General features: G+C 47.3%; 2 protein-coding genes across 5 annotated transcripts; both read right to left on the bottom strand.

Moving 5' to 3' along the window:
• Nucleotides 1-1090: 1090 nt before the first annotated feature.
• SLC13A4 (solute carrier family 13 member 4) lies at nt 1091-42036 on the bottom strand. 4 transcript variants are annotated; one of them, XM_080666637.1, is made up of 16 exons: nt 41201-42036; nt 36044-36172; nt 25746-25882; nt 23905-24077; nt 23473-23527; nt 21056-21095; nt 20209-20283; nt 18103-18287; nt 14041-14160; nt 12707-12808; nt 10869-10970; nt 10007-10104; nt 9668-9792; nt 5912-6073; nt 4615-4752; nt 1091-1487 (listed from the first exon to the last, which is right to left on the bottom strand). In XM_080666637.1, the coding sequence occupies exons 1-16, from the start codon at nt 41297-41299 to the stop codon at nt 1338-1340; spliced, it is 1890 nt and encodes a 629-aa protein (XP_080522763.1). In that variant the 5' UTR covers nt 41300-42036; the 3' UTR covers nt 1091-1337. The 4 variants fall into 4 exon arrangements, with proteins under 4 accessions (XP_080522763.1, XP_080522764.1, XP_080522766.1 ...); XM_080666638.1 differs by having other exon boundaries at nt 1091-2233; nt 41201-42001; XM_080666640.1 differs by lacking the exon at nt 25746-25882 and having other exon boundaries at nt 41201-41972.
• Nucleotides 42037-43347: 1311 nt separating this feature from the next.
• FAM180A (family with sequence similarity 180 member A) lies at nt 43348-59672 on the bottom strand. The gene is made up of 3 exons (XM_080663888.1): nt 59336-59672; nt 48519-48619; nt 43348-47042 (listed from the first exon to the last, which is right to left on the bottom strand). Exons 1-3 carry the CDS (start codon nt 59409-59411, stop codon nt 46698-46700), a joined length of 522 nt encoding a protein of 173 aa, XP_080520014.1. The 5' UTR covers nt 59412-59672; the 3' UTR covers nt 43348-46697.
• Between the last annotated feature and the right edge of the window lie 83691 nt (nt 59673-143363).

Consider the following 143363-nt stretch of genomic DNA (forward strand, 5'->3'; position numbering starts at 1 on the left):
CATACTCAGTGCCTTTGTTTCTCGGTTTTGCCATGTGTCAAGCTGGTAGAAGATGATCATTTACAACTTTACATCAATATGTTGTTGTGATAGAAGATAATCAAATTAAATACATCTGCAAGAGACACAAGTCTAAGGAGATCTACTAGTTAATGTCCAATGTGGAGTGGTTTTAGATGACAAGGAATTGTTAGATTCAACATTTCCTGTCACTGTAATGAGCTGTCTTGTTTGGCCTGAACCTTTGGTTTGGGGAGAGAACAGTGCTGTTCCGGAGAATAGTCAGTAGACCACACTGAAATAAACGCTCTGTCTAAACTGGCTAGTTGAGTGCCTGAGCTCCTCGGAGCAATTGGCAGCAACTGCAGTGGGGAGTTTCACAGCTTTCCCTGTAGGAGTGAGTCAGGTTCTTGAATAGTTGAACAGTGGCCAGTAAATCTAAGTCAACTTTTCTTTCTCTTTGTAGTTATTTATACTCCCAGAGTCTTCTCGATTGTCTGCACTTTGTCTTACTCAGTTCTGTAATGGGTCAGCCATTTGATGGTACTCCTGACAGTAGGAGTAACACCGACTCTTCCGAACATTTGAAACAAAATAACTATAGAAATGCTGGCTCTATCCAACCAGCTGTAGTTCTCTTATACTGGTATTTTATTTGGGCTCATTAGGTCAGTCACTTTTTTAAGTAGCCAAATAATTTGGTGTAACCTCATTGACAGGGCAGAGCAGTAATATTCCTGGTAAACCTGGTCATCATATGCTGTGGTCAGAGTGTGACAGTGTTGAATGGCATGAAAGAAATTTGACAATTCACAGATACTTGATAAACCAAGGTAGTGCCTTCATTGATAAATTATTGTGGGAAAATGGCACATGCTGATAATAGGAACTTAAAGTCAGTTAAAACAGTATCTATGGGGGAGCCTTTCCCATAAGATGTATTTAGCAAGTAACTGGTGGTAGAAATTAGAAATACATAATGCCAGGAAACGGAGAGTTTGGGAGCTATATCCAATCAGATAGCAAGGACATCTGTCCTGGAGAAAATGGCTTGGTTTTCAGGAGGAAGAAGGAGGCTTTGACTTCAAAGTGATTTTTCTCAAGGGAAACATTTATTAAGCAGTGTCAGTTTACTAGGTAGTATAAGTAGCTGGGATTTTCAGAGACATATGACATCTCTCCCCTCGAAGGGCTCATCTACTTGTAGAAAGTGACTAATGGGTTTGGGCCTTTCTGGACCTGTCTTCTCAGGAATGAACTACTCATTACATCCATAAGAAAGCCAGTCAGATATCATTAATAGTGCTGTAGATGTAATTATAGTTTTGTAATTATACTTAATAAGATAGGTATGAGAATTTTCCTCCTTCCCAACACTTAACCAGCACAGTGGTACTGATGGCTCGTGATGAGTGAAGAGAGATGCTAATCGCAGTGTGTCTTCTTTCTCTGCTTCCTTTTCCGTTGACAGAGAGAACAGCACCAGCCTTTATGGAAAGGGGAACACTGTTACTTTATAGGAATTTGGTGCCAAAGTAAAGAGAAGCCGTTGAAGAGAGATGCTTAAAATGGAATCAGAGCAGTGATAAGAGTTCTGACTGCCACAAAGAGGGCTTACTAAGAATTGCCTTTTTGTGGAGAACTTAGGACAGAAACTCTTAAGAGAAAGAAGCTGATGTGAGGTCTCAAATTCTAGGTGAGATTTTCCTACGAAAGAGATGCCACTGGTTTTGCTGTGCATAGGCAGGAGATTTGGATTTCTCCTTCAACTCCTAAAAAGGGATTAAGAACAACATCAAACTTGTGAGGCTCGTCAGTGTGTGGGGCTTAGCCTCTGAGGGGCAGCTGGGGCAGGCTTTCGCCTCTTCCTGTCTTCCACAAAGATCGATTGCAGAGACTAGATACAAACAAATGAGAAAGTGGTAGGTTTTCTCGGGCTCTGGTTGTGCAAGGCGACCTGAACCGCACTTGAGATGGAAGATGGCAGACTCTTCTGGTGGGGGTGCTGTGCTCCTGGCATTTTGCTTGGCCTGTTTGTTGGTCAGATTCTGCTAAGTGCTGCAGCGCCTCTGGTTGGGCTGTGTGCCCACTTGTGTTAGGTCCGATCAGTGATGTTACTGGCCATAGCCCAGGCTGGAAAAGTGTCCAGGTCGAAGAGGCTAATTCCCCATGTGTTGATAGCCACTGTCACTATCACCAGGCCAATGACATTGACCCCCAGGCCAGCTTTCACCTGTAGGACACAAACCAGCACACCCTGATCACTCTGAGTAGGCAGTGGCACAGAACCCTGAGTGTTCCCCATCTGTGCCCCCGCCTAAGCCTTGCCCTGCCACGATCACAGCCCATTCGCTTGACCCTGCTTTGTTCCAGCACCGCCTGGGTGCTCTGGTGTTGCCTTATAAGTGCCTGTAGGTGGCACAGGACTGTAAAAGCACAGGAAAGCGGGGGTGGGGGGTGAGGGGTGGGGGAGAGGGGGATAAGAGTGGGGGGCCACTAGGAGAATCTGAGGCCTGTTAGAATCTGCTCCACTTGTAGCACTCTCACTGTCAAAGAGGAGGCCTGAAAGTGTGTACTCGGCACCAGAGATTTGAACATTAAGAGTTACAGTAAAAAGAGGTCCTGCCGCCACATGATAGGGAAATATGTTAAACAGAAGTACCCAGGTCTTTGCAAGGCAGGAACTTCTCAGAGCTTTTCAAGTGCCAACTGGTATGGGGGACTTCTAGGAGGGGCTGTGTTCCATGGAGCCTTTGCCACTGTTCCCCTTTTTTATTTTTCTCAAGGGACAGCTCATGGAAGTTGTATACCTTGGGTTTACCCTGGGGAACGGGTCAGCTGCCTCTGCTCAGTCCTTCCATGGGAAGGTGACACAGACGTGCTAGCTTTGCTTCTTTCTTCTGAGGGAATGTCACTCCAATGACTGACCCCTTCATTTCTGCCACGGCCTTGACACTCCCAGGTGAGGGGGATGTGAGGCATGATGGATGGCACAGCCAGGGCCAGATGGAAAAGTGTACAGTAAGGCTAGCTGGCACTCAACCAGGGTGTAACCAAGCACACAGGGTGTAGCCGCAACAAGCCCACTGAGTTGGGAAAGTTGCAAGGGAAAAATGAATGCTAGGAAAGTGTTCCAAGCAAATGAGTGGATGTGCCCCCTCTCTGCTTTCTGGGGCAAGCCCTGGATGAATTAGTCATTCTGGCCCCCTAGGCCTTTTGGGGTGGAGAACTACCCATGCTTCCTAGCAGGTGAGTGGGGGCATGTCCTAAAGGAGCTAAATTAAGATCCTTTAGAGCTGAAGGGGGCCACATAGAGCATCTAGTCCAGGGGTGGGCAAACTTTTTGACTCGAGGGCCACAATGGGTTCTTAAACTGGACCGGAGGGCCAGAACAAAAGCATGGATGGAGTGTTTGTATGAACTAATATAAATTCAAAGTAAAGGAGCGGAGGGGAGAGCAAGAGAACCCTCCGCTCTTTCGGCTCCGCGGGCCGTAGTTTGCCCACGGCTGATTCTAGTCTGAACCTCCTCACTTAGCAAGTAAGGAAATTGAAGTTTCAAATCAGTGCCCCAGCTGGGAATAGAACCCAAGACTGGCTCACTTCTTGTCTTCTGGTATTTTTGAAAAGTACTGTCTCTAATCATTTGATTCCAGGGTAGCAGGCTGTGGTGTACGGTGAGGGCACACAGCAGACGGTGCAGGGGTACAGAGTTGGGGCAGAGCTCAGGATGAGAGTGAGGGTTGTACAGTAAGATGCGGAGAGGGGTGGCCATGGCCTCCCTTGCCTGAAGTATCACAGATGACCCAGGTGAGCAGTTTGAACATATATCTGTCACCAGCTTGAAGCTCACTCTTTCCTCCATGTGATACTTATAGGCTGCTAGAATGAGTTTGGACTCTAATTTTTGAGACTCTCAACAAGGGTGACTGGACCCAATTTCAGACAGGCCCCAGTCATCTATATTAGTTTTTTTCATCCTGTCCCAGCCCCCATCAGCCCTGAATATTGAGCAGCACAGCAGTGAATCCAGATTGAGGAGTGGAAGGTGGATATGCCCAACACTAAAATCAGCAGCAGGATGTCCCCTCACAGCTGTCTTTTGTAAGCCCAGCTAAAAACTAAGAAATGAGCTGTGGATGCTTCATTTGGTGATGTTGCTTCAGAAGTTTCCTGCCTGGGGGAGTGTTCAACAAAAGGAACCTGTTCTCAAAATACCTTTTACCTTCAGTTCATACAGTTATCCAAACTTCACTCCTAGGAATAAACCAGCTGTTTGAATGACTATCGCACTGGTCCAATGAAGAAACTGAAGCCAAGACTGCAAGCTCACGCCTTCTAGAACTGGGACATGTCCTGTGTCTGTCCCAGTTCTCTCTGTCCACATCCCCACTTTCTCCCAGATAAGGGTTAGGGAGAGCACATTAGAGCTCTTCTTGGTGCTTATGGACCAACTCCAAACCTTTTTACCACTACCATTCTTTCTATCACACTAGATTAAGTGTTAACAGTTCAAGGACAACTGCTGCAAAATAATAAACTAGGAGAAGGCTGTGGAGCCAGTCATTCCCATCCTGGCAGCTGGGCCTGGCAGGAAGAGGCACCCGTGACTCACCATGTCTTTGATCTGGCAGTGCCCGTAGCTGAAGACAATGGCGTTGGGGGGATTGCCCACAGGCAGCATCACTGCGAAGGAGATGCACATGGTGACTGGGATCAGGGTGTAGAGTGGATTAATGTGCAGCGTTTCAGACTAGAGGAAGAGAGAATTCACAGAAGCGTTAGCAGTGTCATTTGACTTGCATTTCCTATGCTTTAAACGATGGCTTGGTGCTGGCCAAATTTGGCTGGACACCTTGTACTAGGGTTGGTTAAATCACTGCTCTCAATGGCATGCAGTGCTGACCAAGCCAAACGTGCTCATGCTACACACTCACCATGGAAACATGGGCTCTGAATTACTCCTAGGAGGGATGTTTTCTGTCTTGGTGCTGGCCCAAGAAAGTGGTTTTTAAATTTTATTCTTTAGCTGAGAAATTATTTCTTCAAGCACACATCTCATGAATAAGCTGCTTTGATTGAAGTAGAGATTCCTCACCCTTAGGGTACAGAACCAAGGGGCCTTTTCTCTAGTTAAGTTTGCTCGGTATGGATTTGAACCTGTCGGCTAGCCCTCAGTGTTGCCAAGTTTTAACTAAACATATGTCCATGCTCACACTCATGGGATGCTGGAAGACAGGGTTGGAGGGAGGCATCTGAACAATGAGCAGAGTTTGGCGTTAGGAAGAGCAGGAGGACTTTGTTTTCTTGGGGGCAGGGAGGAGCCTTCATTTCAGATTGTGTCTGCTGCATTACCTTTGGGGTTGCTTAGCCAGGCTAAGACCTGGCAGCTGCTCCCCTCCCTGTTCTATTAATAACGAAGTGTTCTGAGGTCGTGGAATGAGGCTGGCCTGGCTCCTGATTCTCAGAACCTTCCGGACACTAAAATTGGGTGGAGGTGATGGTAGAGCTGTGGTCTTAGTCCTTGCGACTGAGTGTACTTCTGGGAGCATTTTGTCTCCATTTTCTGTAGTTACTCCTCTGCACCTGCAGTTAGGTCTTCTCTCAGGAGAGAAAGGTTGATGATTGTGGGAAATTGGAATCCTAGGGTTGTAAGGTTCTTTTGTTCATTCTCATTTCCATTCAGGGCTGCCCCTAAACAAGTCCTAGTCTTTTGGGAAAGGGTTTCTAGAACCTCCGCTACAGCTTATTAATTTATCTATTAACAGTTGCTATTTGAAACAATTTTTCAAACCGTGGTTTGAACACCAGTGATGAAGGCTGTGAAAAGGCCCAGAGGCAAGAGGACAGCGTGGAAGCTGCTCCCTGGTCCAGGCCTACCACTTCAGACAGTGGGAGCCCTGCTCACTCACCAGGCTGCACAGGATGGGCAGGAAGATGGTGATGGTGGCTGGGTTGCTCACAAACTCTGTGACAATGGACACCAGGATGCAAGCCAGCAGGGTGACAGCCCACGGTGGGAGGCTGCTCAGGGACAACATCTGGTGCCCAATCCATGTGGAGAGGCCAGAGCTCTGCAGGCCAAGGGATGCAGTTAGAAGGAGGAAAAGCACATTCCCAGTGGAACTCTGCGACTCCAGAAGGTCAGGGATGGTGGGGGCTGGAGGAACCACAGGAGTCACCTAACTTCCTATTTTCAGGCAGACTGGATCTGGCGGCATTCCTACTTTTTACGATTAGAACATTTTTGTAGCTCAGAAAATCTTTTTTTTTTATTTTTTATGATTGTACAACATTTAGTCTTAGGGTTTCCTGGTAGTTGCTGTCACAGGAATGGAGAGCCACCCACCCTAATTGCCATAATCCTTAGGACTTTGCCAGATGGCTTGGCAGGGGTTGAAGATCTTTGGGGCAATCAGCTCCTCAACTTCAAGCTCATTACTCTCTCACGCCTCTGACACTCTCACTCAAGTGTAATCCTTCTACTTTTGAAAGATTTTTCTTATCACCTGAGGAAGGGAAAAAACTAGGCATATCTTTAGATAGTAACCTTCCCTGTATTTTGAGGGGGAGTGAGTGGGCAGAGCTGAGCATTAGATGTTTTACATGAGTAATGAAGGAGAGGAGATTACAAGTCGCTCCATTTAGAGGGGAAGGCACCTCCTCACTGGCCTGAAAGCATAGGCATTCAGCACAACCTGTAGTGGGTTCAAATCCCATCAAGGCTGACATCGGGATCTACGATCTGCCAGTGCTTTTTGATGACACAGACATGAAAGCATATTGCCACTCCTGAACCTTTTCCACTAGCAACATTTATACATATCCACTCCAGGAAATGCATTTTCCCATTTGGAATAATTCTTTGGGATGGAAGCTGTTCGTTTGGCAATGGTGAGGCCTCTCCCCCTTCTCTCCCAAAATGAAGAGCACTGTCTAGTTTTTGTACTAAGAACCACAGGTTGCCATGTGCAATCTCCCACCCTCCCTCCCTCTTCTCCCTTCTGTGGTTGCTATGCTCTGATTTTTCCTATTTACCCTGGAGACTGCAAATGCAATAAAGGAGTAGGGCAGAAAGCAAGGTGAGACATTCTATGATTCCCCAAGCTGTGAGTCCTATTCACATTTTACAGTTAAAGACAGCCTCACTATATTGTCAGCAGGCAACTTTTCCTCCTCTTCTCCAAGTTCAACGAAAGCTCATTTGATCTCCACAGCACCCTGGCCACCTCATGGCAAGCTCATAGACACCTGATGACTAGAGCCTTCAGAATTCTCTCTGTTGTAGCCTTTTTTTTTTTTTTTTTACCTTGGAGCACTTTCCTTTATTTTTCCCCTCAACCAACTGAGTATTGCAAATCCAACATGTGGGGACTAATCATTTCATGTTGGTACAGAGCCTTGAGGCCCACAGGAGCTTTGTAATTGTTATCTCTTATAACACATTAAGCCCTGATTGCTGGGCAAAGATAGGAGGGAGAGCAGTTAGTTGAGTGGAAATCGTACATTTTTATAAAGAAATAGTTTTACTTTTCACGTTATCCAAATAGCACTTGTAAGTAAAGGGAAATAATTTAATGGCAGTTATTTTTCCCCAGAACTTTACACTATAATTTGAGATAAACACAATTCAGACTGCAAAGTTAGAAAAACACACAACAAAGGAAGTCTTGTTTAAATTCTTGGTATGAAAATATTTTATACTGTATTTTCCTCACTAATGTCAAGACTGAAATTATTTCATACTCAGTAGGAATCACATATATTGTGCCTGAATGATATTATTAAACTAGTAGAGTCAGGGTTTTACAGAAATATCTACTATCTGTCATACACACATAGTTTTGGTTAAAAAGAAAAAGATTTTGCCAGGCTAGGCTCAGCGGCCAAAACTAAAAACTGAAATTCTGTGAAGATAAGTATGACATCTGAACTTGGAATTAGAAATATCAACAGCATATATACAGTGTTGATTGGAGGACTTAAGGCTTAATAAGAGCTAATAATTAAAAGAATGAAGAGTTTTAGTTTACTGCAATCCCATCTAATAAAAGGGTAGTATGCAAATTAACTGTCACTCAGTCACAAAGATGGCGGAGCCCATAGCCACAAGATGGCGGCACCCAGTCCTCCCAGCCCGCTGGAGTCCCCCAGTCCTGGGTGGGGGTGGGGGGGCGGCTGCTGAGAGCAGGCAGTGTGAACGGCCTAGCGGAATGCTTGCTTCATCACCGTGGCAACGAGGCAAGTGTTCCACCCCGGCCATGGAGCCTCAGGGCAGCCGGGGCGGGGGGTGGGGGGAGGGAGGGCTTAGTCGTCACCCCAGCAACAAGGCAAGCATTCCATGCCCAGCCGCGGATGGGCCTCTGGGATGCAGAGAGCCTCTGGGCAGCGGGTGCGGAGCGGCCAGGCCCCGCAGAGAGCTACTGGCGCACGGATTCATGCACAGAACTACTAGTTCCAATATAAATGTTGACATGAGAACCAATGAAGCCTTGTAAAAGCTTCCATACAAATACAGGATAGTGCTTGGATCAGATGTGAGAGATAGGGCTTGGGTAATATAACTGAGTTATTCTCACCACCTCTGGAACATGTTTGAATAAGGCCAAGTGCAAACTAATGAGTCCCAAAAAGAGAACCAGCATGGTAAGGGGTCAGTACTTCTGTGGAAATAGTTAAAGGGACTAAGGAGTTTTAGTTGGAAAAAAAACGATCTAGGGGGATTAGCAGATAATATTAATTTAATAATTATTACCTAGGGAAGGTTTCAAGAGAGCAGAGGCAGAACCATCAGCAGAAGACATACAGAAAACCTGAGCTGAAAGTAGAGAATAACTCTTTGTTCCCTGCTCAAGGACTTGCCCTGTCACCAGAGGTGTTCAAGCCAGGGGTGTCATGGAAGGAAACCTCACATTGGGTGGGAGATGGGGCTCAGTGTCCTCCAAGGTTCCTTCTGTTTGTAGGACTGTGACATATTGACGATGCAATGCAGAAAGCAGTGGCCCACAGTGAATGGGCTGTCATAAATGAGCCAAGTTTAGGATGGGTTAACGTGTACAGAGAGGCTGGAAGGAGAAAAGATGTGACCCTTAGCCTGATTCATTCTTAGGGTTGTTTTCTATTTTAGGAAGGGCCAACACTTCAGGGAATTCATTTCTTTCTCACCAGCCCCCTTTAAAAGATCTCATCCCAAGTCCTCTTGATCAGGAAGTTGGGGTATTTACATCAGCTTTAGCATCAATTCTCCAAAGGGGCTCAGTATATGCATATGGACAGACTGAGGGACAATCTGAGGGGTGTCACTGGGGGCATCTCTGGGCCCTTACAGACATCTATCATCCCTGTCAAATCCGCAGAAGGTGATGGCTATAGAATCCAGTACACCTTTTGCTTGTGACAGCACGGGCCTATCAATGAGGTGTGAATGCCACGTGCCATGACTCCATGGCCCAGTTGATCCGTAACACTGGTTCCAGGAGCGCTAGCTTAGAAGCTCAGCGAGGACAGGATATTAGTTCCTGGCTATACTGCGTCCCTTCCCAGTGACTTGGGTGAACATTCACCTCTCCCTCAGCTCCTTAGAATCTTCCCACCCAGAACCATATTGATTCAGCTGGTAAAGTAGCTGGAAAAATACCAGCCCAAGAAGAACAGAATTGAAGAGCTACCTTGCTGCCAGAAGCCAGAGCATATCCTCCTCCCACCAGGATGACAATCTCCCAGGGCATGGTCTTCTGGAAGTCCTTCCATGTGATGATGGGCTCCATCCTCAGCGAGGGCTCCCGGTCCTCCCCTGGATCACAGGTAGACAGGGAGGTAGAGCCTGATGAACCGTGATGGGTGTGATTTGTGGAGAAAGGGGCTGAACTGAGGAATCGGATGGTTTGGGAGGCTGCTCTGCTATATTTGGGCAGAATCAGAGGGCTTGGGTCAGGCTCCTTCTGAAAATTCTGACTTGGATATTATTTGATTAGAGCCAGCCCCAATGTCTCCCCTGGAACTCTCACCATCCTTCTTTTTCCCAAAGCAAGGCTTCTTCGCTGGAATCAGAAAGAGCAGGAAGCCGAGGAAGATGGAGACCGTGGCATCAGTGCGGTAGCCTTTCCTGGCAAAGAGACAGACAAGCTGGAGGGGAAGGTCAGGAGCCCCCCGGGCAGCACCAAGTCTCAGGACAGCCTCTCTGAATCCAAAGCCTCTTTGTAGGACAGTCCTAGGGACAGTACCCTTCTTGCCAGTGTGCTGGCTATGCGGCAGTGGATTTAATGGCAATGGTTAGTGTCTGGAGGCTCAGGGCCTGGCGAGGGTAGATGACTTAGTGAGAATTTATGCGCCCACTGTTGAGGCGAGTCCCAAGAGAGATAAGCAGTTGCTTGGATAAAGGAGACTAGATGAGGATGGGTCCTCTTTCCTGCAAGGGTCACCTTTCCACGTGTGTCTTTTTATCAAGTAAGATCCTGTGTTGGGGGAGTTTGAGGCCTGTGGCCCTGGCCCTCAGGGCTGGGACAGGAGCCTATGTTTGCCTTTCCCTCCACAGGCCTCAGCCACTCCCTGGCCATTGTCTCTAAAATATTTTACTGTATGGACATTTTCCCTTTAACTCTCATAAAAACCTATGAGACAGCTGAGGTTCTAAGAGCTTGTGTAACAAGGCCAAGTTCACACAGCTGGATAAGTGACTCAGATCATATCCCTTCTTCCTTCTCACTGCTCACTGCAGCTGCCCTGAAAGGGACTTTCAATGGGACAAAGCACCTTCCTGGCTTCACGTCTGCTTCTGTCCCTGAGAGTTGGGGGAGGGGGCAGTGGAAACTGCCTGAAGAGCTTACGTGAGGGGTCATTCATTCTTAAGGAGGGGACCGTATCACGTACTTTTCAAAGAAAGAATCCCAGCCAGGAACAAAGCCAGGCTCCCGGGTGAACCACAGCACGGTCATCAGGATGAAGAAAAATCCAGTTACCATTTCAGGGTAGCTGTGAAATGAAACAGTGACTTGAGTGACGTTCCTGCAAACCCTGCCCCTTGCTTTGCGATGCTCCCGTGTTCAGAGCTCCACACAGGAAGCACGAAGCACAGTTACTGCTCAACCACTCTGCACGCTGGGGCGGAGCGGGAAGGGGTCTGAGATGAGCCCAGGAAATGTTAATGGTGTTTACCAGTGATATTTAGGTGGGGAAGCAAAGATAACACATCACACATTGCTAAGGTAACTAAGCCTGCAGACTCTGTTGGTCAGAGCAGGAATTGCCACAACTTTTTTGAGCCAAAATGACCGTATATCTCAAGAGCTTTAAATTCGGTCATTCCTTTTAGCTAAGAAAATAACCAGAAATGCACATTGAAGGATTACCTATTTGAAAACATTAAAAAAAGGAAACAACCAGTGATATTCCACGACCTTGAATACATTTAAACATAACTGTTAAAATGAGGTGCATATAATAAAGAAGTTTCCACAGCAGAATGAGTGACCGGGCGACATAATGACCATCTAATGCTAAATATAAAACTTCAGTACTGAATTTTACCAAAAACACATAGAATTTTGCACAAAGAAAGCAAGGAAGTAACAGTCTATCATGTTAACAGTTGTTAACAGTTAACATTGGGATGCTGGAAATACAAGTCTGTTAACTTTCTCTTTATATTTCCCTGTATTTTCTAAGTGTTCTACAATGAAACATGTATTCCTTTATTATTATTTTATTTTTTTAATGGAATATTTTTTAAAAAAATTTTTTTATCATTGATTTTTTAGAGAGAGGAAAGGAGAGGGAAAGAAGATAGAAACATCGAGGATAGAGAAACATGGATCAGCTGCCTCCTATACGCCCCCTACTGGGGATTGAGTCCGCAACTCAGGCATATGCCCTAACCAGGAATCAAACCAACAATTCTTGGTGCACGTGATGATGCTCAATCCATTGAGCCACACTGGCCAGGGGACATGTATTCCTTTTAGAAATAAAGTTTTTAAAAATACATCTTTGCCCTGGCTGGTGGCTCAGTGGTTAGAGTGTTGGCCCACAGACCAAAGGGTCACGGGTTCGATTTCCAGTCAGGGGCACATACTTGGGTTGCAGGTTTGATCCCAAGCCCCGGGGTGAGGATTAACAACAACAACAAAAATATAGCTTAAACCTGAATCCTTTTACCCAAAGTTGTAAATGCCAATTGCCATAAAAAGTCACTATAGGAAAGGTGACAGAAATGGCTCTAAAACAGCTAAAACGTAAAATAAAGGAAAGAAATGGCTGAGGGTTGGTGAGTGAATTCTCGGACTCTGTCTTAGAGTCTGTATTCGATGCTGCCCAATGCTCTGTAAGTATAGGACAAAGTCCCAGCTCCCCAGGAGTCCCACTGAATCTGTGGTCTGGGCAATGCAGGGAGTCCTGACTTTAGAGAATTCAAGAGGGTGGCTGTGCTCTCTTGCCTTGTTCTTTATCCTCCGGGTGCCCCACCTATGACACTCCACCCCCTCACCATGGCTATACATCAGACTCAGGGATATAGTGAAGGGGAAGGGCGGCCACCTGGAATCTGAGCCAGCTAGACTCTGGCAGTAAGTAGCATCTCTAAATGCCTGGTTTTATGGTTGAGGGAACCTCCCTCACTTCAAAGGAATGTAGGAAGCAAGGCTGCTTCTGTGCTGGCCTCCCCAGCCATGCTTTCTCTCCCGGAGGAGAGAAGGTGAATGGCTGATTCTTACCTAATGGCTCCCAGCTTTTCATATTCCTCTCGGATCCTCTTCTCTGACAGCTCTTCCCTTTTGGTCTTACTCTTCTTGCTCAGAGAGCAGGTCTCTTTAAAACTGAGAAGGGAGAATGAGCAAAAGAATAAAGGAAACACACTTCTGCCCACAGGAGATCAAGTATTCAGCAAATACTAAACGACTGGCTTGCTCTGCTCACTCTTCTCTCCACTCACACACTGTGCCCCTCCCTAGCCTTCTTCCCTAGCCTTTTGGTCACGCATCTAGTATTTAATCAACTTGAAGTTACGTCTTACAGACTTACGCAGTTGCTTCTACATACTTGTCTTTTGCATAATTAAGAATGTGATGGGGCATTTGTGTGTAGATGTTTATATACTTGTGTTACACACAGATATGTGTGTGTGTTTATCTGTCTAGGCAGGGGTGGGCAAACTTTTTGACTCGAGGGCCACAATGGGTTCTTAAACTGGACCGGAGGGCCGGAACAAAAGCATGGATGGAGTGTTTGTGTGAACTAATGGAGTGGAGGGGAGAGCAAGAGAACCAGATAGAACAGCCGGATCCGGCCCGCGGGCCGTAGTTTGCCCACGGCTGGTCTAGAGACAAGACTTGTCTGGGGTGAAAGTGAGTGTTGGTTTTTTATTTGCAATGTTGGAGGTATAGAAGTATACAGTCATCATTGGTTTGACAGCAGTCTCTGAGTTATAAGTAAGTCAGCTTAGAGAACATTCCCTGACCAATGGGAGCATTGGATTCTATGGGCTAATAGCAAAACTCCATATATCTTCCCTTTATGTGCGTGAAGCAGGTCACATTTGGAGTAGACTACTGGTTGTGAAGAAAAGGCTTGCTGAGCAGATTAATGTTAGCAATAACATTGCAAGCAGAATGCCCAACTTGATATTTTGAGGGAAACGAGCATATTCCACACAACTACTAAATATTTGTGTCTACAAAATTAAGCCTAAGGCAACTTCTACTTGTTATCCTGTTTCTTTAGAAGTTAGTTGAAATTACTCTATATGCTTTGAGAGCGAAGAAATGACATGAAACACTCTTCAATTCAGACCTTCTTTAAATGACAGTTCCCCATAACCAGTTAGTCATAATTAAGAGCATTTTGTTGTAGAACTCATAGTGAAGTGCAGGGCTCATGTATGTTGGAGCATCTAGGACAGATAGATGCTCCACACAGGAAGCACGTGTTCTCCTAGGGCGTTCTCTGTGGTTCCTCAGCAGCTCCCTCTTGATCGTGCCCTCCAGGGCTATGCTGTGACCTTGGGTGAACAGGAGGGCCTCTGCCTCACTGGTGGGGCCCTGGGACTCACTTGCAGCCCAGGAAGAGCCAGTGCATCCAGAACCAGCTGACGACCAGCATGATGAGGGAGATGGGGAAGCTGAAGAGGAACCAGGTGCCAAAGTTGACCACCTCTGCGGCTGGATACTGGCTGGAGGGGAAAGAACCAGGTCAGCGATTAGAAACCGTGGATTTCCTTGTGGCATTTTGGGGGGTAATGAGCTAAGTGCTCCTTAAGAAGAGAGACAGCAGAACTACTGTAGAGATGATGATAACAATATGGTAAAACATGACCTCACTTATTGGGCACTTGCAGATGTTTAGAGCCCAGCCAGGAATTATGAAGTAAGCTGAAATTATGAAGTAAGCAGCTAAAATGATATCACTGAAGTGTATATACTTTGCACTCAGGAGAATCACTCAGGAGTTGTTTGCTCTTAGTTTACATAAAGATTCTGATAAATTTCCTCATCTGGTTTTCAAGATAGCAGAGAATGGAGAGGGCAGTCTGGTATGCTTTTGGAGTTTTGATTGGGGGATACAGAGCATCAGTTCTGGAGAACTTTGGACTCCCGAGCCTCATGGAGGTTCCAGGTGTTAACTGTGCCCAATGGAGAACCAAGACTTGGACTCTCCAAATCCTTCATCAGTCCTTTATCTGCTTCTGTGTTAGGATGCTAGGGAGGTGGCTTAGGACTCCTCATTCATCATGTGGCAGAGCTGTGGCCCCCAGCCCAGATGGTGTTTCCTGGGAAGCCAGATGGACCACGTGTGAGCCATGACTTTAGCCTAGCAATGCCTGTGTTTCTTTACCCTTGGGCCTTCTTGCTAGGGCTGGCATAGAGCTCCTCTAAGAAGGGGGCAGACTGTGCCCCTGTTTTCATGCTGGGCACTGCATGGAAAAAGAGAAGGTCCAAGAGCAGGCTTCCCACAGAGAATGCAATAGAAGCACAGGATGTAAGCATGTTTAATCTCTTCTGTCATCACAGGGACATCTACTCTTTTGCACTGTGGCTTGGTCCTACCTTTACTAATATCTGTGTGCCTCTCGATGAAGTTATGACAGCTTGTGCCCTCCCTAAAGGCCAGAGTGGGTCACTGATAGTGGGCATTGGGAAGAGGGCATTTAAATCTAGAAGGATACCTAAGGACATAAATCATTCAGTGACTCACTGCCCTGGGCTAATGGCACAAGTCTGTTGCATCATCTCTGCTCTCTATACAGAAGCTGAGGCTCTGCCCCTGGGCCCAGAAAAAGGAATGGGCTTTTTTTTTTTTTTTTTTTTTTTTTCCTCACCAAGGATATGTTTGATTTTAGAGAGAGAGGAAGGGAGAGAGAGAGAAAAACATAGATTGGTTGCCTCCCATATACACCCTGACTGGGGATTGAACCTGAATCCTAGGTATGTTCCCTGACAAGGAATCGAACCCGCAATCTTTTTGGTCTACAGGACGACACTCCAACCAACAGAACTACCCGGCTAGGGCAGGAAAGGACTTTTACAGCAGATTAAATAGACTTCTGTGGATAAATAAAAGAGCCTATACTATTTATAGCATTTTAAAAGTGAGAATACATATACTGAGTGTAACAACTAATTTGTAGGTTTTTGAAACAGCCAAAATGAACTCTAGTGGTGGTCTGTTCACCAATGCAAAGAGAACGCAGTGGCACTTTCAGACCAGTGGGACCCAGGGAATCCACTTTCCTTTCACAGAATCCCTATTGCCCAGGTAAGCCACAGTTATGACTAAATGTACCATTTACCACCCAAGAAGTAGACTAAGGGAATATGAATTGGCCCAACCACAAAGTGAACCAGAAATTAAAGAGCAAAAACTCAGAGCCTGGACAGAGTAATATGATGTGAGGGGTTCATGAAGCTCAGATCTGGGGGATTAGGTCTTAAACTTTCATTGGTCCTTTCTCCTCCCTACTCCCTCCATCCCTCCCTTTTTCTTTCCTAATTTTCTTCCCGTTTCTGCTAAAATGAAAGATGTGTTTCGCCCTAGCTGGTTTGGCTCAGTGGATAGAGCGTCGGCCTGAGAACCGAAGGGTCCCAGGCTCGATTCCGGTCAAGGGCACATGCCTGGGTTGCACGCTCGGTCCAACGTGCAGGAGGCAGGCAATCAATGATTCCCTCTCATCACTGATGTTTCTATCTCTCTCTTCCTCTCCCTTCCTCTCTGAAATCATTTAAAAAAAAAAAAATATGTGTTGCCCTAACCGGTTTGGCTCAGTGGATAGAGTGTCGGCCTGCGGACACAAGGGTCCCAGGTTCGATTCCTGTCAAGGGCATGTACCTTGGTTGCGGGCACATCCCAAGTAGGGGGTGTGCAGGAGGCAGCTGATTGATGTTTCTCATCGATGTTTCTAACTCTCCCTCTCCCTTCCTCTCTGTAAAAAATCAATAAAATACATATAATATATTTTTAAAAATATGTGTTTCTCCTCTTGTCTGCTCTGGATCCCATCCCTTCTAGTTTTGCCAGAGACATCACTCTGTTTACCCCATCTCTCCCAAACCTGTAGTTTTCCTCTCATCTGGATCTTCCTGTCAGCACTTAGAAGTCTCCCATCTTAAAAACCCCTTCTTGGCCCTATTTCACTCTTCCTTTATTATGCCATTGCTCTTCTCTCTTCACAGCTGACTCCCATCTCATCACCTCCTCTTACTCTTCAACTCACTGAAACTGGGCTTCTTTTCCAGTCTCTTGACCAAATTGCTCCTGCCCCGGGTCACCAGTAACCTTCATGCCCCCAAATCAGATGGGTACAGTTCTGTCCTTATTTTGCTTGATCATTCCTTCCTCCTTGAAACACCTTCCTTCCGGTAGAATGACACCAGATTTTCCTCTTTCCTGTGTGATACTGTTTTATTCTGTCTTTTGTAGTCTCCTTTGAATGCTTGAGCTTAATACTTGTGCCCCCGCTCCACTTACTCTATGTGTTCTCCTGAGAAATCCCCTTCACTCATGGCTTCAATTTCCACGTGCACACCACCAGGACCGACTACTATCTAATTTGTGGGGCTCGGTACAAAATGCAAATGTGGGGCCCCTCATTCAGTTACTATTAAGGATTTCCAGATGGTGCCAACAGAGCATGAAGCCCAGCATGGGGCCCTTCTGAGAAGGGCGGCCCTGGGACGGCACAGATTGCACACCATGGAGACAGTTGCACAGGCCACAGCAAGTCTGTGCCAAAATTGAACCAAATCTATGCCGTTAGCCTCAAAATTTCTCCCGAGATTCAGAGCTGTGTCTCCTAGCCGGACATCTCCATTTCTATATCAACATTTCCTCATCTCTCCCCTCATTTAGGTCGAGGGCAACTCTGTTCCCCCAGCTGCTGAAGCCACGAGCCTGACAATTAGACCTGGCCTTTCCCTCTCAGGCTCTTTCTAATCCTACCAAGGCCTGTCAGGTCTACCTCTTGAGTACCTCCCAAACCTTGTCCTCCCCACTGCACTGTCAACCAGGCCACCATCAGCTCTCTCCTGGGCATCTGTAGCCGCGTTCCGCATTGTCTTCCTGCTGCCTTTCTCATTTCCAATCCACTTTCCTTTTTAAAACAAAAAATCCAAAATGAGCTTTCAAACTATAAACCTCATCACCTCACTTCAAGCCTAAAATTCTTCAAGGTTCTCATGGGCTTCGAATGAAGTCCAAGCTCCTTAGAGGGCCTTGCGAGGGCCTTTGTGGTCCGCCTGTCCACCTTCCTGGCCTCCTTTGCCCTCTTTCATTTTCTTTTACGTGCTCTGCCCTCTTGCACTGAGCCCTCCTACACACTGTTTGCTTTGGCTGGAAAATCTCCCTTCATCTAGTTCACGCCAACTCATGCTTCAGGTCTTTGCTTTTTGTCGTCGCCTCTTCGGGGAGGCACTGGGACTGGGTGACCTCCCCCAGCGGGGCTCTCCCAGCAGAACCCTGCCCTTCTCCAGTCACATTCAGTGGTAATGACTTGGTCATCTCTTTCCCTCTTGCTACAGAAACTGTTCTAGTTCCATTTTCTGCTATATCCTTAGCACCTTGTCACATTCCTGACACATGGGCGGTTAGTAGAAATTCGTTGACTAAGTCAATTACTTACTTGTTGAAGTGTTCCAAGAAAATGAGGCTGGTGGAGGTGCCAATGATAGTGGTCAGGCCGCCGATGGTAGCGGCGTAAGATATGCTCAGAGACAGGCACTTGCAGATCATTTGGTCATGGTGGGACTTGTACTTTCTGTTCAGTTCCTGGTTTCTGGGGCCGGACGTCGGGACTAGTGGCTTTTCCTACCAAAGGAAAATCAGTGACTCTCCAACCCAGCTCGGGCTGTCTGGCACATAAAGCATGAAAAACAGGGCACCGTGGTACAGCGGATAGGGTTTGAACTTGGGAGTCAGAGCGACAAATCCCAATGTCAGTTCTACCATTTTCCAACCCAGCGGCCCCTCCGAATTGCACTTTCTTCTATAAAATAGGAATAATCCTATTTTCTCTGCTAGATAGTTGTGAAGAATAGATGAAGTAATATATACAAAGCACTTAGAACACTCCCTGGCACTTAATGGGTGATAAGCTATTATTATTTTTGTTGTTGTTAATGTTATTAATATGTCCTATCTGTTACTTGAACTCCAATAAAACTGGTTGCTCTCCACTTAGTGTCTGAATAGCAAATAGAAGAAGGTTGATCTGTGTGGAGTTAGAATGACATCCCTGGTTGGGAGATGACAAAAACATAAGCCTTGGATTACAGAAGGAATCCAGCTTTCATTGGGCAGAGGGTCAACGTGTGTGACTCTCTCCTCCTTTCCTTCCTCACTCATTTCTCCTTCATGCCTACTGGTGTTTACTCCCCACTGTCCCCCTCCTCCTTGTATATAAGCCTCAGTCTTGCCATGGTCCTCTCGGGCCCTGCTTGGTCCAGATGATGGCTGTTCAGGGTCACAGGTTGCTGACCTCTGGCTTCAAGTGTGAACTATAGAAGCAAGTGACCCCATCCCCCTCCAGGCCTGGCCGTCCCTCATGAGTCTTCATGAGATTAGGAACAGCCTGGTGCAAATGTCAGGCCAGCTCAAAGGACAAGGCCACGTTGCCACATTTCTCAAAGCCCTTAACTACTTCCCTATCTTCCTAAGAGGGCCCAGGCACTTCTGGATTTTTCCAGACCTTCCTGAAACATTCATTGATTGTCAGAGCTGGAAGAAACCTCAGAGATTCTCCAGCCCAGTGGTTTGCCATGATCCTTTCTTCTAATGAAATTTTAGATGGACCTCCAATATATAAAATGTAAATGTGAAATTTAATTGGCATATATCTATTTTATGACCCAGTGTATACACATGTGGTCAGGGAGACTTGGACTTGGGTACATGATTTCATCTCTCTGCTTCATTTGAAACGGGAGGTTCAAAATTCCTACCTCAATGAACCAAGACAACAGAGAAAATGCTTAGCATAAGAAGTGTTTAATAAATGGTGGCAGTTTTTATGATGATGGATGGATGATAATTGAAATCATGTTGATAAACACACACATTTGAATCAAAGGTTAGAAGTGGCAGTTGTGATTTTATACAGCTTCAACATCTATTTTACTTCTGTATTTTGTTTAGTGGTATAATATCAGAAAAAATCCCATTCTCACAGAAAGACAGTTGCCTTAAAATCTCCAGATGTTAAAATATTTGCAGTGTCCCTGAAGCACCTTTGATCTTGGACACTTTCTGATCTGGATCAGGCCTCAGCTTTTATACTTAAAGAAGCTGGGGCTGCCTGGCCGGTTTGGCTCAGTGGATAGAGCATCGGCCTGCGGACTGAAGGGTCCCAGGTTCGATTCTGGTCAAGGGCATGTACCTTGGTTGCAGGCACATCCCCAGTAGGGGGTGTGCGGGAGGCAGCTGATCGATGTTTCTCTCTCATCCATGTTTCTAGCTCTATCCCTCTCCCTTCCTCTCTGTAAAAAATCAATAAAATATATTTTAAAAAAAATAAAGAAGCTGGGGCTCAGACAGTACAGTGCCTTGCCCAGTCAGCAGTGAGTTAGATGTTTTATCTCCATGGCACACGCAGGCCAGACAGGGATGTGGAGAAAGATGGTTTGGGGACAGCTCACTAGCTTGACGCCCTCGCAACTTCAAGACCAGTGCCCCTTGGGGAGCTCAAGGCATTTCATAAGGCAAATGGGGTCAGGAGGTGCAATTTAATTACCTGGGATGGGTGCTGCTTGTCTTGGTGGTTTGCTGTTTTCACGGGGGTGGTGATTATGGGTGCACCATTCAGGTTCTGTCGGGACAGAGACCATGACACTGTCAGGAGGAGCATGTGGTGGGCCTCGAGAAGTACCATTTAGCATCCCAGGGCCACCCCCCCTTTGGCACTATGGAGACCGGAGCCCAGAGGCCAGAGAGAGCATGCAGTGAAAGCCACCCAACTGTGCCTGCCTCCCTCCCAGGTTCCGTCCAGCCTGGTGTCAAGCACCCCATTTGAAGAGGCTTTTGAAATTTGGCAGAATATGGCTCTGTCCTTATAGGAGGGCTTGGCTTTCTGGGACTTCATAAGCTAATGAAGAATCCTTCATGTTTCTTTAACACAAAATGAAAAACTGTACCACAACAAAGCCCACAGTTTGCATGGATCAAGGTCCATCGATTGGAACTGATGTGAGAAGAGATGTAAAACCAGCTTTGGGGGAGGGAAGGAGGCCGAGCAGCAGTGTGCAGGTAGCTTTGCTTTCCTCTATAAATGTCCCATTTTTGTAATAAGATTTTTATAAATGGAATCCCCCCTGAAAGAAATCCAAAAGATGAATCTTTGGCTCTTGAAAACCTGGGGAGCTGACTATTGGGTTTCCATGAAAGAAGGCTAACCTGTGCTGTATGTGGCCACGCCCAGTACTCAGGGCTGGGGCTTGGAGCCAGACTCGGGGAGCACCCCTTTGTTCTCACATTCTGGGAGGCCATGGGACTCTAGGAGAAGCTGTCCAGCATCTCTGACCCTGAGTTATCTCAGGGGACTTTCAAGTATTGCAAAGCACAGAAAAAAGCCAAGGCCATACCTTGTTCTGCATCAGAGAAGTGAAGTCTGTAGTCGGGGTGCTGGAACAAAGCAAAGGCAGTGGGGAGATCAGCATGGACCAGCCTTCATGCGATGGGAACTCTTCCCACACACAGATCTCCCTTCATCTAGTTTACTCCCACTCATGCTCAGGTCTCTGACCCTTATCGTCACCTCTTCGGGGAGGTCTAATCTCACCTTAGTCTTCCTCACCTTCCAGAGATGCTGTCCCCATTCTTAGACTTGAGACTGACACTCCTAATAATAGCTAACATGGTGCCGGTTGGTGCTGAGTACTCAAGTATAGACTTTTTTAGCTCTCGTATTGCTACCTGCATTTACAGAGTAGGAAACTAGGCAGAGAGGTCTCTAACTTCCTGAGGGCAGCAGGTGGTAAGAGGCTTGCAGAGCAGGAGCTTGTCTCTGCCTGACTGGAGGTCACTATCAAGAAAGAGAAACCTGTGAGTGCTTATCTGAGGTGTGGGGAACAGGGAGGGCCCGCACCGCACATGGTGAAAGGCATGTGAGAGCAAGGAGATGGGGGCGTTTCTGATGGCACCTGCTCCTCAGCGGTGGTTGGTCAACTGCACATGCTGAGTCTCACACACCTGTTGGTCCCCAACTTTTGCCTTGAGTTGAAAGAAAGGTGAGAATCAAACTATCAGCATTACTGACATACATGAGCACTAAATGGATGTTTCTGGTTTGTCTTAGTTCTGAGAACAGTGGGTGCTGTGACCTCCCCCACTGTGAAGACAATGAGAGGTGCTGAACCCACGTGCAGGGCTTGGGGTCCTGTGGTCATCACTCATCCCCAGACTATTTGGGGGAAGGATAAGGAGCTGATAGGGTCCAGAGGGAAGTGTTCTTTGGAGAGAGTCGTTAGCCTGCCAGGAGTGTGGTGAGGTTTCCTCTCCTTCCTTCCCAAATTGGGTGAGGGCAGGCAAGGGACCCTCAGACTAGAGTTCTCAGAGAAGCATCCTCACACCAGAGTTCTAGGGACAACTCGAGCTTCTGCTTTGGAGTTTGGGGACATATTTTTGTCTAGAAAAGAACAAAGGTAAGAGGTCAGTGGGCGCTGCCTGAGAGCCAGAGTGAGGAGAAGGACCCCAGCCTGTGCTTTCAGTGCTCACCAGTCTTGTCAGGGGTGGGCACACATGGAAGGTAGCTGGGCTGGAACCAACCCGAAAAGGCAGAGGCCACCCCAGAACAAAGGGCTGTGGGGAGTGAGCTACCAGAACTCAGAACCAAGGGAGCATGAGTGGTTGTCTGGTAGCACCTCACCGCTGTCAGGCCCAGGGCTATGCAGAGGTAGCCCCAGGGGACACTCCTACTACACCTCCAGCCCAGACCGGCTTGCCCCTTTTCTTTCCTGCTCCCTGGAGAAGTCAGAGAGCAGAGTGAATTGGGGGAGAAGAGAGAGTTAACTCCCTTCCCCTCTTGTTTTTACCCCTGATTCTGCAGATCTGGCTGAAGGGGGTGGTGTGAGCATGAGAGGAGATGGGGAGAGGCGCTGGATGACAGAGTGGTGGGTGGGGGAGTTTTCAGATGAGTCTGGACTAGACTGCTGAACATCTGAAATCCAGGTCGTTCTCGTATCTGATGGGAACCAGAGGAGCTCTGGGCTTTGCCTGAGATATCGTCAAGGCTCGGGGTGGGGAGAACCCAATGTGCGATGTTGGGGAGTCTACCCCATTCCATACGCTGGTTTCACTCAATGTGAGTTCTCCATTTTTTATGAAAAGAGCAAATCGCAAGCCTGAGCTCTAGTATAAATCCAGCTTTTAAAGTGTGATATTCATCACGGAATACCTTGAAAGCCACAGTTTGACATTGAATCTCCAGAAGAAAGCTATTGATAGATTGAACTCACATGAGTGTTTGAGACTATTTCTGCTTTTTCTAGTTCCTTCTTTTCATCATCCCTTGGCTCTCACCACTGTCCTCTAGTCCCCTACCTTCCACCTAGTTTTTATCTGCCATATCTATAAGACCCAATCCAGTGAGACCATATCTATAAATTTTTGTGATTCTCTAAGAATGTCCGGTGACATCTATTGTGTGAATATTTTCCCATTGATAGATTAAACATATTATTCTCCTAAGAGGGACGTTAATGTAGAGAAATTCAACTTGGTAGATATATAGACCATCAATATACCCCCTCAGATTTAGTGTTGTCTTTTTATCTCTCCCCGATCACTGCAATACCCTGTGTTAAGGAAGTTGCCTTCCAGATCTTGGCAAGGTGCTCCCAGGTGTGGAGAGGAAATCAGGGCAAGGGGAGGTGATGGCCTGGCAAGATGTGAGTGTGGCCTGTACGTCTGAAAGAGCTGTGTATGGGCTCGGGTCCCAGCTTTCCTGACCTCAGAATGGACCTGGAGAGGTTCTGCCTGGGAGGCGGGCAGTCATACTCACTCTTCATTGACAAAGATGAGTTCCAGAGAAGGCTGGCTATTGTTTACACCAAGACCTATAGTAGGAAAGGAAAGCAGGGAATGAGATGAGGAGGCTGGACCTGCCTCCATAGCAAGGGCTCAGGGGCTCAGGGCTGAGTGGGGAAATTGGGCATAAAGGCTTCTGCTGGAGCCTGGTGCATTAAGCTCCCCAACCCCCTGAAGGTGTGGTGGGACTTGTGGCTTGTCCTGACCCTTGAGTGTTGGGAGAAAGGAACAGTGGTGGCTGCTGTCAGTGGGGGAAGAATAAAGATTTGGCAGTTGGGGGAGGGTCTCAGGGAAGCTTCAAGCTGTGAGGACTGGTATGGGATGGAGGGAGGGAGGAGGAAGCAGCAGATGAGGGCACCGGGCTGGTATCACAGGAGGAGGGCAGAGGGACTCCAGCAAACTGTACTGGTGGGCTCGGCCTCCTCGGTGTTGGAGTTGCTGGCCATGAGCTGGTCCTCCTCGGCATTGACCAGCTCCTGCAGGACGGCCTCCACGATGGGCATCACCATGGCGGTGGTGGACGTGTTGGAGAGCCACATGGAGAGCAGTGTGGTACAGCTCATGAAGCAGAGCAGCAGCCTGGAAGGCAGGGAGGGCAGGCAGAGCGTCAGCAGCAGGGCAACCCCCAACTGCCCGTCTCCCAGGGCTCCTGGGGGGCCTCCAACAGACCTGATGGTGTTGGCCTAGAACACCGTGGCCAGAATTTATCCAAAATAATTGAGTTTTTATGTCTTCCCTTGGCTTTGTACTCTCAGGGCTTGGCACAGAGTAAACAGTAAATAAACACTTGTTGAATGATGAATGAATCACACTTCATGGGCTGGCAGCTTGAGCCGGAAAAAAGCCCTTACTTAAGCAAAGAATAGCTTTGGTTGTGGGGTCAGAGGGCATGGCCTTACCAATTGCTCCTCTCTCTGTGGATATTAGCTTGGGGATGAAGTATGTTCTTTGTGTGGAAAGGAATTCTATTTTCCCTTGCAGCCAGCAGTTCTATGAGCACCATGACATGCCTTGCTTTGCAGCCAAGTCACCACAGTTAGTGACCAAAACATAAAGCTTACAGTCCCGCCATCTTGTCCCACTGTCAATCTGCTGGAGTCACAGACGAGTCCATATCACTGGAAGCACCTTCCAGCTTGTGCTTACAGGGTCAGCACTTGGAGGAAAACACAAAGATAGCTCTCCAGTTATTTCTCGTTGGCTTTGAAAACATGCAGTTGTGTTTGTGCAGACATGGTTCTCATTTCCATAAGACAAGCCAACATAAAGATGACCATGTTTATTACTCTAAATGGAACCATTGACTGAACACCTGGGACCGCACCTGTATCACGGGAGTCGTGTCTTGGTGGGCCAAGGTCCTGATGGTGTTTTGTTCGCTTGCCCTGGATATGCAAGCGCAGAGCACCACAGGGGGTGGCAACTTGCTGGGATTGAGGTAAATGGAGACAAGTGGGAACTCAACGGGATACAAATTCATGAAGACAGTACACAGAGCTCTTAAAGGGCCTCAGAGTCCCTAGATGACGGGAGGAGGCGAGTTATGCTGAATGAAGCTGCAGTTAAGTGGGAGACAGGAACATCCTTTTAGGCAAAATCTAATGATTAATATTGAAAACAAATCCCAAATTATTTGTTTAGACCCTAAAGGGGTTGTTTGACTCCCAAAGGAGTCAGGGCAGTTTACATAAAATGTAGCAAGAAAGCTGTGCAGCGGAGCAGGGGTGAGGTTATCCTGACAGCCAGCCTGACTTTCCTGCACATTTCCCAAGGCTGCGACTCTCTCCCACCTCTTGAAGCACAGAGAAAAGACCAGGCTGCGAGGGCAGGCCTTGCATGGCAGACGTGGTCAAATGCACCAGGACAACATGTCTGGCCTGGTCAGTGAAACTGTCACATCTCCTTAATGACAGAGGAGAAGCCACCACTTCCTGTCCAGCCTGTTTCCTGATGAACCCGAAAAAGGTTGGGAACCAGTTTAGGTTAGTCCGTCCTGTTTCACCCAATGAGCCCTTCCCATTATGTAACCCATCCCCTTCACAGAATGGGTTGCTCAGATACATTGTTTAGACTGTGACAGTAAGTGACCCCAGAGTCACACTCTCAAATCCCCATTCCATGGTTACAGGCCCTGCCGTTGGAGGGGGAGGTGGGAGCCACTGGCCTTGCTGGTCACCCCATCCCCACCGGTAGAAGTGGACATGCCCCAGTGGCCCACTACGGCTGGACACCCCCAGTGCCACTTACATGCCCGGTTTGGCTCCGGCCATCATGACCATGCGCAGAGCAATGCGCTTGTGCAGGTTCCACTTCTCAACGGCAGCCGCCACGCAGATGACTCCCACCAGCAGCAGCGTGGTGTTCTTGAAGTACTCGGCCGCCACCTGCAGGGGCCAGCAGGTCACCCCCACCCTGCCCAGGGCCCACTCCCCCTCCATGCCCCTCCCCCATGGCCTGCCCTTCCCCACCCCTCCCCAGCATGGCCATGCCAGACGAGTCTTATCCTCAACCAGGCAAACAAGAATCAGGGAGTTGATGGTTATTACAGTAGCTAACTGTAACATATATTTAAAAACTTTTTGTTTTTAATTTATATATACATATACACATACTACCTTGGGCAGGCTCTATCTTAAGAACTTCACAAAGATTATTTAATTAAACCTGCCAATAACCCCATAAGGTCAATATTCTTCTTCACCTTTTTAAAGATATAAAAACATTATAAATATGATTTCAAAGAATAACCATACTTATAATTTTATCTTAATCCTTAAAATTATTTAAATAATTGTTTGTTCCCAAGTGTCATTTTTTCTTTAGCTTTTTTGTTGTTGTTGTTAGAAAATCAATACATGACCATTATGGAAAACTTCAAAATATAGAAATTTAGCCCTGGCTGGTTTGGTTCAGTGGTTAGAGTGTGGGCCTGTGGACCGAAGGGTCCCAGGTTCAATTCCTTGGTTGCAAGTTCCCCAGTCCCGTTAGGGGTGTATATGGGAGGCAACCAATTGATGTGTCTTTCACATGTCTATGTTTCTCTCTCTCTCTCTCCCCGACTCCCATTCTCTAGAAATCAATGGAAAAACTATCCTCAGGTGAGAATTAAAAAGCAAACAAACAAATAAAAATATAGAAATTTAAAGATAAAATTACCCTGAAGCCTATTGATACATTATTGGATTTATACAATATGTACAGTTTTATATCCTGCTCTTTTTTTCTATTACATCATACCCTGCTCATTTTCTTATGAGATTTAAATTTATTGGAAAAAATTTATGTTAATGGCAGCATAATGTACCATAACATTTATTTGGCCATTTTCTTTATGTTGAATATTTAATTTAGTTTTTTTTTGTTGTTGTTTTTCCCTACTACAAATGCTTAAATTGTTAACCTTATATAAATGTGATTATTTCCTTAGGATAGAGTTCTTAAGGTGCCTTTATAACTAACCTTAAACCTTAAAATTTTATTCAATTTAAATAACTCTAAATAATCCAAAATTCCAAAGAGTTTCAAAAATGATAATAGTAAAAGGAATACCCACATACTATCTTTCTCTCTACATAGTTTTTTTGTTGTTGTTGTTCTGAACAATTTGAGGGTAAGTTACATAGATTTTGGCCCTTTAACCCCAAATACTTCTGTGTATTATTTCCTAAGAATAGGGTTTTTGTCTTACACAACCACAGTACCAGTTACCAACTCCTTCCCACTTTTTAGTGATGAGGAAATTGAGACTGAGGCCTGCTGAAAAGATGTTTCACATGTTTGGGGTCCATGGACCAACTATTCATTGATTCCCTTCCTCACTTGGCACATTCTCTTCTCATCTCTGCTTGTACGCACTGCTCAGACTTCAACTCCCAGGTCAGGCCCATGCCCTCCGAAAACCTTCCTCAGGACCCGGGACTCTAGCTTCTGACTCCAGGCTGTTCCCTCCGGGCACCATTAATTCCACGTGTCACAGAACACTGAGGGCAATGCTCGAATTGTTGCTTGGTGCCGTACTGTTTATTTATTTTCTTTATTGATTAAGGTATTACATATGTGTCCTTATCCCCCCGTTGCCCCCCATGCCCACCCCCACTCATGCCCTCACCCCCCTGGTGTCTGTGTCCATTGGTTAGGCTTATATGCATGCATACAAGTCCTTTGGTTGATCTCTCCGCTTTACCCCCACCCTCCCCTACCTTCCCTCTGAGGTTTGACGGTCTGATCAATGCTTCTTTGTCTCTGTTCATCAGTTTATGTTGGTCATTATATTCCACAAATGAGTGAGATCATGTGACATTTCTCTTTGACTGGCTTATTTCGCTTAGCATAATGCTCTCCAGTGGATTAAAAAACTGTGGTACATCTACACAATGGAATACTACACTGCAGTAAAAAAGACGGAATTCTTACCATTTGCAACAGCATGGATGGAACTTTATTTTTTTTATGTGAACCTCTCTTGTCTCCTGATCAAATTTTAGTCTTTCCAATTTTAGTCTTTCTGTATCTATCAACGCCTGGTAGAATAACATGAGAATTGCTCCCAGCAATGCAACCAAGACAGAGCCTCAGTGGAAAGATACGCAGAAAAGTTTAACTTCTAACTTAGGAACCCTCTTACAGTGAGGAAACAAGAACATTTTTTAACTGTAGGAAGAGGAAACATTGAATAGAAAAGGAAACGTGACATTATATAGTGTTTGAAGTAAACAGTATTTACATAATCACACTGTTAACCATTGATTAGGGAAGTAACAAAAATTGTGATATACTCATGTCAGGAGAATGAAGGGAGGGGGATCCAGGGATGTAGGAGACTTACTCATATCATAGGGTTAACATGCCCTAGCTGGTTTGGCTCAGTGGATAGAGCGTCGGCCTGTGGACTGAAGGGTCCCAGGTTCGATTCTGGTCAAGGGCACATGCCCGGGTTGCAAGCTCAGTTCTCAGTAGGGGGCATGCAGGAGGCAGCCAATCAATGATACTCTCTTATCATTGATGTTTCAATCTCTCTCTCACTCTCCCTTTCTCTCTGAAATCAATAAAAATATATTTTAAAAAATACCATAGGGCTAAACTCAAGAATTAAAATCAGAATACATAGAGGAATGAGGAGCTTTGTACCAGGAGAAGCAGTTAGCAAATTTAAAAGTTACTAACCCAAGGGGACACCTATAATACTTGAAACAATAAAGATACATTAAAAAAATAAAAGTTAAAAAAAAAATAAAAAAATAAAAGTTATTGACCCAGGGTAAGGGGAGGTGGGGTTTGGGGAGGGTGCAGTGGGGAAGGGTGGAGGAAGGAAACTGCTGGTTTTCCATTGTGTTTCAGTATTGTTTGAGCTTTAAACTCAGCATGGGACACTTTGATAACATAAAAGTCAAAATAAAGGCAGTCGGCTCCCTTTCCCCCTTCTCCCTCTTGTCCCCGTGATTTCCTTGTGTCTGGTTGATGAGTTTTGTGTAGGAGACTGGGCATCTGCCCTCTCTGTGACCATTTCCTGGAGGAAGAGTCCTCTGCTTCTGGGTAAACTAGTTCTTGTCCTCAACCCCAGGCTTCACTAACGCTGTCACTGTGCTCCCAGAGGGCGGAGAAGGCTCCCTGCTCCGCTGGGCTGGTGTCTGGCTGCAAAGGGTGGGGAAGCCACTGGGCTGGGCCCAGGGATGGAGATGCTGCCCCCTAGTGGGAGGTGGAAGCAGGCAGGGATACCTGCGGGCAACTGCACCCTTCCCTTCCCTTCCCAGGATACCTAGGAGGTAACTTTGTGGTGGAACCAGTGTTTTAATTTCCTCTGTGTACCAAGGAGGGAAGTCCTAGCACTGGCCCTAAATACCTGGGCCCATATCAGCTTAAGTAAGATGCTGGCTCTATGCTGCTGTCTGATTTTGTTTGGTGGGCTCAGGTCTACTCAGTGCCCTCCCCGCCCCCTAGTAAGTGATGCGAAGCGCTTGGGCGGTGAGCCTGGGTGTAGTTTGTGATTAGGGAGTAATGCAGTCAAGTCATAAAGAGTGGGGTCTCTGCAGTCAGCCAGAACTGGGCTGTGAGGCCCTGGGTAAGTTAGTCAACCTCTCTGGGCTTCATTTTTCTTTTCTTTTTTTTTCATCTAGAAATAAAAGAGGATTATGTGAGCTCCTACCTTTTGTAAAGCTGTTGTGAAGATTAAATGGCACATGGCCACCGCATTGACAACTGGGATTCCTGGCGGTGCTTCCCATTACTAAGTGGGCCACACAAAGGCTGACCGGGTCCGAGGCCATTGCACACTGAGTGGGCCCAGGCACAGGACTGCCTTTTCGCTTTTATAAATTAAAATCCTGTCCAATGGTGGTGTTTGTTAGCTGTCTGGCCCACTGAATTTCTTTTACAATAAACTCTGGAGTTCTAGGATTCTTAATGATTATGTTAATCATTTCCTAAAACGTGTTGTGTGCTTACATTTGCACTAAGTATTCTTTCCCCCACTATCTAATTTCCAAGATTAATATTCTGTGAGTTGGGAAACTCTGTGATGAAGCTTGTTAGAATTATGTGCACAGAGAAGAAAGATTTTAAAGTGAGTGCTCCTCCCACGAGTAGAATGCATGGTTTGGTGACATTCTCAGTGGTGGTTTATTGCCCTTTTCTGCTCTGTGGTTTTTCTCAGTGTGCCAAGTCACTGGATTTGGAGAGCAGAGGTGTTTCTGGACTGAGTTTTAGAAGGGATTGGCTCAAGGAAGCTGCTTTGAAAAGGCCGAGCAGAGTACAACAATTTAGAGCTTGGGTTCTGGACTTCAGGCTGCTTGGTTTCAGGGGTTGCTTGATTGTCTAGACGAGTTATATGCTCTTAGATAAACAGCTGAACCCTTGTAGCTTGTCACTCTAAACTTCTCAGTGTGATTAATAATACGTGGCTCATTTACTCCATCATGACATAGGCCTCCAGTAAAATCACGCAGGCAAGGCTCTTAGGACAGTGCCTGGCATGTAGGAAGTGCTCAATAAATGTTCATTATGATCATTAAAGAAGTAAGAAAAAGCTCCAAGATGAGATTGAGGGTTAGGAAGCAGGGGTGCCAGCATGATCAACTGAAGGAATGAGAGAAATAAGTGAAATAAAGAGCAAGGTGGACCTAAAAGACAAAAATTCCTCCAGATTTTCTTAATTGAAGGGCAAGCAAGTGCATCGCCAGAGCTTTCTGACCTAGCCGGGATCCACAAGGACAGAAATGCTGCTGAATGTAGTTCGTTAACTAACCAGTTCATCGTTAGTGAACTGCAGGTGACATCTGTTAGTGACAAGCTTTTAAAAACATCACTTAGGACACAATTATCTATTGCTCTCTAGATAGGTTTTCAAAAAATGTTTTGAAGTTTTTTAAAAAGGTGAGGGGGGGAAGTATAGAGTTTCCTCAAAAAAATTAAATATGAAACTCCCATTTGTCCTAGTGATCCCACTTCTAGGAATATATCCTAAGAAACCCCAAACACCAATCAGAATGAATGTATGCACCCCTACACTCATAGCAGTGCAATTTGCAATAGCTAAGATCCAGAAACAGCCCAAGTGCCCATCAGTAGATGAGTGGATAAAAAAGCTGTGGTACATTTACACCATGGAATACTATGCAACTGTAAAAAAAGAAGGAACTCTTATCATTTGCAACAGCATGGAGGAACCTGGAGAATATTATATTAAGTGAAATAAGCCAGTCAGAGAATGACAAGTATCACATGATCTCACTCATATGTGGAATCTAATGAACAAAATAAACTGATGAACAAAATAGATCCAGAGACCTAGAAGCACGGAACAGACTAATAAATCTCAGAGGGAAGGCGGGGAGGGTGAGTGGGGAGAGATTAACCAGGGAACTTATAAGCATGTATGCATAACCCATGGACACAGAAGGCCTGGGAGGAGGGCTACGGGGCTTCGGGGTGGAGGGGGTCAATGAGGGAAAAAGGCACATCTGTAATACTTTCAACAATAAAGATAAATTTAAAAAATAAAAAGGGGAGGGGAGCTATAGATCTATTGCTAGAAGTTTGAGGAGAGTGGAAATCTGGCTGTTAACCTCAGACTCACACTCAGAATAGTGTGCCATCCTCATGACTCCCCAGGAGGTAGGCCTGTCTATCATTGGCAGCTTTCAGACAAGTACATGGCAGTTTAGAGAGGTTACTCAGCTTGCTCAAGCCTAGTCAGTGCCCAAACTGATTCCCACTCCATTCTGCCTCACTTCCAGTGTGGATCCAGGCCATTTCCACATGGCCATTCTCCTTGCTCATGGCCAAGGCAGACAGGGACCAGCAGGGTGTGTGGACCTGACATGGGCATTCGGTGGCTTTGGGTGGGTCCCCTGGGAATCTCAGCCAGTCAGCACCCTGCTGCTGGCCTCAGACCCTGGCACCCTGGCTCTCTTGTCAAGTCAGCTGTCAGTGGGCTTCTGCAAATGGCAGGTATGTCACAACCCCTCAGGAGGCCAGCAGTGGCCTCTGGCAGTGGACCTATTTTGAGGTTTTTTTGGTTCATCTGAACAATTTTGCAGCCAAATCCTGTAAACCCCAGGAGTGGATGCCTGGACGGTTCCCCATGAGAGAGGGAGCCCCCACCACGCCATTGCAGCTGGTTCCTGAGCTGAGCAGCCAAGTCCTTTGTATCTGGCTCTCAGCCCTTCCCAGGGCAGGATGCTGCATCTACTGGATACCTGTATGTGAATGCCACCTAAGCCACCTGATTTGAGGGCAGAGGCTTTCAAATCACACTCACTGCCTGTGGGAAGGGCCCTAGCAGCCTGGGCTCTGGGCCCCCATCCCTAATTTGAGTAGGACTTCCTCTTTCATCCCTGTATGTATTGGGTCTCCTGAGATTGGATGAAAGAAAATATTTTGTTGCTTATAAAAACATTTTTTGCAAACTGTACCCTAGAGAAGCTCAAGCAGAGAGCCCAGATGGGTGCTGACCTGGCCCTGAAGTTGGCCCAGCTCCTGCATAGCTGGACATGCTGACATAAAGAGCCCCCAGTTCCTCCAGGACGGTCTGAGCTGCCCCAGTGGAGGAAACTGGGCTGGGCTCTGCGCCCAGAGGCGAAGGGCTGGCTCCTTCTTTCCCACAGAAACATCGGCTTGGCCTCAAAGGCTATGAGATCTAGATGTTCCTGGTTCCAGTCCCTGCTAAGGCCTGGGTGTGGAGCTCCTCTCTGGGCTGTGTCCGGATGGCTGTGGATGACTGGCAGCCTGGAGTTAGGCAGGTGACCAGGCCCAAGTGCTCGGCCTACATCTGCCCAGGCCTGTATGCAGAAGGGTCAGCCTCCATGGTGAGCGGAGGCCAGAAGGCAGAGTGGAGATTGGTGTATTGAATGCTCCAGGTTTAAACAAACAGAGAAAGCTGGAGTCTAGGCATTGGTCAGGAATCCAGCAGGTCAGAATGTTCAGGAACAAACAGGGAAGCAGATTCATGACACCAGACCCAGGCATCACTTGGCTGTTATGGCTGTTTTGTTATCCCAGCCGGACCTGCTTCTCTTGACCTGACAGGAACTGGAATCTGAACAAGACTTGCGGGGGGCCTGCAATGAAGGGCCACTGAGGCGGTGGAGGGTGTGTGTGTCTGTGCGCACTCGGGAGGGGTAGAGAGAGAGCAGAGTAATCACTCCTGACCCTGGGCGTCCTGGCAACTATCCCAAGCCCCAACATTCAAACCAGGCTGTTTATTGCCCCAGAGACCCCTTTGCCCCCACCTCTATGCCTTTCTCCTATAAACAGTAAATCTTAGCTAGCTTGATTGACACAGGTACTGTCCCATTAGAAGGCCTTAGAGAACTTTAGAAGCAGATACAATGACAGCAGTGGCACATGCTGGAGGCAAAACCAAAACCTAAAAGCAAATCTAAAATATAGGTCCGAGCTCTGTATACCAGTAGAGAGAAGTATTGGCCAGATGCCCACAAGATCACAGAATCCTAAAGTCAAGGGGTCCTTAGAGTCCAACCCTCTCCCTAGGCACAAAGTCTACCTCTCGCATCCTTAACATGGTCATGTGGCTACACTTCCAGGGACAGGAACACCAGGACTACACATGCAGCCCCTCAGGCTTCGCTCCCACACAGCAGGATCTCCCTTACGGTGCTTTGATTCTTAGGTTCTGGTTTGACCTGTGAGCTGGTGTGTTGAGCTGTAGAAGCCAGAAATCCTGCTCCTCTTGAGTTTTCTCTATTCCTCATGTGACTCACATTTAGATTTTTGGTATCTTGGCTAGCTACCTCTGAATGAGCTCCTATCCAGAACCTGATGCTTTGGACACATATGTTTGTCAATTCAGCAGATTTCAGTACATTTTGGCCAATGGTTAAGAGCACAAGTTCTGGGATCATTCAAATCCTGGGTTCAAGCTTTACTATTTATTAGCTGTGTAGCCTCCAGTAAGTTACTTAACCTCTCTGAACTTCAGTTTCCTTCTCTGTAAAGTGAAGATAAAAATAATAGCCACTTTATAGAGGATTAAATGATAGAATGCATGTAAAAGACCTCCCATAGTGCCTGGCATAAGGTAAATGCTAGAAATTCTGGCAGCCACATTGTACTGGTAGATGATGCATGCTGAGTTTGTACTCAACACAGAGCCAAGGGTCTTTTTCACACGCACTGTTAACATTTATCCTCATTAAATTTCATTTTGTCAGTTTTAGTTCATTGTCTTAGTCTGTCAACATTGATTCTGTCATCATACAGTAGCTAGCCCATCCATCTCTGAGTCATCTGCAAATTCAATAACATGCCTTTTATATTTTCACTTGGGCTCTCCCTCCAGTCCGCTGCCAATACATTACTCAAGAGTCTCTAGGCTCTGCTAGTTAACCAGCATTCAAGTTACTCGACTGTGCTATTGTCCAGCCCATATTGGCTCCTTTGATTGGGAAATTTTTTCCTATGGAAATTGTGTAGGCTCCAAAGAAAAAGTTAATTTATGTTCAACAACTTTTGTTTAAAAGACCAGGGAAATTATAAAGCTGTTTAGAAAGACTTCAATCAAAAAATGGTCAACATAAGCTTTGGGCACTTGACTGGGTAAATTTTATTTATCTACAACATTCCTTCATGGGGAAGTATGTAAACCCTCTGCAATGTTGGAAAATTATGCATTATTGCATAGGGTCTTGCGTGTTTTTCCACATGGTTTATACTTCCTCTCTGCTAGAATAGAAACCTCTTAAGGTCTGGAGTCACTTCTATAATTTCATATCTTTTTTTTCAGCCCCTGAGTTCCATAGACAGAAGGCAGTCTAAGCGTTGCATATAACAAACTCTTAATTCCTGCCAACCAACAAGTCACCATAAAAATGAGCCACTTTCAGGCACACATTGAGCTGACAGTGGGAAGCTCAGAAGCTCATCTGGGAGATTGAAGAAAGCAGAAATTATGTGTTTCACCTTTGTCACCCTTAGGGTGCCCTCAATATCCTATATCGCACATGGTAGATACAAAACTCAGAAAATACTTTTCTGAATGCTAAGTGAGTAACATGAGGGCCAAAGCCACAGTCCCAGAGTCCCACTGATCCTATTACCCACATGCCTGCCTTCATATGGAGAGCACACTATAGAAACACCATCAGGAAACATTGCAATCAAGAAACATTAACTGAGGGCCCACATGCAATAGATATCATACATCCGAGAGGGCGGGAATCTTGGTGGAGAGAGGAGAAGTCTGCAGAAAGTTGGTGTATCTCATGCACCATTTAAAGGCTAAAGACATCAGATAGGCTCCAAGGGAAGAGAGCACTTTTAGCCAAAGTCTTTGGAGAGGCTTCACCAAAGAGGGTACTTGGGTCGGATTTTAAACGTTAAAGGAATTGGAGAGAACTTTTCAGGGAGAAAGAGTGGTCTGAGTCATGGCAGGGGGCTGGGCAAGCACAGTAGGTTTGGGGAGTGACAAGTAGATGATTTTTCTGGAACAGGGAGCTCCCGTTGATGCCCAGGTTAGCTTTTCCCAGTGAGTGTGGCACAGGCTGGTGAAGGGATGTGCCAAAGGCTGTGGCTCAGAGTTAACTGACTCACAAAGAGCTCTAACCCATGTCTTCTCTCTTATTGTCATTTGTCTTCTAATCTGAGTTTGATGTCCAATTAAACAGACTATATTTGGCCTACACTGCTCTCTGTAGCCCAGTTGCTAAATATCGCCACAGCCACTTGGTCATACAGATAGCACAGGCTTTTTCACCTCAAATAATAAAACTTGCCCCCTGGCTCCGCCAATGTTGTCTGTCTCCAGCCCCAGCATAACAACACCTAACCCTTCACTGCCAGTCTTCCTTTCCTTCTCGCAAAGTCATGTTCCCTCCCAAACTACTGAAATGGGCAGTTTGATGAAGGTCACTGGTGGAGGGAGAGGAACTCAGGGTCCAGAACAGCATGTGCAAAGGCTTAGTGCTATGGGGTTGTTCTGTAGGATGAAAAACCTTTTCCTTAAGTGCTTTATGCATCTTCCTTCACCTTGAACCCTCTTTCACTGGCCTGGCATTGACCCAAGCTGGGGGCTGGGGCGCAAGAGGACTAACCTCGCTGGATCGGAGGACTCCAAAGAATGGGTAGAGGAACGCAGGCACCAGGGCTGCAGCTCCTAGAGGCACAGCCTCAGACACCCAGTACACAGCGGTCACGATCAGCACGTACGCACATGAAGCCTCCTGGAAGGGGAAGAAAGTGGGTGGTCAGTCACAGGAACAGTCACTGGCACTGAGAATCCAGAGGAGACCCAGGGCAGAGGTAGCAGGCATCCAGACTCAGACATGGGTACTGGGACACAGCCCTGGCAGGGGCGTGTGGTTGAAATGCGTGGGACCCATACACAGGTGTGTGAAGTAGTGGCTGCTCCTCAGGTGAACAGATGCCTGCCAGGCAGTTTGCATTGGCCTCCGACAGGGTGGCTATTGGGCTGTTAGGACATTGTAGCTCTGCTGGTTCCTGAAGCTGTGCGGGGTTGGGACCAAAACCAACTGCAGTGTTCAGGGCTGAGGTCATATATATAAAGGTTGAGCTCCCAGAAGGATATTTTGATGTCAAGTTGATCGGATACTAGAGGTTCTTGGGGTAGCTGAAAGTAGGGATCAATCTGTGTGATGGGTTCACATGAGAGCTCTGACATTGTCCCATTTGGGGCCAGATAATTTCTTGCCATGGGGGGCTGTCCTGTGCATGGTAAGATGTTTAGCAGGATCCTTGGCCTCCACCCACTAGATGTAAAAGTCTCTAGACATTGCCAAGTGTCCCTTGCGGGCAGAGGGGGAATCAGTGCCCTAAGTGTCTGGTTCTCATTGCTCTGGGACTCCATTCCACCTGCTGGACACAGGAGGAAGCATTCTTTTGATAAAGGAAATAAGGAGTGCTAGGACCTGGCAGGGAAGGCCTGGAAATGTACCAGTTTCCCCAGCCCGCTCACTTTGCTGGTTGCAAAGAATAAATTAATGCAACATTCTTATAAAAAAAAAAAATAGCCCTCCTTCATTTTGGCCTCCAGTAATGCTGGCTTCCTGAAATGGTTAATGATCATTGGCTTACTATTGGAAGAGGTCACTGTCCAAGGGTCTTAACAATGGACTCGGGGGGCCACTGTGTAAAAGATCCAAGCTGACTGTGGGTTCCTCAAATTATACATAGTTCTAAACCATCTGGGCTCAGGGCTGACCGGCCCTGAAGTTGGCTGGTGATCAAGGAACCTGACAAATCTTGTTCTGTTTATTTCTCCTTTGGGTTCAGAACAAGTGTCTTCACACTCTTGCACAAAAGTTACAAAAGGTCGCCGTGATCAGTGAAGGTCACCAGGAGTGATTAACCCAGCTTGGCTGGATGGGCCCTTGCTCCCTCCTAACATGCAAGTATTATGGGGTTGGGGCTTGGGGAATGGGAACTAATCCCAACAATTGTTGACTGTAGCTCCCACTGAGAATTCCTCTGGGGCCAAAAGATCACAGAGAAGTTAACATTTTTTGGAAGTGCTGATAAGACAACAGAATCACTAGTGGAAAAATAAAAAGGCTCCATTTGGAAAAGAATGCAATTTAGAGAAATACCTCCTTTGTTGTAGATATAAAACTACCCAGAGGAGTTCAAAGCCCTTTAGCCCACTGAAGGCCACTTACTCCCAACCTTTTCCTGGGAAGGAGACAGCATGGCCGCTCTTAACTCCAGTTGAAGATAAAGGGACAGACCATCCCTCACTGAGAAATGCTTATTCCTTCCTGAGAACCTTAGTCTTTCTTGTCCTGGTCATTTCAGGGCCACAAGTTCAGCGAGGGGAGAAGGGGAGACAGACAGACTGAAAATGAGAGACAGAAACTTTCCTTGTGCCAGGCACCATTTTGCTTTGAATTAGAAGAATCTGAGTAAGCCAACGTAAACTTTTTGATTGTAACTGTTGTTAAGAATTAGAATAGGTTACTGGAGCCACCTTCACCCAGCAGTATTAAGAACAGGAAAAGCCTGGCTGGTGTGGTTCAGTGGTTGAGCATCGACCTATGAACCAGGATGTCATGGTTCCATTCCAGGTCAGGGCACATGCCCAGGTTGCAGGCTTGGTCCCCAGCAGGGGGCATGAAGGAGGCAGCCGATCGATGATTCTCATTGATATTTCACCCCTCTCCTTTCCTCTCTCTAAAATCAATCAATAAAAAGAACAGGATAAAGTACCATCACTGTCACCTGGACTTTCCTTAGAGCAGACGAAAAACCAAGGGACCCCCTTCAGAGGGCCTACCCATACATTCCTCACTCAGTTCACCCGTGGAATTTACATAGACTTCCTTTTGCCCCTTCTCAACCTCCTCAGAATTCAATAGTAAGCTTATATTCAGTCACCACAAAATACCCTGTGAAGTTTGATTACAGAGGTCCTGTGTCCCCACATCTGGCCCGTAAATGGTAGGTAGCTCAATGTTGGTTGAACTGAATTGGGCCCCCCTGTTGGCCAACAGCTCTCTGTTATCTACCAGAGAAAACGTTCTGAGAATTCCAGGCCCCTTATCACTGCCACTGGCCAGCAGGTGTGTAGGGCATGTCAAGTATTCAGGCTGTGTCTTTAAGGGAAAGTGTTGTCATTTGTGGGGTTTTTTTGTTCCTGCTTACAAATAAGGGGGAGAGTTCAAAGTGGCATTCCCCCATATCAGATGTTTCCTCTGATGGGCTGGCTTCTTTCCTGGGACCTGCCTCATGGTTGTCTTTGCTCCTTTTTCATGCAGTGATATCTACTACCCCAGGGACATCCCATCCAAACCTCACTGGAAGGGGCTTGTGGTCTATGTATTTGCTGTCATAGTGATTGGGAGGCCTTTTTGAAATCTATCTTGGGAGTTGGGTGTAACTTTTATCCGTACCCAGCCCCCAAAGCAGGGCTTAGTTATGGAACCCCTGTCTTGTACCCTCCTCTTCTGTAACATGGTCAGCTGAGTCTGGGCTCTGGTTTTAGAGAGCTGGACAGGAAAAAGGGAGAAGGTCATTCTAACCCTTCCTAAAGTGTAGCTTGTCACTTTGAAGAACCATCAGAACCACAGGCGAGGAGCTGCTATCCAGGCCACTTCCCTTGGCTCCAGCCCCGAGCAAACAAGTCCATTTAGGAATCTTAAGGACTAAATATCAGAATCTAAAAATTGGGTGCAAGGTAGGAAGGATGGTGACCTCATGGTGCTTTTCCGTCATCGTAGAGGAAGAAGAGCAGGGCCCTTGTTGACACTGTGACACACAGAGAAGTCATCTTTGCAGGCCACACTGGGGTGGTGGCCAGCAGGCTGCATCCAGCTCTCAGGGCATCAGCTACATCTAGCTGTCCCAGGGGCTATGGGGCCAACACATCTGCCCTCCTCTAACCAGGTGAAGTGGCTGGGAAGCTCAGGGGTAGCGCATTTCTATTTCCTTAAGGCACTGGTCCTTAACTGGGGGTGATGTTGCCCCCCCAGGGGATATTTGGTAGTATCTGGAAGCACTATTGGATGTCATAGTGGCGGGCGGGCATTATGTGTGACTGGCACCTAATTGGATGCTGCTAATCACACTACAATGCACAGGACAGCTACCCTCCCCCTCCCCCCTCCCCCCCCCCCCCCCCCCCCCGCAAATGTCACTAGTGTGGCTATTGAGAACCCTGTCCCAACCAAAGGAGAAACTCAGTCTGAAAAAAGGGCCAAGTCAAGAAAGGGCATGTCTATTAATTAGTCTAAGTCCAGCTTTAAAAACGTCTCTGCAAAAATTATTCCTAGACCCACACAGAGCAGAGCTCATCTGTCCTTCCCTTTCTCCCCACACTACCCCATTCCCCCTCAAATGTATAGCTTATTTTGCCTACTTCAATAATTTATTATTTTTCTTTTTGTGGATACTTCTTACTAGTCATTGGTAACTAAGAAGCTCAAAGACGGGGTCTCAGGATGAAATGTGGGGGGCACTGCATCCTACAGTGAGTTCCCCAAGGATGGGGCTGTCTTCAGGGGACACAGGGGGCGCCTGCTGCTGCTGTGGAGAAGAAGAGGGCAATGAGTCTCTGGTTAACATCCCCTTAAACCCATTTGATGTTGAATAAACAAACAAACGTGAAAAGAAAGGGAAAATCGGCCAGGAGAGCTGTCAGCAGTCATCGCCATCTGCTGATCCCAGCCCCTTTTCAATCAGCATCTCCCTGGCACTCTGGGGTCCTTATTCTACTAAAGATTTAAGCCAGTTTGTTATTAAGAAGAAACATCTTAATCCCGCTATTGAACTTCATAGCTTAATCTTGGTTACCAAGTGACTCAGGAAGCTGCATGGAGGGTGCGCTTCCCTCCCACAAACACCATTAACCTCTCTCAGCTTATTTTCCCTAAAGTCTCAGGGGTATTGGTATATGGGCGGGGGGGGGGGGGGGTGAAGCCACCAAGGGGAGAGGGAGGAAGAGGAAGAGGGGAAGAGGAAGAGGGAGAGGAGGGGGCAGGAGGAGAGGGCAGGGAAGGGCAGGGAGTCAAGCGATGGTCTGAGAAGCAAGCCAAGTGCAGAGCCAAAGCTGTGGTTCCTGCTCCCACAAACGGTCAAAAACTAGGTCATGGTCTAGGGCGGGGGCGCTTGTTTCTTCTTTATCATGTCATTTGGTATTTCTCCTTCAAGAACACAGGGAAGAAAACACAGAGGTTACAAACAATGAAAAGGGGGTGGCAGGGGACCAGGGCAAGATGCTGAGCTCTGCTTTCAATTCAATGTTCAAAGGGAACTTTGGAGATGAAATGACAAATCCTGGTTATCAGAGCCGGAGACCTGCCACCAAAAGCCGCCCCCCTTCCCCCCCAGCCAGCTCTGCTGTCCCTCCCCACCCCCTCCTCAGTGTCATCCAGGGGGGCCTTCCTGCATCCCAGCTGCTTTCCCCTACGGATGGTCACATGCGAGTCCTGACAGCCACTGGGCGCGAGGTGTCCCTATCAGCACATGGGCCCGCCCTGTGTCAGGAAGGCCACTGATTTGTGGCATATCAGCCCGCTCAGCGGTCCCTCCTCTGGGGCGCGGGGAAGGGGGACTGGGAATGAGATAGGGGGCCGGGCATGGCAGTTTTTAGGAAGAAAGTATTTCAGCCTCCTCCAGGAAAACACTTCCATTTCTTCAAACCAACAACAAAACACCTCGAGGAGCTGCCTAAGCGCCCCCTCCCCTCCACCAACTCCCCTGCTTGACCCCCACCTGACCCAGTGGACCGCGGTACTCACGCTGCTGGGGTGGAGCATGGGCAGGGGCAGCAGCAGCAGCGGCACCAGGATGGACAGCAGCAGTTTCCTCGCCCCCAGAAGGCCCTTCAGCAGACCCATCCTGGACCTGCGCGCTCGCTCCCTCGGAGCCCGCTGGGCCGGCCAGATAAATGCCTTCGCGCGTTCAGAAGACTTCTCACACCTCTCTCGGCTTCTCAGAGTCCTGCGTCGTCGTGGGGCAGAACAGGAGGGCAGTTACAGCCCCTGCTGGCACAGAAGGCTGGGCGCCTTGCTCCTGTTTTAGGTGGGATTGGTGAGCATGGTTTCATGCTCAGCCAAAAGGAACCGGGAAGGGATGGTAACCCGAGGCATAGTGGGTTCCCTCTTTGCTGGGTCAGTAATAGAGTAACTTCATTCTAGGGCCAGCAAAGGACCCCTTAATCAATCAAAATCCCACCTCTTCGGTAGCTGATTGGCCTTGAAGAAGTCATTGAAAGGCTTTAAAAATTTAAAGATACCAAGGGTACGTCGTGCCCTCCATCATTGTCTTCCTCTGTGGCCTCTTTTGGGCAGTGCCAGTTTCACTTCCTACCTGTGCTCCTTCGCTGGACCCCTTCTTGCCTTAAAAAAACCTAGTACCCCCCTTTCCTTAAACCAAGGCCCCCCAAGTTTGTCAGCAGAGGATGCAGACTTCAGATAGGGCTGGGCTTCTTTCCTGGCACCTTAACTGGGTTCAAATTTCTTTCCTTCAAATTGACTTCCCACTTATCATTTGCCTTGAGCCCGGGGCCTCTGGAGCAGGAAAAAAAAAAAAAAGTCCCCAGACATTCCTAGTTGTCACGGGACAAAATCTTGCTGGAGGCCCACCTTAACTTCCATTCACCTATAGGGAGCCGGACAGGGCCAGTAGCCCCGCCCATTCCCACAGCCAATCAGCGCGACTTGATTGGACCCAGCAGGGGCCTGCTGATTCTGCAGAACTTAGGCAACTTGCAAAGCTTATTTTTGTTTCTCAAACATCCTAGGGGCTGGAGTGATGACCATCATTGGAAACCTAACCCCGCTTCCCCAAGCACTGCTTTGTCGCAGGGGACTCAGACCTTGCTCTGGGAGGGCCACTGCTGCCTAGTCCTTCCGAGGAGGATGTGTCTGGTGGCAGGGAGAAAAAAAAAGATTAATTCCGGAGACATTTGCCCCAGAGTGCACAGGATTAACCCTTCCAGACTTCCCTGTTGGCAAAGAGCGTTTGATAAAGTGTCCGAGTCAGCAGAGGGTGTCACTGTAAGAAAGCCCAGACCTTTTTAGGGAGAATTGGAAGGATAGCTGCCTATCTAGAAAAGTCTAGATGCCAGTCTCACCTCAGAGGCCCTTGGTGCCCAGATGTCAGTGGTCTTTCTGGCCTGAGTAGGTGCTCAAATGCCCTTCTCTGAGGCTTTTTACCGAAGAAGAAGCAGAAGGCTTCCTTTGACCGGGCTGCACGGAGAGGGGAGGACAGGAGAGAAGTTGTCAAGTTCAGGGACAGGGCCTTTGCAGCAGGTGGACTCTGGACTTTCGCTGCTTACAGATCGGGAGAAGCTGTTAGCCTTTCTCAGAAACGACATATGGATTTGGGGTAAGGAAGGAAAGAAAGAAAACTCAAACGTTCTGTAACTGGTGGTTCTCAGCAGCATTGCCTTGATCTGAGAGATGCTGAGCAGAGTGAAGGGCTGTGAAACCCACATTCTCATGAATTCATGGAATGTAAGGAATGGCGTCCCAAGATCTATAGCTCGACCAGTTGGAAATGATCCCCAGGCTAAAATTAAAGTGACTGGAAAACTGACTCCAGAAAACCAGTTCTTCTTGACTTCTAAGGCAGGTGCGACTGTGGATGGCTTAGGTACCCTGAGAAATTATCTTTCTGTTACAGGATGGGCTGTGATGGCTTATCTCTTTAAATGCCTGTTAAAGACTATGGTATTTACTACATTTGAACTTTCCTTTTTTGTGATGGTTTTGAAACTCAGAATGGACAGTGCCACACGTGTGATGTTTGGTGGCAAATATTAATGAGACTGGATAATAATAAATAGCTGTGGAAATCAACGTTGCTATTAAACCCACGAACCACTTCACATTTCTGGGTGAGATAATCTGAGATAACAAAGATTCCACTGAGCCTAATAACTCCATCATGACTTATTTATTACACCATTAGTGAATATTTGTTAAATAAAATTAGGTAAGGTGAGTGACACAGTAAAACCAGTAGTTCTTCAGAAGTCTAGCCACTTTTCAATTGCAGAAAGCATTTTCCAGAATACAACACTTAAGAAATGTAAGACAAATACCACTTATATGAGGCATTGAAAGTAGTCAAACTCTTAGAAATGGAATGTGGAATGGTAGTCGCCAGGGGCTGGGAGGACAGGAAAAGGGGAGTTATTGTTCCATAGATACCATTTTTTCAGGATGAAAAAGTTCGAGAGATCTGTCACAGAACAATGTGCATATAGTTAATTTTTAACATCTCCGTACAGTTAAAAATGGTTCGGATGGTAAATTTGTGTTGTGGTTTTTTGTTGTTTTTTACTATAATAAAAAAAAGTAAGACATCAAAATGGGTTAGGAAAGTAAGGGATGTCATGTAAAATCATTTAACAAGCATTTGATCTTAGACCAGTTTACCTGTGGAAATACCTTCGGACTGACCGCTTATGTGATTCTCTTTCAGCTAGAGTCAGGGGAGGTGAGAGAGCAATGACAGCCCATAGACATTTCCCAAAGTTTTTTGAGTGACACCAGAGGTAGCCATGAGGATGCCAACTATGGAGGAAACTTCCAGAATTTCTAGATCCTCAAATTTCCACTACAAACACCACACCCCAAACTGTTTTGTTTATGAATAAATGTGACACATTGTGACTCGGTTGTGTCTGTGGTGTGTACAGTGTGGCATTAATGAGGCAAAATGGAAGATTCTGTTTCTGTCCAGTCTTCTACTTCCTTGTGCATCGGGCAGAGAGGTCAGTTTTGGGGTGGCGATCATGAGCGTAACATTTTATTTTGTGTGTAAATGAAGTCATGGTTATAAAATTTTCTGTGGGTAAACAATTAATTTGTATTCAGACTAAAATAGTGTTGAAGTATCTGGTTACTGAAAATGAAATGTTCACTTGTCTTTAAAAAAGGTCATGGCTTTCCTTGTTTCTATTTTTTTCGGTCATGTATTGCCACACAAATATGGACCCGGATTAATGAATACAGAAGTGCCTTTACTGTTTTGTTCCAGGGTGAATGAACCACCGCTGATTGCTCTCCCTGATCTGGAAATCATCCTCCCCCTCACGGACCCCCTGACTTGGAGCAGCCATGCATAGCATGACAGGGTAACCAGGGGACCACCGGTGGGTCTTTCCAGCTGGTGACTGAAAGCTCTCAGACCCCCTTCTGATGGGGTGGCGTCCCAGCATGGGATGCAAGACTGACGTCAGGGTCAGGGTAGTTATTGTACAGTGCCTAGGGGCTGAGGCCTCTGCTAACCGCTTTGGAATCTCACATCAAGGAATGGCGTTCAAGTACAGTGAAGGTATATTGTGAGGCTAATCTGCCCTGTGGGCAGTCCCACCCCTGTCTCTACTTTGATCTTTGTTTTCATCAGGCAGTGATACCCAAAGGAGGTCGAAAGCCAGGGTGCTCAGGGTACTATGCGGGCCGAGATAGCATGCAAATGTCAACCCCAGGGCACCTGGAGCAGCCTCAAGAAATGGGGGCAAAGAGAATCAGAATCAAGCCCAAAGAGAGAGCTGCAGAGACACAAACTAAAATTAAAAAGAGACCAGCAGAGCGACCATGTCAAAGAGAACCGGTAATATTAGGAAGAGGGAAAATGAGCAAAAAAGCATTTATCATCAGTGTGCATTTGAGGGACGTAAATGAGCAGTGCCATCAGAGAATAAGAAGGAGGAGGCGTGAGTTATTATCTTCTGCATCTGAGACCATCAGGATGCAAAGCTGTGTTTTTCTCTGGTACCTTCTTCCTGCATTCTAATATTTCTCCAAAAAGATCACGCAGCTTGGGCTGCTAGGCAAAGTGCACATGTTCAAAGCTTTTAAAGAAGTCCAGACCAGCTTTTGTGATCATCAAATGACAATTGTTAAACACCCATTTCAAAATCAAATTCAGCCCAACGAATCCTCACTCATTCAAGGATCTGACTACTTGGACGTTAGCCTCCAGGACCAGACTGCAAACCTAGGGGAGGCCAGAGCGAGCTCTGAGCGAGTGGGGACTCTTTACTGGAACCCAGATGCTTCTCTCAGCAGAGGCCTTCATCTAGTAACTTATTAAACGCAGAGTTATAACAAGCCTAGCCATCCTGATTTTTAGGTGATGGAATCTAAGAAAGAACAAAATGCAAGAAGCAAGTGATGTTAGTCACAGAGAAAAGAGCACACTTCTCGCCTGTCAGCGAGGAAGGCAGCAGAACTCACCCCGAGGCTGAGCTAGCCGCGCCTGGGACCTTGCCGGGCTGGCACAATAGTCCAGCAGACCTCGCAGGCCCGGTGCACTGTCCCACAGTTAGATAAATGACTGTGGAAATGTCAGGAGTCGAAGAACCTTAGAGATTATGTTATCCAACTCCTTCCTTTGCATGGTTCAGAGCTACTAAATAAAAGCTTAAGGTATTCCATCTGCGTCGTTTCAGAAGATATCAAGTCAATATCACTAACATGAAAAACTGGCCTTGAAAGGGTAAAATTCTGTCATCTGAAAATCAGTTGTATTTGAGCGGCGAGTCTCTGATGATGCTAAGTAATCTGAGGGAGGACAGAAAGGCGAGGCCGCGGGCCCCCTCTTTGCCAGCATGACCTCTCTGCATTAGCTTGGCTTCTCTGTTCAGAAGACAAGGCGTGCCTGTTTGTAGTAGACCAGCCCTCAGCTAAGAAGAGTCAAGACATACAGGTCAGACAATTACCAGTTTTCTAACTCATTCTTGTCGGTGACTTTTAGAAAAATTGAAGAGTATATTCTTGGCTAACAAAGTACTTATTTGGCTGTCGCTCTAGCTTTGCTGTTTCTTACTACAGAACCTTCAGAAAAATGTGCATTTAACCCAGCACCCTGATCTCTTAGGACCAAAGAACTCTGTCCCCCATCTTCCCACCATGCTCAAACCTCTATGATGTCTCCTCCAGCTCTGTCCTCCCTCGTGGGGGTTTGTGGCAGTCACGCAGTGTGGAAGCGGATCTTAGACTCTGCATGTCACCAGGCAAACCGTTCGGCCTCTGGAGGCATCTTGAATGACCACTCCAGCCCTTTCTTCCGGCCCAGGTCACCTTATGACATGAATCAGATGCGCCTGTCAGGAAGCTGCCACGGGTAAAGAGCATGGGGCTGAATTATTTTATCTCTGCTACTCTGAGCTGGTGGCATGTGTTTTGTTGCTGGCCTCTATAAATGGAGTAGAGAATGAAGAATTTCTGGATTACTGTGTGTGCTGGGCCCTGCTCCGAGGTCCTGGTGTGGGCCAGCCTCTCAGGCAGACACTCTGGAGCCTGAGGACCGCATCAGGTCATGCCTCAGGGCCTGGAAAAGGCTGAGGAGGGACTGGGCCCAGATGTCCTTCTGATGCCCTTGGGACAGGGCTGTGCGGTAGGCCGCATAGGCCAGGGTCAGCGCTGTCCTTTCAAAATCCTCTTTCTTAAGGATGCCGGGGAGGCTGGAGAGGCTGGCGCTGAGCCGTCGGATGTCCGGGATGCGCTTGGGGATCACATCATTGCAGACGGTGCGGAAGTCAGAGGCCTTCCTTAGAGAGGCGAGCTCCTCGTCCTTGATGGAGATCTCCAGGTCAGGGCTGATCTCCAGTTCAGCTAGCAGGAACTGGTGAGACATGAGGTATGGAAACACATGAAGCATCTGGGCATTGTTGAGGACACCACTGTTTTCATTCTCACCCACCTTCATGTGGGGAGGCCGCTGTGGAAAGAGCTTTGGAATTTAAGAGACCTGGGTTCCAGTTCTGACATTCCCACCCACTTGGGTGACTTACTGAACTTCTCTGAGCCTCATTTTCCTCCTCTGTGAAATGGTTAGTAGCAAAAATACTTTACAGGGCTATTGTGGGAAGTAAATAAGACAAATATGGACACCCTGGTACAAACATTATCTCTGATACAAAGCCACAATTTAATGACTACTTATTATTTCTGGTGTCCCAGATTAACCCATTCTTCCCTTTCTCCCTCCCACCCACCAAAGATCTTCTAAATCATGAACTATTTCAGATAACTTTAAATCAGAAGCTGGGGATTGAAGGACGCAGAGAATGGTGCTAGGAATTAAGTGGGATACAGAGATTTGTCATCACTTCTCACCTGTTCTTTACGAGTGGGGGTGGGGCCTGCCACATGCATCCCTTGCTCAGTGCTGGGCTCGCATCAGGACCTAAGTAAACACCTCTTGGACTCGGGGTTCTAACTTGTGTCTGCTTCCAGCTCCCCCCCACTCCATCCATCTCTATGCTACTGTCTTTCTCAAAGGGACTTGTGCTGTGACTCCCATGTTCAAGACTCGGTGAAGGCTATGCATTTCCCAGTGAGTTCCCGTGGTAGGACCTGGCTGCATCAAGCTGTCTCTTTCTTAGCCGGAGAGTTCTGGAACATGGAGGATGCCAGAGGATGCCAAGGCAGGAGGGGAGTTTTGGAGATCACTGTATCCCTCACTTAACATTTGAGGAGATCCAGGCCCAGAGATGCGGTGGCTGATGCAAGGTCACATGGCTGATGAGTGGCAGGACCAGAACTAAAGCTCAGACCTTGAGCCTGGAATTTTACTGCTGAATTGGATCAAGGGGCCTTGGGAAATTTACCCGTGGTTTGGAGAAGCGGGTCTGAGTGGTGGAGATGAGGGGCAGAGGAAGAGAGCCTTTGGGGTGCCCAGATGGTCAGAAACTGGGCTGTCACAGTAGGCAGTTACCTGAGACAGGGCTCCACCAGACAAGCGGCTTGGCATTGCCTAAACCCTGTGATGAGTCCTGCCTCCTGGCATTTGCTCGAGACTGTTGACTCTGCTGCTAGGGTGCTGGGAGTGACACCCTGGGGCCCAACCTAAATCTCTAATTTCGTCTCCCGTGACCTCCTAATGCCATCACTCCCTGTTTGGCATGTGGGAAGGGAGAGGAGATATGAGGAATACCTTACTCTGGGGTGGCCACGATTTGATGGCCCCACAAGGGAGTCTAGGCCAGTCCCCAAGGCAGCGGGGGCCACTCATTTTCAGGGGCTCAGGTCATTCCTCCAATAAACAGAAAAGTTGCAACGCCTTTGGGGTGATGTGGCCACTTGCGCCTCTGCCTACCTCGTAGAGCAGTTCTACTTCCTCCAGGGAGCTCTGCAGGACAGGGTTCAAGGGCATTGAGGACGATCTCTTTGGCCGATGGGCAGCAGGGAACAGCACAGCTGCAAGAAACAAGAGAAGAGGCTCCAGCAGCTGTGCACTTGGCCTTCCCTCCATAACCTTGAGGTCAGCCAGCTGGTCTTGAACGTGATGGACTGGAAGCTGTGGTGTCAATGAGCGGGAGAGATGACGGGCAGCTCTGATGTGTCCCGGAAGCTCCCGGGTGTGTCAGATGTTCCTGTTTCAGACCAGTGATTTCAAACATGGCTGCTCATCAGAACCAGCCCAGAAAGCTTGGGAAAATATAGGCTGTCCCCAAAAAGGTATAGACACACTCTGAATAATTACAAAGGCAGTGTTTATTAAAATACATTTCGTTTTCAAAGTTGAGCCATCAGCTCTTAAAGTATGTATACATTTTTTGGACTCCCTGTATGTAGTGTACAGGGGTCAGCAAAAGTAGGTTTATGGTTGTTTGTGTGGAGAAAGACATGCAGGTCATGATTATTGCAATAGCTTTTTTAACTCTGTGTTTCAAGTACTCACAACTGTAAACCTACTTTTGCCCACCCCTATATGTCACGGGAACTTCTGTTAAAATCAAACAGAAATGAGCAAACAACAAACCCCTTCACATTGAACAATACTGTTCTCTGAGAGTGATGCACATTTTAGCGCCTGCTCAGTATGAAGTGCTGGTTTAGATTTATTGGGAACTCTTCTCATCAGAGGATCAGGCTTCTGGCTATTCCCCAGCCGCCTGGAATTCAGCTGCCAAGAATCTGCACACAGGTGACAAAGGAAGGGAGGAGAGCTGCCCAGGACCCTGACACGTGGCTCTAGGGGAGTGTGGAGCCAGGCTCAGGGTTCCCCCCAAGGACCACCTGACTTAGAAACGCATTTGGGACTAAGTCAATGACTCGCTAATGCTGTTTCTTTGTGGTTGCATTTAGAAACAGTAGCTGGAGGAAGATGGATGGGCTGCTACGGGTAGAGAGGGTAGGGAGAACTAGGACCTTATGAGGCCAAGTGAAGAAGGAGACAGAAGGTTACAGAGTGTAGGAATAATCATTATACATTGCAGTTCTCTGGGTCGTATCAGGCCGGGAGCAGACAGCGTGCCTACCCCTGCAGCCCCATGATTGCCAAGCCTGCTGCCAGCTGATAGAAAAAGGCACAGCTTCTTGCGCCTAAGGTAACTGGGACCAGGGTGATAAATCAAAGATTAAATCGTTAGTCAGATCCCCCTTAATCTTAGATGACTCTTCTTTCTGCTGCCGTGTGCTGCCTTCCAAAATAACTATTCAAGCCCTGACAGGGCTTGAACCACCAACACAGCAATTAAAAACAAAACATAAATAATTGCATAGAGAGATTTTGGTTAAATCTTGTATTATGGAAGATGCTCCCAAATGCATAAATGAGGAAGTAAGATTCTCTATATGGCTTAGTACCTTGAGTCCAAGAGCAGTAAATGGACACATTGTACCACTTGAGGAGTTTATATCTAGGAAGCACTTAAAATAAATCATGTCATTTAAAAAAAGGAAGAAAAAGGTACAGCTTCTCCAAGACACTGGATTGGGATCTCCCAGAAACCTGAGGCTCTGAGGTAAGTAGCGCCCCCTGAAGTTGGGCAAAGCACAATTTGCATCACCATGCATGCCAGCTCTGCTTCTTGATACTGGTGTCCTGGGGCCATCAAGAACGGGCCCATTGACGTCCAGGGTACTGTGTTAAAGAAGGCAGGGGGCTGCATAAGCATCTTAGAAAAAAATTGATCCGAAGTAATAAAAATGAAACATCTTTGATATAAAGACATTTCCTGAAAAGCTCACTGGTAGGAATCTCCACTCCCTGGAAAGAGCGGGTTGGTGGAGTATTGCTGTAATATAGCTTTCTCTGTGTTCATTTATTATCTGTACCGCACGTTCCTCTTGGGTTATGGTAAAGATGGTTGTAGGGTTCTGCCCCCAGCAGATCCTGGCAGGCTTCCAGGCCGAGCGCTAGGCCCGCTTTTGGCTGAGGAAATCCATGCACTGGGGGAGCCTTGACTGGCAGTGACCTCTGCTCCCTCAGACCACTGTGGGAAGGAGCCCATGACCAGAGCAGTATTTCCTAGCCTCGCATTTTAGCAGAATTTGTTCTCGTTGCCAGAAAACTGGCCATTTCCTCACAGAATCAGAGATTTAGGGCTTCGCCTCTGTTCGCTCACTGCCTCTGCCTGTAGTTTTAGGTGGAGCTCAGGAGAGTGAGGCGGCTCCTAGGCATTGGGTCCAAAACCTTGACCGCACGTTAGCATCATGCAAGGGCTTTAAAATCTACTGGTGCCGCCCCTCACTGGTTTGACTCAGAGCGTCGACCTGCGGTCTGAAAGGTACCGGGTTCGATTCCAATCAAGGGCATGCACCTCGGTTGCAGGCTCCTTCCCAGCCCGGCTAATCGATGTGTTTCTCTCACATCTCTATTTCTATCTTTCCCTCTCTCTTCCTCTCTCTCTAAAAATCAGTGGAAAAATATCCTGGGGTGAGGATTAAAAAGAACAAAATACTGGTGCCGTGTCCCTGCTCCATAGGTCCTGATTTAATCAAATGAGGGTGCAACTGGGACAGTGAGATTTTGGGAAGCTTCCTAGGGGCTTCTAATGGCAGCCAAGGTGAGAACCAGCAGGTGCTTGCCCGAGGCTGCGTGGAAGGTGGTGCCACTCTCAGGTGAGCCCAGTGGCTCTCAACCTTGACTGTACATTAGACTCACCTGGGAGTTTTTAAAAACCCAAATGCCACGGCCATCTCTCAGGCCCTTTCACGGGCGTCTCTGGGGTGGATGTAGGCATCAGGACTTTTTATGGCTCCCAGGTGATTATAACGGGCAGGCAGGGTTGATAACCATTGGGCTATTCAGATACACAGCCAGGAACACGGCGCCCAAATGCAAAGTTCACTCCATCGGAGGCCTTGCAGGCTCAGCTGAAGAGATCAAGGCAAAGTAGAGACACAAGAGAGTGTGTGCTCCGACTCTGCTTTCTCGTTGGCGGGAGATGAGACCAGGACCAGAGCTGGTCCAAGACCAAGATGTGACCTGTTTCTGGGTGCTTCTCCCACGAAAGTGTGATGAACCCTCTTCTCGGGATAGAATCTGAGAGCAACTTTACTTCTTTAATTCTTCTTCCAGCATTCTCTTATTGTGACATTAAAGGTATTGGTTGCCTTAAAAACATTCCCACCAGGCAGGTGAAGGGGACAGGGGGGATGCGTGTCCCAGCATGGAGCCTTTCTGCTGCTTGTCAGTCAGACTCGGGGCTGCCTCTGGGAAGGTTATTCACCGGCTAGAGCTGCCTTTCTTCACTCATTCATTTCCCTGGGGACAGCGACTCCAACATGTTCACCCAGGGGCCCCCTTGTCCTCAAAGAGGTGGGAAGAAGGAAATACCTCCTGATTCAAAGCGAAGGTTCATCATGGAAGCGTTGTTTCCATAGCCCTTGTTCTCATCGTTTCAAAATAATGACAGTTTGGGGAAGATTGTGAGAGATAGTTCCGTCCTCTAGACCGGCCAGGGGACGGACAATTGCTTCAGAAAGTATGTGGGGAGCACAGGAATCTGAAAAGGGGGTCCCGCCCTCCTCCCACCCCCAGCCAGTGCTCCTGCCTCCTGCAGGCACCCCTGGCATTGCTGCAGCGGCTCTGACTGCATGTGGCAGGCAGGGGCTTCTGCGCCCCCGCGGCCGCGCGGCAGAGGTGCAGCGAGCTCTGGGCGGGCATCCCAGCGCTGCCCGGGCCTCCCTCCTCAGCAATGGGACAGGGTAACTTCATCTCCACTGGGCACGCTGCAGGCTGTCTGCTCCATGTCCAAACATTCACGTACAACGTTAACCTACAGTCACTCCAGGTGTTTTTGCCCATAAAGGTGAAGCCTGGACCCTGCCAGAATGTAAGCGGCCGAAACAAAGGCTGGCCAGCTCCCAGAGGTGTGCGTGCAAAGCTTTAAACTACACTCGCTCCCGCTTGGAGAGAAAAACAGCCCTGTCCCCAGGAAGCCTTTCCGTGAGCCTGCCGCACACCGCGGTTCCTCCTCTGTCCTTGTGGTTTCTGCGTCCATCCTACACATTGCACACCTGCCGGCAGCCGCCGGCCTTACACTTGACCTCAGTGACTGCATGACTCGGTAGTTGGGCTCTGAGTGCAGGCTCAATGCCTCTGTTTTGAAATGCTTTATAAAAAAACCAGCTATTAAAAATAAAAAAGGCAACAACAAAACACAACATCCCTGGAGACGCTTCCATGCATGCTTTGCTGGGTTTGCTTCCTTTCCCTTCTGTCCCATCTCCCAAATTTATGGAGGTCATTTTAGGTTCAGCTCCTCCTCACTGTCAGCTTTGGGCAGCACAGTCTTTGCAGGGCTGAGAGGAGGAGCCCTGAGTGCTTCCCCCAGCTGCCATCAGCAGGGACTCCTCCTCTGAGGGAGGAGAGAGAGGGGGCAGGCTGGGAGACCAGGGCCTGGCAGGAGGACCCCGCGCCCACCTACGCACCACCTGAGCATTGAGCTGCGGGCAAGAAGACTGCTGGCACCGTTTTGTCAAAACCACTGACTTTGTGTACTTTTTTGGTGTAAAACTGGGCCAGTTTGTTTCTTTCTTCTCCACTCCGTGCTCCACGCCCAGCCCCAGTCTCCAGCGATTTCTTCAGGATGTGATTGTGCCAGGAGGGCCACGCAGTGTGACCAGGGGACGCGAGGACTCACAGTCTCCCCGCATGAGGTCTCACCCACGGCTGGCCTTGGGGCAGGGCCTGTGAGCTCTCCCCGCCTCCTGCATTCCCTGCACAGCTGAGCCTCAGGGAGAAATTGAGTGGTTACGATACTGTTACAGACCAGCACAGAACAAATGATTCATTCGCTGAAGGTCATGCCACATGCACTGAGTTAGTGCAGAAATTGGACCCAGACAGGCAGGAACCATGTGTCATAGCATGTTCTGTCCATGTCTTCTGTGGAAAGACACATTTGGACCTCAGACCGAAGTTGTTAAAATGTGGAGCTTGGACGTAACAACAGCTCTCAAGCCTACTGGGTGCCCATCAGCGTGCTTTGTGCTTTCCATGTGCACCTTGTGAGGTAAGTATTCCTGTCCCGTGCAGCGATGAAGAAACTTGGAGGTTAACAAACTTGTCCGAGGCCATCCCATTTGCTTGCTCTAGGGCTGAAATGAAAACCCAGATCTCACAGGCTCTAAAACCCACTCGCCAATAGGTGAACAATGCTATCCTTTTGTAGGCACATCTGCCCAAAGACTGGGTGTTCCTCAGTTCTGAATAAGTATGGGAAGGATAATGTTCATGGTGAATGAATGAATGGATATAGGATGTAACATATTCTTAAACGAATCACACATATTAAAAAAACCTCTAACTTTGATTTATAATGTGCTCTGCAAGGTTAAACACCTACAGCCCTGTGATCACACTCTGACACATATCCTCCCCCCCTCTGCCCCGCTTTGCTCCTTCGCAATCACTTGGCATAAAGCGCAACCCGCCTCCTCACCTTTCCCACCCCTGCACCGGTGCGCCTGAAGGTGGCTGGAGGAAACACACACATGGTCTCACTTGAAATTCATTGTTATTCTCGCACGGGCCCTGACATGCTTCCCAACCATTTCTCCCATTTCTCATCCATTTCACTGTGGCATAGATGATGATTTCACCCCATCTGCTTCCTCCTCAAATCAGTTACCTGCCTCTTGCCCAGATACTGACTTCTCTCCTGTGACTGTGGGCACACTCCTGTCTAGAGCCAACTTTTCCACAAGTGTGAAGTCTCCAAGAAAACTGTTGCTCACCTCTCCACCCTTCTCTCCTACATGGTTCCTTTTCCCTCTCCACTAGATCTCTCACGTCAACATGAAAATGTGTTACTTCTTCGATTAAAAGAAATCCTGCCTCGCTGTCTGCTCTTCCTCACCCTCCTCTCAGAATGCAGAGTTCTGGCCTCACCTGGGGGCGTCTCCTCTTCTAGCCTCACTTCCCTACTGACTTTCAGCTTATTCTTTCCAGGCCAGACTTTTATATATGCAACTGCCTACAGGAATCTCCTTTTGCACATGTTACAGTTATCTCTCCTGATTGCCAGGCCAATCCTAGCCCCCAACACACACACACACACACACACACACACACACACACACACACGGATCTCCTAATTCTCTGCCGTCCTCCCATCTCTCTCAGTTGCTCGGGCCCCAAACCTGGGAGCTGTCCTTGACTTTTTCTTTCACATTTCGAATCTAACTAATCAGCGAGCCTTGTTGGCTCTACCTTCAAAATAGATCTGGAATCTGGCTACTTCTTGCCACATCCCTGCTAGCTCCCCGGTCCAAGCCTTGAGCACCTCTCCTACTGGTGCCTCTGCTTCTGTCCTTGGCTCCCGCCCTCATTCTGTTCTTAACACAGCAACTAAAGTGATTCTGTGCAAACATAGGCAGATGTCACTCCTCTGCCCAGAACCCTCGATGGCTTCCCACAGTTCTTCAAATGCCACCCGGTGCTACATGATGTGACTTCTCACTGCGTCTGAACTCATCTGCTACTCTCCCGGCTCATAGCCCCAGCCACAGGCCTTCTCACTGCTCCTTGAGTCCCGCGGGCATGCTTCTGCCACAGGCCTTTGTACTTCTGTTCCTTCTGCCTGGAACACCCACGTTTCCTTCAGGTCTTCAGTCACCGCCTCAGGGAGCCCTCCCTGACTACCTTATTTAAAATTATAGTCCTGGATACCCTCTAACCTGTCCCTACTTTATTGTCATCTGACAAACCAGATGTTTTATTTCTATATGTGTCTGTTTCCCGCCACTAGAATGTCAGCTCTACCAAGGCATGGGGTGTTGTCCCTTTTGGTCACTGTATGCCCAGTGCCCAGCATCCTGCCCATGACTGTTTGTTGAATGAATAAATGATTCCATAGAAACACATGAACAATCTTTGCCCCTAAACTCCATTCTTTTCAAACCGCGTGCTTCACTAAGTCTTTCTCTTCCTAACAGGGTGGTTTTAGAACTTAGGCGCAGTTCCAGGTCCTGGCTACTTATCAGAGAGTAGATGTGGTCTCCTGAATCCCATGCCCTGCCTGTATCTGCCAGGAGCCCCTGCTCTGGCCGGGAGGAGCTGCTTTCCATGGTCTCAGGCAAGGCGGGCGCCATCCCCACGCCTTAGCCCTCCAAGCCCTCTTGCTCAGACGCATGGGCCGAAGCTTCCCTAAAGGAAGGAGCCTGTTTTGACTTGGAGCCCGGCCTTCCCTTCGGTTTTTTATAATCTGGGATAAAAACCGCCTCTTCCTCCCACCCCAAGAGGTTCAGGGTACCGGAGCCCTGTCAAGGCTCCCCGCAGGTCCCACGGAGCTGACCCAGCGCTTGTGCCGGGCTTGCTGGAAGGGATTCCAGCTGCAGACCGCTTCGCGCCAAACACAGCCATATTGTTAATGCATCAGTGGAAGCCGCGCTATGGAAAAGGCAGTGGGTGTGGAGAGGAAAGGCTCTGGTTTTTAAAAGATCGTCTGCCAGATCCTACTGATGTCATTTACTTGCTGCTCCTGGGCCAGCCCTTTAGAAACAGCGATCTTCTGAGCGAGCCGGGCTCCTGGCCCCGGGCGCCGGGTCCAGTGGGAGTGCTTCTGGAAGGGCGTCCGTGAGCCGGCTCCTCGTGGCCAGACGGTCCCACCGCCCAGGGGGCCTCGGGGCTGCTGAGAGGGATGGGAGGGTGAGTGACAGCCAGACGCTGAAGCCAGAGCGGGTGGGGCGTCAGAATCCAGCTCGGTCCTTGCTGCGGAGTGATCTGGGCACATTCCCGTCTTGCCTCACTCCGTTTCCTTACCTGTCCGTGGTCAGAACAGCACCTGCTCCTGGAGTGACTGTGGGGTAAGCGAGGCTACGCTAATGCTCCCCCTACCGTCAGCACTTACTGGACACTGACCTCAGGCCCTTGGCTTCACTCCTGATGCAAACTCACACAGCACGACAATGGACACCTGGAAATGACAAATCCCGCCACACACCCGAGGGCTGCCCTTCCCTGTTACACTGCTTTAAAAAGGAATAATTTGCCTGAAGGTGTGGCTCAGTGGTTGAGCGTTGACCGATAAACCGGGAGGTCACGGGTGGATTCCAGGTCAGGGCACATGCCTGGATTTTGGGCTTGATCCCCAGTGGGGGGCGTGCAGGAGGCAGCCAATCAACGATTCTCTCATCTTTGGTGTTTCTATCTCTCCCTCTCCCTTCCTCTCTGAAATCAATAAAAAATATTTTAAAAAAAGAAATAATTTATATGTATTTAATAAAAACAGATATTTACATGGTAATTAATGCATAGATTGCTTTTTCTCAAAGACTGGCTAGTGGTCTCCAGCCCCCTGAGCGTTGCTCCGCAGGCGCTGGGGCTGCTGGGACCTGGGCCAGGTGTGTCCAGTTCCCGGTTGGCCACGCTCACCACAGGGGAGTCATTTGGTCTGAATCACGTTGGTGGGGCTGGAACAGCGACCTGGTGCGTGGAAAGCTACCTCCCAGGGCCGAATCCTAGAGAGCGCTTCTGAGGGGAATGACCGGTAAGAAAAGGGATGTCCTGACAACAGGGTGTGTTCCCTTTGGGTTTATCTCTACATTTCTACCCGTGGGCGGGGTGGGGGGGGAGGTAGGAGTGGGAGAGGGCACGGGCCGAGTGGTGGTGAGGAGGTGGGGGAGGGGTCGGGCTGGGGCGGGGTTGTTGGAGGAGGAGGATCTTATAGGGGGTGGTCACCCTGAGACTGTTTCCAAAGGGAATTAGGCCTGGATTTGGGGTGGGATGAGGTAAGGATGAAGGTGAAAGGAACAGTAAGTACATCTGGAAAAATTGTTTACATTTGGGTGTGACTCCCATTCCGTCTTTTTAAAACTGATGGCAATTGTGTATTCCTTTTATAAGTAGGAAAAAAATGTTAAAAGTGAAGAAAGATCCACTATGTGGAAGACTTTTGATGAGAGCCAGAGGGCTCCATATCGTTTGTTGACTGCGCACTGACGTGTACCACTAATCCAGTGCTTAGCATCAGCTCCCCCACCCTGCCCCTCGCCTCTCGGCCTCTGGCCTCTAGGTCGCTGCTCTGCTTCCTGCTTGTTTTGTTATTGGGGCAGCCCTTCCCCAGTGAGGACTGGGTGGGCCAGAGCAGTTGCTCCCAGGATGTTGCTATAAAACTGTCTGTTGAGAATATCAAGCTTTTTTTTAAAAAAATGAAATTATTTCACTTTTAAGTGGCTAACATTTATATAGTGCTTCATCGTTTACAAACATTTTATTTACATTTTTAATCTGAGTCTCACAACAACACAGTGAAGGTAAGTTTTGGTATTGTTACTATGGTATCTGTTAGTGAACAAAAGCTCAGAGAGGTTAAGAGACTTGCCAGAGATCACACAGCCCCATTAGAGGCAGAGCCCAAATCTGTGAGTTCCTTGTGGGGTAGCTCATGATGTGGTTATCGTGTTTACAAGCCTGTTACAAACCAAATCATCTCATTGGGCTTTCTAACAGCCTAGAGTGGGTTTTATCATCTTTTTTAGAGGCTAATTAAGAAAGGCCCCCAGAGTCACATAGGGTGAGTGGTAGGACATAACTCCAATGTCTCTTTGCTCTCTATTTCCAAGTGTTGCCCCAAAGTTTGTGCACATGATGAGCAGGGCGGTGTGTGTGTGTATGTACGTGTGTGTATGTGTGTCTGTGTGTAGTGGTCTTACCAGAAATAAAGGAAAATGTTACATTAATTATTGGCCCCAAGGCAACACTCATTTCACAGCTCAGTTCAGAGAACTGGCAAGTCCCTAATCTCAGGCGTAAAATGAGGGGATAAAGCCCCAAATAAGTGCAGTGCCCACCCCCCTCCATTCCAGGTCCATCTGCTCTGTGCCCTCTGTCCCCACACAGCCGGGCTTTGCTCCCTGACACTCTCCTTGGGACCAGAATGGCTCATCTTTACCCCCGATGCCAGTCTTGAGCCTCCTTTGGATCTCTCGAAACACCTGTGAGCCTGACTCTTCCAGTTCTTTCCGGGAGAGAGACCTTAGTTGACTTTAGGGGTGGGCGGGCAGATTTCAGTTCAGATCGTCATGAGTGGTCAATGCTCTTGGTCCCTCACTTCCTAACAGTGATAAACTCCCACTGGCTGGGGGTGCTGTCACCGTCTGCCACCTGGAGCTGGTCCTGGGCCTAGGGAAGAGATGGCATGCGGCTCTGAGGGACTATGTCTGAGAAGGGCTGGGGCTGGTGGGGGCAGCAGGCAGGTAGACACAAGGATGCTGAAGACTTTCCCTTCCTCTCCTGCTGCTGGGCCTGTCCTGCCTGGCTGCAGAGAGTGTCCACTTCCAGCCAGGCTCCCCAGGTAGCATCTATCACCCACACTCCCAGGTGTTAGCATATCACACCTGGACACCTGCTCTCCGCACGCCTGCCCAGGGCAGCAGCCTGGCGGAGGGGAGCTCGAGAGGGTCTGTGCACATTCCATGAAGCAAAGATGACTTGGCTCTGGCATGCTGAGAGGGATGCCCTCTGCGTTCCCACCTTGACCAAGTCCCCTCAGCGCTTTGATTTCCTTCAGTGTCATGTCCCCCCGCCCCAACACCTCTAACTTGTCAAGAAGCACAAAGCCATCCCCAGAGATGAGATTAAAGGAGGAAATGGGGTTTCTAACCACCCCCCTGCCACAATTCCTAGTTGTATTTAAAAAAGAACGATGAGCATCAGACAGATAATAAAAAGCAACTCACCCCTGCTCCACCTGTGGGACACAGTGGCCTGAGCATCGTAACACAGCAGCAGCAGCAGCAGCGTCTTCCAACACATCTTCTCCACACAGGTGAGGAGTCGCCTCAAACCCAGTGGGACCCCAGGAGCTACAGGTGTGCTGTCCCTGTCCTCCTGGGAGCCGGTACAGTTCTTCCCACCTTTCCCTTTTCCAAAGAGCCGATGCCCTCTCCTGCCTCAGAAGGTGGAGGCAGAGGCTGCCTCCTGGGGGCGCGGGCGGGAACCTGTCTATCCGACTCTCTCTGGGATTGGGGGACTGGGCGGCCACAGAGAGACTCTGTTTTTGAGCACATCTGGAGTGACTCACAGGGCATGTGATCTCCTTGGCAGTGGGTTGGATAAATATAAATCTGTACTTGAGTTCCATGTGTTGGATGCACCCACTGGAATTTTTCTTTAACAAACAGACTCGTGGAACTTGTTAGAGAGCCCGGCGAAGAGCTGGCTGCTGTCCCTGTCCACACACATACCAGAGCCAGGGCGAGGGCTGCAGTGGGAGCCGGGAGGCTTCTCCCAGACGCTGGGCTGAGCTGGGCTGCGGAGCCCAGAGTTGCCTTGAGGACAGCAAAGTCATTGTAGTGTCTGAGCTGAGTTTCGCGTCCTTCCCTGGAGCTAGACCTGGAGATGTTGGCACCTTCAGCCAGAGCTAGAGCCTTCCCCCAGGGTCTGCGGGGATGGGAGTTAGCAGGTTGTGGGGAGCAGAATGGAGAGGTGCCGGTCATGCATAGGTGTTGTATGTGCAGGTAATGGTCCAGGGGCCCATGAGTGACCCCTTTCTCCCTTCGCATTCATGACATCCTGCTTTCTGGGCTGTGTCTAGACCTAGGACCAAACCAGTTTGATTCTCCCAAGCAAAATGGTAGTGTTTTTCCATGATAATTTCTTTTGGTATTTCATTAATCAACAAATTAATTATTTTGTATTGAGATATAATGGACATAGAACATGGTGCAAGTTTAAGGTGTGCAATATGTTTTTTGATATGTGTATATATTTGCAATGTGCTCGTCAGTGTAGTGTTAGTGAACACCTGTCACATCACAGGATTGTCATTTCTTTTTTGTGGTAGCAACATTTAAGATTGATGTTCATTTTCAAAGCACCGCCATAGACACCTTGGTTTTGTCCACTCCCTCACCCTGTCTGAAATCACAGATGTGGGATGCTACAGCTTGAAGATGGTGAACCTTGTGGGTTTCCAGCCTGTGGAGGTGCTGCCCAGCGTGACTAGGCCACTCCTCTTTTATCTGGTACAAGAAGTTGCTTGAAAAAAAAAGTGACTAGCCCGGCCAGCATGCCTCAGTGATTAAGTGTCAACCTATGAACCAGGAGGTTACAGTTTGATTCCTGGTCAGGGCACATGCCTGGGTTGTGGGCTTGATCCCCGTTGTGGGGTGTGCAGGAGGCAGCCGATCATGATTCTCTCTCATCACTGATGTTTCTGTCTCTCTCTCCCTCTCCTTTCCTCTCTGAAATCAATAAAAAAATATTTTAAAAAGTGACTATAAAATTTGAAAACCATTGATCTCAGTAATATTAATAACTAGAGGCTCGGTGCACAGATTCATGCACCAGTGGGGTCCCTCGGCCTGGCCTAAGCCCTCTCACAATCTGGGATCCCTTGGGGGATGTCGGAGAGCCAGTTTTGGCCCAATCCCTGCAGGCCAGGCCAAGGGACCCCACTGATGCACGAATCTGTGCACTGGGCCTCTAGTATGCATATAAGATCTTTGGTTAATATCTTCCTACCTTCCCCCCTCACCCCTTCCCTCTGAGATTCATCAGTCTGTTCAATGTTTCCATGCCTGTGTGTTGAGCGTCTGCCCCCTGGTGGTCAGTGCACATCATAGCTACTGGTTGAACGATTGAACGGTCGGACACTTAGCATATTAGCCTTTTATATATATAGATAGCTAATGGGTGTTAATTTTTCCAGGCTCTGTGCTCAGGGCTCTCCTTTGTTAATTGATTTAATACACCAAGCTCTGAGATCAACTCCAGTTGAAGTATAACATGAGGAAATGTAATTTAAAATCCTCTAGTAGCCATGTTAAAAAGAGTAAAAAGCAACAAGTAAATTAATTGTAATAATATATCTTATTCAAACCAACATATCCAAAATATTATCATTTTTCCCAGTGATCGGTATACGTATTAAAGAGATATTTTCTATTCTTTTTTTTAATGCTAAGTCTTTGAAATCCACTGTGCATTTCACCTTAGAGCACAGCTCAGTTCAGACCAGCCACTTTCCAAGTACTTACTCAATAGCCACATGTGGCCAGTGGCTACCGTGTGCGTGCGGCAGTGCGGGGCTGGAAGGTGACAGGGAAGGTTCTAAAGCCAGACTGCTTGCCTGTCTTGTATCCTGGCCCTACCTCTTACCAGCTGTGGGATCTTGGTTGAATTCCTTCATCTCTTTTTGCCTTGATTTCCCTTAACTAGAGAATGGGGATAATAATAGTTTCTTCTTCGTAGGGTTGTTGCGAGGAATCAATGAATTCACATGTATAAAGTGCTGAGAACTACCAGTATAGCTGGCACATACATGTGTGCTACATACACAGGAAGAGAAAGGCTCAGAGGGGCTAAATAATCTGCCCAAGGTCACCCAGCTAGTAAGTGATGGAGCTGGGCTTTTAACCCAGGTCTATGTGAGTCCATAGTCTGCATGCAGACCTGCCTCGAAGCTTTACGTTTGGGAACTGCTTAGTGGAGTGCTGGCAAGCCAGTTCTGGAGGGGCAGGGAGAGCCCTGATTTGTAGCATTTGCCAATGTTCCTGGTGAAAATACTCCCACCATGGCTGATTTCACGCTACTGATGGTTTAACAAACGGCTTGCAAACTTTGTGAGTAATTTAACAATTGGCTCTCTGGAAGCCACTCCTCTTACTCACAAGGTCAGTCCTACTGGCTCTGATGACTCCTCTGCCTCTGTTGTGTTCTCTTTTTGTAGTTCCTTTTATAAAAATGATCTTTAAATATTTTTATTCTTATTATTTATTCCAGTTTCATTGAGATATAATTGAAATATAACATATTGATTTGATACATGGTATATATTGTGCAATGATTACCACAATAAGTTTAGCTAACATTCATCACCTCACATAGTTACACATTTTTTTCTTGTAATGAAAATTTAAGTTCTACTCTCTTAGCAACTTTCAAATATACAATACAGTATTATTACCTATAGTCACCATGCTGTGCATTACACCCACAGAAGTTATTAATCTTATAACTCCAAGTTTGTATCCTTTGACCACCTTTACCCATTTCCCCCATCTCCTGCCCCTGCAACCACCTATCTGTTCCCTGTTTTTATGAGTTTGCTGTTTTATGAGTTCTACATATAAGTGAGGTCACACAGTATTTGTCTTTCTTTTCTCACTTATTTCACTTAGCATAATATCCTCCAGGTTCATTCAGGTTGTTATTAATGCAAAATTTCCTTCTTTTTTTTTTAATGACTGAATAATATTCCAGTGTATGTATATATGTGTGTATATATTTATCACATTTTCCTTATCCATTCATCCATTGCTAGACACTTAGGTTTCTTCCATATATTGGCTATTATAAACAACTAGAGGCCTGGTGCATGAAAATTCATGCACAGGAGGGGGCATCCCTCAGCCTGGCCTGTCCCCTCTCACAATCCAGGAGCCTTCAGGGGTGGGAGGTGACCCGACGATCAGGGGAAGGCAACACCCGACACCTCTGCTGCTGCCACTGCCGGCAGCGCAAGCCTCGGCTGGCCGTGGGTGGCTGAGCAGCCGCCATCCAAGGCTTGCCTGCACCTCAGGCCGGCCCTGGGCAGCTGGGGGGCTGAGGGGACTGGGAGACTCCAGAGGCAGCCGCATGGCCATTTTGTGGCTGTGGGCGCCACCATCTTTGAGGGCGTGACAGTCAATTAGCATATTACCTCCTTATTGGCTGTGGGCGCTTCCATCTTTGCAATGGTGTGAGGGTCAATTAGCATATTCTCTCTTTATTAGATAGGATGCTGCAATAAACATGAGGGTGTAGGTGTCTCTTCAGGACAGTGATTTTGATTCCTTTGAATATATACCCAGAGGTGGAATTGCTGGATCATATGATAGTTCTATTTTTAATTTTTTGAAGGACCTCCATACGTATTCCATAGTGGGTGCACCAATCTGCATCCCCACCAGCAGTGCCCAAGGGTTCCCTTTCTCCTCATTCTCGCCAGCACTTATCTCTTGTCATTTTGATGATAGTCATTCCAACAGATGTGAGGTGATACCTCATTGTGGCTTTGATTTGCATTTCCCTGATGATGACTGATGTTGGACATCTTTTCATGTACCTGTTGGCCATTTGTACATCTTCCTCGGAAAAATGTCTATTCAGCTTCTCTGCCCATTCTTTAAACCAGATTGTATTTTTGCTATTGGATCATATGAGTTCTTCATATGTTTTGGATATTAATTCCTTTCAGATATGATTTGCAAACATTTTCTCCCATTCTGTAGGTGGTCTTCTCATTTTACTGCCTTTGCTGTGCAGTGTACTTCTTGTTTAAACCTGCAAGGATTGCCCAGAGGACCTAGCATGTGCCTGGGTGCCCTGTAGGTGCCCACGGAACATGTGTCGATTGGTGCTGAAGCTGAGAAAGCTCCCAGTTCCCCGCACTTTTGCCAGAACCCCAGTGAGTGAAGAAGGAGCTGAGAGGGGAAGATGGACCCGACTTGCCCGTCCCTGGGGAAACCCGGACCAGAAATCACAGTTTTGGCCCCAGACTTGGACTCTTTCATCTGCAGGCTCAAGTCATCAAACTGTCACCCACTACATACTAAGCTGGGATGCAGACTAGCTTCCTATTTGAACTGGGAACCAATGTGTTTGTAACTAATTTCATTTAATGAGATGATAAGCCAGGCTGTCTCTCCCCCACTGCAGCTTGGCAGCCAGAGGCAAATGTCCGCAGTTTGCAAGGAGTCTGGGTACCTGGTCTGGTGCACTGATTTTTTTTCTTTCTCTCCGTGTTTCTCTTGTTCTTGCTGAGGTTCTATTCCCTCAAATGGAAGGCGCTGTCTTTTGTAACAGATCACAGTAAAATTATGACGGTGGAGCTTTCCAGACCTATTGATTATTTAAAAAATACTTTAGGGGGGAGTGCTACTTAAGGCAACTGTTTTCAAGCTCATTTTCACCTCTGAACTCCCACTGAGCCTACGTGCATATCTCTCATCAGCAAAAATCATTTTCCAGCCCTAACTGGTTTGGCTCAGTGGATAGAGGGTCGGCCTGCGGACTGAAAGGTCCCAGGTTTGATTCCGGTCAAGGGCATGTACCTTGGTTGCGGGCACATCCCCACTAGGAGGTGTGCAAGAGGCAGCTGATCAATGTTTCTCTCTCATTAATGTTTCTGGCTCTCTATCCCTCTCCCTCCCTCTCTCTAAAAAAAACAATAAAATATATTAAAAAAAAATCATTTTCCAGCTTAGTTACGTCTACCACTTACTGAGTTCTGACCTTACTTTATTTCATTCCATTTTCATGGCAATTTTGTTCAGAAGGTACTATAGCAGAGTCCATGTTGCATCTGGCCAGGTGAAGCTTAGAAAGGATAACTAACTACTAAATGATAAACACACCCGTATACTGCCTGCAGGGGCTGAGATGAAAACAGAGCACCAATAAAGCTTCTTCTACACACTGGAAGCCTGATGCAGTGGATGGGGTGCTGGGCTGGCCCCACGTAATAGTCAGAGGTGTGTGTAGGGGGAAGATTCTTAACAGCAATAGGTGTGGGGGAGCATTCTGTTCATTCTGAGGGCTCCAGCACTGAAGTGGAATAGTCAACACCCATTTGTTTGGTCTCTGCTCATCCATTCATCTAGTTTGTGAACATCTTGTCTGTGCCAGGCAATAGGTATATTACGCCAAATAAGACATAGTTCCTGCCATCTAGAATCATCATTCTAATGGCGAAAAAGACACTGCCACACATATTTAAATGCATGATGTTAGATTTAATGATGGGAGATCTTATGTAGGAAATGAGTGGGAAGGGGTATGGGAGAAGCCTTCTTGGAGGGGTTGACATATGTTTTAATTTTTTAGGGATGAGTTGGATTTAATTAGATTGTGGGAGAGGGATGGGGCAACCTGAAAAATGGCACAGAGTGGAGAGACAACTTGATGTATGTGAAGAAGTAAAAGTGGTTGGGCCCTGTGGGAAGGTCAAGGATGAGCCAAGCAGCAGTGGAAGGCAGGCTGGGGGAGGCAGGGCCAGTTGTGGAGAGCCTGTGTAGCACACTTGGACCAAAGCCTACCGGGAGGAGGGCGTCATGGGGGGCTGCCACCAGGGGACATCAGGGTCGGCCTTCTGGTGGCTGGGTCATTGAGGGTGGATTTGACAGGGTAGAGATTGCTCCAGGAGGGAGCAGATGCCAAGTTCCAGGAAAGATGGTTAGGGCCTGAATCAGGGCAGGAGCTAGTGGTGAAGGACAGGAGGGCATGGACTTGAGAAAGATCGAAGAGGTAAAGTCAGAAACACACAAGAAGAGCTGAGAGTGGGAGAGCAGGAGCAGACAAGAAGTTCCAGGGTGTCCCCAGCTGAGATTGCGCACAGAAGGAGGAGGCTCTGGTTTCATGGACGTTGTGATTTCAGGGCTAGAGGTGTTGAGTCTGAGGTGTGTGCCCCATGTCGCTGTTCCCTGGTTTCTATGGCACTTGCTCCCTGCTATGCCCTCTGTGACCTGCTGCCTCTCTTTACCTGATGGCCTGGGATGGCTTCTTGCTCTCTAATTTGATTGCTTTGCTTCTGGGTTCTCTGCTGTGATTTGCACCTGTGGGGATGGGAGACAGTAAATTATTTTTTTGAGAGAAGCGTCACTCATGGATGGATTGGGATATGAATGACAATAGATCCCCCATTGGAGGACACTGTGACTTAACTCTTCTGGGTCTTCTCCCTTAGCCCAGAGCGGGTCTTCAGATCCCTTCTTTATCTGGCTGACTTCATTCATCCTTCATATTCTGTCAGATGTCCCTTTTCCTGGTCTTCCTGATCAGAGAGACTCCACCAATTAAGCATTTGCACAGCACTGCGAACTTATGCTTTGTATTTCATCTTCGCTGCAATTTAACTTTGTGATATTGTCATTAAGCCTATTAAACTATAGATTGTAAGCCCCATGAAGGCAGGGATTGTGCTAGTTTTGCTCACCATTGTATCCCTAGTACCTTTTGGCACTTTGGTAAGTGCTCTACCAGCAAGGTAGTCAGGCAATAGGGCTCTTGATCAAGGTCCCAGCAGGAAACTGGTGGCACATTCTAAAAAGAAATTGCAAAGATTCTAATGAAGGGACTATCTATCAAGGAATGAAAGGGTTAAAGGACCGATCCAGGGACTAGCATTGGTCTAGCCATGGTAGGAGGTTACTACTTGTTATAGATTACAATTTGTCCCTCCAAGAAGATATTTTGAAGTCCTAACCTCCAGTTCCCATGAATGTGATTTTTTTTTGAAATAGGGTCTTTGCAGATGCAATCAAGTTGAGATGAGGTCATTAGGGTGGGCCCCCATCTGATATGACTGATGTCCTTATAAGAAGAGAAGAGGAGAAACAGACGGAGAAGACAGCCACGGGATGCTGGAGATGAGATTGGAGAGATGCATCTATAGGCCAAGGACACCAAATTTGTTGGCAACTACCAGAAGCTAGGAGAGGCAAGGAAGGATTCTCCCCCATGTGTTTCAGAGGGAGCATGGTAATGCCAACACCTTCATTTCACTCTCTGGCCTCCAGATCTGTGAGGCAATAGAATTTTGTTCTAAGCTACCCGATATGTAGCACTTTGTCCCAGCAGCCTGAGAAGACTAATATACCACTCCTGGGCCTGAAGGATGTGGGGGGGAGGGGTGGGAAGAAGAGGGGGGAGTGACCTATCCTCAGTGGTTTGTAGCAGAGAGGCCACCTGCCAGGAGCTGTGGCCCAGGTGTGAGAATGCAACTATGGCCCAGCAGGAAGCAAACGGGAATAAATGCCTTGATCTCTCCCATCTCCCAGTTTCTTCTAATTTCCATTTGCTGCCTTCCATTAGCCCAAATCTTGTGATAGCCACAGGGCAAGGGAATTTGGTGATATGGCCCATAGAAGTCAGCCTCTTAAAAAAAGGAGAGGGGGCGGGGGAAGAAGTCAGCCTCTTAGGTACAGAGTAGAGTGGCCAAGGGGGAGAGATCTGGAGGGCAAGCAGTGGATCCCATCCGGTAGGTAAGTATAATACTGAATGAATGGATGGATGAATGGGAGCATGACAGAGACAGAACTCCAAGTTAATTCTCATTGCTAGTTTGTCACCAGACAATTTTCTGGCACTGCTCTGTTTCCATCCTGAGACGAGAAGAGAGGAGTCATGGGTTTTTGTTTCTTAATAGGACTTTTGTGTCTAGCTTCAAGCCCTGCCTTCTGGCTCAGCACCCAGGTTCTGAGTCCTGTGAAGCATCCCTCTTTATGCAGCCAGCACCTTTGGGCCGGATTCTATTTTAAGGCTGTAAGTGAGGTAATTGGTCCGACCACAAACACAGCTGTAATTATAATGTGCCAGCCTCCAAAGCAGAAAAGTCATCGGCCCTCAAGGGTTGCCAACATAAATGACTCAGTAATGCATACACATGTGTGCCAGGCCAGGCCAGGACATACTCCTGTAATGTGGAGGTCCACTGTGTAAGGGGTTGGGGGGGGGGTGCTGGAGGGGAGGAACATTCGGATAATTCAGCTCTTGTGGCGATCGATGTGCGGCCTCAACATCCAGCCATTGCCAGCTCTGCTAGCCAGAGCAGTAATTCAGGGGACTAAGGGTTAGGCCCACCAACTGATGGGCCAAGTGAACAGAATGGACCAGATCATTCCTCTAGTGGAAACGCTGTCTGGAGCAGGCTGCCCTGGCAAAGTCTGTGAAGCCGGTTTGCATGTCACTAAAACATCTGCAGTGCAATCAGTTCAGCTGCTTGGCTTTGTAGAGGCGAAGTGGCTGCTTACTCCCATTCCAAAGCAGGTTCCTTGTCTAGGGGAGGCCAGAGAAAAAGAGCCTGCAGTTTTGCTTGACTGGTCTAGCCTGAAATTTTTGTATTTCTCAGATGAAAAATAACCATCGAGGCTAGGTTTTAAATTTTAATTTATATTTGGTTGTAGAAACAGGACATAGCACATGTAGAGACTTAGATGGGATAAATTTTAGTTATTCCCATCTATCCCTCAGACTTTTGAACTTTAGTGATGATGCTACTCGTTTGTCTCAGAATTAACTCTGCTGAATTCAGAAAACAAACATTCACAGGAGTCTTCCATGTGCAAGCCACTGTGGCGAAACATAAGTGGTGGCACCCCCCTCTGAGGTGTATCTATTTTTCCTTTCTTTAGCAAACAGAACGCCCATCTGTTTCTGCAGAAACAGAACTAAATGGGCACCTCAGCGCAGATGTGGAGACTCCTCACTTACTAAGCAGATATAAGGCAGGCGGGAGACCTGGAGAAAAGACGCAAAATGATTTCTTTGAGAATCTTCTTTTGGTATGAAAAACTCTAGGGAGGAAATGTCTGATTTGCACAAGGAGTCCCAGGGTGTTCTGGGAGGAAAGGGCTGGATATTCATTTTATTAGTCAAGATTTGCAAGGTTATGCTGCTTTAACAAAGAACCCCCAAGTTTCAATGGCTTACAGCAACATTAGCAGCAGCAACAACAAAGGTTTGTTTGTCACTGAGGCAGTGTAGCCAGCATGAGTCGGCCATGGCTTTACTCCATGTTGTCTTCATTCTGGGACCCTGGCTAGTGGAGCAGCTTCTATAGGAAGACCTGTTTGGTCATCATAGCAGAGGGGAAAAGTCATATAAATCATACTTTGGTTCTTACAACTTCTGCTCCAAAGTGATATGCATCCCACATTTCAATTCCTCCCACATTTAAATAGCTAAAACAAGTCCTGGGCAATCCCTGAGTTTAGCAGGGCAGGGTTGTATAATCCTCCCCTAGGATGGAAAAATGGAGTTTTTGGTGAACATTAATACAGTCTACACATGTACTTACACTTTCCTCCTGAGGTTCAGAATTAGAGAGATCTGTTGGGATTGGCAGCAGGCTGGCTTTAACCAGTTGCAGGGGTGGGCAGCTGAACCCTCAAAATGAAGTTACCAGGAAGTTTGAGGTAGGTAGGTAGGTAGGTAGGTAGGTAGATAGATAGATAGATAGATAGATAGATAGATAGATGATAGATGAGTTATCTGATGGATCCACCTGACTGACACAGAAGAGAAGGATGCAATGGTTCTGGTCCATGAGGTGCTTGCTGGAGCCCATCTTGATCCAGTTCTTCTGGGGTTGGCTCACCTTGGGAAGTAGCTGAAGGAATCCTGGGGGGAGAAGCTCAGACCTTGGGTGTAGCTTTCTTGACTGAGCATAACCTTGAGGGATCACTGCTGTGGCTTCCAGGCGACACGTTGCCTATCTTGACTACACAAGAGAGGGAAACTTCCCTCCAGCTACCAGCCTGCCACTGCGGCTGGCCAGCCGGAGAGGACTAAACAAGACCTGGGCCCTCCCCAAAACGTCTAATTCTTTGAATTTTCTCCTTATTCCCTACCTACATCCTAATACCTACATATCATATATCTCTGGATATATAAAGTCAAAGGAGTTGGGGCCTTGGAAATAGGAAAGAATTATTTTCAGCTACTATCAATTCCAGGACTCAGTTGGAGTATGCTGTTTGTACTAGAAACTGTAAAGGGGGTCATCTCGGTCACATAAAAATGTGTAAGTCACAGTTCCTGAAAGAATTATGACCTAGAAGGCCAAGACATATAATTTAGAAAAACTCACAATCAAGGCAATATTTAATAAGTGCAATAGGTATTAAATATGAGAGACAAAAACTCTTCAGTTTGTCCACTGAATGTTGAGGATGCTTTTTACAGCGGTGAGGCTGACCCTGGCTGATGTCTGGGGTGTGTGTGTGTGTGTGTGTGTGTATGTGTGTGGTGCGGAAGGTGGGAGTGGGCATCAGAGGGATGGAGGTGGAGGTGGTGGTGGGGCGACTCTGGAAGGCATTTCTCAGGATGGAAAGTTCTCCGGTGTGGCATCTTCACTGGTCTTTGGCTCGATTCCACAGAAGGAGAAGACATTGCTGGGACTTCATGGAGGAAGTGGTTGGTGTCTCTGCCAGTTAAATCTCATTATCTCCCCTGAACTCTTGCCTAGAAGAGGTTGGTGAATAGATGTGAGCATTCAGGATGAAGCTGTAACTTACAGTAAGTGGCGAGTCCGCTCTGCTCAGAGCCAGTGGGTGGCTGGGCTGGGAACCCAGGAGACATGGCCAGGGCGGAGTTGGAGGTGCCTGCTCCCAGCAGGCGTCAGGAGCAGAGGCTAGTTATGCAGAGAATTTCCTGCCTCTGCAATCCCAATGCCAATAACCACAGCTTAGCAAATTCACCTCCTGACCACTTTTGGTGAATTTTCAAAAAATACCTCAGAAGCTCTTTCAGGCTTGTCCTTAAAATCCAAACTCAGTCCAGGGCTGGTTTCACTTCTGAATCAGATTTTGGTAAAATAACTGACAACTAGTTTCATTTCAACAGCTTTCAAAATGGAAGAACTTTTTCTTTTCTTCCTAATTTAGAAATGCTGGGGGAAAGAATTTGTTCTTAAAAGAATGAGAGGTGGGTGGAGAATTAGGGAGAGGTTAGAAAAATACCTTGGTGTTTGGATGGTGCGGTTGGAGCCAGTGCTGAGCAGGGGCTGGGATGGGGCTGATGGGTGGGATGGGGCTGTCAGGAGCTGATTATACAGGGTGTTGTCATTTACAAAAAAGGGTGAGACCAGCTTAAGGAAAGGAACAAGAAGGAGTCAATTAACAGACAGGCACCAGCCCTGCCTGTTGTGAGGATGAAAGAGGTGAGCTCAGAGACCTCCACCCCCTCACTAGGGTCCCAGGGAACAGTTCACCCCCTATCTGGGTAGGAGGTGGGAGGCGTGTGTTTTGATTTAAAGGAGCTGGAAAAAAAGGGGTGCATTAGGCCAGCTGGTGTAGATAAAGTATTCCTGGGGTACACTTGGGGTAATTTGAGGGACAAACAATGCCTAAGTGGGGAGGGATATAGGCATTTGAATGGCTTGAGTAAAGTCTATTTAGTTGCAACATCTACATTTGGTCTTCCTCTTCTCTTTTCTTGTGAACTTATAATAAAAAGTGGCAATCAGTGGACAGAATTAATTAGGACAGAGAGGAGGATAGGAGGAGTGTGGAGGAAAGGAGAGGTCAAGGGCTGAGCTAGGAGGGATGAAGACTGAGAGGGAATGGGATGAAACTTGTGTTGTCTCCCTCACTTCCCAGGTATATCCCATATCCCTACACCAGGGTCTTGTGTGAAGGTGGAGGACTTCATTGGTTGGTACCCATGCTGGATGTGAGGTAACACAATAGTAATAATTCAGTCCATTAGGGGTTCAAGTCTTAATTTCTTTATTAAAGAAATGTTAAGGCAAAGTTTTCTTAAAATGTGTATCATTCAAATGACTCTCCCAGTCTTTTCTTTGCATGCCCAGGAGGAGTAGAAAAGACCCGTTCTCTGGTTAAATGAATGCCTGACTTTATGATGGAGTTTGTGCATTGCAACTAGACTCCCAAGGCACATGGCTCCATTAGAGCAAAGGTTTGACCAAATAAAAGAAGGAGTAAGAATGAGTGGTAGGAATTCACTTAAGGATTTGTAAACTCCATCTGATGGGAGTGTGTCAGAGACCTGGTTGATAGTCCCACTGTGAGCTTTACTCTTTCCCACATATTTCAAGGGAGAAACTGCTTTTGCTTTCTGTGGAGGACGGAAGAATTGGCTGAAGTAGATACATTTATTAATGTCCCATTCCTGCTGACCTCTTTCAAGTTGCTTCCAGCGTGTAGAACAGAAAAGCATCTTTCCTTCAAGCATAGATGTCATCTGCCCAGCCAGTGTGGCTCAGTGATTGAGCATTGACCCATGAACCAGGAGGTTACGGCTTGACTCCAGGTCAGGGCACATGCTCAGGTTGCGGGCTCGATCCCCAACGTGGGGCCTGCAGGAGGCAGCCGATCAATGATTCTCTCTCATTGATATTTCTATCCCTTTCTCCCTCTCCCTTCTTCTCTCTGAAATAAATAAAAACATATAAAAGAAAAGAACAGACATCTGCTAAAGAGAAATGGGTGGGTTTCTTGTACGTGAGCAAGATCTCTAGTCTTTGTTGGTGAACTCACAGGTGCAGGAGTCACATCTCTTTTTATAGGATTCTCTGCTCTGCAGTTTAGAGAAAACATTGTCATAACTCCGTGTGCAAGTAGGTGCTTGATAGCAGCTCTTAGAGAGAAGAGTTGATTTAGAGGATCCTGTGGCTGAAAGGACGTTTGAGATCATCTGGCACCTCTTTCTCATCATGCTGTGATCTTCTGAGGGTGACTTTCATTAAAGTTTGTTTGAATGTTAAAGGACAAAATTGAACTGAGTAAATCTGAAGATCTAATTGACATTTTTAAGTGATTAATGAATTGGACAGCATCCCATCTAGCAATTAGAAGGCTGCTCTGAGGGGTTGTACAAAATGGAAGGTTTTATAGGCAGAGCGTGGGACTAGGAAGTGGAAAGAGTGGAAGGCACCTTCTCTTAGGGGAAGGCAGGGTCTATCAGGCAGATTGCCTCACAAGTGTTGATCAGGAAATTCAGGGCTAGTTGGTTTAAAATTCCATTCCTTGGAGAGGCTAAAACTGCAGTTAGGTTAGTTATTTTATTTTATTTTTTAAATACATTTTTATTAATTTTTCACAGAGAGGAAGGGAGAGGGATAGAGAGTTAGAAACATCAATGAGAGAGAAACATCGATCAGCTGCCTCCTGCACACTCCCTACTGGGGATGTGCCCACAACCAAGGTACATGCCCTTGACCGGAATCGAACCTGGGACCCTTCAGTCTGCAGGCCGACGCTCTATCCACTGAGCCAAACCAGCTAGAGCAAGAGTGGTTAATTCTTTTAAAAATTTTTTATTTAGTTATTGTTAGTATTACAGATGTCTCTTATTCCCCCTCCGTCAATTTGCCCCCCTTTACTTAGCTTCCACCCCACCCCAGGCCTTCAAAAAGTGGTTAATTCTTGGGGAGGTGGCTATTACCTGGAACAGAGCATGCGAGAACTTTCTAGAAGGATGGAAATGTCTTTTGTGGTGCATTGTATGTGTGTGTGTGTGTGTGTGTGTGTGTGTGTGTGTGTGTGTGTGACTGAGCTGTATATTTAAGGTTTGTACATTTTGCTGAAAGTAAATTAGACCAGAAAAAGAAAGCCCAAACCAAAACCCAACAACAAGCACACAGAATGGGAAATATGTGGTTAATGAAGCAAATTTAATAGTAAGCAACACAAATAGAAGTCCCCTTGTCTAGCAGTTTAAGTAACTTGGCCCTGGGCATGTTACTCAGTGTCTCTGAATTTCAGTTTTTCTTCTATTAAAAATAAAGAGTGGGCCCATTTGTTCATTGCACACAGACGCTGCCACGTCAGATGGCACTGGCCTCACAGTGGAAAGGACACAGAGACTCCAATTACAGACCTTGATGCTATTCTGCCGGCACAGTGAGCCCAGGAACACAGAAATAAATGTCGCTGCCAATGCCAGCCCTGCCCGACTCCCTTTCCCTGCCTTTCTGGTTCCAGCCAGCACCAGGGAGCGTTGAAAAGACCTTATGTTCAGGCCCAGACGGCACCTCCCCCCTCCTGCAGGGCCTTGCTTTTCCTGCGCTCCAAAGCTGCTCTTGTCCTCAACCCATTGACCCTAAAGGCTCCCTCTGTTTGGTGAATGAGTTTGAAGCCAGAGAGAAGGAGAGAGAGAGAAGGAGAGGAAGAGAGAGAAATATTTGAGGGTACTTGACTCACCAGTTTCAGTGCCTAAGATATGTGGTCAAGATTCCAAGTCTAACTTCCGCTCAGGGAGACAAATGGCAGAGGACCTCCTTGAGACAGTTCCAAGGACTTATAAAGAGTTACTAACCCCTTTCCAGCCCAGCCCGCCACCCCAGGCCACAGAGCTGGTCCTGAGCAGAGTCTCTCCCACCCCTTCATTACCTCAGAACCCCCAAAGGGAGAAAAGTGGGGTGTCCGGTTTGGACCTAGTCCCTGGAGCAGCATCTGGGTAATTTCCCTGTCTTGTTTCATTTACTCGATTTTTCCTTCAGACACAGGGAGGCAGACGCAGTAAGTGGATCTTGTTTGCTGATGGGAAAACGTAGGCTCTGAGGCAGAGGCGACCTAACTGGAGGTGCTTGACCAGAGGCCACCCTTGCCCTCCCTGATTTATACTCAGGATCGATGCAGGGGAAACCAGCTCATCTGGAGTAAACAGTCCTTGCCCAAGGCTTTCTGCTCTCAGGAGCAGGGTTCAGTGAAAGCACAAATATTGGCCCAATAAGACCATAGTTTCTTAAACAGAAAGGTGTTTGGAGTTCAGAGACTCCACTTTTATTTTATAGATGAAAAAACTTAAACCTAGAGGGTGAAGTAACTGACAAAAGCCAATCAATGACATTAAGAACACCAACCAGTAGCTGCATGGACTCAAATTCCTCAGCCGATCAGATAGAACTGACCACATCATATTTGTCCCCCAGGCCAGGGTTCTCCAGCCTTGGCACTATTCACATTTTGGATAATTTGCTGTGGGGCACTGTCCTCTGCATTGCAGGATGTTCAGTGGTATCCCTGGCCTCTACCCACTAGATGCTAGTAGCACCCCTCACCCCAATTGTGACAACCAAAAATGACCCCAGACATTGCCAAATGTCCCCTGGGGGACAAAATCGCCCCTGGTTCGAGAAACTAAGATGGTGGCATAGGTAAACACGTAAACTGCTGCCTTGCACAACAGTTTCAAAACTACAACTAAAAGACAAAATGGACATCATCCAGAACCACAGAGAGGCTGGCTGAGTGGAAATTCTACAACTAGAAGGAAAGAGAAAAGCACACTGAGACTCACAGGAGCTGCGGAAGGCAGAGGTATGAAGGCACGCGCGCGGAGAGGGCTGGCAACTGAGTACTCGACTGGCTTTCTCAATCGGGAGGGAGACAAAAGCTCCCGACTGCTCTGACCTCCAGTTCCGGGCGAGACTCTGGGGACCCAGACTCATACGGGGAAAAACTGGACTGTCTGGCAGCGGGCGAAACTCGAGGACGGCTTTCTCTCAGAGGTGCTTGCAGCGATTACCGCGGGACACTGAGAACCAGGGGCCTCTTAGGGCAGGGCTGACGAGAAGCCATTGCTGTGTGCTCCGCCCTGAGATCCCACCCCACGAAGCCATTGTTGTTTGCTCTGCCCTGAGACTCCGCCCCATCCAAGCTGTGCACAGAGGCTTTTGCACATGAATGACCTGGTCCTTTGAATTCTAAACTTACCTAACAAACTGCAGCTGAGTCAGTGAGACCCAGAATATCCAAAATAAGGCCCAAGGCCCCACAGCAGCTTGCATTGCTTCACAGCTGGGCCTCATCTGGGCACCTCCAAACCCCAAACAAAGAAGAGGAATCTGCAGATCTCTCTGTAGCTCCTGCTGGGTGGCCTCAGGCAGAGGCTAAATTAGCACCTCCTTGGAGATCCAGGAGCCAGTGTACACAGGGGTCAGAGTGGGACCATCCAGATTACAACTCCTCAGATCCATAAGGGACACACTCAGGGGGCAGACTCAGTGAGCACCAAAGCCCCACTGAAGCAAGTCTTGTCTCATAAGGGTGTCTCCAGCACAGAAGTGTTCCCAGCATAGACACAGCTGATCCTCACAGCCAATTGGCCTGGAGGTCAATTCCTCCCAGTGATACCAACAACAATCAAGGCTTAACTACAAGACTGTGCACACAGCCCACAAAGTGGTGCACCAAGAGTGTCCACCTCAGGTAACTGGGGAGGCTGAGCCACTGGGCCCTACAGGACATCTGGCACACAAAGCCACTCTATCAACTCAGGAAAGCAGCCAAAATGCAGAGACAAAGAAACAGGTCACAAATGACAGAAATGGAGGAAAGCAAATGACTGGATATAGAGTTCAAAACCACGGTTATAAGGTTTTTCAAGAATCTTCTAGAAAAGGCTGAAAAATTTAGCGAGACCCTTGAGGATATGAAAAAGGACCAACTAGAAATTAAGCATACACTGACTGAAATAAAAAATAATATACAGAGATCCACCAACAGACTAGAGCAGGGGTGGGCAAACTTTTTGACTCGAGGGCCACAATGGGTTCTTAAACTAGACCGGAGGGCCAGAACAAAAGCATGGATGGAGTGTTTGTGTGAACTAATATAAATTCAAAGTAAAGGAGCAGAGGGGAGAGCAAGAGAACCCTCCGCTCTTTCGGCTCCGCGGGCCGGATAGAACAGCCGAACGGGCCGGATCCGGCCCGCGGGCCGTAGTTTGCCCACGGCTGGACTAGAGGATCGCAAGAATCAAGTCAAAGATTTGAAATACAAAGAAGCAAAAAACACGCAACTGGAAAAACAAAAAGAAAAAAGAATCCAAAAATATGAAGATAGTGTAACGAGCCTCTGGGACAACCTTAAGCGTACCAACATCCGAATTGTGGGTGCCAGAAGAAGAGAGAGAGCAAGATACTGAAAACCTATTTGAAGAAATAATGACAGAAAACTTGCCCCACCTGGTGAAAGAAATAGACTTACAAGTCCAGGAAGCACACAGAACCCCAAACAAAAGGAATCCAAAGAGGACCACACCAAGACACATCATAATTAAAATGTCAAGTGCAAAGGACAATGAGAGAATATTAAAAGCAGCAAGAGAAAAACAGTTAGTTACCTACAAGGGAGCACCCATATGACTGTCAGCTGATTTCTCAATAGAAACTATGCAGGCCAGACGGGAGTGGCAAGAAATATTCAAAGTGATGAATAGCAAGAACCTACAACCAAGATTACTCTACCCAGCAAAGCTACCATTCAGAATTGAAGGTCAGATAAAGAGCTTCACATATAAGAAAAAGCTAAAGGAGTTCATCACCACCAAACCAGTATTATATGAAATGCTGAAAGGTACTCTTTAAGAAGAGGAAGAAGAAGAAAAAGGTAAAGATAAAAATTATGAACAACAAATACATATCTATCAACAAGTGAATCTAAAAATGAAGTGAATAAAAAATCTGATGAACAGGATAAACTGATGAATATAATAGAATCAGGGGCATAGAAAGGGAGTGGACTGACAATTCTCGAGGGGAAAGGGGTGTGGGGGGTGCGGGAAGAGACTGGACAAAAATCGTACACCTATGGATGAGGACAGTCGGGGGGGAGTAAGGGCAGAGGGTGAGGTGGGAACCGGGTGGAGGGGAGCTATGGGGGAAAAAAAGAGGAACAATTGTAATAATCTGAACAATAAAGATTTACTAAAAAAAAAATCACCCGTTGTTGAGAACTGCTGCAATAGAGAATCAGTTCTTTCAGTTCAACACATAAAGATGCATGTGATGCACTTGTTATTAGTATCAGTCTCATGCATCAGTCTGTAAGTTCTTTGAAGTCACAGATAGGCACTTATTCACCTTTATGTTTCCCATGTCTTGCTTAGTACCTGGCATATGAGCAATATGCAATAAGTGGCTGAATGAATGAGTGAATGAATGAACAAACTCCCTGGGAGACCCTGAAATATAAGCTTTCATCGCTGGATATCTAGTGTTATACTTAACATCAACCTGGTATAGGCTGGAGGAGAGGCAGGAATTACCTGTATGACCTTCTATCTGAGGGAAGTGGAGGCCTCCTTCATCCAGTTGATGTCAGAATGTCCAAACCTATAGAGAATTTTTATGAAAATTTATTTGAGTCAAATAAGGATATGTCTGGAAGCACGATCTCAACAGACTAGAAAAATGCTTTGGAGAATAAGTTTGTGGATTCTTTTATGCATTTGGAATTAAGGAGGGAAGGTAAGGAAGATTACATGAAGGTGGGAGAAAGCAAGATGAAGATTGGGTTATAGGAGAGTTAAGATTATGGGCTCTCTTGAGGGTGGTTACTCTTTATTTTCATTTTTTAAAAATATGTTTGTTTTTATTTCAGAGAGGAAGGGAGAGGGAGAGAGAGATAGAAACATCAATGATGAGAATCACTGATTGGCTGTCTCCTGCATGTCTGCCACTGGAAATTGAGCCTGCAACCTGGACATGTGCCCTGACCTGGAATCAAACCATGACCTCCTGGTTCATAGGTCGATGCTCAACCACTGAGCCACACCAGCCAGGATTTTTTTATTTTTTATATTTAAAAATATATTTTTATTATTGTTTTCAGAGAGGAAGGGAGAGGGATAGAGAGATAGAAACATCAATTGATGAGATAGAATCATTGATCAGCTGCTTCCTGGATTCCTCCCACTGGGGATTGAGCGTGCAACCCAGGCATGTGCCCTCGCCAGGAATTGAACCATGACCTCCTGGTTCATAGATCAATGTTCAACCACTGAACCACGCCAGCTGGGCGATGGTCACTCTTTAGAAGAAAGGTCTGAAAGGGGCATTTCAAAAATTTGCTAACCTGGATGTCCAGAAACAATGAGCAGGGCTTGCTTTAGGCAAAGTTGGACCATTTACTAAAAAAGTTATATGCCTGGAGCATGACTGCCCACCATGATCTGCCCAGTTAGAAGTCTATGATCAGGGCATCCTGTGAGGTTACTTTGCACACAACCCCCTTTTCGTCCACAATCTGTCATCCACTGTCATGGTCCATAGAGGTTTCTTCTCCTTGAGCTCCTTTCTCAGGCTTGTCATTCTTACAGAACAATAGAAATAGATTCTACACTGAAGAGACTTTTCTCACTGGGGATAAAGGCAGAATTCTAGAACATTAAGCCTTGAGAGTCTTACAGTGAAAAGGAAAAAGCCCCCAAATAGTGTCATTAGCAGCCATGTGAGCCGTGGGAGGACACTGGCTATCGAGTCACGACATTTTGGCATTGGGAAAGACACAGTAAAATACAGAGGGGAAATCGCGACCACAAAACCCTATCTTACTGTTTTTTCTTCATCCCAGAAATTTTCACCAGTGCTGTCTTTGGGCAAATGACAAAGCTCCTTCGTGTCTGTTTTCCAAACAATAAAATGCTTGAGAGGGTAGAGTTCTCTTTTGTAAAAAAAGAAAAAGAAGACCATCTATACAAAGTCACAAAATATAAGTCCAGTGGATCTTGAAAATATAAGCTATTGGTTAAATAGGTCTTACTGGGGAATTAATTTTAAAAATAAAGATGCTCTGACTTTTCCAAGGACTTTACTGGTCAATTAATTCAAACAGACAAATTGATTTGGATGTAAATGGTGACAGAGAATACAGTTGAAACAGAAGTAAGGACAAAAAAGGAAATAAAGACAAGGCAGTGAGAAAAATGATTGGGTGGAACTGGGTTAATATTAAAAGTGAATTTTAGCCCTGTCTGGGCACATACCCAAGGTGCAGATTTGATCCCTGGTCCGGGTGTGTACTGGAGGCCACCAATCGATGTTTCTCTTCCTCTCTCTTTCTCACTCCCTCTTTCCCTCTCCCCATCTTTCCCCCTCTCCTTTCCTCTCTCAAGTCAATAAAAACTATCCTCAGGTGAGAATTAAAAAAAGGAAACAGTGCATTTTGCCGAGCTGCTGAGGTGCATCGAGGACTCAGTCACAGAGCCCTCATGTGTTAGAGCCCATGGGACTGCCTTGCAGCCTGAGTTTGGACAGCTGATGATTTATTTACCAGGGGTAATGACTTGCTTATGATTGACTGATTGTTCTTGGGGAAGTAGGAGAAAAACAAGACCAGTGGGAGAGCAGAAGGCTTCAGGTCTGAACTCCAGTGAGGACCTCCAAACAGGACCCATTGTCAGGATGGGAGGGAGAGGTTAGGCAGGTGAAGTGTCGGGTGTTTCAGGAAGAGCTGGGGAACAGTTTCCTCCTGGGACCGCCACGGAGAGCAGGAGCGGGGGCAGGAGGTGGGCCTGTGGGTGTCCTGGGACTTGGCAGGTCTGGGCAGCACCACAGGCAGGGAGACCCTGGCCTGTCCCATGAGCCAGGGGTGCGCAGACTCACAGAATATAGAGCAGAAAAGGCTTTAGGGATCTAGGCTAACCTCCCAGCGTTCAGGGGCCCGGGAGATGGATGTACGCAAGCAGAGGCTGCCCATACACATTTGACTGTCTCCTCGGGAGAAAAAGTCTGCTTTCTCTGAGGGCACAGGACGTGTTTGCTGGTTTTTAGGTGTTCGGCATGGCCTTAGGCAAGGCGTCTGGAGCAGCCGGATGGCAGCGTCTCCCAGTGAAGTCAGTCCGTGCTGTATCATTCTACATGCGCCTGCTGCAGGCCCCATACACCCTCATCTGCAGCCCCGGAACCCACTGCACCTCTGGCCACTAGTCCAGGCCCGTGTGGTGGCCAGAGCTGGCTGTGGGGGAAGGTCCAGGAGATGGGGAGAGGGGAGATGATGTAATGGGATTGCCAGGTTTAGCACTTAAAAATACAGGATGCTCAGTTCAATTTAAATTTTAAATGTAGAATGAATGATTTTTAAAAGTATGGCTCAAATATTGCACGGAATATACTAAAAATGTATTCACTGTTCATCTGAAATTCAAATCGAACTCAGCTTCCTGTGTTTTATCTGGCAGCCCTTTCTTGAGATTCTCATCAGCAAAGCAGCCCGGATCTTTGATGAGGGCAGCAATGTTGAGGGCATTGCACCATCCCTATTTCAAACAGAAGACACGACGGCTGCCCACGTCCTCTCCTCTCCTACCTTCCTCATCCGCCTGGGGTTGCTAGAAGAGGCAGGGAATCTGATGCCTTCGAGGAGTCCAGGCAGCTGAGGAAGGAGAGAGGACTTTCGGAGGTCATTGCTACCACAGATTTCTCTCTCCAGTTCCCTTTTGCCTGGCTTTGGCCAGAGGGACGGCACCCCCTTTAAGGATCCGAGGACAGAGGACACGTGGCTAGATAAAGCCAACACACACTGCAGCTTGTGTCCCGGGGAGATAATGGCTCTGAACCTGCGGAACTAAATGGTCTGCTTTGCTCCTGAATAATAATCAGCTGGCAGCTTCATTCTCTCTTCCCGGCTGCTGGAGAGGGGCGTTCTGATTTCAGAGGACAAGCAGGGACCTGGGCTAACCATATTGACAAAGAGAGGAGAACTTTCCCGCGCAGGCCACCGCCCACTTGGTGGTGCGGCCCTTACTGCAAAGCACCTCCCCACCGCCTGCCACATGCCCGGCCTGCCAGCAAGTCTTCGCTCGCGGAAATGACCTTCTCTTTAAAAAACACACATCTCTGAGAAGCACAGCATCTTGAGCCATTATCCCTTTAGAAGGAGTTGTCTTTTGACCTTCCTAACTCCATGTTTGGCTGAGAGTAGGGACTTGGGGTTATTGGGTCCTAGGACAGGAAATCCCTGTGGGGACTGAGTGATAGAGAGGCTGACCTACAGGGAGTGGATATGAAGAAAGCCCAGAAATGAAGGGTCCGGGAAGTTCAGGAGAATGGGGAGAAGTGGGGAGAGGGAGGCATGAGAGGAGAGGTGGGTGGGCGAAGCCGCCTGCCACTCACCACCACTGCATGGGGCTCCCATGAGCGAAAGGGTCCCCAACTTGCCAGGCAAGTTTGGGTTGGGCACTGCTGGAGGGAGGGCATCTGAACTCCTATCCTCTCTCCTGCGTGATTCGTGATTCGTGATTCGGAGCCCATCAGTTCTGCTCCGTTCTCTTGCCCCCTCCTCTCAAACCCTGGGAGCCAATGAGAACACAGCGAGGGGAGGCTCTGCGGGGCTGGGGCTGGGAATGCAAACCCACATGCAGTGGCTCACACTCAAGGGGTTTCTTTTTCTCCTGTGACAGCAAGTCCAGAGTCAGCGGTGCAGACTGACCTGGCCTCGAGCATGTCACCGGGATGTAGATAACACACACATGTCCTACAGTTGAGGAGGGCAAGGGGCTTGGCCTCACTGCTAATTCACTGCAGCGCCCCAGAAGCAAACCAAGAGGGCTCATTCAATAGCCCTGCGTGGCGGGCCTGTCCCTTTGCCGCCTGAAGAAGGCCCACCATTCGGATGTTGTTTCCAGTGCCCTCCATCGTGATGCGCGGTTGGGTGTTTCATTCCCCCCACAGATATTTGGCCCCATCGAGGTGTCACCTGTGGCTTCCCCTCCGTTTGAGAGGGTGCCCTGAACACTGAGGGGTCCAGCTGGGTGCACGGGTCTCAGTACATTCTCTGGGCACAGGATGGCCCTTTCCCGGAGCCCTCCACTCCAAACCCACCTTCCCGAGAGCAGTGGCTACCGCTCCTCCTCGCCCCACACAGAGCGTCTTACACGGGGTGCTCAGTTTCACTTTCCTCCTGAGACCAAGGCCCGAGAGAAGATGCAGCAAGTGGCCTGGAGGTCGGAAAGCTTGGACCACCTTGAGCGATACGTGCAGTCTCCCATGGAGAAGGAAGGGGTCGGGCCCTTAGAAGGCCTGCAAGTCCCAGAGGTTTCCTCCTCTCAGTCTTGGCCAGCTGACTGAATATTTTTAATTCCGATATCCGAAGAATTTGGAATGTTATAAAGCCAGTTGCAAAACACTCTCTTTGAATGGATAGCTTGATCATGTCATAAATAAAGGTTGGGAGCTCCAGGGCCTGGAATCATACCCCAACTCGAGCCAGCTGTCCTAGAAGCGTGTTCTCTAGGTTTCAAAGGAGAAAGAATGTGCAATGTGTCCTCTCCAGGTGACAGAATTGCCTGATTTAGTGACAAGAAGGGCTTTGGAACTGGGAGGCCAGGAGGCCAGCTCTGGTTTCCTGCCTCGTCTACTTGGGTGGCACCGTACCTTCTGCTCCCAGACCTCTTCCTCCTCTAAAGCAGGGATGGGAGTCCGGGGTCGCCGCCTCACGGGGAGGTCGTTGGTGTGGATGCACATTTCAAATGCTGAGCTCTAAGTAAACGTGTGTGCCGATTGGGATTGCAACTATGGATGGAGAGAGTTGATTTCATCATCAAGGGGCAGCCCATTCGCCAACCCTGCCCCTGTTGTCCCTGGCAAAGACAGTGATGTCTAAAGCAGTGCCTTGAACATGATAGCTGCTAATCAGAGTGAAAGCGACATGAATTAGTCCAGATGAGCACACGGTGAAGTCCTGTCGGGCCTGCTTCAGCTCATCCCAGGACCCGGGTGCTGTCTCCAGCCAGCCTGTTCGAAGCAATTGTGCCTTCTGAGACGTGACACATCACTAAAGGCGCCCTGAGCAGGGGCTGGGCACCCATCAGGCCAAGTCTCAAATAAGCTGCTTCCCGGTGGGTACCCATGTGTTCTAGCTCTGACCTTCCCTAGGAACTCTTCTTTGCTACTAAAGAGTATCTTCATTTTCTGGTTAAAAATATATTAGTATAAAAAGTCATTGGCTATCTCAAAAATGACCAAATAAAGACAACCATCCAGATGATTCAGGGAGGAACCTTGGTGGATTTAGGCATCCTGAGTGTTTTGGCTATTGTGTGCCAGATGCTGCACCAAGTATTTACACATATTACTGCCTTTAAGTCTCACAGCAACACACGTGGGTAATACTATTATTGCACCCATTTTATAGATGGGAAAACTGAGATACAGAGAGGTCAGGAAATGTGTCCTACATCTAGGAAGTAGCAAGGCTGGGACTTAAACCAGGAACTGTCTGATTCCAAAGTCCATGCTCTTAACCACCATGCAATTGTTTACCTCTTCGCCTCATTTTTCTTCCCAACTTGTGATTTCCAGTTAATCTAAGAGAAAACATATTCCTTTTGCCCTTGAACCACCCATGTCTCCTTTCTTCTATTGGGCAGCCCCACATTCGGGTCCACAGTGAGGCTCATGGTGAATGAAGGGGATGTGGTGTGGAGTTCTGGCCCCAGCAGGCTCGGACGCTATAAGCAGGCTGTCACTCTCTCTGGCCACGACCGTGCCCCTGCACTAAGGTGCTGCAGGGACCCCTGGCAGTTCTTGGTGGGGGCAGAGCTGAAAGGGTCAGGGAAGGGTGTTCTGCCACCTGAGGCTGGCAGGGTCCTGCCTCACCGTGCCAGCACTGTCCCCCAGCCCCGACCCCACAGGCAATCCAGGGGCAGAGCAGAGATGAAGTCTCTCTTCTCACTTTCTCCTTCTTTGAAATGGGCATAATGGTGGGGGTCCCAAACGACAAAAGGATGAGAACATGTATTTTGCCAATTGTTTTAAAAGACTCAGAACTGACCCCCAGCCTCCTCACTCCACACACCCTGCAGAGCTGCTCCTGGCTGCGTCGTCTCATCTGAAATGATGGGTAGGGTGCCCTCCCCCAGTGCATTCTGCTATTAGGTGCATTTAGTGCATGGGTGCTATTGGTGCATTTATTGCCAGTTTACTGGCCAGTTCCCCCTCGAGCGAACATTCCTCTGGCAGGTGCTGCGTTTCCTGGTGCATAGCAGATACACGTGCTAGTTTATCTGAACCATTAAACTGAGTGGAAAAAAAGATCAATATTCACTCGAAAGGAATTTTTTTGGTGTTTGTTTTTAATTTCCGACTCTTCCACCTCTTAGGCAGAGCTAGTCCTTGGACGTTTTGGGCATCTTTGGAAGTTTCCTTGCCTCATTCAGATCTCTGGGTCATGACTTAGTGTTCCAGGGAATTCCAGGGGAAAAATCATTTGCTTCCCCAAACCCTAATGTCCACGGTTCTGATAAAGGGTCCCTGTGGTGACAAGGAGATTATTTACTTGAAACTAATGAGCAAAGCTAATTACTGCAGTAGATTTGGGCAGGGACAGAGTGTACAGAGCCGGCTGCTGGCAATGTTTCCAAACCTCCAACTTGGCTACTGAGCAGTGAGCCCACTGGACATGCCAGCGCCTTTGGTCTCCGAGCCGCCTGTTCAATCGCAAACAGACTCGAGACCATGGTTTAGGGCCCAGCTGTCTGATAGGAGCCAAGAACAGATTTCTGTGGCTTGTTCTTTTGCTTCCTGGTTCCAATTTTTGTCAAATATATACTAAAACAATTAAAGTCTGACTGTTTTGAGGGTGTGGGTTTTGGGACCCACCCATCACTTCCACAACTTCATTCCCCACAACTCCTACACTGTTCCTCTTTTCTAGGACAATGAACCTACTTTTTTTTTGGTTTGTTTGTTAATCCTCACCCCGAGGATATTTTTTCCATTCATTTTTAAAGAGAGCGGAAGGGAGGGAGGGAGCGGGGAGGAAGGAAGAAAAAGAGAGAGAGAGAGAGAGAGAGAGAGAGAGAGAGAGAGAGAGAGAGAGAGAGAAACATCGATGTGAGAGAGACACATTGATTGGTTGCCGAGGCCAGGAATCCAACTGCAACCCCGGTACATGCCCTTGACCAGGAATCGAACTAGTGACCCTTCAGTGCATGGGCCGACGCTCTAACCACTGTACACACTGGCCAGGGCAGTAAATCTACTTCTTGCCCGTTGCTCAGACATAGCTGGTTTCCATGGCTAAGGATGGTCTGTTCCAGTCTCCGCCTGGAGTCAGGGCCATGTCCCTTCTAGTGCAACTCAAGCTCACCTGCCAGGCACTCACCACTGCTGACCCCACGCCTTTATTTGGCATTCTGAGCTGTGCTTGTACCAGACACCAAATTCCATTATAATGAACCATGTGGAGCATCCACATTCTTTCTTTTGCGTCAAATTTTGTTAAAATTGAACTGAGAGGAGGTAGTAGTGACACAGGCTGAGAATTAAATAACATACTGCGCTTAGTGCAGTGCCTGGCACAATTTATATACATATTGTAGACATTTAATTTCCATATGCACCTTTAGAGCATATGTTGTGAAACCCAGTCCTGTTGTCCACATTGTATGAGAAAAACACACACACACAAATGCATGCACAAAGCCATGGTCTCTGGTCTCAAAGGGTTGCATTTTAGTGGGGGAATGACAAGACAGCAGCACAAACCACAGAGGCTGTAGCAAGAAGTCCTGGGGCCCAAATGAGTGGGCATCCACGTTTTTGTTTCTTTGTGTTTTCACTGAATCAGCAAACACATGCTGTGCTTTGAAACCTTAGGAACAAGTAAGGAATTATCATGGCTCTAAGTTCTTGAATTAAAAAAAAAATTTATGATAGAGAGATTCTTATCCCATACAGTGGGTCCAAAAAAAGAGAAAAAAAATGTTGAGGAATCAATATAAAAATAGGACATGTATACCTTAAGCATTTCATTTTAATTTAAAACATAGAATGTACATGCATCCCTTAATATTTTAATGTTGAGTCTAGGCTTTTCTTTGACCATGCGTATACTAATTGAAGTTCTCCATTTTCTTTCTCGTTTGAACCACATTGATAATGAGTCAATAATGACTACAAATCCTCTGATGCTCCTCCCATCGGGAGGTGGAGTCCAATTTCCTCTACTTCAACCTGGGCCTGCCTTAGGGAGTTTCTTGACCAATAGGAGGCAGCAGAAGTGATGTTCTGGGATTTCCATGGTTTGAAACTCCTGCTGGGCTCTTTGGAACACCCTCTGGGAGCCCTGAGCTCCGTGAGGCCCATGGGAGCTGCTGTGTAAGGATTCTCTACCTCAAGTTCCCAAGGCTTGAAAGGCCACGTGTAGTTGTCCCCGAGGGCCATTCCAGCTGAGCCCAGCCTTCCAGTCATCCCCATGAAGGAGCGAGACCTGTGCGTGAAGCCGTCTTGGTTCTGCCTTCATTGATACCATGTGGAACTGAAAAATTGAATGGCCGAGCCCTGTTTGAATTCCTAACCCCCAAAATTGTGAGCTACAATAACAAGGTGGTCGTTTTAAGCCTTCAAGTTTTAGGATAGTTTGTGATGTAATAGATACAGGGAACTTTGTTGTAAAGAAGGGTGGACTCAAGTTCATAGAGCTGGGAGGGACCTAGAGATCAGGTAGTTCACGCCTTGATATGCACATAAAACTTCTCAGTATTGCCGGAGGCCTCCAGAAATTGACCGCAAAGTGCAGTGACCCGAGCCTCTTTATTAGTTCACCTTTCCTGCCCTTGAATGTGAAGGGTCTCCTGTGCCTACCTTTCCTGCTAACCTTGCTGGAAAGTGCCAGCAAGCAGAATTAGATGTGTGGGTGGTCGGCCACATCATCTCGCCCTTGTCATGTTGTTCTGAGAATCTGTTCTTCAGTGGTTGGCGACTGTCTGCCTCCCCAGGGCCTTGGAGAGTCTCTGAGGTCAGGGACTGCATTTCCTGTTTGTCTGACTTCCCTCCCCTTCTTTTCCTTCCACCTGGTCTACAATGGAGAGGCTCCCCAGCCCAGCTTAGGGAGAGCTTGGAGCTTCCCACGTGAATGCTCAGGCTCCCACAGGTGATCCCAGGACCAGGTCCCACCCCACGGGCCTGGGACCAGAGTGGTTGCTCAGGGCCCCATACATAGAGGAGCCCCATGCTTGCTCCAGTGCTCTGCTTTGCCATCTTGAAATTCTTAATACTACTGTAACAAGGGGCTCTATGTTTTCATTTTACACTGGGCCTTGGAAATGAGGTATCTGGTCCCCTGTGGTTGAGACCAGGAGTCATGGCTGTTTCGTCAGTACAGCCTGTACTACCTTACTGAGAACCAAGGAGGTGGGTCAGTGAGGAAGGAAACTCCATATGGAAAAATGAATGCTGTATTTCTGTTCCCCTTGTTAAAAGAGAAACAGAAGCATATTAAAATTGTTGAGTTTACTTGCACAAACATCAATTTGAATGGGGCAGCACAAACTGGAAGTGGTTAGGGGCACTCCGCCCACAGGCCCCAGGGGAAAACTTATACAGCAAAGGCGCAGAAGCAAAGGAAGGAAACGATTTGATTGGCTGTAGCTTAAAGCCCAGTTGGCTGTTTGTGATTGGTTGTCCTTAGTGTTTTGATTTTGCAACCTTAGAGCATTTACAGGCTTAGATTTGGGTTTGCTTAGGGTGGCAGCCCATGTCAGCAGGAGTCATAGGGTGTGAGGGATGCTTGGCTGGGAGGGGCTGGAGGCAGGCAGCTCCCTGCAGCTCCTGCCTTAGACAACAAAGCCCAGAAAGTGTGACTCTCAGTCCTCCTTCAGGTCCCTTATAGAGGCCTAGGAAGCTGTGCGTCCCCCTCTCTCTGGCCATGGGGCCTCCTCATAACACTGCTTCTCACTTGGAAATAATTTGCAAACTCCCCTCCGTCTGCTCTCAGCCTGCCCTTTCACCCACCTGCTCAGATCCAAACACAGCTGTCCCTTTGTCCACCAGCTGTGTCTCAAAAAATCCAGCAGGCTTGGCGGAGGTGACCTGGCTGAGCACTCACTGCCTCTTTCCTTTTCTTTCTTGTTCTAGAACAGTGTTCTCAAAGTGTGGTCTCTGAGCTGGCAGCATCGGGATTCCCTGGTAGAAATGCTAATTTTTGGACTTCACCTCAGACCCACTGAATCAGATATTCTGGCGGCGAGGTTGGTCACTTGCATTTTAGCAAGCCCTCCAAGGGGACTCTCCCCATCACTAACATGTGAGAACCACTATCCTTGAGACACGTGGCTGAAGTCAGGCCCAGACTAGCACCCAGAACTTCAGCATTGACACCTATGTGATGGGTGGGGTATCATTTTTGCAAAGAAAAGCAACAGTGATTCTTTATGGACAACACCCCTCCTCCCCCCACACACATACACACACACACAAATCCACATGAAGGGGAAAAAGGCTGTGCTCATTCCTCCTCTATGTAGCAGCTGTTACCCACGCTTGAAGTTGTTTGAACAAGAGAACCAGTGTGAGAGTAAACTTGCTTGCAGGGTGTCTGGAAGGCAGGTGCCACCTGCCACTTTTAATGCACGCTGAGAACAAACACAGCGTACGGAGCCCCATCAGCCTCTGCCAGAGACAGAGGTGGAATGTGTTTTGCTGGGATGAGACACCCTGAAGTGCTGCCTTACCTTGGGGCCTTAATTAGAAGCAGCAGTGGGCCTAGGCCTGCTGAGTTTCTATTTGATGTGATTGCAAAAAGAGCTGAGATGGAAACTCGACCTTTTGTTTTTGCACACATTCTGAGAAGCTTTCTCATGAGAGCCCAATTCCAGTCTCTTATTTGCTGTCACCTGCACCAGCGTCATTTTAGAATGATTTATGCAGGCAAACTGTTGGCAATAGCTGGTTTTCCCATGTTCCCCATAGATGATCAGATTCAATTCAATTCATCTCATCTTGGCCCCTCCTGTCTTTCTCACAGGGGCCTATCCTTCCCTAGCCACCTCCCCATTCATTCCTCACTGCCCTTCCTCCCTCTCCTTCCTGTGGGTCTCTCTCCTTTTTCCTTGGTTCTTTCTAGAGATGTCCTAGTGTCTAGTACTGGTGTGCAAGCTTGAACATTCAATATTCAATATAAAAGTGAAAATACCCATTTGAACTGTCAGTATTTGAATTCCATAATTGTATCCCTCAAATTTACCTGATAAATTAATCTAAAGAGCTGCATAGTTTTTCTTTATATCAATACTAGAGGCCTGATGCATGAAAATTCACGCACTGGAGGGGGTTCCCTCAGCCCGGCCTGCTCCCTCTCACAGTCTGGAGCCCTCAGGGGCAGGAGGCGACCCAGCAATCAGGGGAAGGTGATGCCCCATCATACCTCTGCTGCTGCCACTGCCGGCAGTGCAAGCCTCAGCCGGCCCTGGTTACCTGAGCCTCGGGCGGCCCTAGGTGGCTGGGCAGCCGCCATCCGAGGCTTGCCTGTGCATCGGGCAGGCCCTGGGCGGCTGGGGGGCTGAGGGGACTGGGGGACTCCAGAGGCAGCCATGCGCCTGCTGCCTCAGCGGGGCTGAGGGGACTAGGCGCCACCATCTTGTGGCTGTGGGTGCTGCCATCTTTGAGGGCGTGACAGTCAGTTAGCATATTTCCTCCTTATTGGCTGTGGGCACTTCCATCTTTGAGGGCAGGGCAGTCAATTATCTGTGGGCGCCGCCATCTTTGTGAGGGCGTGAGGGTCAGTTAGCATATTCCCTCTTTATTAGATAGGGTAGACAACCGAGGGCATTCCACAGGCTGTGAGACATCAGCTGCGAGCTAACTGGATGCATGATACAAAGCTGGAGGAGGAGAGAGGTGATGCCCTTCCTGGATCTGCCACATGTGATTGGAAATAAGTTTATGGGCTTAGCCCAGTGCAACGTTTGACTCAAAGTCCTAACTGTTTTCTGTGTGGCACTTGACTGCATAGCTGAGTACCCTTACCCCAAGTTAACAAGAAACACATGAGAACTGATCTTCTGACATATCTAAGGGGCTTGTACTTAGAGCCTTGGAGCTACACTGATTGGTTGATTGATTGAACAAAGCCTCTCATTACTCTCTGTCTTGATTCTCTGGATTTTCAAATCATGTATTACTTCTTTTCTTTAAACTTATTTAATTCCCTCTAAGCACAAAAGAGACTTTATTGGAAGAAAACGAGTGCCTCCAGTATTAAAACCCAATTGGGGTCACAGGGACTGCTTCTTTCGCCATGTTTGATCCATGCTTCTTTTTCTCTGTAGACCATCTTCTTCTTCTTTAGTATGAACACGGACAAACACAGGTGCCATAAAATAGCAGAATTTGCTCCCTAGCGCAAGTGGGAGTCTTGAGGATGTCCAATTTCTAATAGCTGGTAGAGAAGCTGAGTAGGCTAGCTTGGAGCAATTGTGACCTTGGCTGTGGCCATGTCATTGTGACACCAACACTACTGCTGTGTTTCATTTCATTAGTTGGGGATTTGTTTTGTTAAGAAAAATTATCTCAAATCTGGAAATAAGACAAAAAGAGAAGAGCATGCTCTTTCAATGCCATACCCATGCCTTACCGGAGCCGTTGTTTAACCACTGAAGGTTCTTACATAATCTTTATTATTCATGTCACTTAAATTCTATTTCATCATCTTCCCTGCCCCGCCCCCCCCCCCCCCCCCCCCCGCTCCATGTAATATTCTGGGTAATTTCTCCAAATTGATCTTCCAGTTTACTAATTCTTTCTTAGCAGTGGTTAATATTCCCTTCTATCCAATAAACAAATGAAAATGTGTTCAATATCATATAACTAGGAAAATGCAAATAGAGATTATTACACTTCAGGATGGCTAAAATGGAAAAGAAAGACAATTCTAGGTATTGATAAGACTATGGAGCAGTAGTTATACTGCTAGGGGAATGTAATTTGAAATAACTCTTTTAGAAAACAATTGTTATTATTTATTAATGTTGAATATTTTCATACCCTTTAAGCTAATGAATTATACACTAATAGGTACATAATGAACAGAAATAGAGGCACACATAGTCTAAGAGACTTACAACATTGTTCATAACAACATTATTCTCAATGACCACGGACTGGCAACAACTCCAATGTACACTAAGAGTAGGATGATAAATAAATAAATATATATCCATGCAATAGAGAACGATAAGCAATTAAAGTGAACAAAGTAGCTATACTAGTAAACAATAATGTGGATTCATTTCACAAGCATAATGTTTAGTGAAAGAAAACAGATTAAAAATGTATTCTGCATAAATTCATTTATAAATAGAAAACCAAACCAAAACATTTATAAAAATAAACAGCAATTTTAAGAGAAAAATACTTAGGAGTTAAAAGTGTAAGAAAGAGAAAAGATAACCATAAAAATCAGGATAGCAGCTTTAGAGAAGGCGGCACAGTGTAGTCAGGGAAGGACACTGAGGGGGCTGGTGGGTGCAAGTAATATTCTAACATCTGACCTAGTTGGTGGTACTTGAGTGTTCATTTTGTTATAAATCACGGAGCTGTATGCTGCCTTGAAGAAAACAAAATGTTTAATGTTTAAAATAAAAATACTACATATTTAAATTTGTGATGTGCAGCTAAGGTTGTATTTGGAGGGAATTTTATAGACTTTAATTGTTTGTATTATAAAATAAGAATGGCTAAAATCAGGGAATTGAGCTTCTAATTTAAGAAGTTAGTAAAAGAACATTAAAATTGCCTGAGGATAGTAGAATGAAGAAAATGATAAAGATTTGAGAAGAAATTAATGAAGTAGTAAGCTAATATAGAATAAAATATAGACTAAAAATGATGATCAATACAAAAAGTTTGTTCATTGATGTGACTAATTAAATTAACAAACTTCCAGCAAGATTGATAAAGATATAAAGAGAGAAGACAGAAATAATCAATAAGAAGAATAAAAAAGGGAACATGTAGCAGAAACAGTGGAAATTACAAAGATAAGAGACTATTATGAACAAATTTACACCAATAATATAGAAATGGACAAATTAGCCCTAGCTGGTTTGGCTCAGTGGATAGAGTGTCGGCCTGTGGACTGAAGGATCCTGGGTTTGATTCCAGTCAAGGGCACATGCCTGGGTTGCGGGCTCGATCCCCAGAGTGGGGTGTGCAGGAGGCAGCTGATCAGTGATTCTCTCTCATCATTGATGTTTCTATCTCTCTCTCCCTCTCCCTTTCTCTCTGAAATCAATAAAAATATATTTAAAAGAAAAAGAAATGGACAAATTAATGGAAAACAGAATTTAGCAAAACTGACTTAAAAGTAAAAGAAAAATGGAATAGTTTTATAATCATTGAAACATTGAATCAAGTAAATTAAATTAGTAATAAAAATATTTCCATTAGAAATATGGCAGTCCTAGGTAGTTTTATAAGTAGACTTCAAGAAACATTAAAATACCTGCAATCTTGATAAAATGGCTTGATAAAATCCAATATCAACTTATGGTAAAGACTCTAATAAACCAGGAATAGAAGGGAACTTTCTGACATTTATAAAGGAAATATATGTATCAAAAGTAACTTACAGCAAATGCTACTCTTAATGATGAAATAGAAAAGCAGGTCCTTTAGCAAATAAGAACAAGAGGAAGATTCTTCTTTTTGCCAGTTCCTAGCCAGTACAAGGAGGCAGAAAAAAAGAGAATTAGAAGGTATAAGGTCTAGGGAAGAAGAAACAAAACTGTCATTGTTCATAGATGATTGATTGTTTGCATAGGATCTCAGACAAGTTGTTGGAATTCATAAGAGAGCTTAGCAAGGTTGCCAGTTATAAACCCAAGTCCATTGCATTTTTATATACCAATAACATTTGGAAAATTTAATTAAATAAAGCTATCATTTACAATAGCAATAAAATATAAGGAAATTATGTCTATTTTTCCAAATTGAAGCTGGAGATTGAAAGCATTTCCAGTAAAAATACCAACATGGTTTTTTACGGAAGTTGGCAAGCTGATTCTAATAGTTATGTGGAGGGTAAAAGGCCAGGAGTAGCTGAGAGCCTAGAAGAAAAAGGACAGAGGGAGGGATTTGCCCTCGTAGCTGTCACGCCTCGTTATAAAGCAGTAATAATTAAGACACTGAGGTGTTAGCATAGGGATAGACAAAAAGACCACTGGAAAAAAACGGAGGGCCCAGATGTGGCCCTGAGCACATTTGGAAACTTGATAAAATGACAGAAATGGCAATTACAGAAAAGTGAGGGAGTGCTCGAGTATTCAATAATTATCCAGATGGCAACTGAATGAAATTGGAGTCCTATGTCATTCCATGTACAAAAACCAAGTCTGGATTGTCAAAGGGAAAGGTAAAACTTTAAGCCTTAAAAAAGCCCACAACAGACCATCTTTAAGACCTCAGGATAGGGAAGGATTTCTTAAATATTACACAAAAGTGCCCGTCATCAAGGACAAGACTGATAATGCTGCTACCTTAATTAAGAACTATTACAAGACTCTAGACCTGTGGTCGGCAAACCGCGGCTCGCGAGCCACATGCGGCTCTTTGGCCCCTTGAGTGTGGCTCTTCCACAAAATACCATGGCCTGGGCGAGTCTATTTTGAAGAAGTGGTGTTAGAAGAAGTTTAAGTTTAAAAAATTTGGCTCTCAAAAGAAATTTCAATCGTTGTACTGTTGATATTTGGCTCTGTTGACTAATGAGTTTGCCAACCACTGCTCTAGACCAATGATTTTCAACCAGTGTGCCACAAGAGAGGAAGGGAGAAGGAGAGAGAGATAGAAACATCAATGTGAGAGAAACATTGATCAGTTGCCTCCTACATGACCTCTACTGGGGATCAAGTCTGCAACCCAGGCATGTGCCCTGACTGGGAATCAAACTGTAACCTCCTGGCTCATGGATGACACATGACCAACTGTGTCACACCAAAGATCCCCTCAAGGGGGAGTATGAGGGGTTCTTTGTTTTTTTACTGGTTGGGCAAAATACGTGCTCTTTTTGTTGTTGTTGTTAATCCTCACCCGAGGAAATATATATGTATGTATATATACACATTTCCCCATTGATTTTGGAGAGAGTGGAAGGGAGGGGGAGAGACAGAGAAAGAGAGAGAGACACACATTGATTGGTTCCCTCCTGCAGGTGCCTGAACCTGTTACCAGGGATCAAGCCTGCAACTGAGGTATGTGCCCTTGACTAGAATCAAACCTGCGACTCTTCAGTCCTTGGGCTGATGCTCTAAGCACTGAGAAAGCCAGCTAGGGCAATATACCTGACTATTTAGTCAGGGGCCCTGACCTCTTTTCCCTTAGATGTCAAATAAAAAAAAGGACAACAGCCAACACAGCAATAACCATCTGGCTATTGTTATACCTATCTTTTTTTAGATCATCCAAAAATATATTTTTTGATGTGCCACAGAATTTTAGTAATTAATTTATGTGTGCCAGGAGATGAAAAAGGTTGAAAATCACTGCTCTAGAAAAAGAGTAAGAATAAAAGTTTCGAACAAAGAGAAGACATTTGTAACACATATCAACAACTAAAGATTATTATCCGGAATGTATAAATAACTCCTAAAAATCACTAGGAAACCATTAAAGCACAAAATATACAACGGGAGAAGACGCATAAGCACCTATGAAAAATGCTCAACTTCATCATTAATCATGGAATGCTAATTAAAACAAGAAGGAGATCCTCTTTATGTCACCAGACTGGCAAAAATTAGTAATTCAGCCAATACCATGAATGTGTAGCAAAGCACTTTTGGTGCAAGATTAATTAGTACTTTGGGAAAAACTGGCATTACTTAGAAAAGCAAAAGATGCAGAATACCACAATGACCCAGAAATTGCACTCTGTAACCCCAGAGAAACTCTCCCATATGAGCATCAGGAGAGATGCACAAGAATTCTCATTAAAAAATGATTGTTATAGCAGAACTGTTGCTAATAACAAAAAACTGGAAACGACACAAATGCCCACCCAGGAGGAAATGAATGTGTTAATTATACACGTACAGTGAAACTAAATGAATGACAGCTCAGGCACTAATTTGGAAAAAAAACACAATTTTAGCAACAACGTTGATAAAGAAGCCATTCACAAACGGACACATACCCAACGGCTCCATGGACATATGTTTGCAATCGTGAGAAAACCAAACGAGGTTTCGTTCAGGGATATGTCTACAGGCTGAGTTATATTTGAGGTTGCCTCATAACAGACACAGGTGAGGCTACTGGCTGCCTACCATTTTCGGCTTGAGGACCTTTACCTGCTTCTCCAAGAGTTGAGGGGACTCAGAGTCAGGACCGCAGGCGCCCCCAGGCCTGCCCATGTGCCTTGCTATCCTTGGTGGTTGTCAGTCATACCCATGCAGACTAGCCTGCTGGCCGGGCTCTCCCATCCTGGCAGAGGGGCCAGTTAACAGTGTCTATGTTTATTCTCAGCCCACTGCTGGGCTCGGGGGCTGAGCCAGGCCCTATGTTAGGGAAAGGAAATGTATGGCTTCCTAAATTCTAAACAAGATGCCTGGATGTGAATTTACCCTTGTTCAAACCAATCACCCTGGCTCCAGGGTTCTTTGTCTTGCATCTCCATCAGAGCAATATGATACTGCTTTTATTTAAAAACTAGGATGTGATCTGAGAGGTGGACCAGGCAATCTTTGGCTACAACCAGAGTAAATGTTGTACTGGTCCTGCCTGTCTGTAGCCACTGAAAGACACAGTTTCTGGCGATGTCAGATGTCCTGTCTGGGCAGGGGTCCTGTGACAGGTGGTCTGTAGCCGCTCCTGCTTCCTGTCGAAGGGCTCAAGCATCTGTCCTCCCCCACCATCCCTCCCTGACAATGCAGCTGTCTGGTGACCAGGGAAAGCAAGGGAGGGCAGGTAAGGAGGGAGGCAAGGGGGGGTCTGCGGGGAGGGGACCTGGGCAGGCCTGGAAATGAAGCTCTCCAGTCCCCGAGCCAGGACTCCTTTTGAAATACACCAAGATCTTTTCCAGCAGGTGCCCAGACAGACCCACCATTCATCCGGACAGCGTTTTTTCCTTGCAGAAATTCACCGTGCGTCAGCCAGCAGCTCTTGGACTGTGGGCTGAGGAACACGGTCCAATGGGCAGGTCCTTCTTCGCCCACGGACGCCCATGGCTGTCAGGAGGTGACATCAAGGCCTAAAAATAGCCTCCACTTACCTCCACCCGTCCTTGGCCCTGTGCTTTCCAGGGACTTCCTCCTCATGGTGACGGTCTGAGACGGGGAGGGTATTTCTGGGAGAATAACATTTCTGTCCTGAGCTGCTTTTTCCTTCTGAGTAAGGCAACTTGAAAACACTTCTCTTTTTTGAAACATTCACTAAGGAAAGGTGATTTCTATGAAGTTTGAACACCTGATTCAAAACTGAACTCATAAGAGGCCAAGTTCCTATCAGTGGTGTGAAGTGACACACACACACACACACACACACACACACAACCATGTGAGAGCCAAAAGCTCACAACAGGACCACGTGCAAACTGGTGGGCAGAGCTGCCTGAGGGCAGCTGGTTCAGAGCTTGAGCATCTGGTGTTTGTTAAGCTCAATGACACTTTGAGTTCAAAGAGACTGAGCCTCAAGTTACAGTAAACCTTTAAACCTTTTCTGATTTTATAAGCAATGGACTTAAAATCATATAACATAAAAGTGATCATTGAAATAAAATATGTAAATGTCATTTTGTTCAGTGTCGTTTTGTTATAACATATCTTCTTTCCTTCTTTATCCACTCGTCTATCCGTGGACACGGAGGCTGTTTCCATGCCTCGGCTGTTGTAAATGGTGCTGCAAAGGAGCATCGGGGTGCCGATAAGTCTTTGGGACATTGGTTATATTTTCTTTGGATATATATGCAGAAGTGGAATTGCGGGGTCATATGGCAGCTCCATTTTTTCATTTTTGAGCCGCCTCCATATTATTTTCCTAGCGCCTATACCAATTTACACTCCATCCTGATTTCTAAAGGGATTAGAGTTTCAATCCATTCATTCCTTGGAGACATCTGTGTGGCAGATGTCAATGTGCCCAAACTATTAAGTGAATTTGCTTTGCATGTGTGTTACTGAAGAGCCATTCCATTAACTTCCCTAGCCTAGATAAGAGAAAATAGTTAGAGATATAAAATTGAAAAGGAAGAAGTAAAACATTACTGTTTATGGATTCTATGATATACTAGACAATCCAAGACACTTGACAGAAAAAATACCTCAAACAATATGAATATTTAGCAAGGTAACAGGCTACAGAATTAACAAACAATAACCAGTCAGGACATACAATTGGAAAAAAAAAAAGACTTCCATTTACAATAGGAAACAGAGAGAGAGAGAAAGAAAAAAAGACAATCTTAACCCAAAAGTTTAAGGCCTATAGGAAAAAAAATTGAAAACAGTTCTGAAGGAAACAAAATAAGATTTGAACCAATAGAAAGATATACTATGTGGTGACATGTTAATATTCTATAGATGAGTTCAAATGTTTAACATTATAAATACAAACAGGTCTTTTTTTCTTTTTCTGTTGCTAGACAAAATGATTCTAAAGTCTGCCATGAAAACTAAAGTAGGAAAATTCTGAAAAGTAAGGCAAATGAATGATATTCACATATATTACTAAGCCTCAAAACTTTAAATTGTGTGGTACTAGTGTATAAGTAGGGAGACAAACTAAACATAGCAATAGAAAGTCTAGAAATTATCTCAAAAATTTATAAATGAATTTGATATGTGATAAATTTGGGAAATCAGTGGAAAAAACATGAATGTGTAAATAAAAAGTGTTATTACAACTGGGTAGGTCATCTGGAAACGTGTGTAAGCCATGCCTTATGTCAAGCACTAGGATATGTTTCAAACACATCTATAAACTTAAATATAATGACCAAATGCAGCCTATCAGAAAACTAAGAAGAATTCATGTAAAACCCCAGAATGGGTAAAACTTTTCTACAATAATTCAAAATCCAGATGTCATGAAAAGAGATTGCAGGGGACCCTTTCCCCATCCCCATGTGGGAGTCTGTACTTGTTCTTCAATAAATCTCCACCTTTGCTATAAAAAAAAAAAAAAAAAAAGAGAGATTGCAGTTTTTCACTTGGTAAAACATTGCCTTCCTTCTGCATCCCAGGCTGGTGAACATAGAGGACCCGGAAGTTCCATGGCGCCCCTTCTTTCACGTGAATCTCTCCACATGTGTTCTCAGTGGCATTAAGGAGACAGGCGATGGGGGAGACCCCAGCATGTGCAGCAGTGAGGTCTTCTGATTCTTCAAAACTCTATTTCCCAAGAGGGTGAGCACCATGTGGCTTAACCACCAAAATTGGCCGGAAGCTTTTCTGGTGGCAGTCCTCTCCAACAGCAGAACACGATCCCTGGTTTTCAGCCTGAATCTGGGGTCCAGTGTGTGCGTGTGAAAAGAGCCAGGAGACTTGGGTCAGGAGTCTTCAGTTCTGGCCCCGCCTCAGCATTGTAAGAGCTCCTTGAGCCTCCATTGCTCCGGCCTCTTCCTCCAGAAATCTTGATTCACTGGGGCTGGGTGGGGGCCCAGTGAGTGACTCAGATGTGCAGCCAGGGTTAGAAAGCACCGATCCCTGGGGAGCTGATGACCTTTGGCAAATCGCTTCACTTCCTTGGACTGCAGTTCCCTCATCTCTAAAATAAGTCTGGGGTTGGAGGTCTCCACACCTGGCTGCCAATCAGTACCTCCCAGGGAGAAATACAGTCCCGAGTCCTGCTCGCTCGGACTCCCTGAGTCTGAATCTCTGGGGCCAGGGTCCACGAGTCTGTGCTCTTTCAATCGTAACACTCATGGCATAAATTCTACAAATTTAATGCACAGTTAAGTAGCGTTAAGTATAGTCACATTGTGCAACTCATCTCCAGAGCTTTTGCACTTGCAAAACTGAAACTCTGTACCCATTAAACAGCGACTCCCTGTTCTCTCCTTTCCCCAGCCCCTGGCAGCCAGCGTTTACTTTCTGTCTTGATGAATTTGACTGCTCTGAGTACCTCATAACAACTGGATTCATCAAGTATCTGTCTTATTTTACTTGGCATAAGTCCTGAAGCTTCATCTATGTTGTAACATATTGCAGGATTTCCTTCCTTTTAAGGCTGAATAATTTTACATTGTGATGTATACACCACATTTTGCTTGTCCATTCATCTGCCCAAAGACACTTGGATTACTTCCATATTTTAGCTATTGTGAATAACGTTGCCGTGAACATGGGTAAACACATATTTCTGTGGGATTCTGCGCTCAGTTCTTTTAGATGTATGCCCAGAAGTGGAATTGTTGGGTCATACGATAGATCTACTTTTAATTCTTTGAAGAACCACCATACTGCTTTCCATAGTGGCGGCCCCATTTGACATTCCCACCAACAGTGCACGGGGTTCCAATTGCTCCACGTCCTCACCCATCTTGACATGTGTGAGAAACCTGTATTTCGAAGGAGCTCCCCAGGAGATTTGGTACAACCACGGGGTAGAGATCATTGGACTTAGTGGTGACTCAAGTCCCTTCTAGCTGCCCGATGAACTCAAACAGCTGAACAGTTATGGAATATTGGCAATTGTCACGATTTGCCTACATGTGATGCTACTTTGAGATTATTCTCTAGCTGTTTTAGATGTGAGCACTTTCCCCCCCCCTGTGTTGATTTCAAACTGCTGGCATCAATGCTTGGCACATGACAAATGGCTCGAAAGCGGAATGAACCGATTAATGAACAAATTAAGTCCTGACGGCAGAGAACATGCCTTCTGTTTACTACGGACCTCGGACTGGCCCAGCAGAAGTACTGGCAACAGGCCAGCACTAACAAGTGTGTGAGCGTGGGATAGACATGTGCCTATCATTGTTGCCAGTCTGGAAGTTGGCACATTGAGAAGGCGCAGTGCAGTGTGGACCCCTGGCAATGATGGTTGGCTTCTTTTCTTTCTTTTTAAAAAATATTTTTATTGATTTCAGAGAGGGAGAGAGAGTGAGAGAGAGATAGAAACATCAATGATGAGAATCATTGATCAGCTGCCTCCTACACGCCACCCCTCCCCCCCTCCCCCTTACTGGGGATCAGGCCTGCAATCTGGGCATGTAGCCTTGACCGGAATGGAACCCAGGACCCTTCAGTCGGCTGGCCGGCACTCTATCCACTGAGCCAAACCGCGAGGGCTGGGCTTTTTTCTTGCATGAGTGTTTTTAGTCAAGGCACGTCAGAATGCATGGGGTCCAGAGGAAGGTACCTCCACGAGTCTGTGCGTTTCTTTATTGTGCGTGGGAGCTCCCAGGCTGGCCCGCTGGGGGTGGGGATCCTGGAGCAGAGTCCACCGTGCTAGGAGCCTGCCCCTGCTGGGTTGCTGCTGCCACCGTTGCTTGCTCCTGTCTCGGGGGACCGGGAGCCAATCCCGGCAGCATGGCTCAGGGAAGCAGGAAGGGAGGCTGGTCTTTTGTTCTCTGGCTAGTGGAACAGGCTCTGGCATCACAGCTCTGCCATGCCCTGGAGGCCACAGCCTTGTGGATGAATCTGGGGCTGTGTCCTGCGGGGCCCCGTGGCCTGAAGCCCTTCCGTCTGGCCCAAAGTCCCGGAGAAAGCAGTCCCGGAGCCTCCTCACCGCCATGGTCCTCACCTTGGGGCTCCCCATAGGGGCAGGGCTTCGGCTCTACCACAGCCACATGCTGAGCCAGGTCCTGACTCTTAGATGCTGCCATGGTGACCAAGCAGATCTTCCCTTGGAGTAGACAGTCTCAGAGTTTACAAATCGTATTTACACACCAGGTCATAGTTAATCATGCATAGAGGGTTGTTGATTAGCTTTGCAGGGTAGTGAAGTAAGAAAGCATATTTCTTTAACAACCTTGGCCCGGAGCCTCTGTGTCCTCTGCTCCCCAGCTCACGGCTCTGCTCTGTTTTCACTTCCCTCTTCCACACACAACATTTATCAGAACAGCAGGCTCTCTGGCCTCACTGACACTGGGTTTTGTCTTGGAAGTTGGTGATGATTTAGCTGGCCAGCTGATTTAAAAGCCGGGATGCATGGAGGAGAAGGTCGATAGAGAAGAATGTATGTATCCATATAATCAGCAACACTACGTCCACAACAGTACCTGACGTCCAGGTAGTGTTTACTCAGAGCTGGCTGTGGGAAGCCTTTTCCGTCGCACAGAGGAGAAACGGAGGCCCCTGTGTGGGGGTGACTATCCCCGGATCACACAGCTGGTGGTAGCAAAGTGTGTCTTTTCCATCTGCTGCTCTCTCAGTGGTCTCCGTAGGTCTCCTTTATTCTCTGATCCCGACTCCATGCCCCCAGCATTTAAAAGAAAAACTGAGGCTAAATTCACATAAACAATACTGTGTGCATTTGAATGTGTACAATTCAGTGGCATGTAGGACATTCACTATGTTGGGCAACCATCACCTCTGTTTCTAGAAGGAAACGAAAAGGAAAAGGAAGCCTTGTACCTATTAGGCAATCACTCCCCATCCCTGCCCTTCCTACCCCCTTTCCCGGGCCCTAATCGTTCTGTCTCTGTAGGTTTGCCTGTTCTGGACATTTTATACAAGTAGAATCATGTGATACGTGGCCTCTGTGTCTGGTCTCTTTCACTCAGCACAGTGTTTCCAAAGGCCATCCATGCTGTAGCACGTGTCTGTACTCCATCCCTTTTTTACGGCTGAACATATTCCACTGCATGGAGAGACCACACTTTGTGTATCCATCTGTTGGTGGGCGTTTATTGGGGGCCTTTCCTCTTTTGGCTGTTGTGAGTAGTGCTGCTATGAACGTTTGTGCATAAGTATTTGTTTGAATAACTGTTTTCAGTGCTTTTAGGTATACACCTAGGCGTGGAATTGCTGGGTCAAATGGTAATTTTATGCTTACCTTTTGGAGGAACCTTCTGGTACTTCTGAGCGGAGTAGTTCTCTCCTTACCCTGAGATAGGCACACCCTGGTGGAGCAGAAAGTGCTGAGCCCCGCCTGCTCTCTCATCCAGGGCCAGTCCTTTGGCAGTCCTGCCTTCAGGGTGGCAGGAAAGGGACTGGGCCGGGAAGAAAGCCAAGAGGCTGTGCTAGGTGGCTCGGGCTGTCATAACAAAGCACCACAGACCGGGCCGCTGAAACAACAGAAGTTTGTTTTCTCACAACTCTGGAGGCTGGGACTCTGAGACCGAGGCGTTGGCGGGATTGTTTTCCTCGGAGGCCTCTCCTCGGCTTGTAGATGGCCGTCTTCTCCTTCTGTCTCCAGATGGTCTTCCTTCTGTGCTTGTCTGTGTCCTCATCTCTTCTTACAAGGATGCAGTCATACTGGATTGGGGCTTATTCATTTGCCTCATTTTACCTTAATGTTTCTCTAACGGCTCTGTTTTCAAATATAGTCATATTCTGAGGGACTGGGTTGGGTCTTCACAAATCAGCCGGTAACAGATGCTGTGAGGCCTGCCACAGGATCTTGAGTTTGAAAGCTAGTTTCAGCCCTGCCATTGCATAGGTATGCAGATGAGGACAAGGGGCATAACCTTTCTAGCCCTTAGTTTTGTCCTCTGTAAGAGGATGAGAGAGTAATACCACTCTTGAAAGTCAGTAAGCATGAGGCAAAGTATATAAATGTTTCCAGAACTGTGTTTGGCACAAAGTGGATGCTAACAGCCTGGAGTTTTGTTCCCTCACATCCCTTGCACATTCTATATCTTATTTTCCTCGGCAAACACATTTGAATCACAGATCCTTCCCAGGTGGCCAATGAAGGCATCCCTGAGACATGGTCCTCACAAGTCTCTGATTACCCCGGGACACAGTTGTCAGCCAGAATCAAAGCATTTTTGTATGTTGAGAGGAATAGTAAATTTTAAGAGTATCTTTGGTATGAAATATAGGTAGTCCACAAAAACGGTCCTTTGAAGTTTTGTTTTGAGAGCTGAACATGTCCAGATTTGAGGAAAAGTTAATGGGAAGTCAGTCTCCTTTTTCACTCGGGCCACCCTGGCCAGGCACTGCCCACCTTTCTCTCCCCTGAATGCCTGCTGCAGCGTGCTAACCAACAACACTCCCAGCTTCTAGGACCTCTGTCTTCCCAACCCAACTACCCACAGTTTAATCCTTCAGAAGTGCAGTTCTTTTTTTTTTTTTTTTTTAAATGTTTTTATTGATTTTAGAGAGAGAGGAAGGGAGAGGATAGAGATAGAAACATCAATGACTCCTGTAAGCTCCCTACTGGGGACCCAGCCCGCAACCTGGGTATGTGCCCTGACAGGGAATTGAACCAGGGACCTCTTGGTTCATGGGTTGGTGCTCAACCACTGAGCTACACCAGCTGGGCCAGAAGTGCAGTTCTTATCACATCATTCTCCCATGCAAAAACTTCGTTAGCTTTCCCATCACCAAGTCTAAACTCCTATCATTTTATATAAGGCCCCAGCCTACATTCCAGCCTGGTTTTCTGTTTCCTCTTCTGCTTCTTGTGCTCCCCCAAATTGGGGCTCATTCCCCTTTCCTTGATAGTGCTCTGTGTTCCCCCACCTCTGCACTTTTGCTCTCTGCTCCTCTGCATCAATTAGGAATGCATTTAGCTGCAAGTAACATAAATGCTAACCAACAGTGACTTAAACAAAGAAAGCATCTAGTCATGCACACAACAAGTCTGGAGGTGGGCAGTTCAGGGCTGCTGCAGCAACTCAGTCATGCCATCAAAGAACCAGTCCCAGTGAGTCCTTCTTTTGGTTGCAAAGTGTCTGTTATAGCTCCAAGAATTTTGTCCATGTTCAAGGTAAGAAGAAAGGTGAGGTTGTCCCCAGTGATGGATTGACCTTTTATCAAATAATAAAACCATTTTCAGAAGCCTCCATAATCTTCCTCTAAAGTTTTATGTTCAACATTGTATCACATGGTCACCCCTACTCTAGCTGCAAGGGAGGCTGGGAAAGCGAGCATTTAGTTGGGAAGTGAGCAAGAGGGAAGGAAGGTAGGATGGCTATTGGTGTGCCCACCATCACTGTCAGCCACACCCTCCCTTACCCCTCCTCCAGAAGGCACCATTCTCTCACCCACACGCAAGGAGCCCTTTCCCCTTCTGGCTCCTAAGGGCTCTTTGTATCTTGATTTCAGCACACATATATTCTCTTATATGCTAACTAGAGGCCTGGTGCATGAAATTCATGCACAGGAGGTGTGTGTCCCTCAGCCCAGCCTGCACCCTCTCCAATCTGGGACCCCTTGAGGGATGACCGACTTCCTAAATGGGCAGTTGGACATCCCTCTCACAATCCAGGACTGCTGGCTCCCAACTGCTCTCCTGCCTGCCTGCCTGATTGCCCCTAACTGCTTCTGCCTGCAAGCCTGATCACCCCCTAACCACTCCCCTGCCAGCCTGATGGACGCCTAACTGCTCCCCTGCTGGCCCGATTGCCCCTAACTGCCCTCCCTTGCCAGCCTGGGTCCCCCACAACTGTCCTCCCCTGTAGGCCTGGTTGCCCCCAACTGCCATCCTCTGCTGGCCTGGTCACCTCTAACTGCCCTCTCCTGCAGGCCTGGTCCCTCCCAACTGCCCTCCCCTGCAGGCCTGGGCCCCCCCAACTGCCCACCCCTTCAGGCCTAGTCCCCCCCAACTGCCCTCTCCTGCAGGCCTGGTCCCCCCTAACTGCCCTCCCTTTCAGGCCTGGTCCTTCCCAACTGCCCCCACCTGCCCTTCTCTGCCGGCCATCTTGTGGTGGCCATCTTGTGTCCACATGGGGGTGGCCATCTTGTGTGTTGGAGTGACGGTCAATTTGCACATTACCTCTTTATTAGATAGGATGTGCAGTTCTTTTTTGTGTTTATCTTCTCCACTAGACTAGGAACCTCTCAAGAAATGTTTTGTTAATAAGTCATGAGTAGTGACTTCAGTTTAAAAACCTGTCTTTTGCGTTGGTTGATTAAAACATTTTATATTTCCTTTGAGAATATTTTAGAATATAGATGGTTATTATAGCAAACATAAATTCTTACCATTTGCAAGCATGTGATAATGCTTGTAAGATGCTTAGCACACTGTAAAAACAGAATACACACCAGCTATTGCCATATACTTCAAGCCTCATAACATTCCAGTGAGTAGGTGCCATTATTATGCTTGCTTCACAGACAGGGCAGCTGAGGTTTCAGACAACTTAGCCCTCTGTTTTAATGCTGGTCTGTCTGAATCTGAGGTCCATGATTTTAACAATGAACTACACTATTTCCAGTGTAGGTTTCCTACATTTCTTTCCCTACCTCTGCAAGACTGGCCATTTAATGGAGGTTAGGTTCTTGGGTGCTGACTTGTACATATTCTTCATACCCTCACCATCCACCTGGTCAGGGGATTTTGTGCATTGGCCTGGATGAAACCAAAGGAAACCATCTGTCCTTGGCAGGCTGAAACGGACCCAAAGAGACATTGCCTTGGAAGAGCTGTGGACTGTAATTCTCAGTGACCAGGTAAATCTCCCGAGAAAGCCATTCCTGAACAGACTCAGGAAATCTAGGCCCTATTACATGGTCCTTGCCTAACCTGTGTCTTCAGGTGCTTAGCCTGAATCTGATCAATACAAGGCTCAGTCACAGAGATGGCCTTGGACCGCCCTCCTTCCTCTGATCTTTGGATGATTATTACTTAATTCCTTACCCTTTGGCTTTGTTTATGACAATAGAATTTGACTTCTCCAGCTTAGCTCAATAATCTCCTTGGAACACAGTTTCCCTTGCCCTTTCATCTTCCTGTCCTTGGCTGCCTCAGGTAAAATCTGAGTTTGACTCAACCCAGCAGCTGTGATCTCATCGTGGCCGCGTGGTGAGCCTCCTTTGGCTCTTTGTGATGGGAGAGCTCAGAGCAGGCAGAACATTAGTCCAATAAAAACGTTCACTGGCTTTTAAAATACACAATGACCTGGGTGAAGCACGGTTCCCTTCTACCACTTGCCAGCCCTATCAATTCCTGGACTTTATTATTAAAACTTAACTGTCTTTACACAATGCCACGTACTGAATGAAAAGTCAACCATGTGTATCTTCTCAATGTTTTGTGATCCAAGTGTTTGGCTCTAAGGGAACCTTGGCATCTGTGTACATTAAACATACGGACACCCAAACATCTGGATGAAGAATGAAAAACTCAGCAAATACAGAGACCATTGGCATTTGTAGAGAGAAGAGTTGAATGGCTGACTGGTCGTCACCTGTTTCAGGCTGGTGTAGACAGATCCTCAGCATTTCTTATATCAGCACAGGCTCTGATTAAAGACAGGTCCAAGTCAAATGAAATGAAAACGAGGGGTGGCGTCTAATACCGACCTCTCTGGCTCACCTTTCTGCCTGCTTCTTCCAGCTTCTGGGCTCAGGGGCATGTGCTGACTTGTATAGCCTCCGTAACCTGCTGTCCCAGCTCTGGCCAGTCTTAGGAGGCAAAACAACTCCCTTATCCCAACATGCCACAGCTACTTAGAGGTGGACATTTAACCTTCTTAAGAACAGAATCCCATTACTCACCTTGGAAAGAATATAGCCTAATAGCCTGATAGAAGTAGGCTAGCTAAAAATAGCTCATCTATATGGCATCTATTCTTAAAAACTGAGACCCCTATTAAGCGGATAATTTCCAGGAGTAACTACATGTGGCCCAAGGTCAATGGACAAGGAATTTATGCACATGGTTGCACTGCTTTGTAATTTTCAGAGTCCTCGTTGTCTTTGGGAGGCAATGGAGAGAGGGGAGTTTGGCCTTAGACCAACCTGGATCAGGGCTTGGCTCTGATGCCTTCTAGCTATGCAACGTTTCCCCGTGACCCTGTTTTGGTTTGGTCTTGCTTTTATTTGCTTATATACCAGTTACCTTCGGGCTGTTGTGGGGATTAAATGAGATAAGGTGTGTAGTTAGTTCTTTGCTGTGTCAAGCACGTTGGTTCCCCACACGTCTATCCTTCATCCCTTCCCTAAGAAGCATTTCTTCTTCACACCAGTTGAAGGTGGAGGAGACACCACAATGGAACATCCATGTTTATATAACATTGTATGAAAATCTTGCATGTTTTTATTCTACTGAGGCATTCCATGTGCCTTGCTTCCTTTTGCCCTCCTTTTCCTTTTTATTCTACCGTCAGATGAACTAGATCACCCAGAAAGCACATTCCTTATCCAAAACATCAACACACTTGATTTCCTTTGAACAGTAGAATCAAAGGAAAGCAAACAAGCAAACCAGAGAAACCGATCTGCGTGTGGGCTGGGAAGATCTTGGTTGCCTCTGGGATGTTTGGATATGAGCCCTTCACTCCAGTTTCAGCAGGCCAGAGGCTGTCAGGATAAGCACTGACTTCCCTCTCCTATAGCACAGTGCCCCCTGCCTTCAAAACCTGTTACTTTTCTATCACAGGTCCAAAGCTCATGATTGCTGTCTATCTCAGCTCACGGGCACTCCCTCCCTTCCTCTGCAAACATTTGGTGTGTGCCAATCACGTGATAACCTTGCAGTCAGTCAACTGGTTGGAGTTGCATTTCTGGATTGATGGCTCCAATGATAGGTAAACCACAACAATTTTCCTAGCCTCAGGCAGAGGGGTGTCTTAAAGTATTTACATTTAAATTGCCAAAATAGTCAAATCATTCCAATAGCTTAAGAGTACATTTTCAGTCCCCGAATCTTCAAAATTTAAATAAGGATTTTTTTTTTCTGATCATTTGTAAGCAGCAAAATTAATAATCCTCTAGCCCTCAGCCATATGTTGAGGTCGTCTGACTGAAGGCAAACATACTCAGCCAGGCTTTTTTATTTTTTAAAATATATTTTTATTGATTTCAGAGAGGAAGGAAGAGAGATATAGAAACATCAATGATGAGAGAGGATCATTGATGGGTTGCCTCCTGCACATCCCCCACTGGGGATTGGGCCCGCAACCCAGGCATGTACCCATGACCGGAATCGGACCCAAGACCCTTCAGTCCACAGGCCGACGCTCTATCCACTGAGCCAAACTGGCTAGGGCAGCCAGGCTTTTTTAAAAGGGTGGGGGTCATTGTTCTGTCTCCCCTCCCCTCCCCCATTTCTCCCTGAGCACTTCCACACTTCCAGAACCAGAGAGAAACCTGCCTTCTGAGTTGACATCTAATTGGGGAGAAGGGTCTCCGAGCATGGGCACTGTAGCACCACTTTGGCCAAGGAAGCTCACGTGTAAGTCAAACACTTGCTCTATGAAGTGTTCTCAGAATCTATCTAGGCTGGAATGTGTTTTCTCTTTCCATCGTCTTACGTGAGCCCAGTCTTGGCTGGGGCTTTATAGTGTCACACTAGATAAACTTGAGCTTCCAGTTTTTTCAAATTCCCAGGGTGGAGAGGGACTGGTATAGTTGGCCACTGGAGCCTCCAGGCCCCCAAGTCTTTAGATGTGTCTCTGGCCCACACCTCAGCTGCCCAGATGTGACCACAGCTGCTCATTCAGTTGCCCAAAGCCTCATTCACACCAGGTGAATATAAATGCTAGACTTGGGTGCCGGAGGGAGGGAGCTTCGTACCTCTCCACACTTCTCATCACCCTGCTGACTTCTTCTCTCCCTCCCCCGACCCCGTACCCACTGCACCTCCTCTCCAGCAGAGCATCCCTCACTTCCTCTCCTTGGAAGCCCTCCTGCCCACCATATCCATGCCCCCAGGGGCTCACCATTTGCCCCTGTATTTACCAAGTTACTCTTTCAAACAAGTAGCTTCCTCTCGAAGAGAAATTTTGGTGGCAGCTAGTTAAGATGATAACTTTATCCCAACACCACATCTACTGTTCGTATGGCATGTATCCTACCCACACTGGCGGGGTTTACAGTTATGAGAGGTAATTGGGGGTCCATGCTGTCCCTGCTCACAGGAAAATGCCCCCTGATATCTGTCAGGCATCCCTTGGTCAGGGACTCTCAGTTGTCCCTTCGTGCCCCCACAGAAGGGGTCCCTTACCCCAGGGGACTTACATATACCCAGGACGTTGTTCATGGCAGAAGTTGGCAGGATTTTCCCGGGGGGGGGGGGGGGCGGCGCAGCATACCCTCCTTCCTGGATCCCTGATGGAAAGGTCTCCTTTCTTCCCGCTGGAGTCCAGACTGTCCTCCACTCCTGTCTTCAGTGGCCACGATCCCTGCTCTTCCCTTCCTCCCGCCTCTGAGGAGAAACTCCGTCTTTCACTTCAGTGCAAGTGAGTGTCTTCACTGCACACATCCAGGGTCCCAGTCACAGAATCTGTGATGCACGTGATGTGCAAAATGAGGGTTCCCATCTGATGAAATGCCTTCTGTGAGCTCGGCTTTCTCTCATTCAGGATGGTGTGGGTGTATGGAGAGAGTGATATGCTTTAGCCCCAAAGATCCCAATTTAAATCTCCCTAGTCTGTCACTATTTCACCGAGTAGCCGGGACTACTACTCTCTTAACATCTTAGAACCCCTGTTTCCTCATTTACGAAAGGAAAATGATAGAATGTCCTTTACAGAGTTGCTGCTAGAAAGAAGTACGATCTTATATTAATTGTCTGGCACATATTAGGTGCTCAGTAAATGCCATTCTCTCAGGAGGGTTGTGCTGGTTGGAGGAGTGTTTGCCAATCTCACTATTGGTTCTTTTCAAGTGAAAACACTCAGGGTCTTACAAAGATTCTGAGGGTATATATATATTGGAGCCTAAAAAATTAGTCATCCCTTTTGGACCTTAATTGAAGAAAATAAATTTATCAAGATATGTGGTGACTTTTTTTTGCTTCCCAATTCCTTTCCTGGCATCATCCGATTCTTCTGCAGCTTTTTGGGTCCCCGAATTCAGTCTGTTTCCGTCAGTCCGTCTGTCCGTCTGTCCGTCTTAATAGGTTTTTTACCTATGAGCATGCGCAGGAGACAGTCTTCACAGATGAGCCCAAGACGTGGGTCCCTGAGCTGGCTGGCGTGTGCGGGAGCCGATGGTGCGCATCTCTCCGCGGCTCGCAGCAGTGATGCCACACAGGCCTTTGAGACCAGCCAGGAGGGAAGAATTTGCAGCAGGAAAACCAGCAGATGCTCAAAGCAGGACCACCCCTCCCTGGGAGCTGGTTTCCCACCGCTCCGCTGCGTACCCACAGCGATGACGTTAAGGCCGGCCCACATACTTGCAGAGAAAAGCTCAACAGGCGTTTCAGACTTGTATGCAGGAGCTTGTAGGAAACATTTAATTCACAGACATGCTTTCCATGGAGAATCTCAGGTAGGCAAATTCGCTGCTTCACCAAGACAAGTAACTGGTCTTCACAACGATGCTGGAAGGTGCCCTCCAGGGACCAGATACATCTTACCTCCTGTACCTGGCAACAGCTTAACATGCTCAGGGACACCTTACAATGTGATGCTCAGTGTAGTCCAGAAATGAAACAGGGGAGCACAGACTTAGCAGAAACCCGGTAAACCCAGAAAAAAGAAAAAAAAAAAAAAAGGGTTGGCATGGCCTGAACTTCAGTGTTTCTACACACGATGGCGCTCTCTTCCCAGGAGAAGGAGACAATTAAACAAAAGCTAATCGCTGAGCCAGCAGCCAGGCAGTTGGACTCATCTGCATGCTATAATCTATTGCATTAGGGCAATTGGATGCAGCTGAGCAACATTAAGGTCAAAGTCCCTGGCTCGTTACCTTGCAAATGTGTCTCTGTGATCATATGAGTCAGCATTAATTATTCCACTCCTGGGGGAAGGGGAGTAGAAAAACCAGCCCTACGGCAAACCCTCTTGCTGGTGAGTTTTATGTTCATAGATGAAGGACAGGAAATTATAACAGATTCCCTACTTTTGATTAGTCACCAAAGGGTTCCTCGGTCTCTAATCAGAGGACAAAGAAGGTGTCAGACATCTCTTTGTGGCCCCTACTTCTGAATTCATGGTTTCCTCCTGCTCCCCTCACCTCTGCTGGCCCATTCTCCTCTCTCTGCACATCACCGATTTGCATCCACAATGACATCCCACTGCAAGTACAGGGATTAGAGGGAACAAATGTTGCTCAGATAAATTACAGACACGGTCCCTTATCACTCTCCCAGCTTGATACAGATGCAGGCACTGACCAGTCAGTCCACTGAAGGTCTTCCCTGTCATCTCCTCCTACTTTCGGTAGTCTCATCACCATGGCTAACTTGCAGGTCCTGGAATTTCTGTAGCCAGTCCACCATCCCTAATCAACCCAGCCCAGTGGTCGGCAAACCGCGGCTCGCGAGCCACATGCGTCTCTTTGGTCCCTTGAGTGTTCTAACGCCACTTCTTCAAAATAGACTCGCCCAGGCTGAAAACCGACTTCTGCGCATGGGCCACGAAGTTTCAATCGCACTCTATGTGCGCACCTGCACATGGTATTTTGTGGAAGAGCCACACTCAAGTGGCCAAAGCAGGTGGCTCGCGAGCCACGGTTTGCTGATCACTACCCCAGCCTGAGGCCAACCTTTTTCTTTTGGGCCGTTTTGGTCACAGATACCAGCTCTCACTCTCTGACCCAGGCTGGAACAGCATTATTATTTTTTTTTAAATATATATTTTATTGATTTTTACAGAGAGGAAGGAAGAGGGAAAGAGAGTTAGAAACATCGATGAAAGAGAAACATCAATCAGCTGTCTCCTGCACGCCCCCCACTGGGGATGTGCCCGCAACCGAGGTACATGCCCTTGACCGGAATTGAACCTGGGACCCTTCAGTCTGCAGGCTGATGCTCCATCCACTGAGCCAAACCGGTTAGGGCTGGAACAGCATTCTTGAGGTCACTTGTCCCTAGGGCCTGGCTAGTGTCCCCTCCAGCTGTGACCTCCAGTATTGTTTGCTGAGCTTTCTTCTGATTATGGCCCCTCATGTCTTCTCCCATGTCTCTGAGCCAGCCCTGCTCCACCCGGCAGCCCTCCCTGAGGGCCATTCCCATCTCTTGGCTCCTACTTTCCTCATATGCCAGTGGCCCCCAGCTCCCAGGCATTTCTTGTGCTGTTTCCCAAGCCCGTTGCTTCAATCAGCTCCCCTCAGGTCTTTCCTCCATCTCACCATGAAACAGAGCCTTCCTCTGCTCCCAGCATGGCCCTTTCAGTGGAAATCAACTTTGGGAATTTCTCTTCGTTAAGTTTTGAGGAGGCAGCAGACACCCTGTACATGTTGGATTATGCCACATCTCAGAGTCAAGATTTAAAAATATACAATGGTCTCATATTCTAACCTCTGTAGTCTTTGCCAATGACATGGAGAGGTGAAGATCTCACCTCTCCTCTCCCCAGCTGGTCATGATCAAGTCCTTCTGCTCCCAAGTTAAGCCTCACGGAGTTAGTTTGAAGGGAACAACCATGTATGGTTGCCAGTATTCCTTGCTAACCATCAATTCCTCTTCTTGCTTACATTTCAGGAATGCCAGTAGCTGGAGAGGCATATGAAGTCAAGTGAGAGTTTATTTAAGGGGAACACATCATGTTTGAATGTTGAAGGCAAGGTTCAATTGGTCAGGAAAGCAAAAGTATTTGTGATTACCTGCAGTGAAGACCAAAATCACCATCCTTTGCCCAAACTTGCACTGCTCACAGATGTGAAGAAGGCAAGCCGGGAGGTCAGTTTGAGGCTCAACAGTCTTTCGAACACTCAAGACTCACTTCTCCTCGTGACCAATTCTACCATTCTCTTCCTAACACTGCCATGGAGATTTTCTTCCTCCATCTAAGGTCTTGATCTGTTCTTGGAATTCCAATCTCTTCCAGCCTTTCTTCTTTCAGGTTCTGTGACAGATTGATGTCCTTAATGGCCCCATGAATGCCTTTTACCTTGTAGCTTTGCAGTTCCCACTCACTCTGACTCTGGGACATGTGACTTGCTGTGGCCAATGGGACCAAAGCAAAATGGATGAAAGCATAGACTTGCAAAATACTTGTTTGCTTCCTTCTTTAACTCTGCTTATGTGAACAAACCTGGACTAGGCTCCTTGCAGATAGGAGACCACATGGAGCAGAACTGAGTCATCCAATGTGAGGCCATTTTAAACCAGCTGGCTCCTAGCTGTCCTGCCAAACACAGGTGAGCCTGCTGAGATCACCAGGAAAGCCCAGCCAACCTGAGCAAAAAGAAAATGCTTGCTGTTGCACTTCACTAGGGTTTATTGGTTGTTTATTATGCAACAGCATTGTGACAATAGACAACTGATATTGCCATAGAGTGTGAGTGTCATTCATCAGCAGTGTCTACTACCCATGTGATTCTGGGAGCCATTTGGCTTGCCTCTTCCCTCACCTCTCTCTGCCACTTTAGGCTCATGGGAGTAAGTTGGAGAGGTGCTGAGAGATTCTGGTGACATATTTTAATAATAAAAAACAACAACACTGGAGACCTTGGCTCTTTGAGCCAGAAGTGTGTGGGAGTGACAGCATCTGAATATAAAGAGGGACTTTTGTCATCCTCACTAGGCCTCTGTTATTGACACCTCCTGGTAACTAGACTTTATTTTACCTGTTTAGTTGAGCAACTCCTGCTTATGGGGCACACTGGTTGACTTTGGGTTTATCACAGTGTGACAGCATTTGCCTCTATAGAACTAAAGTTAACAATCAGGGCTTCATTACCAGGATTATTGCAATAACTCTTAATTCATGTCCAGACCAATCCATCCTGCCCGCCACTGCCCGTCTGATCTGTCACTTCTAATTCTCTCTTCTCTACTGAAGGAAATAGAGTACTTTCACCATGGCCTTCTGGACTAAGCCTAAAGTCGGTCTAGTATTGAGTAGCCCTATAATCAGCCCCATCTGAGTAATTTACTCCCATCTCCCACTGTTTCTCCTGCTCCAGTGTCTTCACACACCAGGTTCCTTATGCCTATTCTCACTTCTATTTCTCTCCCCACCTGCCCCACCCCCATCTCCACAACACCTATGCTGAGCCTACTGCCCCTTCAAGTTTTGACTCAGCCCTCACCTTGTCCATGCAGCCTCCTTGGCAACTCTAGAAAATGTTGATGTTTGCCTGTTTTGAGACCCGGTGATGCTTGTAATGGGGAACGAGTCTCACAGCCTTCCCTTTCCTCAATGTCCAGTCTTCAGAGGGCAAAGCCATTGGTGGAGAATGTAGATAAGTCCTCATTGAGGATGGTCAATTCAAAGCCTGTCTTATTTCTGAGGGAACAGCTGCTAAGGAATGTGTGATCTTTTCCTCATTCTGTAAGCCCGAAGAGGACTAAAGAAAAAGCAAACACTGCTCTTTACAGTAATATGATTCTCTAACCTCATGGAGGAAGATGGCACCTTGGAGATTATGAAAGAGTTAGGAAATACTTCCTTTCTAGTAAAAGCTACTGTCTTTGAAAATTATTGCTTGGTGTGTGTGTGTGTGTGTGTGTGTGTGTGTGTGTGTGTGTGTGTGTGTGTAAATGGGTCTGTTTCAACAGGTCCAGCAATTAAAGGAACAGCCCTGCTTCTAACGCACTTAAGTGAAGAATCTCAAAGGCAATCTGAACTAGAAATCCTTCTGAATCCACTAGGAAATCAGAAATTCCAAAGCTGTTCCCACTGGACTGTTCTGTGGGGTTTGGGGTACTAGTTGGCCATCAGTGATAATCTAGGAGAATTCTCAGGACCCTCCTCCAGACTGAGTGATTTAGACTTGGGAAATTACTAAGGGGGAAAGGAAATAGTGGTAGGCAAAAGTGGTCACTTTCAGTGCACAGGGGTTTGGTTTTTCCAAAAAGTAATTGGACATTCCAGCCTGGGAGGTTTGATGAATGGGGATGCTTTGAGGAGAGAGGTGGGGATCCCAGGTCTGGGAGTCAGGTTAGGAACTAAGGGTGCACCCATGAGGGGCACCTGTGTGGAGGTATTAGAGTTTTAGATGTGTTACCTTTGGAGTCTGGGAAATCTATTCATTTTGTGCTCGGCTTTATCCCTCCAGCATTGAGTTCATCCTTTTACTTGACCCAGTTCTTGTGAATGTACCCTGACATGGAGAAACAGGGGAGAGGAAGGCCAGAAGGTAGGGTTATGAGCATTCTCAGGACTTTGTGACTCTGTTACAATACATTTTTAACTTAATGATTTTAATTTGGTGAAAATCTAAAAATGTTCATCAAAGATCGTCTAAATGAGCATCCTTTAACCTAGACTGTCAGAATACTTTTGTGCTTGCCTTGACACTTTGTATCCAATTCGATTTGCACTGAGCTAGAGCCAAATGAAATCACCGTGGCTGTATGAATGAAGGTTTGCAACTTCAGATAAGGAAGTGAGGTGGATGAATGAAGCCATCTCATGGCTTCTAATGTGCAAACTCGCTGAGGGCCACAGAGCCCGCACCTGCATCCTTGCTGTTTCATATATACACTAGAGGCCCGGTGCATGAAGTTCATGCATGGTGATGGGGGGGAGGGCCCTCAGCACAGCCTGCACCCTCTCCAATCTGAGACCCCTTGGGGGACGTCCGACTGCCGGGCCTAAAATGGCAGTTGGACATCCCTCTCACAATCCTGGACCATTGTCTCCTAATCGCTCACCTGCCTGCCTGCCTGGTCGCCCCTAACTGCCCACACTGCCGGCCTGATTACCCTTCACTGCCTCTGCGTCCTGGCCTGGTCGCTCCTAACTGATCCCTGCTGCCAGCCAGGTTGCCCCCAACTGCTCCCTCCCTGCCAGCCTGATCGCTCCTAACTTTCCCCCCCACTGGCCTGGTCACCCCTACTGCCCCCCTCTGCCAGCCTGGTCACCCCTAACTGCCCCCTACCCTGCTGGCCTGGTCGCCTCTTACTGCCCCCCCCTCCCCCAGCCAGCCTGGTTGCCCCTCATGGCCCCTCTGCCAGCTTGGTCACCCACACAGCCTGCTGTTCAGTCATTTGGTTGTCCCTCACTAACCCCCCTGCCAGCCTGGTCACCCCACGCAGCCTGCTTGTTCAATTGTTTGGTTGTCCCTCACTAACCCCCTGCCGGCCTGGTCACCCCACGCAGCCTGCTTGTTCAATTGTTTGGTTGTCCCTCACTAATCCCTCTGCCGGCCTGGTTGTATGCAGCCGTCTTGTGAGGGTGTGAGGGTTAATTTGCATATTACCTCTTTATTATATAGGATTAGTCAGGGTTCTGGAGAGAAACAGAACCAATGGGATATATAGAGACATGTAGGAAGAGATTTATTATGAGGGATTGGCTCACATGGTTATGGAGCTCTGAGAGGTCCCATGGTCTGCCCTCTGCAAGCTGGAGGCCCAGGGAAACCGGTGGTGTAGTTCCTGTCCAAACCCAAAGCCACGAGGACCAGGAGCACCAATGTCCAAGGGCAGGAGAAGAGGGACATTCCAGCTCTGCTTCCTTTACCTTTTATTTTTCTATTCAGGCCCTTAATGGATGGGATGATGCTCACCTGGGTTGGTGAGGGTGATTTTTTTTTTTTTTAAATATATTTTATTGATTTTTTTTACAGAGAGGAAGAGAGGAAGGGAGAGGGATAGAGAGCCAGAAACATCGATGAGAGAGAAACATCGATCAGCTGCCTCCTGCACGACCCCCACTGGGGATGTGCCCGCAACCAAGGTACATGCCCTTGACCGGAATCGAACCCGGGACCCTTGAGTCCGCAGGCCAACGCTCCATCCACTGAGCCAAACCGGTTTTGGCTGATTTTTTTTTTTAAATAAATCTTTATTGTTCATATTATTACAGGTGTTCCTCTTTTTTTTCCCCCATAGCTCCCCTCCACCTGATTCCCCACCCCACCCCATGCCCTTACCCCCGCCCCCCGCCACTGTCTTCATCCATAGGTGTAAGCTTTTTGTCCAATCTCTTCCCGCACCCCTCACACCCCCTCCCCCCTGAGAATTGTCAGTCCACTCCTTTTCTATGTCCCTGATTCTATTATATTCATCAGTCCATTCTGTTCTTCAGATTTTTTATTCACTTGATTTTTAGATTCACTTGTTGGTAGGTATGTATTTGATGTCACTTTGTTGTTCATAATTTTTATCTTTACCCTTTTCTTCTTCTTCCTCTTCTTAAAGAACACCCTTCAGCATTTCATGTAATCCTGGTTTGGTGGTGATGAACTCCTTTAGCTTTTTCTTGTCTGTGAAGCTCTTTATCTGACCTTCAACTCTGAACGATAGCTTTGCTGGGTAGAGTAATCTTGGTTGTAGGTTCTTGCTGTTCATCACTTTGAATATTTCTTGCCACTCCCTTCTGGCCTGCATAGTTTCTGTTGAGAAATCAGCTGACAGTCGTATGGGTGCTCCCTTGTAGGTAACTAACCGTTTTTCTCTTGCTGCTTTCAAGATTCTCTCTTTGTCTTTTGCCCTTGGCATTTTAATTATGATGTGTCTTGGTGTGGTCCTCTTTGGATTCCTCTTGTATGGGGTTCTGTGTGCTTCCTGAACTTGTAAGTCTATTTCTTTCACCAGGTAGGGAAAGTTTTCTGTCATTATTTCTTCTAATAGGTTTTCAATATTTTGCTCTCTCTCTTCTTCTGGCACCCCAAAAATTCGGATGTTGGTATGCTTAAAGTTGTCCCAGAGGCTCCTTACACTATTTTCATATTTTTGGATTTTTTTCTTTTTGTTTTTCTGGTTGGGTGTTTTTTGTTTCCTCATATTCCAGATCTTTGGTTTGATTCTTGGGGTACGTTGATCTACAGTTGAGTTTCTGTATATTCTTTATTTCAGACAGTGTATGCTTAATTTCTGACTGGTCCTTTTCCATTTTTTTGGTATTCTCATTAAGATCCTTAAAGGTCTCACTAAGTTCCTCAGCGGTTTTTAGAAGATTCTTGAGTAACCTTATAAATGTGGTTCTGAACTCTATGTCATCCAGTAGTTTGCTTTCTTCCATTTCTCTCATTCGTGACATGTTTCTTGGTGTCCGCATTTTGCTGCTTCCTTGTGTTGATGGAGTGGCTTTGTGTGGTAGGTGACCTATAGGGGCCAGTAGCTCAGCCTCCCCAATCACTTGAGGTGGACACCTTTGGTACACCCCTTTGTGGGCTGAGTGCAAAGTCTTGGTATAGTTAAGCCTTGATTACTGTTGGTACACTGGGAGGAACTGACCTCCAGGCCAATTGGCTGTGAGGACCCGCTGTGTCTATAATGGAAGAACTGCTGCGCTGAAGAAACGCTTATGGTGCAGGACTTGTTTCAGTGGGGCTTTGGTGCTCACTGAGTCTGCCTCTTGAATGTGTCACTTATGGATGTGAGGAGTTGAAATCTGGTGTCTCACACTGACCACTAGGTACACTGGCTTCTGGATCTCCAATGGGGTGCAGGTCAGCTACTGTCTGAGGCCACCCAGCAGGAGCTACAGCGAGAACTACAGTTTTCTCCTCTTTGCTTGGGGTTTGGAGGTTTTGGAGCTGTCTGACCTGGGCTGCAAGTTTGCTAGGTTAAGCTGCAATAGGGCAGACCATTCATATGCTAAAGCCCCTGCTTGGAGCTTGGGTGGGTTTGTAGGTTGTGCAGGGCGGGATCTCAGGGCGTCACTAGGCTAGGGCGTGGCAAACAGCGATGGCTGCCAGTAAGCCGGCTCTGCGGCTCTGTGTCTCTGACCGTGTCCCCGTGTCCTATGCCCCAGCACAGTAAACAATTATTCCTGCGCGCAGCCCTGCAAGCAAGCCTCCCTCACTTTCCAACCCCACGGCAGACAGTCCAGCTTCTCCCCGTAGGAGTTTGGGTCCCCCGCATCTCCCCAGAAACTGCAGTTCGGAGTAATCGGGAGCTTGTCTCCCTTCGGGTTGAAAACAGCAGTGCTCCCGATTCATGCGTCTCCGTACCTCAGCTTTTCCGCGCTTGTGCACCCCTCAATGCTGTTTGCTCTTTCCTTTTAGTTGTAGAACTTCCACTCAGCTAGCTTTCCTGTGGTTCTGGGTGATAGACGTTTTGTCTTTTAGTTGTAGTTTTGAAATTGTTGTGCGAGGCAGCAGTTTAGGTGTTTACCTACGCCGCCATCTTGGATCCTCGGTGAGGGTGATTTTTTACTCAATCTACTGATTCAAATGCTCATCTTTTCTGGAGACACACTCATAGACGCACCCAGATATGATGTTCTACCAGCTGTCTGGGCACCCCTCAGGCCAGTCAAGTTGACACAGAAAATTAACCATCACAAGATATAAGCAGATATATTGTGTGGCTTAGCTGAGTTGACTACTTTGTAACTTGCAGTTCATTAAAAGTAAGTATAGTGATAAATTTATAGTATTTTTTTCTGATTTTCTGGTGCATTTGAGATCTTGCTCCCTGGCATATGTTGTCAGTTTGGCTCAAATTTTAAGTCAAAATGGAAGGTAACTGAAAATTTTTTTTTCTTTTGCGGGATATTAATTACTCTAGTTTGAGAAAAACTAGAAAAATTAAAAAACAAAACAAAACAACAAACAAAAAACTGTTTCTTCCCTAAAACAGGCAATAATGGGATTAAATTTAATGCAGACTTGAGCATCACAATGTTAATCTTAACTTCAGTGGAATTAGACAGTTTTACAGTGTTATCAGATGATATACATCATTAAAATAGTCATTTGAGAATAGCATTTGGCAAGTTTGGGTCAAGTTCAAGGTCTGATTATTCTGAAGGAGCAGACAAAGCCTTGAAACCATGAGCATGATTTTGAACAGCACTCTTGTGTAAACAGGCCCTCTCTGAATTAGTATTCTGAAAGCCAAACCACAAAGCCAAGCCTTTAAATAAAGAACCGGCCTCAAGCTATCACTTTCTGTTATTAAAGTCAACACCATTAATTTGGTTTCAGCAAAACAGGATGAACTAAATTGGTTTTGTTAATGCAAATTATTACTGTTTTTTCAGGAATTTTTCTTGGTATGTAATTTATAAATTTGTTTTGGTCTTTATACACTAGAGGCACGGTGCATGAAATTCGTGCACAGGGGGTGTGTGTCTCTCAGCCCAGCCTGCACCCTCTCTAATCTGGGACCCCTCGAGGGATGTCCGACTGCCCGTTTAGGCCCGATCCAGGTAGGATTGGGCCTAAACGGGCAGTCGGACATCCCTCTCACAATCCAGGACTGCTGGCTCCCAACCGCTCACCTGCCTGCCTTCCTGATTGCCCCTAACCGCTTTTGCCTGCCAGCCTGATCACCCCCTAACCACTCCCCTGCCAGTCTGATTGATGCCTAACTGCTCCCCTGCCAGCCTGTTTGCCCCTAACTGGCCCCCCCTGCAGGCCTGGTCACCCCTAACTGGTCTCCCCTGCAGGCCTGGTCACCCCTAACTGCCCTCCCCTGCAGGCTTGATTGACCCCAACTGCCCTCCCCTGCTGGCCTGATCGCCCACAACTGCCCTCCCTTGCAGACCTGGTCCCTCCCAACTGCCCTCCCCTGCTGGCCAGCTTGTGTCCACATGGGGGCAGTCATCTTTGACCACATGGGGGCAGCCATCTTTGTGTGTTGGAGTGACAGTCAATTTGCATATTATTCTTTTATTAGATAGGAGGATTAGATAGAATAGAGGCCTGGTGCATGGGTGGGGGCCGGCTGGTTTGCTCTGAAGGGTGTCCCGGATCAGGGTAGGGGTTCCCTTGGGGTGTGGGGCGACCTGGGTGAGGGGCCTGTGGTGGTTTTCAGGCTGGCCATGCCCCCTGGTGACCCAAGTGGAGGCCCTGGTATCTGGGATTTATTTATCTTCTACAATTGAAACTTTGTAGCCTTGAGCAGAGCCAAGCCTCCTGCTCGCTCTGTGGCCGCAGCCATTTTTCTTGGGATTTATTTATCTTCTATAATTGAAACTTTGTAGCCTTGAGCGGAGGCCTGGGCCAGCCAGGGCAGGCAGAAAGCTTGGCTTCCTCCATCACTGGGGGCAACTCAAGCCTCCTGCTCTCTCCGTGGCCGTAGCCATCTTGGTTGGGTTAATTTGCATACTCGCTTCTGATTGGCTTGTGGGCATGGCTTGTGGGTGTAGCGGAGGTACAGTCAATTTGCATATTACTCTTAGATAGGATTTTAAAACTTTATACTAAGTTTCATGTTTATACATGTGCAAGTAAGGTTATAAAAATTTTAAGTCAAAATGGAAGGTCCTTGAAAATTTTTTTTCTTGTAGGGGATATTCATTTTCTCTAGTTTGAGAAAAACTGAATTGGGAGAAAGATCCGTGGGTAATGTACATGTTACTGGCATTATAAATTTGTCTTCTATTCTTCTCCAATTAGCTTGATGCATGATAAACTTGGTTCCCCAATTATTTATCATGCTTCCTTGGTATATTCCACAGCACCTGGCACAATACTGGGCAGGTTATAGCCCAGCCATGGGCAAACTACGGCCCGCGGGCTGGATCCGGCCCGTTCGGCTGTTCTATCTGGCCCGTGGAGCCAAAAGAGCGGAGGGTTCTCTTGCTCTCCCCTCTGCTCCTTTACTTTGAATTTATATTAGTTCACACAAACACTCCATCCATGCTTTTGTTCCGACCCTCCGGTCCAGTTTAAGAACCCATTGTGGCCCTCGAGTCAAAAAGTTTGCCCACCCCTGTTATAGCCGGTCAGCAAATACTGCCAAAATGGGAGTGGTCTGGGCTCTGTGAGAGGAGGGACATTGATTGGAAATGGATTAGAAAGAAATGGAATGAAATGCATTCCTGTCTTGCAAAATTCCTTGGTGAGGCTGAAAGTTCTGATAACATAAGGGCCTTTGTATCTCTCAAGGAGCTAATGCAGAGGAAGCGTTCAGTTAATGCTTATAAAGTAAAAAGGTTTTATCCTTGGCAAAAGGAAGAAAAAAAGTAAATAATCTCCTTAGAGTTCTATACATGCACATTCAGGGAATCCATTGCTGCTGCATACACACACACACACACACACACACACACACACACACACATACACACATACATATACACATACACATATTAGTACACACACATACACATATACACATACATATACACATATTAGTACACACACATGCACACACACACATACACATGCACACACATACACATACAGTACACACACACACATGCACACACATATACACAGATACACATACACACACGTATACACATACAGACTCTTACATTCTTTGTAGGGCAGTGTGAGGGTCCAAAGTAGAGCACTATGATGGTGTTGGCCATGTGAAGCCTTGTCCCCAGAAGGCCTTCCCTGCATCTGGAAATCTGACCTGATCAGCTCAAAGGGGGTAATGTAATCCTGGTCACATTTTCTCTGAGTTCTCAGGTATCAGCACCTTCCTGATACATCCCCGGGGCTGAATTTCCCCATGAGCTCGCCCAGTGGGCCAAGCATTTCAGAGCAAGAGCACAGCTTCTGCCGGTGTGGGCTTAGCTACCCGAACCATGGGCAGCTGGCAGCTCCACCTGCTAGATGTCCAGGCACCACTGGTAGTTGAGGGCCGTGCAGGCCCTGGTGGCATGCCTGGTGGGGGCTAATAGCTCAGTGCTATTTTCAAGGGAGAATCTGGCTTCCCCCAACCACTGGAATCCAGGCTTTGGAGTTCACTCCAGGGTGGTAGGGCAAACACGCCTGAGGGTGGGGCCCAGGAATCTGAATTTAAACCAGATCTGCAGGGGATGCTAATGCACACTACAGTCGGAGAACTGCTGAGTTTATTAAGGCCCGCAATGCAGTTGGCCCTTCCTGCCTGGCTCAAGTTCACAAGTCCTCCCCTTTCCTGGGAAGTGCCATCTCAGATTCAACTGGCCTGGGAACTGAGTCCTGGCCCACTGACTTCTCTCCCGCCGCCCCCGCCCCCCAATTAACCCTGGTCCCCGGCTCCTGCTGTCTTTCAGGCCATCAAGATTTGAGCTGCTCTGACATTTATATCTCACGTTCCGGCTTTACAATATCCTGATCACAACCAAGGCCCTTTCCTCCTGGCCAACTCCTGCCTCTGCAGCGGGCAGCCGCACTTCCCTTTCCTTTGGGGCAGTGGTCGGCAAACTCATTAGTCAACAGAGCGGCAAACCGTGGCTCACGGGCCGCATGTGGCTTGCGAGCCGCGGTTTGCCAACCACTGATCTAACCCAAGCCCCTTCAGTTGTAGTTGAAGACACTGAATTCTAGAGAGACTGTGACCTGCCAGAGGTCACACCGTAGGCTCCTGGCAGAGCGGGCAGGGATCTGTGCCTTATGCTGCGTCATAGCAACTGGTGACTGGAGAGAGGCAAGCTCAGTGCAACACCAACGACTTCATCTCTGGGAGGGAGCAGAGTAGAGAGCTTTCTCACAGAACCCATCTCTGAAAACCTCATCCACCCTGCTCAGCGGATCCACAGGACCCTGGAACTTTGGGGCTTCATTTCTTCCCACCCCCACCGCTCGTAGCTGCGGAGATGAGAAAAACCACAGGAAGAGCCATTGCACAATGATGGCAAAGTGCATCTCACACTGGGGTTCTAGAGCCATCCCAGGGCATCAGTGGAACTGCTGGGGGAGGAAAGGCAAGCTGGAAGGAAAAGCGTTCTCAGGGATGAGGAAGGGAGTATGAGTGCAGATCATGGAAAGGAAGAAGCAATATTGTTTTTGGAAGCCTGAACAATTGTCTCCCCTCTGTCTTTGGTGACAGGGGAGAGGGTGCTAAGAGATGGGATTTCTCTTGAATCTCTTCCTGTGCAGGCTGCGGGTTCTCTTCATTACCTCCTCTACCTACCTGCTGCTGCCTTGAGTGATGCGACCCAAAACAATTACACCAAGGTGATATGGTCTCAGGAGGGCACTGCTGCTTCTATTTCTATTGAATTACTGACTTTACATTTCTCACCTTTATAATGTTCAGCAATGTAATGAACATTTCAAGTCTAGGGGCTGAAAGGAACTGGTGTAGCTTTAAACATTAAGGAAATCAAAGACATTAAACATTAAGGAAATACATCAAAGACAAAGAAAGCCAATGGGCATTCTTGCACCTCTTGGTATTTGAATGCATGCCGAGGAGCAGTGCGCAGACAAGGCTGCTGTGAATTTCGCCTCCTCTCCCTGCTGCATTCCTGCTGTGACTCACAGGAAAGGGTTGTGAGGATTTGCCTAGCTCTCTACCTTCAAACCCAACGTTTTCCAGCCGGAGGCTCTAGAAGGCAACTTGCAAGGTCAGGCCACCTTATTTGCAGTCAGGAAATGCTAAGGAGCCCAGCAGCCCCAACATCTAGCCAACCTTGCCCCAGGCCCCTTTGACTTCATGGGTGGAGTAACCCCACGCCTTGTGCCGGGAACTATGCATGTACCATGCCCAGAGCTGGTTTTCTGTCTAGTGGCCTCGGTCTAGAATTTCTACCTCGTTCACTTACCTGCTAGTCTTGTCTCAGGGGATCTGAGGTACGCTTGTCAGTCCTTCTCAGGGTCGGGATCCTGTCCCTCTGTCTAGATCTCTTAGTTATTAAACCCCGTTGACAATCTAGGTTGTTCTATTACAGGTCAGGGATTCAGTCTCTGCGGTGGGCTGAATAATGTCCCCCAAAGATGGCCATGCCCGAATCCCTGAGACCTCCGAATAATTGGTTATAGGGCAAAGGGGACTTTGCAGATGTAATTAGATTATAGACTTTAAAATAGGGAGATTATCATGCATAATTGGGCCCAGATGAGCCCAATCTAATCATACACACTCTTAAAAGCAGAAAATGTTCTCTGGCTGCAGTTGGAGAGCGGCAAAGGAAGGGGTAGGTAGAGATTCTGAGCCGGAGGAGGAGTTGATGCCCAGCTGCTGTTCTGGGACCTAGGTGTCCAGGCACAGACCCGAGAAAGGCCTTAGGAGGCAGGTGCAGTCCCGCTCCCAGCCAGCAAGAAGCAGGGAGCCCAGCCCTACACCTGCAAGGAGTGGTGCTTATATATCGAACAGCCTGAATGAGTTTGGAATCTGATTTTTCCTTAGAGCCTCCAGAAGGAATACAGTCCTGCTAACATCTTACTTTTAGCGAAGTTGCAACTGTGTTGGGCTTCTGACCTTTAGAAACTGTGAGATAATAAATTTGTGCTATTTTATGCCATGCAATTTGCAGTAATTTGTTATGGCAGCAATAGAAAACTAATAAATCACCTCAGTGTGCTATTTAAAATAACACAAATACACTTACAATGGAAGCAAAGAACATGCAATAATCCTGTTGAGATTGCCACCACCAACAAAAATTAAGGCGCTTACTCATCAAACTCCTGATTTTCTGGGTTCTTCACCCCTCTCCCAAATTTCTCAATATTTCTTCTAGTGCCTCCTGTTCTTCTAACCCAGTGACATCCTATTGTTGCTAAAGTTGGGCAAGGATCGCCATGAGGTGAGCATGATGACAACTACTATTTCATGACTGCTCATTATGCTCCATCATTTCACTTCCTACACACAACAACCATGTGAGCACGGCATTGTTGCCATTACTTCACAGGTGTGGACCCTGACATTAAAGCTCAGAGAGGCTAAGGGACTCGCCCAAGGTCGGACGTTTGTTAACTGACTGGGAACCAGGATTCAAACTGAAGGTTGTGAGTTCAAGGCCCATGTTCAAGGCTGGGACTGGACCTGGTGACTCGCTTCTAATGAACAGAATGAGGCGTGAGTGGTAACGTGGGGCACTGATAGGTCATAAAAGGCAGTGGGAATTCTCACGTTCTCTCTTTCCTAGGGCTTCTCGCTCAGTCTGAGGGAAGCAGGCGGCCAGGTTGTGAGGAGCTCTCTGGAGAACTCAATGTGGCAAAGCACCGGGGCCTCCGTCCCACAGCCAGTGAGAAACTGAGGCCAGCTGAGAGCCACGTCCGGAGCTTGGAGGGGACCCCAGCTCCGGGTCACTGGCCCAGTCCCTGCTGGACAGCAGCTTCCCCAGAGACCCTGAGCCAGAGCCTCTCAGCTGAGCTGCTCCCGACCCGTGGAGCGACTTGTTATGCAGTAACAGATAACTAATGCACCATGCATCCTTGCTATCTCCCTGTTACTGATCCTCAGAAGGAAACTCTTTCATGGAATCACAGATATTAGGACTGAAAGGACCTCTGGAGATCAAGTAAGTCAAGCCCCTCGTGGCCACAGTGAGACAGACACTTCCACCTCAAGAGGATTTTGTGAGGATTAAGTGAAGGGATGGGAACAATGTGTCCAAGGCATTGAACTAAGTGCTCAATGAAGGCTGACCTCCTCCCTGTGGAGGAGGATACGAGGGCCCCAGAGCTGAGTCCTAAAAGCAATTCCCTGAAGTGTGGAGCCCAGGGTCCCCCTACTTCTTCCCTCATCCCCACTTCTCTGCCTCTTACTCATCCACCAAATGGAGAAAATGCTCCTGTGAGAGTGTGAGTGATGTTTGGGGGTACGGGGAGAGCAGCTGACCAGGGGCTGTGCTATGCTGAAGTCACATTTGGTCCAAAATAAGCCAAAGGTTGTCAGTGGAGAGTCTCAGGCAGTTGTGATGGCATGAAGCCTGCATTACAGAGGGCAATGCTGGCAGACGGGATGGGCCCGAGGGGGACCCAGAGGAGGCCGAGACACTGCAGGCAAGGACAATTAACTGCCCTGGTCCGGCACAGCTCCATGCCCTTTCTTTTACCCCAGAGCCTGGCATAGTCTCCTTGCTCTGAGTGACACTCCATAAATGTTTGTTGTTCCTGCCTTTAGCCACTCTGTCACTCTGTCTCAAATATGCTTTGTCTCTCAGGTCCCATGTGCTAAGCATGTCTGGTCTTCAGAATGAAGCTCAGATATACCTGCTCCACACACAAGCATCAGCGTAGGATTTCTTAGAGCCACGGAATATTTCACCTTGGACTTGCTGGGTGCCAGCCGAGCTTTCCCCCTCCCAAGATAGGCAGGAGCTCCGAGTCTTGAGCAAATCCATCTTGGGCCTTATCTCCACCTTCCAGACTTGGCTTTTCCCTGTTCACCTGGGTCTTATCTTCACTTTACAGACCTGATTCTTCCCTGTCCCTCATAAGTAGTAGACCTTCGTGATGGTGAGCACTGTTGTGTGGGGTGCTGGAATGGGGCAGAGACAAGGGGCTTTGCCTGGAGGTTTCACTCTGAGCCCTGGGCTATTGGTGGCTCAGACCCTCTGCAGGGGGCTTGCATCCATATGGGTTTCAGTGTCATCAGATAATGCAAAAGTCTCATAGATTCAAAACCGTCCTTGAAAAACATCTCTGGTGTTACCATAAAACTCTTATGAGTGTAAAATCCTGGACCAAGTTATGTGGCATGAATGTTAATGCAGAAAGTAATGTTCAGCAGATAGTGTACAGGAACGAGTGTAACTAATGCACTATGCCTATATAATTTCGCAGTATTTTACTAGTAAATATGGTCTCACCCAAAGAGAAGGATCTCTAAACACAGGAATCATGCTCTTAGGGTGGCCAGCTGTCCCAGTTGTCCAGAACTGTCCTAGTTTTAGTGCTGTAAGTTCTGCATCTCAGGAAACCCCAAAGACCTTGGCAAACAGGAACAGTTGGTTACCCTATGTCAGCATTGAGAGTTTCTCACAATGTCAGAGACCTGTGGGGACTTCCTGGGTGGGCTGGAGAGCAAGGTAGTCTGCAATTCTTTATCTCTTTCTCTGTCTATTCTCCTACCCCTAGTGCTTGTAATGGAGTTTGCATTAGTCATATCAAGTACCTTCAAGATATTGCCTAGATTCTACTGGAAAAGCAACCAAACAACGCCGCCCCCCCCCCCCCCCATAAAACAACAACAACAACAAAAAACAACCAACAACCCAAAACACAGTCTTTTCGAATATTGAGTCCTTGATATTACCTGCAAAGCAGAAAATCAGTGCATATGTCTGGGTTTGTGATCAGTGTGTGTGTGTGTGTGTGTGTGTGTGTGTGTGTGTGTGTGTGTAGGAGCAAGAAGCAGCCTCTGACAGGTCTCAGACATTTCCTTGTTTGTGAGGTTCACTTTACAATTACTGCCAAATGGAGCTGAGTTGGGGTGTCTTCCAGCATCCTTCAGTCAGTGCCAGGGAGCACATCTCCCTGTCAGATCTTAGAGGGGACAGAGGACAGTGACTGACAGCTCCCAGCGTTAGGTTGGCATTTATGATCTTGTCTCAGTTTTAATATCAACGATGTCACCTTTTGAGCCTTCTCTGGACAGAAGGCCATTTGGAGATGTTTCTTCCCCCTCATCCCCTGTCTGTTGGCAACAGGGATTTGACAGGAGAGCAATGCCTGGTTGTGACAAAGAGCTTTTGTGGTGTCAGGCTGAACTACTGCCAAATCTGAAGAGGGGGATTGGAGCGAATGGGTTCATGCATTGTTCCTGCTCTGATATCCCAAGGGCTGATGAAGGGGGTTTAAGCAAAGCAAGGAATTGGAGTCTCCCCAGGAGTCTAGAAGAGGGTGAGTGGGACCAGTGCCGTGGCCAGAGACAGGGCCAAGCCAGATGGGCAGCCCTGGGAGTGCCCTCCACACAGCTAATGTGTCTGCTGAAGAAACTATGAGAGCACCCAGCTGGGTTCCGCAGGGCCCAGAGCTGGCCCTCCAGCCCTTCTCTCCCCTCTTCTCTGAGAAGCAGGCTCTGGGCTGCCCCCAGCCCCTCTCCCCTCCCCGCCACCCCAGCCCCGAGGTCTGCAGTCTCACACAAGCATTATGAATGGCCTGGCAATCTAATTAGTGATTTTGGGGACTGGTTTGCATGTACTTAGGTACTTTCTCATTGTCTTGAGGAATGTAGGAGTAAGATCTAAAAGCCCCCTTCTGTAAATGACCTACAGGAGGCCAAGAGACAAAAGTTAGAGTGGGCCCTGACCCAGGAAGAAGGGGGGACAGCAGGTTCCAGCAGAGGGAGGGTGCCTCACGTCCACGCTGTTTCTGGCACCTAGGGAAGAGGAAAATAGTTGGGATTACTCTAGCTCTGTGCTCTGTGTTGTCTTTTGGGCCCACTCCAGTTACAGCTGTGGTTAGATGCCTTCTGCAAAGCACTGCTCTTAAATTCCCATGATGCATGTGTCACTTAATATCATCAGCCTCTTGTCCCCTCCCCCCCATCCCCCTCTGCAACCAAAACCTACCCAAAGCACTCCATTGGCCCAGTAATCCCTGGGAAAATCTCATTTTGGGACCTAAGGTGCATTTCAGTTGTATTTAAATTTGTTCACTTACTTGTTGAATGCTTGTCTGCTCTCTTACATGGAAGTCCAGTGAAAAAACTATAGCAGTTTTGCTTGGCATCGAATCTCCAGGACCTAGCATAATGCCTGGCTTAAAGTATGTGTTTTAAATACCATTGACCCTTGAAAAACATGGGTTTGAACTGCGTGGGTCCACTTATATGTGGATATTGTTCAATAAATACTGTAAATGTATTTTCTCTTTCTTATGATTTTTTATTTAAATATGGTTAGTATACAATCTTATATTGATTATATTAGTTGCAAATATGCAATATAGTGATTGACGTTTTTATACCTTACAATGTGACCATCCCACTAATTGTAGTAATCCTTTGTTACTGGGCAAACTTATCACAATATTATTGACAGCAAACTGATCACAATATTATTCACCTTTTTCACCCATCTCTCCCTTCCCTCTGGTAACCATCTCTTTGGTCTCTGTTTCTATGAGTCTATTTTTGTTTTGTTTTGTTTTAGATTCCACATATAAGTAAAACCACATGGTATTTGTCCTTCTCTGTCTGACTTATTTCCCTTAGCATAGTATCTTCTAGGTCCATCCATGTTGTCACAAATGGCAAGATTTCATTCTATTTTATTGCTGTGTAGTATTCCATTATATATATGTACCACATCTTTACCCACTGATCTATTGATACATACCTAGCTTGCTTCCCTGTCTAGGCTATTATACATAATGTTGCAATGAATATGGGGTGCCTATAGTTTTTCAAATTTGTGTTTTCATTTTCTTTGGATAAATACCCAGAAGTGAAATTGCTGGGTTGTAAGTTAAATCTATTTTTAGTTTTTTGAGGAATCTCCATAGTGGCTGCACCAATTTGTAGTCCCATCAATATTGCACAAGAGTTCCCTTATCTCCACATTCTTGCCAACACATATTATTGATTGACTTTTTGATAATAGTCATTCTGACTGGTGTGAGGTGGTATCTCACTGTGGTTTTGATTTGCATTTCCCTGATGATTAGTGAAGTTGAGCATCTTTTCAAATACCTGTTGGCCCTTTGTATGTCTTCTTTGGAGAAATGTATGTTTGTGTCTTCTGCCCATTTTTGATTGGATTATTTTCTTAAATAATTGAGTTGTATGAGTTCCTTATATATTTTGGATATCAATCCCTTATTGGATATATCATATTCAAATATATTCTCCCATTCAGTAGGTTGTCTTTTGTTTTGTTGATGGTTTCCTTTGCTCTGTAGAAGCTTTTTAGTTTAATGAGGCCCCATTTGTTTATTTTCTTTATGATTTTATTTTCTCCTGCTTATTTTATTTTTTATTTGTTTATTTAAAAAAATTCTCACCTGATGATATTTTTTCCATTGATTTTCAGAGAGAGTGGAAGGGAGGGGGTGAGGGGAAAGAGAGAGAGAGAGGAGAGAGAGAAATATCGATGTGAGAGAGACACATGGATTGGTTGCCTCCCACACGCATCTCGACTGGGGCTAGGTCCAGTGATCCCTGGGAAACCTGCAACCTAGGAATGTGCCCTTGACCAGAATCCAACCCAAGACTCTTTCAGTTCACAGGCCAACACTCTAACCCCTGAGAAAAACTGGCCAGGACTCGAGCTTATTTTATTTTAAGACTATAGCATATACTACATTTAACATGCAAAAAAGTGTCAATAGACTGTTTATGTGATTGGTAAGGCTTCTGGTCAATAGCAGGCTATTAGTAGTTAAGTTTTTAGGGAGTCCAAAGTTATACATGGATCTTCAACTGTGCAGGAGGTTGGTGCCCCTAATCCGTGCATTGTTTAAAGGTCCACTGTGTTTACTGAATAAAGACATGTTCTTCTTGGCGAGGCCCTACTGTCTTTTCATTGGAGGCTAGCACAGCATGCTAAATGCTTGTGCCCATGTGTGAGTGAATATTAAACCAAACAGGAGAGAGAAAGACTTCCTATGTTTTTTCAGTCCCACTTGGTCTCTGTTAATGAGCTTAGAATCTGAGGGGGAAGAGTCTGGAAGCTGTTTGCCTTTTGGGCCTCTACCCCCCGTCCTTCCCCCCCCCCCCCCCCCCCGCTACACACACCCTTTTTCAGGCCCTTTAAATGATCCACCAAAGGAACTTGTTCTGAGACAGAGAAGGAGGGAACTCCCTGAGGTGGGGTTTGGCATGTGGAGAGTAGGCTGGCCCCAGGGGGATGCTTCCAACTCATCCTATCTAATAAAAGAGTAATATGAAAATTGACCGCCACTCCAACACACAAGATGGCTGCCCCCATGTAGACACAAGATGGCCGCCACAAGATGGCCAGCAGGGGAGGGCAGTTGGGAGGGACCAGGCCTGCAGAGGAGGGAAGTTGGGGGCAACCGGGCCTGCAGGGGAGGGCAGTTAGGGGTGACTAGGCCTGCAGGCGAAGGCAGTTGGGGGGGACCAGGCCTGCAGGAGAGGGCAGTTAGGGGTGACCAGGCCTGCAGGGGAGGCCAGTTAGGGGCAATCAGGCTGGCAGGGGAGTGGTTAGGGGGTGATCAGGCTGGCAGGCAGAAGTGGTTAGGGGCAATCAGGAAGGCAGGCAGGCAAGCAGTTGGGAGCCAACAGTCCTGGATTGTGAGAGGGATGTCCGACTGCCCGTTTAGGCCCGATCCTACTGGGATCAGGCCTAAACGGGCAGTCGGACATCCCTCAAGGGGTTTCAGATTGGAGAGGGTGCAGGCTGGGCTGAGGGACACCCCCTCGCTCCCTTGCATGAATTTCATTCACCGGGCCTCTAGTTAAAGATAATTTGCATCCAGCCTGGTGGCTGTCCCTGCAAAGGAGAGGTGTGGCAGGCTGAGTGACATCTGGAGAAAGCAGAGGACCCCGAGTGATGCAAATGAACAGCCTTCTCCATTTTTCAGAGAGGAGAACCAGTGGGTCTGAGTTGTGGAGGGAGTGAGGCTGGCAGAGGTCACACCTGTGTGGCTCCCAGTTACCTTTCCAGTTAAGCCTTCCTCCACCAAACAGGGACAGAACCGATCTCACCGACCTCCTTGGACCCCAGCCACAGATAGAACTCCGTTACCAGAAGCTGCTCACAGGCCCCGCTGTGGGCACTTCACTCTCCCCTGGCCCTGGAAGGGCTCTGCCCCTCTTGGTGGCTGTCACAGGGTCACCATTTGTACATAAGCTGTGCCAAAGAATGTTATCTCACGCTGCCTGTGGCTGTCACTGAAGGCTAATCTAATGGTGGAATAAATTTAAATTTGGGGCCCTTAAGCCAAAACTTCCCTCTCATCCCTTAAAAAACAAACAGGTAATTCACCCATAGAGCACTGCTCTCCTCCTGCATTGCGGCGATTTCTGGGAATTCGCTGCCTGGACTGACAAAGTGATTCACCAAATTGGTGCTTTTACAGTGTGACTTTGTCTTTGTGCTAAATCAGTGTCAAACTACATTTCGGTAACGAGGCACTGATGTGGTTTCTGAGCCATCAGAGCTGACAGGTGATTAGACAACATGATGATTTGGGATGTTTTCTCCCAGAGGGAGGCCGTGTTCCTGCAGGGCTGGATGAGGTACACGTGGACGGTCTGTGATTCATGTGTGTATCTGAAGACTTGCTCAGGATGTTCTGTGTTCTGGAAAGAAGCAAGAAGTAGGATCCGGAGCCAATGTTTTTGAGTTCCTAGGAAGGGCCAGACATAGTTTCAGGCTCTTATGAAGATGGGTTTCGTTTGGACTGTGATTGTCTCTGATCCTCTCGGGAGCCCTGCCCCATCTGCCTAGCGTGGGAGCAGGAGGCAGAGTCTGGCCAGAACATTGAGTTTTAAGATGTTTGGAGCGTCTGTGATTGGGAAACAACGCGTTCACCTCCGAGATGACAAGAGAAGTCAGAATTCACGTGACAACTTACTCATGATTCGCACCAGGCCAGGGGCACAAGCTTATGGTTGTGGACTTTGCAGCTGGGTGGCAGCTCCAGCGACACTGAAGACACCGGAGTTTCTCTGCTCCAGAGCAGAGGTCCGCCAGCTGGCTGGCACCAGAGCCACAGGTTGCTGTCCCACCCTCCCAGGCTCTGATTCAGTGGGGCTGGGGGTGGGGCTGAGCACTTGCATTTCTAACAAGACCCTGATAGTGAGGAAGGGCACATAATAAGAATAGAACCCAGCTGGCATGGCTTAGTGGTTGAGCATTGACCTATGAACCAGGAGGTCACTGTTGGATTTTTGGTCAGGGCACATTCCTGGGTTGCAGACTTGACCCCCATTGTGGGGTGTGCAGGAGGCAGCCAATCAATGATTCTCTTTCGTCATGGATGTTTCTACCGCTCTTTCTTTCCTTTCCTCTCTAAAATTATTTAAAAAATTACTGGAAAAAAAAAAGAATAGAGCCACAGTTGTTTAATAATTATTCACCTTACCAACTACACATAAGAGGTTTTCTTACAGACCCTGGGAAACTGGAGGATGAAACAAGGCTGTCAAAAAGATAAGATGCCTCAATGGGTCCATTACTCAGAAAAGAAATACATTTTGAGAACAGAACAAGGACAGGACACACTTTGATTTGGTTGCTGTGCCTGGACCCTGACCCTCTCCGGCAGTTTGACCATTCTCTGGTTTCAGGAATGGGCTGAGCCGTTTGTAACATCATAGAAGATTAGCCACCTTGTTATCAGACTTCAAGCTCCTGAAGGCCAGACTGCAGACCTTCCCCTCCCCTTTCCCTGTTACACTTGCAGCTCGCAGCTGCACGTAGCTACCTTCTTCCTCACCAACTGGCCAGGGGGGTCAGAGAGCAGAATTTCCAGGGTGACCGACTGCTCTCCCATCCTGTCGGCATTATTGGAATAAACACTCATGTATGATTCAACCCTGTCTCTGCTTGATTTGGCTCAAGTAGTGACAGGCAGCCTCGGACCCATTGTGTCCAGTTTCAATCTCAGGTGATGCTGCTGCTGGTCCAGGGACCTCATTCCAGAATCCCTGCTCTGAGCATCCTGAGAGGAGGAGACCAGCTGAGTGCTTGCAGAGGGCCAGGTTTTTCTGGGGAGGGCTGCTCCTTGTCAGAGCTGGGCCGTGGGTCCTTCAGCGCCACCCCTCCCCCCACTGTCCTTCTCTACTAGACAGGCTGCCCAGTGTCGGGACAAGAGCAGGTAATCTTCTCCTTCTAATGTTTTATAATTCAGTCCTCTCAGAAGTTTGCAAAGCTTTTTTATTTCTCTCTCTCTCTTTTTTTTAAATAAAAGGAGGATCCTGGTGTTCTTGGAGACAGATGCCTTTATAGATTTGCTGTGTGTGGGGAGAGGGCTTTTAGCTGCCTCTAAAGGGAGCATCTTAGGGAGCTTTATCTCTTATGTGTCTGGCAGGGGAGCTGGTGAACAAACAGTCACTCTGTTCTCAGAGGTCAGGCCAAGACCCCAGTGTGGAGCAGCACTGGACCCCCTGACCTCTATTCTGATGCCAAATGGTTTACATCAGCACTGGGGAGAGGCGGATGAAGGTCAGTGCCAGGCACAGGGAGGCTCTTGGCAAATGTTAAGCCGATAGATGGAGTAAGAGATGCAGCAGGAAGTTACATGGGGGGAGAGGAGTGTCTTCTGTTGTCATATTTAGGAGAAAACTCTCTTCTATAAAACAAACTTATTTCTGAGTCCTAGTTTTGTAATTTGACCCTATGAGACAGAGGGATGAAGGTCATTGCCACGGGCACAGGCTCAACCTTTCTACGTGTCCTTCATAAACAGGCCATAATGAGAGTCTCTCCTTGAAGGCAGGAGGGCCCTTGGATGTTTGGCCCCAGGCCTGCCATGTGGCTAGCGCTCCATAACCAGCGGCTGCTCCGCTCAGGATTTACAACCCTAAGCAGGCCATACTGTGTGGTGGCCCAGTTCCTGGGAACCGGGGCAGATGTGGGTAGGCAGCAGGTTTTGATTATTGACTGGAACCTGAGCAGCCACCTGGGTGAGGTTTTGAGGCTGGAGCTCCTGTGCAGGCCACTGTTGGTCCCTAGGGAAAAACCAGGCTTTGCCTTCACAGAGCTCAGAGAAGCAGCCCATTCCTCCCGCTCCTCCCTCCGGCCTCACCCACATGTGATGCCTTTGGGGCAAGCTCCCCTTGGTTTTGCTTTGTGTGCAGTTGGGGGAAAGGTCGATGTGAGGTCATGAGGGACTACCTCCAGCTAGCCATGCTGACCACTGCCCACGTCCTTCTCTCGGCTCCCACTGGAGAACTGAAGGGTCGTGGAGATCCCAGAGACTGGTGACTAAGAGTAGGTGGGTAGGTGGGTCCTGTGGTCCTGATTTGCCATTTGATAGCTTTCTGCTCTAGGTACTCACTGTCCCAGGGGGCCCCTTCCCAGCTCTGCACTCTGGATCCTCTCAGATCCCACCCCAATGAATTCCACTTCCAAATTGTTCCTCTTTTCTCAGGCCTTCAGGTTCTGTTCTGCAGTCTTTTCATTCATTCATTTGTTCATTCATTCATTCAACAGTAATTACTGAGTGTTTACTCTCAATGCAACAACCAGCTGATCAAGGCTACGTGGTGAGTGAGGCCAGGGCCTAAATGTCAGATGCATGGAAGCACACAGATGGCGGGGACTACAGTGGGTCTCTGGCCCTCAGTGGGCCCATGTGTTCCTAAGGCCTTGGTGGCAGTGGCCGGGGGCTCGGCCTTGGTGCCCAAGCATGGTAGTTGCTGGCTCCCCACCATCTGGCAGAAGAACAGACAGGCATTGTCGTTGGCAAGAAGGCAATGCTGCTTCATGCAGAAGCCTCGATGGTGAGCTCGCTCACATTTGAGTGGGAGACTTGTTTCTCTGAAAACAAAATTACCTTCACCATTTTCCACACAGGGAATGGCAAACACCGGGCCTGTGGGTAAGTCTCTGGCATGTGGATGGATGTGCAGGGTACCAGAGCCTTGCAGCCTTGAGAGCTAGTGCACTCTTCCCATTGATCCCCTGGGCTCTGCCTGGCATTGGCCAGATGCCCAGCCGGAGCAAGTCAGCAAGTGCTGTCTTTAGTCTTCTTTTCAAAGGAGCAGCATGAACATTTTAGACTCTCCTGGGGTGGTAAGGGCATGATCAAACTGAGGCCTCCGATGTTTGATACACAGCTGACTCATCCCCCTTCCCCCCCAGAGACATTCCTCATAGGGACATGTTGTGCTTGTGAATGACATGGGGCAGAGGAGAGGGAGAGGAACCCGGGCAGGCCTGCACTCAGTCATCCATTCGTTTACTCATTCACCTCCAAAACACGTGTGAGCCCCTGGCACTCTCTTAGGCACCGGGATATTGACATGAACAGTAGACCGAAAGAAAGCACTGGCTGACATCCTTGGATAGCTCGCTATCAAGGTGAACCTGTAAGAACCTTGTTGACAGCCTCTCTGTTAACTTTGAGAGCCATCACCATCTTTCTGGGAACTCCACCCCATAAGATGCTTGGAATCAGGAATGTTCAAGGTGCCTCCATTAGAATTTTTCCACTCAGTTGACCAGAATTGGGTGCTCAGAAACCTGGGTTGTGGGTTTAATCCCCAGAGACAACAGGAACCGATCAAAGAGAGGAAGCCATTCACAGGCAGACATACTGCAAATTATGTCCTTGATTCTGGGAAATGAGGCTCAGGGTAGCCCAAAACACTCCCAGAAAACAAACAACTCAGGTGGAATTTACAGATATGATTCGAAGGTCTAGAATGAGGCCTATCCAGGGAAGCTGGCGGATCCAAGAGGTCTGCAAAATGATATTGGTATTAATGACCTCCCCAAAGTAGAGGATATGCCCCAGCCTTAAGGATGACCTCCCCAAGGTCAAAGGCCTGCCCCTAGCCTTATGGACTCAAAGCTTGATTCAATCAGCACCACGAGGACAGGTCTAATGCTTGAGAAAGATTTGCTGTAACCAAATGTTTAGGCTTGTGGATCGAATGAGAATTCCACCTTCTTCATTTATACTGAAAAACACAACTGTAATTGTCTATACCTGTCTGTTCCTATAGAACAATCTTCAAGCCAATTGTCAACAATAGATTCATTGGTGAGCTTGGAATCAAAGCAAAGGGAACTAGTTAGATAATTTTGCTGTTTACTAGCCTTAAGCTGTGCGAGCCTGATCAATCACAGCCATTAGTGGTATATGGAGCGACTAGCACTGATGAACTTGAAGTGGCCAGAGCATCCCTCTTGAGCACAGCTTGGGCGGAGGCTGCCAACTGCACTTCTGATAGCATGTTCTTTCTTCATCGATGCTTCTAGCTTCAGTCTAGTCTTGCAGGTTTAGGAGTCATTCTATCATTTTCAGGGGACTGTCTCTACTGAGGTCCTTCTTGCATAGAACTTAGAGTTTCACAGGACAATCTGATATCTCCTGGAGCCTTTTTGTTGTCCCCATGTACTGACAAGCAACATTAAGTGTCATCCTCCAGCACAAAGACCAGCCCATTGGTCACTGTTGTTTCAAAAATAATATTTTATTTTTCAGCTACAGTTGACATATGACATTGTTAGTTTCAAGTGTACAACAAAGTGATTAGACATTTCTATAACTTGCGAAGTGATCACCCTAATAAGTCTAGTACCTATCTGACACCATACATAGTTAGTATAATATTATTGACTAAAGTCCCTGTGCTGTATTTTACATCCCTGTGCCTGTTTTTATAACTGTCAATTTGCTCATCTTAATCCCTTCCCCCTTTTCACCCATTCCCCAATCCCCCTCCCATCTGGCAACCATCACAACGTTCTGAGGAGGACCTGAGTAGAAGTGAGGCCTCATAGCTTGGGTTGGGACATCCCCTCTCCTCTTCTGCCCTGGACTAGGATTTACACTATTGACTCCCCTGGTTCTCAGGTCTTCACACTCAGACTGAATCTTACCACCAGCTTCCCTGGGTCTCCAGCTTGTAGATGGCACATGGTGGGACTTCTCCGCCACCATAACCGCGATTCTGGAGATGAATGCAGACACACCTAGTAATTAGGCCCCGACACGGCTCCCTCGCTGTGCAACCTTAGGGAAACCTTGGAACCACTGTGTGGCAGGGTAGAAGCCAGAGATATACACTGAGTGGCCAGATTATTATGATCTCTGAATGCATAATAATCTGGCCACTCAGTATATATGTGTATATATATGTATGTGTATATATCTATATATATGTATATATGTGTATATATATGTGTATATATATATTTATATGTATATATATGTGTGTATATATATATTTTTATATATGTATGTATATATATTAATATATTAGAGGCCCGGTGCATGAATTCGTGCATGGGTGGGGTCCAGCCAACCTGGCCAGGGGGAGGAAACATGGGCGGTTGGCCGGCCTGCCTGCTGGTCGAACTCCTGGTCGAGGGGACAATTTGCATATTAGCCTTTTATTATATAGGATATACACTGAGTGGCCAGATTATTATGCATTCAGAGATCATAATAATCTGGCCACTCAATGTATTTTTGAAATGGATATGCATATACCCTGCCCTCAGGAATTTTAATCAACTACAGATATTTGTAAACTAAGGTTATGACGAAAGATGTTCAGGGGCAGTGGGAACACGTAGGACAGTTCGCTGAGTGTAACTTGCTCCTTTCCAGCTCAGAACCTTCCACCCTGGGGTTCCCGGGTCTGGGAAGTCTCCACACCTAATCGCCCTGACTAGTGGACTTCTATTATCCTTTAGATTTTGTGAAGATTTTTCTGACCACAGCTCTGAGAGCTCGTCACAATTTATAATTATATGTATTATTTTGTGATTCTTTGATTAACGTCTGTCTTCTCCACTCATTTGAAAACTCCCCGAAGGCAGACAGCATGCATAATTTTGTTCGCTTTTGTATTCCTGATGATGAACAGGGTCTGGAACATAATAGGCGTTCTGTGAATATTTGTTGCGTGAACAAATGATAACATGCCGAGTGCAGTTTGGTGAAGGAGAGCTTGGGTTTGGGGGCTGGAGGAGTGCTCTGGGGAGAGGAAAGGCACGGTGGTGAGGGAGAGTGTGGTTTCTCTGAGGAGCTGGAAATGGCAATGAATGGAGACCTATTGGGGTGGGGTGCGTATTAAGAAATGAACAGGGACCAGATCATGAAGCTACGTGCACGCCGTGTAATAGAACCTGAACTTTATCTTGAGAGCAACGGGAAGCCATCTGTGGGTTTACAGGTAGCGGAGTAGTGTTATCTGATCAGCTTCCTTCAATTGCTCAAGGAGAACAGGCGGGAGAGTGTGAGAGCAAGGCCAGAGGGAAGGAGACCGGCTCAGCGCCCTGCTGTAATACAGGACCAGTGGTTCTCAGCCTTGCTAAACGTGAGAATCGAGAATCACCTGGAGGAGCTTTTAAAAATTCTGGTTCCCCGGTCCCACCTGGCCCCATTAAATCAGTCTTTGGGGCTGGAGTGGGCCTCAGTAATGAAAGCCCCTGGGTGATTCCAGCGTGCGGTCAAGGCTGAGAACCATGGATCTGTCGCAATAGAATGGCAGCCTGAATCAGGGAGGTAGCAGTGGCCGTGCAGTTTATCTTGGAGACAGCTTTCACAGGAGGGTTAACTCCGGCCCCGCAGGAGAGGGGGAAGCACTTTCTCCTGTCCTCCACTCCCTCAAAGGAAGAGTTGCCACCTGGGCTCTGGCATCTTCTGTCTGCTTCCCAGGCTTCTGAACCCCTCTCTGCCCCCTCGGGCCACTTCCTCTCCTGCCTCTTGACAACTCACCTGGCTCATGACTCCTGCTTCCATCAGCAACGCTAATCTAGCCAATACCTTGGCCAGCTCACCATCCCCGCCACAACCTGTCCCTACAATTTGCTGAACAAATGAAAGCGAACTCTGCAGGCTCAGGCACTGGGTCTCCCTCTCCCACAAGGACCATTCCGGGACTCAGTCTGTTAAGAGCACAGGGCTTACTCCTGCTACATGTTGGCTTAAACGGAACAAGACTGGATAAGACATCAGACAGATCCTTTAAAGAAACTCATTAATTAAAAAACAATTGTTTTTTTCAAGACCTGTTCTGACTTAAGCCTGACCTGTGGCCCGGGCGCTTCCTCAGGCATGCTTTCATCTCCGAAGAGCGGGGTACCCGTGCGGCCCCTGTGTTGTTTCCTTGGAGGAAGACCCGAATTCCCGCCTGGGTGTTCTCTTTGGAACAGTAATTTATTTCCGTTAAGCCCAAGTGTTCTGGAGAGGAAGCCAGTCAGCCTGAATCGATGTGTTTATGGAGCTTCTATCGTGTGCTCATCACTGAGTGAGAATCAAGAAAATGCGAGTCACCTCCTGGGACTCTATTTATTTGACTCTGCGTTCGATGGCCCCCCGAGGAAGGCAGAATCGATCACGCCCCGGGTGTATGTGAAATTTCATAAGCCTGCTGGCATTCCTTTTCTTGTCTTGGTTGTGATGATCTCAGCCTTTATTTCCCCTCTGTGCACAGATCCCTGGGCTTTTCAATTTTCCTGCAGAGGCTGCAGTTCCCATGGTGGCCACGGCAGGGTGCCCTTGGGGTGTGCAGGCTGTCAGCCAGCCAGCCACTGCCTGGGGGATCAGATGGGCGCTGAGTCCCTGCAGTCTAGGCCTGTTTAGCCCGGGGTGGGAGTGGGGGCCTGTGGGGAAGGGACAGGAGCTGTGGTGGGAGGCTGCGTGTCTGGTGGGCTGGCGGGTGCCAGGGGGGCCTCAATAGCACACAGCCAGCGATCCAGGGAGCCAGGCAGCTGAGGTGTAGTGTGGGAGGCTCATGGCAGCAATTATTAACCAAAGGATGTCATGGGTCCTTCCCTTCCTTCATTGTAGCCTTCTGTTTCCCAGCTGTCTTCAAACAAATTCTCCAAGTGAACCTCAAAATGCATGCACCAGGGAGCCACCCTCCTTCCTGTTCCCAAACCCACTGACTTGATAAAGTCCTATCAACTCTATGCCAGGCATGGACCCATCTGCCCCACAGATGCTGTCTGTTTATATCCTCATGAACCCTTTCAGGACACATTTTAGGATCGGGGCACGCATCCCTTCACCTGGAGGGCTGCCCATGGTCAGAAAGGTGCTTCCCTGGCATTTAGGGCTTTGGTGGTGTGACCCACCTCCAGGGTGCAGTGCGCTCGGATACCCCTGCTGGGGGTCATAAGGATGCTCTCAGCTCCAGCCTCTCACGTGGGGCCATTGTCACTGCCCGGTGATGTCAAAGCGTCCGCTCATGTGGGGGAAACAAAATCAAGACTGTTCTCTGAAGAGATGAACAGTGAAGCTGCTGGCCTGGGCGGGCTCCCTGTTTTGCCTGGAGCTGTGGGCCCAAGAATACCGGCGCCTCAGCCCCGAGGAGGCTGAACTACAGTGGCGGAGGCCCGGCAAGGTGCCTGCGATCCTGCGGCTGGAGGCCCAGAGCCGCTGCCTGCCTCACCCACACACACGTGGCACCTTCTCACTTGGTGTCTCCCACAGCTTTTCCTGTGTGCGGAGGGAGCTGCTACCTTAACTGCTATCAGGACTCTTGTCCTCGATTTTCCCCAGGAAAAAAGGGGTGAGGGGAGGCTTAGCCAGGGAAAGCAATTCATTTCTCAAGCTCCAACTACGCTGTGTTCACGGTCCCGGCCTCAGACTATTCTAATCTTGTAAACGGTAATGATGTGTGTGGGGGCAATTTTGTTGTTTACTGAAGCAGGTGAGTGATAATTGCAGAGAAAGGCGAGAGCGGAAGGCTTTTCCCACATGCTGCGCTTCTTGCCTTCGCTCTCTATGCTAATGTAGTCTCGCGCTGTGTCTTGTGCCTTAGGATGACAGACCTGGACAGGGAGCATAGCAGGGGAGGACGGAAGGAAGGGGAGCGAACCGGAGGCCTGGACCCCCTCCCACCGAGGAAAGTAAGTGGGGTTGGACAGTCACAGGGCTGGCTGACTCCCCCCAGGGTGCTGTCAGCATGTTCCAGGGTAGGGAGGGTGGCTATGCAAATACCTCCCTGCCCACAAGATGGGGTGCGGGTGGTGCAGGCAGCCTTCTGAAATGCAGCCACGATGGAAAGTTCCTTCTGGTGTCAGATCCAAATGCATCCTGATGCAGCATAAAAAAGATGAAGGTAGACAAAATGGGACAAATAGAAAGTTATTTTATTTAACCTTCTTAGGTTTATCTGTCCACTTCTGTGGGGACTACAGGTCATGAAACATTTATTCTGCTTGAAATATCACACATATTTCTCTTTAATAATGTATATCCCTTAAATTAGCCCTTTGTCACAGGTATAGAATCTATTGAATGCCCAATGTATGTAGGAGCCAGGGCTGGGAAGTCAGGGTGCAATTTATGGTTATGTTGGGTTGAGATAAAACACAGGATGCTTTAAATGCACTGAAATAAATGTTAAAATGTTATAGATGATGTCATGGCTTTGTGGACATGACTGCAAAGCAGGCTGGGATCTGAAGAGGTGGGGTCAGTGGGCGGTACAGGGGAAGACACCCAGAGGTGAGCAGGACTTGGTCTCAGGCGGTGGTTCACCCACAATAGGGTCCCATCAGCTGGGCATAATTCTATACGCATAGGTCTTCCTTTCTTACTAGGTCACCAGGGCCTCCACAGCAGGGAGTTTCCTTTTGTAATTCCCTCATCACACTGAGCACTGAGCCCAGGCCAAGCACAAGGGCTGGTTTGCTTATT

Source organism: Plecotus auritus, assembly GCF_963455305.1.
Source record: "Plecotus auritus genome assembly, chromosome: 4".
In the NCBI taxonomy this organism is placed as follows: domain Eukaryota; kingdom Metazoa; phylum Chordata; class Mammalia; order Chiroptera; family Vespertilionidae; genus Plecotus; species Plecotus auritus.

What these genes read in the sequence shown, in the direction of transcription:
- FAM180A (XM_080663888.1), bottom strand. Translation starts at nt 59,411, where the DNA reads ATGTGTTGGAAGACGCTGCTGCTGCTGCTGCTGTGTTACGATGCTCAG. An exon ending in GTCCCACAGGTGGAGCAGGG is followed by an intron (nt 48,620 to 59,335) that starts GTGAGTTGCTTT and finishes TGTTTCTTGCAG; the next exon opens with CTGTGCTGTTCCCTGCTGCC. An exon ending in AAGTAGAACTGCTCTACGAG is followed by an intron (nt 47,043 to 48,518) that starts GTAGGCAGAGGC and finishes ATGTCTCACCAG; the next exon opens with TTCCTGCTAGCTGAACTGGA.
- SLC13A4 (XM_080666637.1), bottom strand. Translation starts at nt 41,299, where the DNA reads ATGGGTCTGCTGAAGGGCCTTCTGGGGGCGAGGAAACTGCTGCTGTCC. An exon ending in ACAAGCAGCACCCATCCCAG is followed by an intron (nt 18,288 to 20,208) that starts GTAATTAAATTG and finishes TTCCTTTGGTAG; the next exon opens with GAAAAGCCACTAGTCCCGAC. An exon ending in GAAAAGCTGGGAGCCATTAG is followed by an intron (nt 10,971 to 12,706) that starts GTAAGAATCAGC and finishes TTCATTTCACAG; the next exon opens with CTACCCTGAAATGGTAACTG.